General features: G+C 47.0%; 2 protein-coding genes across 2 annotated transcripts; both read left to right on the top strand.

The window, feature by feature from the left end:
- The first annotated feature begins 2,763 nt into the window (after positions 1-2,763).
- LOC138762487 (villin-1-like) lies at positions 2,764-50,408 on the top strand. Its single transcript, XM_069936239.1, has 19 exons — positions 2,764-2,859; positions 4,161-4,235; positions 5,113-5,309; positions 6,244-6,352; positions 7,220-7,330; positions 8,615-8,817; positions 10,094-10,172; positions 11,628-11,726; positions 21,394-21,547; positions 21,677-21,777; positions 23,348-23,485; positions 23,939-24,097; positions 25,401-25,580; positions 28,510-28,655; positions 32,295-32,439; positions 34,672-34,860; positions 36,441-36,506; positions 47,946-48,086; positions 49,812-50,408. Exons 1-19 carry the CDS (start codon positions 2,764-2,766, stop codon positions 49,923-49,925), a joined length of 2,502 nt encoding a protein of 833 aa, XP_069792340.1. The 3' UTR covers positions 49,926-50,408.
- Positions 50,409-55,139: 4,731 nt separating this feature from the next.
- On the top strand, positions 55,140-112,312 carry znf142 (zinc finger protein 142). Its single transcript, XM_069936000.1, has 8 exons — positions 55,140-55,226; positions 61,102-61,528; positions 71,821-72,003; positions 77,325-78,137; positions 80,161-80,338; positions 84,250-87,598; positions 108,394-108,499; positions 111,152-112,312. Exons 2-8 carry the CDS (start codon positions 61,177-61,179, stop codon positions 111,637-111,639), a joined length of 5,469 nt encoding a protein of 1,822 aa, XP_069792101.1. The 5' UTR covers positions 55,140-55,226; positions 61,102-61,176; the 3' UTR covers positions 111,640-112,312.
- The last annotated feature ends 3,675 nt before the right edge of the window (positions 112,313-115,987 follow it).

Genomic DNA, 115,987 nt, shown 5'->3' with positions numbered 1-115,987 from the left:
TGCCTCGAGGGGTTGCAGACTCCAGGAAGTGGAGGACTGGCATAGGACACCAGAAAACAGGGAGACCACATTGAAGAATGAGAAGCAGAGGAGATGACCCATAGGATGGTGACCAAGGGAGCGGGGCTGTGGCCGACTCGAGGCGAGGAACCCATGCAGGCTGCGGGCCACTGGCGACTGCGGTCAAGGGACTCGGACCAGGCTGCAGACCGCTGGAGTCTGGCTGAAGGGGTACCAGGTATCCAAACTGGGACGCGAGAGGGTACCGAGGGCGCGAAAGAGTCGCTGATCATGTCAGAGGTTCGGATCTGAAGCTCGAGCTGCTGATGGTTTGGACTCGACTCTGGCGGCTGGAGGAAAATCCTCGGACACTCAGTGACTCTGAAGGGACTCCTTTTCTCTGATTGTAAGGGGCGCTGGGCAATTTCTGCTGATGGCGAATCTTCCTGTAGATTAAAGGAAGTTCGTGTAATATCACATTTCTGTTTGATTACATGAGAATGAAAATAATCTGGAAGGAGATCACTCAAGCTTCTGTTGATGAGTGAGATCTCTCCTTTGCATTTGCAGTTAACCCCCTTGGTTCACCATGACGGACCAGAATACTGTCATCTCCAGGATTCTGAACAAGATAACGCCGGGCATTCAAATATGGCGAATCGAGGCAAGTGAAAAGGGGCCCGATCAGTGATGCGGCGGAGGGGGGCGAGGTGGATCTCCAATCTGGTTTCACTGGGCACCACAGTACACTCTGTACAGTTGCTGGGAGATGATTTTGGGAGATGTGACTTTCTCGGGAATTATTGTGGCCTTAGTTAAATCCCCTCAAAAGGACAAGTCAGCCAAGGCTTAACCGACGGGGACGAAGATGCAAGGATCCAGGTGAGGATGGACGGATCAATCACTCAGGGACTTTATAAAGCATAGAACACAACAGCACAGTAGAGGCCCTTCGGCCCTCGATGTTGTGCCAACCCATATATCCCTTCCTACCCCATATTTCTCTATTTTTCTTCCATCCATGTGTCTGTCTAAGAGTCTCCTAAATGCCCCTAATCTTTCAGCCTCCACCACAATCCCTGGCAAGGCATTTCAGGCACCCACAACTCTCTGCATTAAAAAAAAACTTACCCCTGATGACTCCCCTAAACCTCCCTCCCTTCACTTTGTACACACGTCTTCTGGTGTTTGCTGATCCTGCCCTAGGAAACAGGTGCTGACCGACCACCCTATCGATGCCTCTCATAATCTTGTAAACCTCTATCAAGTCTCCTCTCATCCTTCTTCGCTCCAAAGAGAAAAGTCTCAGCTCTGCTAACCTTGCCTCATAAGACTTGTTTCCCAGTCCAGGCAACATCCTGGTAAATCTCCTCTGCCCCCTCTCCACAGCTTCCACATCCTTCCTATAATGAACGGAACACAATTCTCCAACTGTGGACTCACCAGAGATTTGTAGAGTTGTAACATGACCTCTCGACCCCTGAATTCAATCCACCTATTAATGAAGTCCAGCATCCCATAGGCCTTCTTAACTATCTTATCAACCTGTGCGGTGACCGAGGGATGTATGGATTTGGACCCTAAGGTCCTTCTGTTCATCCACACTCTGTACTCATTACCTTATACTCAGCCTTCTGGTTAATCCTTCCAAAGTACATCACCTCACACTTATCCGGATTGAACTCCATCTGCCACTTTTCTACCCAACTCCGCATCCTGTCTATATCCTCTTGTAACCTTTGACAACCTTCAGCTCCATGCAAAACTCCTCCAATCTTCGTATCATCCACAAACTTACTGACCCATCCTTCCGCCTCTTCATCCAGGTCATTTATAAAAAGAGCAGGGTTCCCAGAACAGATCCTTGTAGCACTCCACTAGTCATCAACCTCCAGGCAGAATAATTTCTTTTCACTATCATTCTCTGTTTTCTTCCAACAAGCCAATTTTTTTATCCATACAGTTATTTTTTTACTGATCCCGTGACTCATGACTTTCTGATCGAATCTCTCATGAGGGACCTTGCCAAATCCCTTGCTAAAATCCATGTAGACCACTTCTACCACCCTACCCTCATCAATTTCTTTTGTTACCTCCTCAAAAAACTCAATTAGATTCATGAGGCTCGACTTTCCCTTCACAAAGCCCTGCCGACTGTCCTTGAGTAGACTAGACTTCTCCAAATGCTCATAGATCCTATCCTTTAGAACCCTCTCCATTAGTTTACACACCACTGACGTAAGACTCACCGAGCTAGAATTCCCGGGATTCCCCCATTACCTTTTTATAAAAAAATATTTTTAATTGAGTTTAACATACAAATTCAACATCGTCTAATAGAATTCACAAGAGGTCATATCATATATGAAATACAATCGTAAATCAAAAACCTGTCCATAGTTATTTATTTAACAAATATTTCTTTAAAGCATCAAATTCTATCAATATTTCTCATAATATACTCAGATATAACACTGAATATAAATAAATGAGACTGAATTAACCATCCCTCGATCTAAACAAAGGGGAAATTCTCTCTTGATTAATGATATGATACTTGACAACCATGTTTGAACCCATATTTAACCAGTTTAGAAAATAAAGAAAAAAGAAAACTAAACTAAAATGAATCAAACCCCTCCCTCTAGACAAGGTTAACGTAGAATTGTAAAGGAATGGATCGAATAGCGACCTTCACGCACCAGACAGAGAGGCTAAGGAGTGTCCAAACCTCTGACATCTTCCAATCATGAATAGTAATGTATGAACGGGCCCCGCATCTTCTATATTCGATATTATATCAACTTTTCTCCAAGCTTAAACAGGATAAAACTTGACGTATCCACTGGGCATGAGCAGGTGAGGAATCGTCTTTTCATTTCATTACAATTGCTCGACTAGCTATCAATGAGGTAAAAGGTAAAATTCTCTCCTAATTTGAAGTCAAAAGTATATCTTCTTCTCGAGAAAAGCCAAGCGAAACGATGAAGGCACAGTTCTAATTCAAGCTTTAAAATCTTAGGTAAATTCTCAAAGATATCTTTCTAAAATATTTCTAAATTAGGACATTCCAAAATCATATGAATCAATGAGTCATTGAAGATTTTACTTGCATAAAGGATCAGCATCCGGGTAAAAATGAGAGAATTTAACTTTGGACATAGGTAACCTATGCACCACCTTGAATTGTAACACAGTTTAATTTCGATCTCACCGCAATCAAGGTCCTTCTCATGAGCCCTTCCTGTTTCCTGCTTCCTCTATCTAATGTTTGTTTCCTTCTTCCTCTTGACTTACTGCCTGACCTGTTTCGTCAGCCACGGTTCCCTTTTCCTACCATCTTTTCCTTGTCCCTGTGGGACAAACCAATCCTGAACCCTGCACAAGTGGTCCCTAAACTTCCTCCACGTTACTTCCAGGCTATCACCCTTAAACACCTGTTTCCAATCTATTCTCGGAAGTTCATGCCTCTTCCCCTTGGACAGTGAGGTAGGAGCTTCACTCTGTGTCTGATCCCAGGAGTGTGTGATGGGACGGTGTGGAGGGGGCTTCACTCTGTGTCTGACCCCGGGAGTGTGTGATGGGACGGTGTGGAGGGGGCTTCACTCTGTGTCTGATCCCAGGAGTGTGTGATGGGACGGTGTGGAGGGGGCTTCACTCTGTGTCAGATCCCGGGAGTGTGTGATGGGACGGTGTGGAGGGAGCTTCACTCTGTGTCTGATCCCAGGAGTGTGTGATGGGACGGTGTGGAGGGGGCTTCACTCTGTGTCAGATCCCGGGAGTGTGTGATGGGATGGTGTGGAGGGAGCTTCACTCTGTGTCTGACCCCGGGAGTGTGTGATGGGACGGTGTGGAGGGGGCTTCACTCTGTGTCAGATCCCGGGAGTGTGTGATGGGACAGTGTGCAGGGAGCTTCACTCTGTGTCTGACCCAGGGAGTGTGTGATGGGACAGTGTGGAGGGAGCTTCACTCTGGGTTTGACCCCGGCAGTGGGTGAAGTTTACAAACTGAGACATAAATACCTGCTGTAAGTAAAAAAGTTTCATTGTGAATGTTTTCTTTATTATTTCCCAATCACTCGCTGCTTCTGTAATAACTCCAACAGGACAACAGTGTGTGTCAAGTTTCCCTTTTGATTTATCATTTCTTTTTCATCATAGAACAAGTTGTTGGTTCCTGTTCCTCAAAGGTCTTACGGCAATTTCTATGAGGGTGACTGTTACATCTTGTTTGCAGTAAGTAGATTTTGCAACACCTCAGACCCCTTCTCCTCTGGTAGCCAGTCAAATAAGGTCTTCGCCTTGTTTCTAACCCTTCTTGCTCACCAAAGAGCCTCATCCCCCAGCACACGCTCTGTTCTCGCTGCTGCCATCAGGAAAATAGTATCGGTGCCACCAGACTCTCACCCACCAGGTTCAGGAAAAGCTGCTCCCCCTCTGCCATCAAACCCCTCATGTTAGGTCTGCTTTGTTCATGAATGAGTGAGACAAACACCAGACTGAGTCGAAATCAGGGTTCTTTGTTCTTTATTACCGGATTGTAACACTTGCGACTAACCATGTTAGTCGGAGAATGCATTCTGCCGTTATCAGCAAAATGGTGATTTTTTATACCCTTGGATATGTGCTTAGAACATCATCATATCATTACTTGTCCAATGACTAAAACTGTTGCTATCCTTTCCCTGCTAGCTTCCTGCCTCTCAATCCATCAATGTCTCTTTTATCTTGTAAGTACAAGGATGCATTCACATCTTGTTACAGCCCTGCACATTCCCATCTCATGATGTTTTACCTTACACTCAACAGCAAAATGCAACATTGAAGGGACTCTTCGTTGAGCATATTATTTATTACTGAATATTAGTTCTGTAAATGCACAGTCAGTTTGCGCTTCCTTCTATGTTTTCATTTCTCTCTTTTGAATTCGTATTTTGAGTACAGATTTTGGCACTACCAATTAGTGGTAACTCTGTCTGGCCCATGGGAAAAAGAATTTCCGGGTTGTATGTGATGTCGTGTATGTACTCTGACCATAAATTCAAACTTTGAACTTCATAATCTGCCGAACGAGGTTCTGCACCAGGAAACCAGTATCTCCTCTTCTCCACAGGCCCGCAGAACTGGAAGTTCCTTCACCTATGACATTCACTTCTGGATCGGAAAGGACTCGACACAAGATGAGCAGGCTAGCGCTGCCATCTACACCGCGCAAATGGACGATTTCCTCGGAGGGATGGCGGTGCAGCATCGGGAAGTGCAGAGATACGAGTCCCAGACGTTCAAGGGCTATTTCAAGAAGGGCTTTATGTGAGTGGCAGTGGCCTTTAATGTTTTCAGGCTGTGCGAGTGATCACGTACGTTTTCTGGATCAGTGTCCAGCAGCAAGGCCAGCATTATTTGCTTGCCCCAAATTGGCCTTGAGAAAGTTGGAGGTAAGCTGCCTTCTTGACCTGCTGCAGTCCCCCACAGCACTGTTTGGGGAGAGAGACCCAGGATTTTGACCCATAAGACTCCAAGCAGAAATAGGCTATTCAGCCCATCGAGTCTGCCCCACCATTTAATCATGAGCTGATTCATTTTGCCCCACTGCCCGGCCTTCTTCCCATAACCTTTGATGCCCTGGCTAATCAAGAACCTGTCAATCTCTATCCTACTGAGGCTGGAAAGCAGATGATTCTGGGAATGGAAGGGTTATCATATGAAGAGGATTTGACAGCTCTTGGCCTGGACTCGTTGGAATTTAGGAGAATGGGGGGGGGGATCCCATTGAAACACTTCGAATGTTGAAAGGCTTGGACAGAGTAGATGTGGAAAGGTTGTTTTCCACGGTGGGAGAGTCTAGGACAAGAGGGCACAACTTCAGGACTGAAGGGTGTCAGCTCAGAACAGAGATGCAGAGGAATTTCTTCAGCCAGAGGTGGTGAATCTGTGGAATTTGTTGCCATGGGCAGTTGTGGAGGCCGGGTCATTGGGTGTAATTAAGGCAGAGAATTGACAGATTAGTCAGGGCATCAAAGGTTACGGAGAGAAGGCCGGACAGTGGGGCTAAGTGGGAAATGGATGGGCTGAATGGCCCCTATATCTTGTGGTATAAATGACGACCAGGGGTTGAGATGGTCAGTACTCATGCCTACGTCTCTGGATAAAAGATGCCAGTAGGACTTCTTCCCTGAGAGAGACAGTGAGTTGGTGAACTGGGCTGACTATTGGCTACAAACCTTGCCTTATTTTGTTTTAACAGTTACAAGCGGGGAGGTGTAGCGACTGGTCTGAAACACGTGGAGAGCAACTCTTACAATGTTCAGAGGCTCCTTCACGTGAAAGGGAGAAAGAATATACAAGCTGGTGAGGTGAGTACATAATCCCCTAGTTGACCTCTCCTGCCATTGTCACAGTCAGGGTGCCTCATGGTCACTGGCCCTTCAGCCCACTGTCTATGCTAACCATATCCTCCCATTGGCACCAATCCTACACTGATCCCATTTTATTCTCTCCACATTCCCATCAACTCCCCCCAGATTCTACCCCTCACCCACGCACCACTGAAGCGGTATAACAGGCGATTAATCCATATGCCTTTGGGATATGGGGGGTGGATCTTCTGGGGGATACCCAGACAGTCATGGGAAGAACATGCAAACTCCACACAGACAGCACCGGAGGTCAGGTTTGACATGATCATAGAATCAGAGAAATATGGGAGCAGGGGAAGGCCATTCAGCCCTTCGATTCTGACTCCACCATTCAATACGATCATGGCTGATCATGTGACCCCAGTCCCCCACTCCTGCTCTCTCCCCAAACCCTTGATTCCTGTGGTAGAAGTCCGTAAATCCGGGCTGCTCTGTCTGGATTATCAGAATTTCCGGATTCTCCGGCGATACTTTTAAAATTCAAATTTAAGGAGGAATAAAGCGGTAAATTTTGATCGTTTATTCATGAGCAAATGTTTCGTGTATAAAAATGAGCAGTTTTAAAGAGAAAATTAAAATTCCAGCGTGCCCCCGTGGCGCACAAAAACCTGCTACGGTTTGAGATTTTCAAAAGGTCCGGATTCTTGGGACGTCCTGATTTCTGGCATCTGGATTTTTTCTGTATTTTTCTCCCTGGATGTTGCCTGACCAGCTGAGTCCTCCAGATTAAGGTTCCAGCATCTGCAGGTCTTGCGTTCTTGGCTTTGGAATGGACGTCTGATTGGCTCTCATTGATCTCTTCAGGTCGAGATGAGTTGGCGAAGCTTCAACCAAGGAGATGTCTTCTTGCTGGACCTGGGGAAGCTCATTGTGCAGTGGAACGGCCCACTGAGCAATCACATGGAGCGCCTGAAGGTATCGCAGGCAGTGGGTTTGAGGAGCGGGATCAGCTAATGGGGTTGGATGGGGGGAAATGATCTCTGAGTGGGACTTCTGCTCTTAATTATGGCAGCATTGATGGTTCATTCCAGTCATCTATTGCCACAGATAGACCAAACGGTCTGAGCGAGGGAACCCATTCCTACTCTGGTTGAGGGCCAAGGTGATTGGTCCAACATCACCCAGGGTGTGGATGGTCTTCAGGCATTGCCGTCAGCTAAATTTTAATCCTTGGATTTGCACCTGCCTCTCACCCAACATGTCTCTGTCAGCTCACAGAGAATGTAGAACATAAGGCTGGCCCTTTGGTCCACAATGTTATGCTGACCTATGTAAATCTACTCCGCAACAATCTAACCCTTCTCTCCCTCATACCCATATCTTACATCCATGTGGCTGTGTCAGAGTCTTTTGAATGTTACAGCCTCCACCACCACCCCTGGCAAAGCATTCCAGGTACCCACCACTCTCTGTGTGTAAGCAACTTTACCTCTGATGTCTCCCCTAAACTTTCCTCGCCTCACCTTAAACAGACGTCCTCGGGTATTTGCTATTGCTGCTCCAGGAATAAGGTACTGGTCTGATGAGGGTCCTTAAGGATAGAGGCTGCTTTCTTGAGACACTTCCTCTTGTAGATGTCCTCGATGGAGTGAAGTCTGATGCCCATGATGGCGCTGGCCAAGTTAACATCCTCTGTAGCCTTTTCCTGTCCTGTGCATTAACACCTCCCCACCAGTCAGTGATGCAACCAGTCAGAATGCTCCCCACGGTGCACCTGTAGAAATTTGCAAGAGTCTTTGGTGACGGGCTGAACCTTGTCACCAAGACTAGCCGCTGGCGAGCCTTCTACGTGATTGCATCAACACATAGGCTCCAGGACGAATCTTCAGAGATGTTGACACCCAGGAATTTGAAGTTATTAACCCTTTCCACTGCTGACCCCTCGATGAGGACTGAGTGGCGTTCTCAGACCAGAGTTTGTGGACCGTCCCACTCTCCAACTAATTTTCCCATTGAACTGTTCTTCCTGCAGTTCTGTCAATTCCACCACTCACCTGGTCTAGGGCCAAATTACAGTGACTAATCAACCCAGCGACCAGCACGTCGTTAGGATGTGGGAGGAAACCAGAGGAGGGAACCAACAGGGAGAATGTGCAAACTCCACGCAGACAGGGCCGGTGGTGGGGATCGAACTGGGAACTCCAGAGTGGCGCTCCAGTGACACCACTTGAAAGGGGTATTTGATCTTGTCGTTTTCAGGCAATGCAACTGGCCAAAGACATCCGGGACCGAGAACGCGGCGGGCGTGGACAGATCGCGGTGGTGGACGGGCACAGCGAGAGTGAGTCTCAGCAATTGATGAACCTCATGAAGTTCATGCTGGGAGAGAAGGTCGAGATCAAGGCGGCCATTCCTGATGAACTCGTCGATCAGCATCAAAAAAGAGCCGTCAAACTTTACCGGTGAGAGCAAGAACCATGCATGGAGTGGGCTTGTTGTGTGGATTGGAGGCAAGGCCAACATTCTTTCTCCATCCAGCAGGCTTAGAAGCAGAAGTAGGCCACTCTGCCCATTCGAATAATGGCTGATGTGTTCTTCCCTTCAACCCCATTGTCCTTCCTTCTCCCTTTAATTTTTCAGACCCTGACTAATTATGAATTTATAAACCTCTGCTTTAAATCTGCCCAATGACCCGGCCTCCACAGATGCTTGTGACAATGAATTCCACAGATTCACCTCCCTCTGGCTGAACTAATTTAATTTAGACATACTCCATGGTAACAGGCCATTTCGGCCCATGAGTCCGTGCAGCACAATTTACACCCCATTAGCCTATAATCCCTCAGTACGTTTTGAAGGGTGGGAGGAAACCGCAGGCCCCGGGGAAAACGCTCACCGACACGGAGAGAACGTACGAACTCCATACAGACAGCGCCAGATCCAAATTTGGGTCACCGGTGCTGTTACAGCATTGCACTAACCGCAAAGCTAACACGTGGTGGTCCTCCATCCTTCCGAGCCTTTCCTGTCCGTTCACCTGTCCTTCTTTGTTGTCATTTCCTCCACCTCTACCACTTCCTCCGGCAGCTCGTTCCACACACACATCTCCTTCTGTGTAAAACAGTTGTCCCTCAGGTCCCCTTTAAACCTTTCCCCTCCGACCTATGCCCTTGTAGTGAACTGGAAATTCACTACTGATGTGATGTCCTCCCCCGACTCTGCTCCCGCATATCCCGATATTAACCCGGGATCCCCGCCAATACCCCAGTTCAGTCCAAAGACTACTGGGTATTATTCTTACTGGATAAAAGGGTGTTGTACTCTCTCTCTCTGGTCTTGAATGCTCTCATTCACACTACAGCCCTCTTGAACCGTGAAAAGGACCACCCTTATCCATGTCCTCATGAGCTCCGTGGTGTCCCCTCTCCACCTCCTATCCCCGGGGGAGTAAAAGTCCAGGCCGATCTAACAGAACTCAAGTACCTCCAGTCCCATGACTCTTTATCCAGTGGGAGCTAAGTGCCCTACCTCTGAAGAGTGGTTTTCAAGTACAAAGTCAGTTTAATGTCATCCAATTGCATAATCCGCCCTCTGTTGGAGCCGGATCTGGCGTTGCAGTCGTGGGTCAGTCGTGTGAACGGGGGCGGGCTAGCACGCAGCATTGAGGAGCGCCAGCGCTTGATTGTTGCTGGTTTGGTTGGTGGCCAAGACACACACTAACCTCCCAATTCTCCCCAGAGTGATGGATTCAGAGGGAAAACTGGTGGTCCAAGAAGTGGCGTCGCGACCACTGACTCAGGACTTGCTGAACAGTGACGTAAGTGGTGCCAGTCTTGATCCACCTCCCAAAGACCGACTGATCTTACTAGAGAAAATGGGGTGGGTGGGGGGCACGAGGGAGGAGTTTGCAGATGTAAACCAAGCTGAGGACAACTCATCAAGCTTAAGTTCAAGTTTATTTACCATCTGATTGTACAAGTACAACTCGACGAAACAACTGGGAGTGTGTGATCCCAGCTATTGCAGCGGACAGAGACAAGGGCTCAATGAAGCGATCTCCCAGAGACCACCCATTTCAATCCCCCGCCCCATTCTCTTGCTGATATGTCTATCCGTGGTCGCAGACACTGCCTAACTGAGACTACCAGCAAAGTGGAGGAAAAACACCTCGTCTGTCTGGGCACCTTCCAAATGGACGGCATTGACCTCCAGTTTCCGTGAGCCTACCTGCACCCACCCCCCCACTCTCCCGTCTATCCCTGTCTCCATTTTTCTCTCTCCCTCCCTCCCTCTCCCTCTCACCCTCTCTCCCCTTTCCTCTCATTCCCTCCCCCTTCCCTTCCCTCCCTCTCTCCCTCTCTCTTTCCTTTTCCCTCTCTCTCCTCCCCCCCAGATCTGGTTTCACTAAACAAAAAAAACAAACCCCCTCCCCCAGTTAATTCTCACCTTTCCTCTCGTGTCCAATGATCACCTTTTGTCTGTAGGTCTGCGCTCCTCCCCCTGCCCTTTCTTCCCTCCCCCACCCTTTTAATTCAGATGCCTGCCTGCTACTTCTTCCCACCTTGAGGAAGGGCTCAGGCCCGAAATGTCGGAAACATACCTCTACCTCCTGTGGACGCTGGGAGACCGGCTGTGTTTTTACACCCTCTATGTTGTTCCTTTTCCTGAATGGCAGAGGATCCACTCTGCTTCTCTCCCCACAGTTGCTGCCTGACCTTAGTGCCTTAGTTTTTTGAATATTTTATTTATAATTTTCCAGATTTGAACTCAAGCAGTTTACAACATTGTTATTATCGGTGATTACAGATCTGCACCAACTACAGCTTATCCATACTCATTCTGTAGAGGTCCCTCTGCCGAATCCAAGCCTATTGCCTCTCCCTCCCTCTTTCCCCCCCCTACCCCCCATTCCCTTGACATCTACTGCTTAACACTCAACCAATCAAAGAAAAACACAGGTCATTAAAAACACAACAAAGGAGTAAATCATCTCGGGGAGTTGTAGGTCTGGTATAGCTCGGCGGAATGAGACGAACCCCCACCCAACCAGAGTTGAGGAGGAAGCAGGATAAGCCGGGCAATGAGGTGCAATTGTCCTCTTTATGGCCGTGCTTCCATGGAGTTCAGGTACAGTTGCCAAATCTTTTGGAAAGCGCCGTACCTTCCCCTTAAGTTATAGGTGATTTTCTCCAGGGGAACACAGACCTTTTTTGCCTTGGTTTCAAATGTAATTTGTCTTGTATTAAAATGCATCTGAAATTTTTCTTTCAAGGAATGCTACATTGTGGACCAGGGTGGAGTGAAAATCTTTGTGTGGAAAGGGAAGAAGGCTTCTCAACACGAACGGGAGAGCGCTCTCATCCGAGCGATGGTAATTATTGTTATTAACCTGCCTTCTGTATCTCTTCCCAATCCTCAAATGTGAGGGCACAATGGAAACATTTTAAGTGGGGGGGGGTGTAGCATTCTGACATGGATTGAGGAAAGATTGGGGCCTACAGGAAGTAAAAAGTGGGAAATCTCTAAAATGCATATATTTTAATGCAAGGAGCATTGTAGGGAAGGTGGATGAGCTGAAGGTATGGATTGATACTTGGAAGTATGACGTGGTAGCGATTAGTGAAACATGGTTACAGGAGGGATGTGACTGGCAGCTAAACATTCCTGGATTTAATTGCTTTAGGTGGTGATAGAACCAGGGAGGCAAGAGGGGGTGGGGTTGCACTACTTGTTAGAGAAAACATTACAGCGGTGCTTAGGTGCAATAGAATAGAAGGGTCGTCCAGGGAGGCTATTTGGGTGGAATTTGAGGAATGGGAAAGGGGAAGGGGTGTATTCTAGACCACCGAATGGGGAATGCAAATTAGAGGAACAAATTAGTAGGGAGATAGCAAATATTTGTAATAAGCACAGGGTAGTGATTGTGGGGGATTTTAATTTTCCGAATATTGATTGGGAAACCCATTCCGTGAAAGGGCTGGATGGGTTGGAGTTTGTAAAATGTGTGCAGGATAGCTTTTACATCAATACGTGGAGGTATTGATCGAGAGGGAGCTGTGTTGGATTTACTGTTGGGGAATGAGATGGGTCAGGTGACAGAGGTATGTGTGGGGGAGCACTTCGGGTCCAGTGATCATGGTGCCATTAACGTCAAGGTAATTATGGAAAAGATTAGGTCTGGGCCCAGAGTTGAGGTTTTTGAGTGGGGGAAAAGCTAGGTTTGAGGAGATGCGAAAGGATTTACAAGGGATGGATTGGGACAATTTGTTTTCTGGGAAGGATGTCATAGAGAAATGGAGGGTCTTTTAAAGGAGAGGTTTTAAGAGAACAAAATCTTTATGAACCTGTTAGGTTGAAAGGTCAGGTCAAAAGTTTGAGAGAGCCGTGGTTCTCAAGGGATATTGGAAACGGTTCGAAAAAAGAGGGAGTACTACAATAAATATAAGAAACAGGGAAAAAGGAGATGTTTGGGTACTATATTGAATGTAAAAAGAATCTTAAGAAAGAAATGAGAAAAGCTAAAAGGTATGAGATGGCTATAGCAAGCAGGGTGAAAAAAAATCCAAAGGGTTTCTACAAATATGTAAAGAGCAAAAGGAAAGTGAGAAATAAAATTGGTCCAATAGAGAATCAGAAAGGACAAATGTGTGTGGAGCCAAAAGAGATGGGGGAGGACTTGAACAATTTCTTTTCCTCAGTATTTACTGAGGAGAAGGATATTGAACCGTGCAGGGTAAAGGAAGCAAAGGGGGTAAATATGGAGACTAGAGTGATTAAGAAAGAGGTAGTAATGGAGGTTTTGAAACATATAAAGGTGGATAAGTCTCCAGGTCCTGACAGGATTTTCCTCAGGACCTTGAGAGAAGTTAGTGAGGAAATAGAGGAGGCTCTGGCAGTGATTTTTCAAATGTCATTAGAGACGGGTATCGTGCCGGAGGATTGGCGTGTTGCGCATGTGGTTCCTTTGTTTAAAAAGGGTTCGAGGAGCAAGCCTAGCAATTATCGGCCTGTAAGTTTGACGTCTGTGGTAGCTAAATTGATGGAAAGCGTTCTTAGATATAGTATATATAAGTATATGGACGGACAGGGTCTGATCAGGGACACTCAACACAGATTTGTGTGTGGAAGGTCGTGTTTGACCAATCTTTTTGAATTTTTTGAAGAGGTGACTAGGAATATTGATGAGGTTAGAGCAGTGGATGTTGTCTATATGGACTTCAGTAAGGCTTTCGATAAGGTTCCCCATGGGAGGTTAGTTAGGAAGGCTAAATCCTTGGGTATTAATTTGGAGAGAGTCAAATGGATTCAACAGTGGCTGGAAGGAAGGTGCCAGAGAGTAGTAGTAGATAATAATTGTTTGTCAAGATGGAAGCCGGTGACGAGCAGTATACCTCAGGGTTCGGTATCGGGACCGTTGCTGTTTGTCATATATATTAATGATCTGGAGGATGGGGCGGTAAATTGGATTAGTAAATATGCAGATGATACTAAAATAGGGGGGGATTGTGGATGATGAAGAGGGTTTTCAAAGATTGCAGAGGGATTTAAACTGCTTAGAGGAGTGGGCAGAAAGATGGCAGATGGAGTTTAATGCTGATAAATGTGAGGTGCTTCATTTTGGAAAGAATAATCAAAACAAGACCTATGTGGTAAATGGGAGGGTGTTGAACGATGCAGTGGAGCAGAAAGATCGAGGAATAATGGTGCATTGTTCCCTGAAGGTAGGGGCGCATGTGGATAGGGTGGTGAAGAAGGCCTTTAGTATGCTTGCCTATATAAATCAGTGCATAGAATATAGGGGTTGGTAGAAATGATGAAACTGTACAAGGCATTGGTGAGGCCAAATTTAGAGTACTGTGTGCAGTTCTGGTCACTGATTTATAGGAAGGACATTAACAAGATAGAGAGAGTGCAGAGAAGATTTACAAAAATGTTGCCTGGGTTTCAGCATCTGGAATACAAGGAAAGATTGAACAAATTAGGTCTTTATTCCTTGGAACGTAGAAGGCTGAGAGGGGATTTGATCGAGGTGTTTAAGATAATGAGAGGGATAGATAGAGTTGATGTGGAAAGGCTTTTCCCATTGAGAGTAGGAGAGATGGATACAAGAGGTCATGGGTTGAGAGGTGACGGGCAAAGGTTTTGGAGTAACATGAGGGGGAACTTCTTTACTCAGAGAGTGGTTACTGTGTGGAATGGGCTTCCGGGAAAGGTGGTGGAGGCCGGGGAAATTTTGTCATTTAAGAAAGAGTTGAATAAGTATATGGATGGGAGGGGGTGGAGGAATATGGGCAGATAAGTGGGATTAGAGGAGGGGACTTGGATCAGTGCGGACTAGAAGGGCCAAATTGGCCTGTTTCCGTGCTGTAATTGTTATATGGTTATATGGATATAGACTTGTTTCTCAGCAGGAAGAGGGAGTGGGATCAGCAGAATTGCGAGCATTCGTGATTGGGGTCCCATCTATTCATTCTATGGATCAAAGCTGCAGCCAAAGAAACAAGATTCAAGATTATTTTATTGTCATGTAATAAAAAAGATGTAATATTACACAAAATTGCACTGAGGCTGCCGTAAGGCAGAGTCGCCATCAGCAGAAATTGCCTGGCACTTCAAACCAAATGAGAGTCCCTTCAGAGTCGCTGCATGTCCATGGATTCTCCTCCAGCCCCTCCCGCAGCCACATAGACCTCGGTCCAAACCACCAGCAACCTCACGCTCCAGATCCAAACCTCCGACGTGATCAGGAAGCCTTCAGCGCCATCCCGGATCGCAGTACCCCTTCAGACCGTCTCGACCCAGGCCCCAGCAGTTCACAGCCTGGTGTGAGTCCTTTCGCCACAAGTCGCCCCGCAGCCCGCGGAGATTCTTCACTTCGACTAACCACCAGCCTGCTGCCTTCAGCCGCAGAGCCCCTCACTGGGTCGTCTCCTTTGCTTCTCCATCCCAAACGGAGGGTGGGCTCTCCGTATTTTGGTGCTCTGTGCCAGTCGTCTGTTTCCCCGGAGTCTGCAGCCCCTCAAAGCTGCGATCAAACACACGTGGTGCCATCTTGGGCTCTGATACCTCGGTCATAGAATCACAAAATGAACCACCGTCAGCTCCTTTAACAATCTTTTAAACTCTACGCGGAACCACTGCTGATTTAACTTTGCAGTGGGACCCCACGGGAGATCGGTTTGTCTCTGCTCCCCGATCCCCGTGGGTCCACGTCAGTGGCAGCACTGCCATGTTTAGGCACGTAACACTTCTAAGTCTGCTGACGATGAAAAGATGGCTGTGAATTGCAGGAGTGCGCAAAGGGCTTCAGTGCAATTTAGACATCGAATGAAGTCGGCCGGTTCAAGGCCGGCAGACAAAGGAGAAGTTATCCCTCTCAGTGGGGGAACAGCAGCCAAGCGGATAGAGTCAACGTCTCCCGGTGCCAGAGATCTGGGTTCGGTATTGATCTCCGGCACTGTCAGCACGGAATTTGCACATTCCCCCCTCGTTGCTCTGGTTTCCTCCCATGCCCCAAAGATCTGTGGTTTAGCCGGTTACTTGGTCCTCAAATTACACCTCAAGGTCTACTCCACTGAGTGCACAAAGTGAGGCTAAGGTTCCCAGTGTGCTCTTGAGGTGGTGCTCCCAATAATGAACTCTTCTCAGATCTTCTCAAAGATCCCACCACACTATAAGACCATAAGACAGAGGAGGAGAATTAGATTATTCAGCCCATCAAGTCAGCCCATCATTTAATCATGAGCTGATCCATCCTCCCCATTCAGCCCCACTGCCCGGCCTTCTCCCCGTAACCTTTTATGCCCTAACCCTAACCCTAACCCTAACCCTAACCCTAATCTGTCAATCTCTGCCTTAAATACACCTGATGACCCAGCCTCTACAACCTCCTGTGGCAACAAATTCCACAGATTTACCACCCTCTGGCTGAAGAAATTCCTCCCCATCTCTGTTCTAAGTGGACACCCTTCAATCCTGAAGTTGTGCCCTCTTATCCTGGACTCTCCCACTGTGGGGAACAACCTTTCTACATCTACTCTTACCACACCTTTCAATATTCAAAATGCTTCAGTGAGATTCCGCACCGCCCCCCAACATTCACCTAAATTCCAACAAGTCCAGGCCAAGAGCCGTCAAACGCTCCTCATATGATAACCCTTTCATTCCCAGAATCATCCTGGTGAACCTCCTCTGAACCCTCTCCAACGTCAGCACATCCTTTCATAAATGAGGGGCTCAGAACTGCTCACAATCCTCCACATGGGGTCTCCACAGGGCCTAATAAACCTCAACATCACATCCCTGCTCTTCTATTCAATTCCTCTTATTGAAAAGGACCTGATAGTTTTCCCCATGGTCCTGCCCAATATCTGTCCCTCATCAACAACCAAATGAGAGTATCTGGTTACTCTCACCTTGCTTAGATGAGAGGGGTATGAAAAGCTATGTTCCAGCTGCAGGTCAATGGAACTAAGCAGAATGGTTTGTAACAGTCTAGATGGGCTGAAAGGACTGTTCCTGTGCTGCGGTTTTGGGAGTCAGCCGCGGGGTGCTTGTGCACTGGGGCCTTCTGAATTGATGAAAGCCTTCCCATGGCCACCAGGTAGGGCAACAAAGGTCTGCTTGAGTTCATGGGTCAGGAACAGATTAGGGTTAGGGTTAGGGTTAGGGTTAGGGTTATGGTTAGGGTTAGGGTTAGGGTTAGGGTTAGGATTAGGGCATGAGTACAAGAGCATGGAAGTCGTGTGGCAACGAGAGAAAACCTTGGGTGAAGCTGCACTTGGAGCATTGTGTGCAATTCTGATCACCCCTCCGCAGTAAGGGTATGGAGAAATGGGAAAGGAGACAGGTTTACCGGGACGTTGCCTGGATTAGAGAGCATGAGTCATGGGGAGAGATTGGACAAACTAGGCTGTTCCCTCTGGAGGGTCAGAGGCTGAGAGGGAGACCTGATAGAAATGTGTAAGATTATGAGAGGCATTGATAGGGGATACCAAGGGTAAAATGTCACACACATTGGAGGAAATGTGTTTAAGGTGGGAGGGGGGGCGGTTTACAGGATATGTTTGAATCGGTTTTTTGCACAGAGAGTGGTGGGTGCCTGGAGTAATGGTGGAAGCAGATACAGTTCATTTACTGTAACTGCAGACCATGTGATCGTGGTAAAAACACAGAACTGCTGGAGGAACTCAGCTGGTCTTGCAGCGTCCATAGGAGGTAAAAGGTGTTTCAGGCAAAGAGCTCAGGCCTTCATGGGTCAGGGCAGCGATACATCTTTTCCTCCTACGACGCTGCGAGACTGGCTGTGAGTCCTCCAGAACTTCTGTGTTTTTACTACAATCACAGCATCTGGACGTTGAGAGAGACATCCTTATCTCAACACCATGCCACTAGACATCTCTTTCCTGTATTCTGTCTGATTGTTATTACGCGGCACATCACTGTGGTGCTGTCGGTGAATATGATGGAGTTGGAAGTGTATGTAGCTGTATTGCTGAGGTAATAGAGGCCACATAGTATGAGACTAAAAACATCTCCATGAAGAGCACTGGTGGCGCGTGTGATCATGGAGGAGATGCTGTTCCCCATTTTCACTAATTGCAGTCTGTTAGAAAGGAAGTCAAGGATCCATTTACAGAGGAGATGCTAAGTCCTAGAACCCCAAGTTTGGGAATGAGTTTGCTGGGAACTACGGCATTGATATTGCAGGAGTAGTGTAAGAATAATCGTCTGACACAAGTGTCCTTAGTAAAACACAAAAGTCTGCAGAGGCTATGATTGTAATAAAAACACACAGAAATGATGGAGGCCTCACTGTGCCCATAGGAGGTAAAGACATTTCAGGTCTTCCTGGACAGGGCAGTGATATATCGTTACCTCCTACGGATGCTGCGAGACCGGTTGATTACTCCAGAGTCTCTGTGTGTGTTTTTACAATTTCAGTTTTTCTTTGCAGACACCTGTTCAGATGCAGCAAGTAAGAATTTTGGTGCATACGTACATTGTACAATGTGTATGACAATGTGATCGTTATTAATTATTATTCCATTTAAGAGGCTTCTAGAGCAGCAATTCGCAACCGTTTTTTGGGTGCTCCCCCTTAGGACTGCTCAATTTTTGTGGTCCCTGTTCCTTGTGAAATAGATTTCCTTTCTGGGCCCCACGCCCTGTGAAGTAGATTTCCTTTCTGGGCCCCACTCCCTATGAAGTAGATTTCCTTTCTGGGACCCGCTCCCTGTGAAATAGATTTCCTTTCTGGGCCCCACTCCCTGTGAAGTCGATTTCATTTCTGGGCTCTGTTCCCTGTGAAGTAGATTTCCTTTCTGGGCCTCGCTCCCTGTGAAATAGATTTCCTTTCTGGGCCCCACTCCCTGTGAAGTCGATTTCATTTCTGGGCCCTGTTCCCTGTGAAGTCGATTTCCTTTCTGGGCCCCGCTCCCTGTGAAGTCGATTTCCTTTCTGGGCCCTGTTCCCTGTGAAGTCGATTTCCTTTCTGGGCCCCGTTCCCTGTGAAATAGATTTCCTTTCTGGGCCCTGTTCCCTGTGAAGTCGATTTCCTTTCTGGGCCCTGTTCCCTGTGAAGTCGATTTCCTTTCTGGGCCCTGTTACCTGTGAAGTCGATTTCCTTTCTGGGCCCTGTTCCCTGTGAAGTAGATTTCCTTTCTGGGCCCCGTTCCCTGTGAAATAGATTTCCTTTCTGGGCCCTGTTCCCTGTGAAATAGATTTCCTTTCTGGGCCCTGTTCCCTGTGAAGTCGATTTCCTTTCTGGGCCCTGTTCCCTGTGAAGTAGATTTCCTTTCTGGGCCCTGTTCCCTGTGAAATAGATTTCCTTTCTGGGCCCTGTTCCCTGTGAAGTCGATTTCCTTTCTGGGCCCCGTTCCCTGTGAAATAGATTTCCTTTCTGGGCCCTGTTCCCTGTGAAGTCGATTTCCTTTCTGGGCCCTGTTCCCTGTGAAGTCGATTTCCTTTCTGGGCCCCGTTCCCTGTGAAATAGATTTCCTTTCTGGGCCCTGTTCCCTGTGAAGTCGATTTCCTTTCTGAGCCCTGTTCCCTGTGAAGTAGATTTCCTTTCTGGGCCCTGTTCCCTGTGAAGTCGATTTCCTTTCTGGGCCCTGTTCCCTGTGAAGTCGATTTCCTTTCTGGTCCCTGTTCCCTGTGAAGTAGATTTCCTTTCTGGGCCCTGTTCCCTGTGAAGTAGATTTCCTTTCTGGGCCCCGCTCCCTGTGAAGCAGATTTCCTTCGTGCTTCTCTCGTACTGTGATGCATTGTAGCAGCAGTGAGCAGACACAAACTCGAAGACTGTACAACAGGCTTTATTTGGCTAAAAGTTTCTGCTACAGTAGTGACTGTGATGGTGGCTCAGGAGAGGCCGGCTCATGACCATATCCTAGTTGGGTGGTCGACAGCCGGCCAGGTGGAGTTAGCCTCCTAGGGATCTATTCAGGTCGGCTGATGGACAGCTGGCCAGGTGTGACATGTCCTCTGGTTGTCTACCTGCAGGTACAGAGAGATATCCCCCTGCTGTTGGCTAGTGGTCATATCACCACACCTACTGACTACATTATAAAATGATTTCAATCTGTGCCCCCCCACTTGAATGTGCTGAGTACCCCTGTGCCCCCCCATTGAGATTGGCTGCTCTATCTGACTCTATACCCTCCTTCATCAGAGGATTACATTAATGAGCAGATGTGCTAGACCACACATGTCAAACTCTGGCCCGCGGGCTGATATAATTATATTTGGCCCGCAAGATCATTTCAAAAATGTATTAGAGGTGGCCCGCCCTGCAGCGAGAGCCGATGCTGTTTATTGGTAATGTCACCCCCACCATCCTCCCCCTTCATTGCACATCCTTCCCCATTGTAACACGAGAAATTGTAACACAAGAAGTCTGTCGATGTCATCAGCCGGCAAGCCGGTTGGAAGGCTCCCCGCACAACCAGTCACTTCTCCCACCTGTCGAGCGGTGCGGTGCGGCGGATGGGCGAGCGCCTGTGATTTCCTGTCAGCGCGACGGGCATGGCAGGCTGCGCACGGCCCCCGGGCAGCGCGAGCCCCGCGCAACTGGCACCGGACGGCCCTTCCACAGCGCGAGCGCACTTCTCCCGGTCGCCACGGCCTTCAGCGCTTGCACCCGCGCGGACCCCAGGGACGGCTGGTTCGGCCCTGCACGTGAAGAGAGAGATGGTGGCTGTCCGCAAAGGCTGATCGGCAGCGCGCTGGACCTGAGTGGGCGGGTAAGCAGGGGTGGGCAGAGGGTGTAGGTGAGGATTAATGGGCAGGGGAAGTTATGGTGGTGCGAGGGGCAGTTAGAGGGAAGGATGAGTAGAAGGAGGGGTGGATAGGGAAGAGGTAAAAGGGGAGGGGCAGGGTGAGTAGGGGAGGGGTGATTAGAGGGTGAGAGATGGGTAGAGGGAGGAACAAGTTGAGGGGAGAGGCAGTAGAGGGGCGTGTATAGGATGGGGTGGGTAGAGGCAGAGCGAGTGGAGTGAGGGGTGAGTAGAGGTTGGGTAAAGGACTAGTCAGGTAGAGGGATGGTGGGTCGAGGGTGAATAGAGGCCTAGAGCCTGAGGAGTGAGCAGGAAATGCTGAGTCCTGATGCAGGCCAAAATGGACACAGCCTGTGAATGCTGACTACATCTCCACAGGGATCAAATATGTTTCCCTCAGGTCAAGCAAAGGGTGAACTTGAGCTACCTACTCCTGACCTGTAAGATTATCCTCCTAAAGTTATATCCTAAAGTTTAACATTACATATGTTGAAAGAAGAGAAAACATGCAGATGTTGTTGAAAAATTTCAATAAATATTTAGTTCGGCCCTCGACTTAGTCCAAGTTTTTAATTTTGGCCCTCCGTGAATTTGAGTTTGACACCCCTGTTCTAGACAGATGTTCATATTTAGAGAGCCAGGGGATAGGGATCATGTGTAAGCTGCAGTTTCAGTTTAATTTGGGGCATCATGTTCAGCACAGATTTGTGGGCTGAAAGGCCTGATCCTGTGCAACGTGACCTAACTGCTCGGTTCTGTTCTCAGAGCTTCGTTACGGCCAAAGGCTACGCTACCCACATGAACATCGAGGTGGAGAATGAGGGCGCGGAGTCTGCTCTGTTCAAGCAGCTCTTTCAGAGGTGGACAGTGAAGCATCAGTCGGTTGGCCTGGGCAGGACCCACAGCGTGGGTAAAATCGGTATGGGAGCCTCCCGTAGAGTGGGCGGTGGGGGGAGGGTGGTGGTGGGCTAAGGACTGGGCATCTGGGCAGAAGCATGTCCATCAGCCGGCGTTGTCTGACACCCTCTCCCATTGCTTCTTCCCCCAGCTAAAGTGGAGCAGGTAAAGTTTGATGCTCTGGAGATGCATGCCAATCCGACACTGGCAGCTCACGAGAGGATGGTGGACGACGGCTCTGGGGATGTGGAGGTATTGTTGGTCTGTTACATAATCTCCTGGATGGGTTTAAACCCCCACACCTCGTCCCATCCTTCTCCCAATCACTAAAACCTTTCAGCCCCACTGTAAAGATGGCATGGTTAGCCTAGTGGTCAGCGCAACACCGTTACAATGCCGGTGACTTGGGTTCGAATCCCGCGCTGTCTGTAAGGAATTTACACATTCTCCCCGTGTCTGCGTGGGTTTTCCCCAGGGTCTCTGGTTTCCTTCCATCATTTGAAACAGTACAAGGGTGTAGGTAATTGGGTGTAATTGAACAGCATGGGCTGTTACTGTGCTGTATGTCTAAATTTAATCCTTGGCTCCTCTTAATCATACATCCCTATCTCTTTAACCCTAATGACGAGTCTGACCCAAAAAATTGACCATTCTTTGCTCTTTGACCTGCAGAGTTCCTCCAACAGGGTGTGTGTTGCTCCAGGTTCCAGTGTCTACAGTGTCCCGCATGTCTCTTTGATGCTAGGTTTGGTGACAGTGTATGCGGGGGAGGGGGGGTGGCTATCAGTGGGCTAACTGAATGGGCACGAACATGGCAGTGGGAATACAATGTGGCAAAGTGTGAGGTCATCCAATGGGGACATTTAAAAGACGTCAAAGGGAGATGGAGAAGCAGGTTGTGTTGAGGAAACACTGAGGCTGCAGAAGGACTTGGACAGATGAGGAGAACGGGCAGAGAAGTGCCAAACTAAACACAATGTCGGAAAGTGGATAGTCACGCACTTTGGAAGAAAAAACAAATGGGGAGACTATTTCTAAATGGGGAGAAAATTGAAAATCCCCAGATGCAAAGGGACCTGGGAGACCTCGTGCAGGAACCTGAAGGTAAACGCAGGTTGAGTCGGGGGTGGGGGGGGTGGTGGGAAGAAGGCAAATACAATGCTGGCGTTCATTTCAAGAGGATGTGATGTTGAGGCTTTATAAAGCACTGGAGAGACCTCACTTGGAGCAGTTTTGGGCTCCTCATTTAAGAAAGGACATTGGAGAGGGTTCAGAGGAGGTTCACAAGGATGATTCTAGGAATGAAAGGGTTATCATATGAGGAGCGTTTGACAGCTCTTGGCCAATACATACTGATATTTGGGAGAATATGGAGGATCTCAATGAAATATTTTAAATGTTGAAAGGTGTAGACAGAGTAGATGTGGAAGGGTTGTTTTCCATGGTGGGAGAGTCCAGAGCAAGTTCAACTACAGGATTGATGGGTGTCTGCTTAGAACAGAGAAGTGAAGGAATTTTTTCATCTGGAGGGTGGTAAATCTTTGGAATTTGTGGCCACAGGTGGTAGCAGAGGCCAGGTCATTGGGTGTATTTAAGGTGGAGATTGATAGATTCTTGATTTGCCAGGGCACCAAAGGTTATGGGGAGAAGGCCAGGGAGTGGGAGAATGGAGAATGGATTAAATGGCAGGCCAGACTCGATGGGCTGAATAGCCTATTTATCCTCCTATTGTCTTCCCTTCCGGGCAGCCAACTGGTGAGACTTTTCTGCACTCTCTCCATTGCTACCTGGTATGAGAAATGTTGTTCTGCTTGGCTTGCAGGAGTGGCGGGTGGAGGCCGAGGAACTGGTTCCAGTGGAGAAGAAGTGGCATGGCCTCTTCTACAGCAAAGAGTGTTACCTGATCATGTATACATACATGGTAAACAGGAAGCCTCACTATATCCTCTACATCTGGCAGGTATGGCTACACCGTGCACCTACAGGCAGAACCACCGCCCCCTCCCCCCCTGCCCACACTCTGATTCTGATTCACCTGATGCCAATTCGCAAGCTGAGGTCTGCGGGACTTGTATGTAATGTACCTTGTGAAAAGAAACGGCCCCAACACCAACCCCTGCGGAACACCACTCGCAAGCAGTAACCCACCAGAATTATCTATCCAGAATGTTCATTGACCGCCTTTTGTCTTTCTCAAACATAATGTGTTAATCAGGTTTATTGCCATGAAAATGTGACATGAAATTTGTGGTTTTACAACAGAACTACAGGTGCAAAAATTAGTGCAAAAGAGGAGAAAGTGAACTCATGTCTGTGGGTCATTGTCCGCTCAGAAATCTGATGGTGGAGGGGAAGGACCTGCTTCTGTTCCGCAGGGCGACTGTAACCTGTTTGTTGCTTTGTGTTGTTTCAGGGTAGCCATGCCAGCCAAGCGGAGATCACCGCCTCTGCCTATCAGGCCATTATTGTAGACCAGCAGTACAACGGTGAGGCGGTGCAGATTCGAGTGACCATGGGCAAGGAACCCAAACACCTGATGGCCATTTTCAAGGGGAAACTCATTGTTTTTGAGGTAATGTTGCTGAGGAGGACGGCAAAGGAAGTGAGCCTTCCACTCTCCTGGTGGGGGGGGGGGGGGGGGGGGGAGGGGCACTGGGGGGTGGTGGTGGGGGCAATGTGTACAATGTGATCCAAGCATCCTCCACCAGGACTCAGGGATGAAGGTGTTGTCTGGGCAGATGGGCCAATCCAGCATCCTCCTACTGTCCTCACCTTCCAAATATTAAAGTTTTAAAAAATTTAGATAAACAGCACAGTAACAAGCCCTGTCAGTCGACGAGCCTGCGCTGCCCAATCACATCCAATTAACATACAACCATGAACAGTGGGAGGAAACCAGAACACCCCACTCAGACACGGGGAGAACGTACAAACTCCTTACAGACAGCGCAGGATTCGAACCTCAATCCTGATCACTGGCGCTGTAATGGCGTGGCACTAACTGCTACGCTAAGTGTGCCATCCTCTCCCAACTGCCTGAACTCTCTTCCTCTTGACTCTCAGACTGGCACCTTCCCACCCACTGCCTCTGTCTGTCATCCCTCGGACCCCACCTCCGCAGGTCCACCAATCCTCCACTGGCCCCTGTCCAACCCCTCCCACCCTATCCCCATTACACTGGCCATCTTCCCTCCACACTCTCACTCAATGAAGGGTTCAGACATCAACGTTCACGGTTCTCTTTCCCCCACGGATGCTGCTCAACCCGCTGAGATCCTCCAGCAAACGATTCAATCAGTAGAAGAATCCTGTGTGGTTGAATCCTGCTGTTCGCCTTTTGACATCCTGACCCCACATGGGCCGATACAGCAGCTACTACTCCAGCAATGTGGGCTAAAATGCCGACACAATGATGCAGTGGCAGATGCGGGGACATAGAACAAAAAACATTACAGCTCAGTACAGGCCCTTAGGGCCCTATATATTCCTACCAAAAAAAAACCCTCCCTACCCCATAACCCTCTATTTTTATTCCATCCATGTATCTGTCTAAGAGTCTCTTAAATGCCCCTAATGTTCCAGCCTCCACCGCCATTCTCGTCACCCTTCTGACCTTCACGAACGCATAGTTTTTTTTAGTATAAGTTCATTGTCACATTGTTCCCGAGTACAGGGAGGAGGGTTCTTCTGTGTGTGGACTAGCAAATAATCTCTAACATTTGTTCAGCCACGTAAAGAGCACAATTTACCGTCTGTAGCATTTACAATGAAAAGGAAGATCAGATAGCACCAACCGCGAGAACCTTGTTGTGGGCTTGCAAGAGAGCTCTGTTGGCATGGGTCTGAATCGTGATGAGACTTCTGTCACTTCCCAGGGGAGCAGTCCAAGATCTGACGACTGTGAGACACACAACCGCGTGAGTCTCTTCCAGGTCTGCGGCAAGAATGAGTACAACACCAAAGCGTTTGAGGTCCCAGTGCGTGCTTCCTCTCTCAACTCCAACGACGTCTTCCTGCTGAGGACCAGTATGCAGTGTTTCCTCTGGTACGGGAAGGTAAGGACCCATCTCAGCACCCAATTCTCCCCTTGCCTTGAGTCCCTGCAAAACACCGCAGCCTAAAGGAACGGCTTGCCGACGCAACGTTGCAACAGATCCGGATTAGTCACGATGGTGAGGAGTCAATGAACTTGTTACGGAGTCCAGAGGACCCCAAAAACCAGCAGTAGTAGATATGCACCACAACACAGGGTTACTTAAACAAAAGTTGTTTTTAATTATATTTGAACAAGAAAACAATTAAACTTTAACTTATTACTTAACCTACCTCACTACTTAATCCCCCCTCTAATACTAAGCGCAGGTGCTTAACAGGCAGATGGTTACCACTCCAGGAGGGTTCTTGCTGGTTTTCAGAGTGAGATTCCTCTTGCAGAACATCCACAACTGATTCCTTCTCAATCAGTCTTGCTGACGAAACTTGCCCCCTTCAGGGTTCTCCAGATGATCCTCTTTCTTTCAGGTCACCTGTCACACCGCCAGTCTTCTCCTTCGACCAGACAGCCTTCCAAAGTTTGCCAGCTTGTCCTTCTTGAACTGATTTCTGTCTCCTCTCTCTTTGTTTCACACCCTCTGAGAGCAAAACTCTTCTCTGCTGCCTGCAAAGATCACATGCTCTCCAGGCAAGCTGCTGTCAATACTTTGTTGCCTCCTGCAAAAAACATTCTGCAAAAGTCTTGCAGATTTTCTGTTTTAAAATATGTGTGTGCAATCTGCTCTAACAATTCCTCCCAAACCACCTCTAAATACTCGGTCACAAACCCAATAAATTATATCGTTTGTTTTGTTTTGCGGTTTCTGCAAGGCTGTTTCGGCACTAGCCACCAGGGTTCGAATCCAGCACTTTCTGTAAGGAGCTTGTATGTTCTCCCCGTGTCTATGTGGATTTTTCTGGGTGCTCTGGTTTCCTCCCACCGTTCAAAGTGTATGAAATTTTGGGTTAATTTGGGTGTAATTATGCAGCACGGGTCTAAATGGGTGGAATTGATTTCTACCATGCTGTAAATAATTTTTTTTTAATTAAAAAATGTCCATGGGAGTGTTTTCACTACAATCCCAACATCTGCAGACTTTCGCATTCCACTCCATTCAGCTGCTCCATGGCCAAACCTTTTTGAGGGATGCCCATCCTGCAGAAGATCTCCTCCTCCTCCCTATGAACTGCGTTCTACGAGGGCCTCTTTCACTGCTCCCCCTCTGCACTCCCTGCTGATCTCAAGCTCCCTTTGCCTGTTGCCAGGTGCACCTACCCCTGCCCTTTCTTCCCTCCGCCCCCAGCCTTTTCGCTCAGGCACCTGCCTGCTTTTTGCTCGCACGTCGAAGAAGGGCTCCGCCCTGAAACGTCGGTAATATAGTTTTATCTCCTATGGACGCTGAGTTCCTCCAGTATTTCTGTGCTTTTACTACAGTCACAGCATCTGCAGACCTTTGCCCTTTATCCTTATTCACCCTCCCCTCCTCTTCTCTCTGGAAATGTAGTTGTTTTCCATCTGGAAAAGTGGCTTGTTTTCCACTCTTCCCTTTTTCTGGGCCCCATATCCAAGGATTCCCTGCGAGTTAACTTGCAAGTTAAGCCAGCAGTAATATTAGCGTTCATTTCGAGCGGACTAGATATAAAGGGAAATAAGAGACTTTATAAGGTATTGGCCATAAGACCATAAGTGGGTGACTCAGTTAACATAGTGGTTAGAGCAACGCTGTTACGGCACCGGCGATCGAATTCTGTGCTGTCTGCAAGGAATTTGTAAGGGACTCTCATTTGCTTCTCTTTCTTTCTACTGTAAGGGGCACCATGTAATGTGACTCTTTGTCTACCAGAAGGCAATTTCAAGTAATATTACATGTTCTGTACTATTACATGACAACAAAGGAATCTTGTACCTGATGTGATGGATAGGGAGGGCCTTTCAGTTTCAAGTCCATCGACTGTCCCTGCTCACCAATCCTACATTAATCCATTCTCCCACTTTCTCTTCAACTCATAGAACATTCCAGCATAATAAAGACCCTTCAACCCCAATGTTGTGCTGACTCATGTAAATCTATTTCACAACAATCTTATTTTTCCCTCCTTCACGCCCATACAATTTTTCTTTCACCCTTGTGCCTGTCTAAGAGTCTTTTGAATGTCCCCATTGAACCAGCCTCCACCACCACCCCCAGTCATCCATTACCCCTGACGTCTCCCCTCACCTTCAACAGATGTGCTCAGGTGTTTGCTACCCCTGCTCTGGGAGAAATGTGATGTCAGTAAAAACACCAAAATGCTGGAGAAACTCAGCTGGTCTTTTCATCATCTGTAGTAGACAAAGATGTTTCGGGCCTAAGCCTACTTAAGCCCCTCTTATACACCTCTCTTACGAGCTTTCATCATTCTCCGCTCCAAAGAGAAAAGTCCCAGGTCTGATAACCTTGCCTCATAAGACACATTTTCCAATCCAGGCAACATTCTGGTGAATCTCCTCTGCCCCCTCTCCATACCTTCCACATCCTTCCTGTAATGAGGTGACCAGAACTGAACACAATGCTCCAAGTGTGGTCTGTAGAGCTGCAACATTACCTCACGACTCTTGAACTCAATTCCCCAACCAATGAAGGTCAGCACACCATAAGCCTTCTTAACCACCCTATCAACTTGCTTGGCCCCCTTGAGGGATCTATGGACCTGCACCCCAAGGTCCCTCTGTTCCTCCGATCACTCCTCACCTACACACGAGTGGAAATATCCTGTAGCCAAATCAAGTAGCAAATCCTTGAGATGTTGGAGTCAACCAATGCATCTGTAGTCACAGGGAGAGCGTGCAAACTCCACACAGATAGTGCCGGAGGTCAGGATTGAACCTGAGTCTCTGCCTGGGAGAGATGAACAGAGGAACATCAGGGTGGTTGTACCTGCTTCATGTGAACTCTCTGATTGTGTTGATAGGGATGCAGTGGTGATGAGAGAGAAGTGGCCAAGAACATGGCTAATGCCATCTCCAAGAAGGACAAGCAGAATGTATACGAAGGCCGCGAGCCGGCAGATTTTTGGACATACTTTGGAGGGAAAGGACCTTATGCCAACAATAAGAGGTACGTTTCATCCCTTCGCAATGTTTGACCTGCTCCCACTCCATATTTGAAGAACAGAAGGTCCGTTTCGAAGATCAGAGGACAGTGTACCCTCCCACTTACCACGGCCTTATAGGAGAGAGAGCTCAGTCTAAAAGCAAGGAAGCAGAGCCCACACCTTGTTGTACAGACCTGGCACACAGACAAACTATCTTGCTTATGCCATTTTTCTATGGCTCCCCTTCCTCCTACCTCCCCAACAGAAGTAAACTATTTGGCCCATCTAATCTGTGCTGGATCATAGGAAAATCTATTCCCCAGCCAATTCTCCCTATCTTCCAACTCCCCACCGATTTTGCCACTTGCCTGGGCACTAGGGCCAATGTTCAGTGACCAATTAATCCAACCATCTCCATGCCCTCAGGATATAGTACACCCATGTGATACTCTGTGGTGACAGTAAGCAGACACAAGATTCAAAAGACTGAACAACAGGTTTTATTCTACTTAAAGTCTCTGCTGTAGTTAGCTGCAACTCTGTATGACTGATCTTGAGGGGTCGGATATGGCTTATACCCCAGCGGATGATTGGCAGCCGACCGGGTGGGGCTTGGTCCATTCAGGTCAGCTGATTGACAGCCGGCCAGGTATGGTCTGTCCTCTGGTAATCTTCCTGCAGGTACACAGGTCGTCCCCTGCAGTAGGCTAGTGGTGTATCACCACAACCCTTATGGCCACGGGGAGAATATTCAGATCCCAGACAAGCCCAGTAGTTCCATAGAAGGATGAGACGGGTAAGGCTACCGACCATTATCATGTCAACTTTCTACAGAGAGTATCCTGGCCAGCTGCATTAGGGCGTCAGATCTGAGGACAATCCGTAACACCATAAATGAGGCAGAGAGGATCACGGGTATACCTATCCCCCAGCGATGGGATTTTACCAGGATCATTGTTTAAAGAGAGCTTGCAAAGACCTCTATCATCCCATATTCAGCATATTCCAGCTTCCTGTTGGGGAAGAGATCCAGAAGATCCAGGAGGATCAGAGCCAGGTTGGGAACAGTTTCTTCCCACGAGCAGTGAGAACGCTGAACGACTGAATGAACAGTTCAGACAACTCCCCGTGACTCTGATATTTATTAATAATACAGTATTTATTTTTAATATCTATAAATAAGACATGTATATAGATTCTGTGTATCTGTACCCTTTGTCTCTATTTGCATTACTCTTCTGTATGATTGTTTGCACGACCTTTGCACCGTGGCCCGGAGAATGCTGTTTCATCAGGTTGTACTGTTACAATCAGACTGTGGTAGTCCACCACAAGCCTACTGCAGGGGGCAACCTCTGTTCCTGCAGGAGTGTAAGGGGGACAGGACAACACCTGGCCGGCTGTCAATGTCAGCCTGAATGGATCAAGCCCCACCCGGTCGGGTGTCAATCACCCTCCGGGATATAACCCTGCGCCGGCCTCCCGAGGCCTTACTCAGAGTTATTGCAGCCACAGCCAGCCTGGCTCTGTGGAAGTCTTTGTGGATTAAAGCCTGTTGTACAGTCTTTATCTTTGTGTGTGTGTCTGATTCTGGGTAACAGTGAGGGCCGCACAGTTAGTGTGGCGATTAGCCAAGGCTGTGACAGAGCCAGCGATCAGGACCAGCCACCAGGGTTCGAATCCCGCACTGTCTGTAAGGAGTTTGTACGTTCTCCCCGAGTCTGTGTAGGTTTTCCCTGGGGGCTCAGGTTTCCTCCCACCATTCGAAACATACCTGGAGTGTAGGTTAATTGGGTATAAATTGGGCAGCCCGGCTCATGGGTCGAAATGGCCTGTTACCGTGCTCTATGTCTAAATTAAGACTTAAAATTGAATTTAAAGAGTTAATTATGGGGAGATTTTGAGGAAACCTGACTTTTCTTCCTGATCGATCAAATCAATGGTTATCCTGTTAAGTTGTTTATTGGGTTCCAGCGATGTGATTGGATGTGCAAACCTAGAATATTTGGTGTGGGTAAACAGGAAAGTCTACAGTCACTGGGCTCAAGTTCAGTACATGTACGTGCTGGAGAAACTCAGCAGGTCACACAGCGTCCACAGGAAGTCAAAGGTTGGGCTCAGGCCCGAAACGTCGATTGCCGTTTATATCCTATCAAATCTGTGTGACCTGCTGAGTTTCTCCAGCACGCATGTGTACTACATATATGGTGTGGAGCTATAATCATAGAACACTACAGCACAGACACAGGCCCTTCAGCCCATCTAATTCATGACAAACTATTATTCTGTCTAGTCCCACTGATCTGCACCCAGACCATATCCCTCCATACCCTCCCATCCACGTACCTGTCTAAAATGTTTTTACATGTTGAAGTCAAACCTGCATTCATCACCTCCGCTGCCAGTTCATTCCTCTGCGTGAAGAAGTTCTCCCTTATCTGGCCCTTAAACATGTCACCTTTAATCCTTAACCCATCTCCTCTAAATTTTGCCTCACCTGAACATCTCTTAATTTTGTACACCTCTACCATATTTCCCCTCTTTCTCTGATGCTACAGGGAAAGGTTAAAAGGTTTGGACTTTATTCCCTGGAACATCAAAAAATGGTGGGAGATTTGATAGAGGAAAACAAAATTATGCTGGGTACAGAGTCCAGTGGTTCTCAACATTTTTCTTTCCACTCACATCCCACTTTAAGTAATCCCTAGGCTATCGGTGCTCTGTGATGAGTAAGGGATTGCTTAAGGTGGGATGTGAGTGGGAAGGGAAGGTTGAGAATCACTGCTCCAGACCCAATTGTTACTGAAATATTTTCTTGAGAAAAATTGCCGTTGGCCCATTTCCTTTGGAGTTCTGAAACCGTGCACATAACGAGTCAATGAGGGACGATTCGAATAGTGGTTTTTAATTTTTTTCTTCCCACCCACATCCCACCTTAATCAATCCCTTACTAATCGCAGAGCACCGACAGCAGAGGGATTACTTAAAGTGGGATGTGAGCGGGGGAAAAAGAGTTGAGAACCACTGGTGTAGACAGAGTAAATGCAAGTAGAATTTTCCTACTGGGTTTGGAGAGCTATAAACCAGAGGACATGGGTTAAAGGGAAAAGGGGAAAAGTTTAGGGGGAACATGAGGGAACTTCTTCACACAGAGAGGGGTGGGGGCGTGGAACGAGCTGCCAGCTGAAGTGGTGGATGTGGGCTCAATTTTAACATTTGCACATGGATGGGAGGGAAAGGAAGGGCTGTGGTCTGGTTGCAGGTCAGTGGGACCAGGCAGGAGAATAGTTTGACACAGACTAGAAGGGCCATAGGACCTGTTTTTTTTTGTGCTGTAATGTTGTATGGAATAAAGATCAAACCTATTTAATCTTTCCCTCTAACTCAGCTTCTCAAGTTCGGGCAACATCCTTGCAAATTCTACACTCTTTCAATCTTACCGTTCTCTTTCCTGTTGGTCAATAACCAAGACAGAGCCAACAGGATGACCCCATTAGATCTGATGATTAAGATTCATGTTGGATCAGAGGGGATATGGAAAGCTGGGGTCAGGTCCGATTTGTTGTAGGTTTCTAACACTAACTTAGCTGATCCTGGTTCTGGGAGAAGAGGAGGCTAAAGGCATCTCTGAGATGTATCTGAGTTTGATCTGTTTGATTTAGGTTACAGGAGGACTACCAAGATGTCAGCCCATGCCTCTTTCAATGCTCCAACCAGACTGGGCGCTTTGTTGCCACGGAGATCATGGACTTCATCCAGGAGGACCTGGACGATGATGATGTCATGCTTCTGGACACCTGGGAGCAGGTAAAAATGTGTTCAGAAACCCACTCGGAACCCGGATCAGTCTGTGGATCTTCTTGGCCTTTCAGTACTAGAAACTCCAAGCGGTGTTTAACAGTTAAAATGTAAAAGAATGGTTCAATTTCATGGATTTTGGTATCTACATCAGATGGGTAGATTTTTGGGTGTAGAACCATTGAACATTACAGCACAGAAAACAGGCCCTTCAGCTCTTCTAGTCTGTGTTGAACTCTTATTCTGCCTAGTCCCTCTGACCTGCACCCAGTCCATAGCCCTCCCTACCCGTTCCATCCATGTACCTGTCCAAATTCAACTTTAATGTTAAAACTGAGCTCGCAAATCATGGATGAAATGGATTTAAGATGTTGATTAGGTATGATCTTTTCGAATGAGGTGGGCTTGAGGCCAGATTGGCCTGGTTGCTCTATGATGTGGGCAGTCAAATGGAGGTAAACAGGAGGCCTGAAGATGTTGGGATCCAGTGCGGTACACAAACTTGCTGGAGAAACTCAACAGACCACGCAGCATCCACGAGAAGCAAGAGGCGGATGGCGACTTGGGGCCTGAGCTTCAGGAGTGCTGTAAATTAGGCAGGTGGCATTGGTGGGAGTGGAGAGGAACACTATCTAACAGGTGAAACGTGGATAGAGGTATGATGGGAAGGAGCTGAGAGGTGAGGGAGAAGGCACAGGGCTGAGAACGACAGCTCTCAGATGAAAGAAGGAAGGGGGGTTGAAGAAAGGTCACAGCGATGAAGGGAAGAGAGAGATTGGTTGGGGGGGTGGTTAAGAGATATTGGAGAATTCGACATTGATGTTATCTGGTTGGTGAGAGCAACTTCAGCTCAGTGTTTAATACGATCATTCCCCAGACTTTAATTTTTCACTTTACGGCTGGTGGAGAAGCTGTCCTCACTGGAACTCATCCCCCCTTTCTGTAATTGGTTCTTGGACTTCCTAACGGAGAGACCCCAGTCTGTCTGGGTCGGTAGCAGAATATCAAGCATGGTCACGCTGAGCACTGGCGCACCTCAGGGTTGTGTGCTCAGACCATTCCTGTTCACGCTACTGACCCATGGCTGCATTGCCAGATCCAGCTCCAACAGGGTCATCAAGTTTGTAGGTGACACGACAGTCGTCGGTCTCGTCACACTGCAGAGAAGAGGTGGAAAATCTCATGAAATGGTGCAAGAGGAACAACCTGCATCTCAACATGGACAAGACAAAAGAGATGATCTTGGACTTCAGGACCAGGAACGACCACCCTCCACCACACATCCACAACTCTGTTGTAGAGATAGTGGAGAGCATCAAGTTCCTTGGAGTTCACTAAATTAATGACCTATCATGGACACTCAACATCTCCTCACTTGTCAGGAAGGCACAACAGCAACTTCCTGAGAAGACTGAAGTGGGCAAGGCTACCAGCCACCATCATGTCAACCTTCTACAGGATCCTTATCAAGAGCGTCCTAGCCGGCTGCATCACAGTGGGATATGGTTGCTGCAGAGAAATGGAATGGAGATCACTAGAGTCTCCCTCCCTCTCCACATCAACATGATCTACCAGGATTGTTGTCTGAAGAGGGAGAGCAAGGTGGGAATCTTGAGGGAGTAGTGACTCAAGAATCTTTTATTGTCATATTAATGATACAATAAATGGACGATATATGTCAGCTTTTGTCTGCTGCAAAGGCAAACTGAGAGTCGCCTTGAGCATTGCCCGGTGCCCCTAACAGTACGAGAGAAAGAGAAGCAAAGGAGAGTCCCTTCAGAGACATTGAGTGGCCATGGATTCGCCTTTGCAGTTGCACAGACTCCTGTTCGATCCATCGGCCACCCAAGCTCCAGATTTGATCCTCCGACATGATCAGCTCCTGAGGCCACTTTGGGAGCACCCTCTCGAATCCCGGCTCCGATACTTGGTTTCCATGACCATCACCCAGGCCCCCAACAATAGGAGAAACAAAATCAGGAACCCTTCAGCCCCCCGATGGCGTTCTTGACCTCTGGTCCATCTTGAATCCCGGTTCCAACACCTGGTTCCCGTGAACCAGTCTTCAGCAACCCCGCAGCCTATGTGGGTCCTTCTGCCACTGAGCCCCTCGCTTGTTCGCTGATGTGGTCACCGCCCTGTAGAGGGTATGTATCTGGGCCTCGTGATCCCTCTGTTGCTCCACACTCTTAACAATCGTGCCATTAACCCTCAATTCCGCCTTCTTTTCCCTCTTGGCAGATTTTCCTGTGGATTGGGAAAGAAACCAATGATTCAGAGAAGAAGTGTGCCATTGACCTTGCACAGGAATACCTCTGCACCCACCCAAGCAATCGTGACCCTGGCACCCCCATAGTGATCGTCAAGCAGGGGTTTGAGCCCCCAACGTTCACTGGCTGGTTCATGGGTTGGGACCAACATTTGTGGACAGTAAGTAGATGCCTCACCTTGTTTACTGATGGGACTTGGGAATGCTGCTCTCACCAAGGACTCTAACCGGGGGGGAGAGTAACCCTCACCAAGGGAATGAAAAGCAAATGGTACTTTAGTAGGGTGACCAGACATCTGGTTTTAGGCCAGACAGTCCAGCTTTTGAGCCCTCTGTCCTCCATCTGGTGCCTCCTCGAGCTGGACTTTAATTTGTCCTCCATTTGGGGGTGTAGGCCCTACACCCCCAAATGGAGGACAGATTAAGGGACATATAGGGCACTTACCTCTGCGGTCTCCCGGGGTCCATAAGCCGAGTGCGGCCATGTTTTTTTCTCATGTCATCAATGTTTCCCCATTCAAGCCCCTCTCCTTTGATAATGGGCGGACTCACAGCTGTAGGCCTGCCGCGCCGTGAGACACGGTAGAACAGGTGCACAGGCCTTAATTGGCATCAGGCCAGGCCAATGGGAGGTGGCAATGGTCCATGGACAGGGAGAGATGGTGGCCATTCACAAGGGCAGAGGGGAGATGGAAAGTGGGTAAAAGAGATAACGTGTCCTGCGGCCATCATCCGGTATGCGTCCAGAGCCGGTGTCCACACAGCCGGTGCGCACCCGGAGCTGAAACCCACAACCCAACCTGTGTGCCCAGGGTGGGTGCCCCCGGTCCCTGTCCCCTCCCCTGCTGAGAGAGTTTCTGACACTGACCCTGCATGTCCTCGGTTTTGGAAAGTTGGAAATGGCCATGTTTGCCTCGATTGCAAAGAGGTGGGATTAAGTAATGGGATTTGATAGCACAGGTCAGACTTATGGGCAAGGAAGATGGGGATTCCACTCATAATGGAGTTAAACAGGAAAGTGTGCAAATAATGGAGTTGAGAGTAAACACAAACGTGCTGGGAGAAACTCAGCAGGTCACACAGCATCCACAGGAATTAAAGGGGAACCCACATTTTGGGCCTGGGCCCTTCATTAAGGCATGAGCAAACGAGTGTCCATCAGAGTGATGTGTGCCCAGTCGGAGAGATGAGTGCCCAGATGGAAAGATATGTGCCCAGATGGAGAGATGAGCTCTTAGACAGAGAGGAGTATCCAGGCGGAGAGAGGAGTGCCCAGACAGAGCGCAGTCTGATTTCCAATTTGCTCATACCTTGACGAATGACCCAGGCACAGAACATTGGTTCCCTTTTACTTCCTGAACTCGAGTCGCTAGGGCTGTAATCGCGATGTGTGAAACACTGCTCTCACCTTGCCACCTCAATTTAAAAAATTTCTGTTCTTGTTTTGAAAACTCTCCATGTATCTCCCTACCTCTTTAAATTTTAAGGCATAAGATGCTGTGGTAATGTTTTGCAAGCTCCCACAAGCAACTGTGTGTTGGCATCTAATCTTTATTGCTGGTCGAGAGAGAAATATTGTCCAGAGAGATCTGCCCTGCTGCTCTACAGCTGTTGGCAATGGGATCCCTTTGCATTTAAGACTGGGCCTTTGTTTAATAACAGCCTCCTCCCTCTGCTGGGACCAGTTTTGACTTTTAATAACATTTATTTGTTCCTCTCTTTTTTACTCCCAAACCTCAAGGATAGAAAATATGTGGAGCTGAAGACTGGGCTGGACGATCTTCGAATTGTCGAAGAACTGATGAATGTAAGCAAGGTCTTCCAAACTTCTCTTAGAAATCAGGGCACTGTGTGAACACAAAAGTCTGACAATTCCTGTAGAGAGCAATGGTGGGGGGGGGGGGGGGGGGGGGGGGGGTGGGGCGAGGGGAGGGGAGGGTATTCCCTAGGCCATTGATGCTCTGTGATGAGTAAGGGATTGCTTAAGATGGGATGTGGGTGGGAAGGGAAAGTTGAGAATCACTGCTCTAGACCCAATTGTTACTGAAATATTTTGCTTGAAAAAAATTGTCACTGGCCCATTTCCTTTGGAGTTCTGAAACCGTGCACATAACGAGTCAATGAGGGACGATTAAAACAGTGGTTTTCAAAGTTTTTCTTTCCACCCACCTCCCATCTTAAGCAATCCCTTACTCATCACAGAGGGGATGTGAGTGGAAATAAAAAGGTTGAGAACCACTCACTGGTTTAGATCATCAACCCCTTTCATGGAATACTTGATCCCTTATTGACCATGAAGCACGGAATTCTGGTGGTGGACGGGGATGGTGATGGCACTGGATGGGGGCGGGGATTGAAGTCCAGGAGGTGGTGGCAGCTCTGGACAGGAGCGGGTGGGTGCTACCAAAGGTATAAAGAACGTATACATCTTTCTTCTCCATTCTCTCCGTCCTCCCGTTCGCTCTCAACTTATTCAAGGGCCGAAGTCAAATACAACATGGCGGCCACCAAGGCCACTCTCGTGAGAGGTTGGCCACCCCCACCATTGGTGCTATTTTCCATTGATCCATCCTTTTAACAATCACCCCCTCCCCCTGGAGTTATCAACCCCCTGCCATTTATCAACCCCTTGGATAGTCCCATCGACCTCCTCCCCCCGGGGGTTGATATCAAACACTTTAGAGACCCCTAATTAGTTCATGATAGAATGGCAGAGAATACTCGATGGGCTGATTGGCCTACTTCTGCTCCTATATCTTGTAAGATGACCCACAGGGTGGTAACTATGGTGGCAAACCAGTGAGGAGCTCTGCAGATGAAAAACACACAGGCAGTGAGGCTGTTGGTGACTTGAGGCGAGGAGCCCGCGCAGGCTGCTGGTGCCTGCGGTCATGGGACTCGCACCAGGCTGCAGGAGACCGACTGAAGGAGTACTATCTAACGGAACCGGGATGCAAGAGAGAGCTGAAGGCGGGAGGGATTCCCGAGGGACTTCGGGCACTGAAGGCTTCCTGATCGCGTTGGGGATTCGGATCTGGAAGCTTGGGTGGTCAATGGATCGAACAGGAGTCTGTGCGGCTGTGAGGCGAATCCACGGGCACTCAACGACTCTGAAAGGACTCTCTTTTGCTTATCTTTCTCTCGTTCTGTAAGGGGCACCGGCCATCACTGATGGCGACACTTGGCCTCGCGGCAGGCAGGAGGCAATTTCGTGTAATATTACATGTTCCGTACTATTACATGACAATAAAGGAATCTTGAATCTTGCAGTCACTCAAGGGTCTGAGCAGCTGGGGAGCGCTGGAGGTGAATCCACGGACACTCAGCAACTCTAGGGGGGCCTCTATTTTATTTCTCTTTCTCTGACCGCAAGGGTTGAATCTCTATCTGCCTTACAGCAGACTAAATGCAATTTCATGATAATGAAATTGACAATAAAATGACAATAAAATAAAGAATCTTGTGCCCTACGTTTCTGTAAACACCACAAGACTGTGGGTACCATCGCACACAGAGAAAACATATAAACCACTATAGAAGCAGAATTCAGCCCTTCAGCCCATCAAGTGAACTATCATTCAAATAGAGCCTGATGTATTTTTGCTCTCAGTCCTATTCTCTTGCCTTCGTCCTGTAACCTTTAACACCCTTACTGGACTCTGCCACCCTTACCACGGTGGCAGAGTCTAGGGCAAGAGGGCACAACTTCAGGATTGAAGGGGATCCACTTAGAATAGAGATGCAGAGGAATTTCTTCAGCCAGAAGGCGGTGAATCTGTGGAATGTGTTGCCACGGGCGGTTGTGGAGGCCAAGTCACTGGGTGTATTTAAGGCAGAGATTGATAGGTTCTTGATTAGCCAGGGCATCAAAGGTGATGGGGAGAAGGCCGGCCAGTGGGGCTGAGTGGGGAAATGGATCAGCTCATGATTGAATAACGAGGTGGAATCACCTGTTTCTGCTCCTACGTCTTATGGTCTCATAATTAAGAACCCCTCAACCTCTGCTTTAATGACTTGACATCCACAGCTGTCCTTGGCCACAGATTCAACTCCCTCTCATCTCTGTTCTAAATGGACATCCTTTTACTCTGAGGCTGTGTTCGCTGGTCCTGAACTCTCCCACCACTGGAAACCTCTTCTCCACGTCCACTCTATCCGGTCCTTTCAATATTTGGTGGGTTTCAACGAGGCTCTGAAGGCTTGCTAACAAGGGTCATTCTGTAACATTAAACGAGCTAATCTCAGCTTGTGTGTCCTCAACAGAGACGCACTGGAGGACCCCTCTCCCAAAGCTGGGAAATTCAGCTGCTCTCAAGACATCCCAAAAATGCTTCACAAAATGCACTGAGATAATGTTTTGGCGATGTTGGTCAATAATTTTGGGCCAGTTGGCGAAGCACAGTGAGTGCAATGCCCTTACTGCACCAGCGATCTGGACCAGGGTTCGAATCCCACGCTGTCTGTACGTTCTCCCCGTTTGCATAGGTTTTCCCTGGGGACTCCAGTTTCCTCCCACCGTCTGAAACATTACGGTGGTGTAGGTTAATGGGGTGTAAATTGGGTGGCACGGACTCATGGGCCGAAATGGCCTGTTTCCGTGCTGTAGGTCTAAACAAATAAATGATATCAGTGTCGACCCTGAAAATAACTCCCATGTTCCCCTTCAAAAGAGTCCCACACTGTTTGGTTTGTAGAAGTCTACCTGAGCCTTTTGTAGAATGTAACATTGAAAAATTGGCTCAACTGGTGACAAGATTGAATTTGGGAGTCTGTGAAAAACGACGTGGACAATTCAAGATTCCTTTATTGTCATGTAATCAAGCAGGTGTAATATTACATGAAATTCGCTTTAGTCTGTCATGAGGCAGACAAATATTCGCTATCAGCAGAAATTGTCTTTAAAGTCAGAGATAGAGAAGCAAAAGAGAATTCCCTCACGGTCACTGGATTTGCCTCCAGTGCTCACACAGACTCCAGTTCAAACCATCGGCAACCTGAGCTCCAGATCCAAACCTCCGACACAGTCAGAAAGCCTTCAGCACCCTCCTGCATCCCGGTTCCGACCCCTGGTACCCCTTCAGCCAATCTCGAGTCAGCTTCCTGCAGCCTGGAGCAAGTCCTTTGACCGCAGGCTTCCTCATCTCGAATCGCCAACAGCCTGCCTCCCTCTCTGTCCTTCAGCCGCAGAGCCCGCCACGGTCACCGACCTGTGGGTCAGCTTCTTAACAGGGAGCGGGGGGGTGGTGTACTCACTGTTTCTGGTGCCCTGTGCCAGTCCACTGCTCCCCCTGAGTCTGCAACCCCTCATGGCCACGCCGAACATGTTCGACACCATCTAGGACCCAGACCCCATAGTCGCAGGATTTTAAAATGGAACAGCAGCCTGTACGGAGCCACCACCATTTTTAAAAACTCCCCCTGCATTTAGAAGATTGAGGGGGGATCTTATAAAATTCTACAGACTAGACGCAGGAAGGTTGAAGGGGGAAAATTATAAGGGGAACATGAGGGGAAATTTCTTTACGCAAAGGGTGGTGGGGATGTGGAATGAGCTTCCGACAGACGTGGTCGAGGTGGGATCATTGGTTACATTTAAGGAAAGACTGGATAGTTACATGGAGAGGAGAGGACTGGAGGGGTATGGACCGGGTGCTGGTCAGTGGGACTAGGAGGGTGGGGATTTGTTACGGCATGGACTAGTAGGGCCGAACTGGCCTGTTCTGTGCTGTAAGTGGTTATATGGTCATATGGTTTCCAATGCGGGGAAAAACCAGAACCAGAGGCCATAGTTTAAGGATAAGGGGGAAGTTTCTTAGGACTGAGATGAGGAAAATTTTCTTCTCTCAGAGAAGAAAAAAATGTGTGGAATTCATGTGTGGAAGTAGTTGAGGCTGGTTCCCTGTCAATATTTAAGTGTAGGTTAGATTTGGCCCTTGTGTCCAAGGGGATTAGAGGGTATGGGGAGACAGCAGGAACCAGGCACTGATCAGCCTTGATCATAATGAATGATGGTGTAGGATTGAAGGGCCAAATGGCCTATTCCCACACCTATGTTTCTATTTTGTTCTCTGATCCGACTCCATTGTTGCTGAACCACAGCCGTCACTTGTAGGGCCTCCTACTAACTTGTTGAATCTTCTTCTGAAGTTGTCCCTCAGTATTGAGGTAAGCAAGGAAATCAGCTGGGGTCCAGTGCAGAAACCCAGCAGGTCATGCAGCATCCAGAATCAGAATTTACTGTTAAGAACAGGTGTCAGGCTCTTTCGTGGCAGTGTAACTGGAGCCAGGTTTCCATAAATTAATTTTTACAAAAAGAATTAGTGCAAAAGAAGAAAAAGTGAGGTCGGGTCCGTTCAGAAATCTGAGGGGAAGAAGCTATTTCTGTATAGCCGGGTGTTCATCTTCAGGCTCCTGATTGTTGCAGTGTGAAGAGGGCATGGTCTGGGTGGTGGGGGTCCTTGAGGAGAGAGGCAGCTTTCTTGACACACCAGTTATTGGATTGGATCGTGGTTCCACCTGAAATACAGTTGAAAAGATATTAAAAATTTCTTTCTAATAGTTTTCTCAGGATGGACAGATCCAAAACATATGTGTCAATGTAGCAATATCAGATTTGCATCTGTCACAAGCAGGGTTAATATTAGAAAAGATACAAGCCATTTTATCTTTAGACATGTGAACACGATGCACCACTTTGAATTGGATTAATAAATGTTGGGCACATATTGAAGATGTATACACCAGTTTAAGAATCTTGTTTAATAGATCATCTGGTAAGGGTTATGCAATTTCCAGTTCCCAAGCCTTTTTAATCTTATTGTGAAGTACTGGTCATAATTTCAATAATCTATCATATATAATTCCAATTAATCCTGTCTGAGAAGGATTCAATTGAAAAATATTATCACTACATCATGTGGATATACAGATGGAAGAAATTTATGAAATTTCTAATTTGTTAATATCTTTAAAAAATGAATATTTGGTAAGTCATACTTACTTGCCAACTGTTCAAAAAAAAATTAAACAACCTTTCTTAAATAAATTTGCGAAAGAAATAAAACTTTTTACTTGATATGGAGAAGGATTGATTTGGGGGGGTGTGGCTTGCTGGTGTGAATGAAGGACATGGAAAAGCGCCTACCCAGGAAAATTAATTAATAACGGACTAAAAGACTTTTGAAGAACTTTTCATTAATTAAAAGCCATTTTAAGTCTTGCCTGCACAGTTTGACTATGGCTGTGAGAAAGGAAAAGCCTCCAACAAGTTGAAAATTTGTTTTAAAAGAAGTCACAAGATTTGAAAAAATTGGGCCTACCTTGACATCGAAGCCTCTGGCTGGATTTTCTCCTCCTCCACGGGTGATGAGAGCAACAGCAACAAGAGTTCAGGTGGCTTGGGAGGAGGGAGGGGGGAGGGAGAAAAAGTCACTGTAAATGTGTGGAAAAGAAAAAGTGTATATCATGGCTATTGTGATTTATGGTGTGAAAAATAAAAAATTTAAAAAAAAAAAAACAAGAGTTCAGGTGACCCTGGTGCCATCTCCCCAGGGAGCCAAAGAAGATGGCGCCAGTGTCCCGAAGAAGTCTGTGTAACTACAAAAATGTGCAAGAACAAGAGCACATGCGCAAACTTTCATGCTTGCGCAGAACAGATTGATCTGATTTGCAGTGGGAGACTGATCAACCAGCTCTCACGAAGGTTGAATTTCAAGACCTGCCTCCTTTGTATTCGGAGGAAGAACAAGAAACACTTTTTTCATCTATTGGTGATGTGGAGCAGGAAGAAAACATCTGGACGAGGAGACAGAGAACACTACCATCAGGCTCATTTCCGAGCTGAGGCTGAGCAGATAAAGTTACCTGAAGTTGAAGGGCAGCCAGTTGATGAATCAGCTGCAAGCAATGAGTCAGGAAATGGAGTTACAGTTCGGGGCTATTAAATGAACGTGAATACTCAATTTGAATATGTTAAAGGAGAAATGAAAATAATTAAAGAGGAGATGAAGAGATGTGTCAAAGTGGGTGATAAAGTGAAAACGCAAGTTCAAAGAGTTGAAGAAAATTTACAAGAATCTCATGATGAAGTGGCTCAGTGTAAAGATGTGGTCAATAAGCTGAAAGATTCAGTTATGGAGTGGCATTGAGAGTAAAGAGCTTTAACAAAAAAATTATATGCTAGAGTATCATAGTCGAAGATATAATGTGAAGATTGTTGGATTGCCAGAGGGTTTTGAAAGTCCTAATGCAGTGCAATTTTTTTAATCAAAAATGGATTCTGGACACCGTGGGACCTTAAATTTTTACATGTGGTCTTGAATTGGATAGAGCACATAGAAAGAAACTGTTTCTGGTTAATTTGCTGTGCCCAGTTTTGATTAGATCTCTTCGTTATCAAGATAAGGAAACTATTTTGAGAGTAACGGTTCAGAAAGCTCATCAGTTTCAGGGCCCGTTGATTGTGGCTGATAAAGATGTATTTTTTTTAATGCAGATCTTAGTGTGAATTTGGTGAAAAGAAGAAAGGTATTTAATCTGGCAAAGTCCATGCTTTGGAAGAAGGGCTATAAGTTTTCTTTTTGCCACCAAAGTTTTTCAGGCAAAGTTCTTCAACAATGAGATGAAGCTTTAGAATTTGATGATTATCTTCCAAATAATAAAACAGGTTGATTTTTTAAGAGCCGGCACACCACAAATTGAGAGAATGCAAATGTCAGATAAGGAGATGCTACAGCAGGAAATTGCTGACCTTAATGGCTATGATCAAGTTAACAGAGATCTTGAAGCTGCCGCCTTTACCTGAAGATGATGAAGACTATTGTTTTTTTCCTTTCTAGCAGAGGCAGGTTTTTTTCCTTCTCCTTCCCTTGCTGTGTGCCACCCATCGGTGAGAGTCACTTCCTGGATGATTGAGGGCTATAGTACTGACTTTTTTTGACAGTACTATTTTTTCTTTACATTTTTTTTTCTTCTTTTTTATATTTCCTTTCTTTTTCTTGACGGAGATGCCAGGGATAGTTAATGATTTTGTGATGTGGAAGCCCAAGAGGGGAGTTATGAATTTAATATAATGGCAAATAGTAAAACTTTGAATTTTCTAAGTTATAACGATAATGGGCTTAATAATACGATCAAAAGGAAGAGAGTGTTACCTTATTTGAAGAGAATTAGAGTTGATGTTGCTTTTTTTTAAACAGGCAACTCATCTATCTGAGAAAGATCCAAATATTGAAAAGTGATTGGGTTGGGCAAGTGGTAGTTTCTACTTTTAACTCTAAAGCAGGAGGCGTGGTAATTTTATTATTTTTTTTAAAGTTAACAATTAAAAATCATAGTGATTTCTGATCCTGTTGGAAGATTTGTATTAGTAAATTGTCAATTTTATTCTGAAGATTGATGAACATTTATGCACCAAACATAGATGATGAAGGGTTTATTAGGGACATATTTATGTATTTAGCTGAAACATCCCAAAGAAAATTGGTAGGAGGGGATTTTAATTGCTGTTTGGATCCAGTTTTAGATAAAATGACCGAATCAGTTACTTGAGCTAAAACAGCAAAGACAATTTTGAATGTTATGAAAGATTTGAATGTCATAGATATTTGGAAGAGATTAAACCCAAAAGAAAGGGACTATTCTTTTTATTCTCATAGACATGATTCTTATTCTAGGATAGATTTATTTTTAATCTCAGCACAATTGCAAGGAAATGTTATGAATTTGGATTACAAGGCCAGAATTTTATCTGATCACTTGCCACTTTTAAAGATGTATTTATTTTTAGAAAAGGAATGAATGGTTTATAGATGACGATTAAATTCTACTTTGTTAAAAAGGACAGATTTTTGTTATGGGATGCGTTAAAGGCATATTTGAGAGGATGTATTAAGTTTTACATTGAAGAAGGGAATTAATAAAGAAAGAGTTTCATTTTAATGCGATTCAGACGTATAGGACTAACATATTGATTGATAGAACTAGGCAAAAATATGATTTAGAAGAAAAGCTCATAAGGTTTTAGCTTGGCAATTAGAAACAGAGCTATCTTCTAGAATAATTAATGCTATCAGGAAGATTTCATAGACAATTACATAATCCTAGAGAAACTAATGATGTATTTAAAGTTTTTTATTCTGATTTGTATAAATCAGTATTTACTAAAGATGAAGTTAAGATCAATACATTTTTATCTCAGATAAATTTGTCTTGCTTGTCATATCAAGATCAGAAAAATTTAGATGCTCCTCTTACAATAAGAGAAATCAATCAAGTGCTTAGTTCATTTTTGAATGGTAAATCTCCAGGAGAAGATGGTTTTCTGTCTGAATTTTATAAGAAATTTAAGGATCTTTTAATACCTCTGATTATGGAGGTGCTAAAGCAAGCGAAGGAATCCCATTCTTTACCAGATTCTTTATCAACAGCAATAACTACAGTTATACCAAAGAATGATAAAGACTTGTTAAACCCTGCATCTTATTGTCCAATATCTTTATTGAATGTAGATTATAAAATTGTTGCAAAATTTTCAGCAAATAGATTATCTAAATGTTTTCCTGATTTAATTCATATGGATCAAACAGGATTGATTAGAAAACTGTATTCTGCAGACAATATTGCAAGATTAATTAGTTTTATTAATTTAATTAAAAAAGAGGAGATCATAATGTAGCAGTAACTTTGGATGTGGAAAAAGCTTTTAATAGATTAGAATGGAATTTTTTGTTTAAAGTACTTGAGAAGTTTGGTATTGGTTCTACCTTTATGAATTGGGTTAAAGCTTTGTATAAAAATACTTTGGCAAAAGTTATTACTAATGGCCAAATATTTACCTCTTTTCCAGTAACTAGATCAAGTCGACAAGGTTGTCCTTTGTCTCTGGCTTTATTTATTTTAGCAATTGAATCTTTAGCTGAATTTATTATTCAAGATTCTAAGATTAAGGGAATTAAGATAAATCAAGAAGAATATAAAATTAATTTATTTGCTGATAATCCTTTGGTTTATTTAACTGATCCTATAAATACAGACTAGATTGAAAGAATATGGGGAAGTTTCTGGATATAAAGTTCATTGGGAAAAAAAAGTGAGATTATGCCCTTAGCTGTGGATGATTATACAGATTGTAAAATAGTCACAAAATTTAAGTGGCCAGACATAGGTATCAAATATTTAGGTATTAGAATTGATGATGATTTTTTTTTAAATTATATAAATTGAATTATTTACCCTTGCTTAATAGAATTGTTGTTGATTTAAAAAGTGGAATAATTTACCTATTACTTTAATTGGTATGGTAACTGTGTTAAGATTAATGTTTTTCTTAGAATTCAATATTTAAAAAAAAATCAATTCCCATTCCAATTCCTACAATTTTTAATTGGTATGGTAACTGTGTTAAGATTAATGTTTTTCTTAGAATTCAATATTTAAAAAAAAATCAATTCCCATTCTAATTCCTACAATTTTTTTTAAGGATTTAAATACTACGATTCAGAAATTTTTATGGAAAGAAAAAATTCCTGGGGCTTCTTTGGAAAAATTGACTTGGAAGTATTGAAAAATTGACTTGGAAGTCTTCTTCATTTTAAGAATTATTACAAAGCAGCTCAGTTGAGATTTATAAATGGATTGTTTAATTCAGATAGAATTCTATCTTGGGCTTCTATTGAATTTCATGCAATAGGAGATTATGGATCCCCCAAGATTTTATTTACAAATGGAAATCTAAACTGTTATTTGGAAGTAGGGAATCATCTATTTTGAAACATTTGATTGAGTTGTGGAATAATATTGGTAATGAAAATGGTATGAAAGGTTTAATATCTAGAAAAACGCCTTTATGTCAAAATAGGTTTATTTATTTTTCAATGATAACCAATTTTTGAGGATTTGGAGACAGAAGGGTATTAAAAGGTTTGAACATTGTTTTAAGGATGGGAGATTTATAATATTTGAAAAAATGAAGGAAAATTTTAATGTAATACTTTATTTTGCTGTTATCAAGTTAAAACTTTTTTAACTGGGAAAATAGGTCCTAATCAAATTAATTAGAATTACTGATTTGTAATACTATTGTAAATAAATTTATTTCAGTAACGTATAATTTACTTCAAACTAAGGCCCCCAAAATTGGGGTGCAAAAATCAAGATTAAAATGGGAATTAGATTTAAATACTCAAATAAGTGAAAAGGATGGGATGGATTTGTGTAAGAATAATGTGACTAAACTTATAAATGTAAGATACAGGTTCGTTCAATATAACTTTTTACATCTGCAAAAATTAAATAGACTAAATCCTGCTGTATCAGATTTATGCTGGAGATATTGATCTGAGATTGGAACTTTTTTACTTTCAACTTGGCAATGTCCTAAAGTTAAGACAATTTTGGTTCGGGATAGGTAACTTTTTGGAACAAATCAAGGGGGTCAAATTCCCACAGGTCCCCGATGTTATATTTATTTGAGTAACATTAAGGTTATAAGGCCAAAATTAAAGTTGAGTATTTATCAAACTAAATTTGTGTGAATTGGTTTAGCAGTTTCTAGGAAATGTATAGCAATATCATGGAAGTCAGAAATAGACTTAGGCCTGGAAAGATGACATGCAAAACTTCGTAGTTGTAATCCATTCGAGAAAATTACATAATCTGTGAGATAAATATCATGTTTTTTGGAAAATATGAAGCCCATATTGACAAAATTTTGGTTTACACATACGATTGACTCTGAAGGCCTCACTTCTTGGTAAACTCCAATAGACTTTATTGTACAAATGTTTTATTTTCTTGGCATTCTCCAGTTATTTCTTTTTTTTTCTTTTAGGGGTGGTGGGGATGGGACGGTGGGTTGGGGGGGGGGGTTGGAATGGGATGATATATACCACAGGTACAATTTCTTTTGAAATAATTTAGAACTAAATGTAATGTAACTTTTATTGCGGTTTAAAATTTTATAAATATTCAAATCAAAAGGATTGATCAATTATTGATGGTCCAAAAAATAATTATGAGAGATAGCACTAGATAAAACAAAGATTTTTTAAATTAAAAAAATTATACTTCAAGTCTACCAATCTCTAAAATGTTCTGGTGAATCATTCCTTTCTCAGTTAATATCGATCCCTAGAGTTGGGTGGCCAAAACTGTGCACAGTACTTCCAAAGTGGTTTCACCAACCTCTTGTGCAGTTGGAAGGCTCCTTTTAACCTATGAAACCATTCTGTTCTCTGCCCCCCAACAGGACATGAAAGAAATGAAAATATCTCATGATTACAGTATGTATTCAGTAGCTAATGAATCCTGGCAAACGTATCCGCCAGAGCAGCTGATGAACAAGGTAGCTGAAGAGCTGCCTGCAGGAGTTGACCCAACCAGGAAGGAGGTGAGTCGGGAAAGATGTTGCGGTTGTCGTCCAAACCAAGGCTGGGAAATCACATTGACTGCAGGGTGCAGAAAACTATTTACATGCAGTTTGTATGTAAATGTTTCCATGTGGGTCTTATAACAATGTTAAATACATGTTTTAAATTAGATAAAGATGTGTTTCTTACAAAGCTGCCTTTGACATGAAAATATTGCTCAGTCCTTCCCACTAGTGGGCCATGGCATGCTAGGCCGGAAGCCAAGTGGGCCTTAGACCAAAAAAGGTGGAGAACCTCTGCTCTAAAACATAGGAGAGAAATAGGCTATTCAGCCCATCAAGTCTGCCCACCCCTTGAACTGATCCATTTTCCCACTCAGCCCCACTGTCTGGCCTTTTCCTTATAACCTTTGATGCCCTGGCTAATCAAGGACCTATCAACCTTTGCTTTAAATGCATCCAATGATCCAGCCTCCACAGCATCCTGCTGCAACAAATTCCACCAACTTACCACCCTCTGGAGGATGAAAATCCTCCGCATCTAAGCGAATGCTCTTCAATCCTGGAGTCGTGATTAGATTGAGGGTGGGCAATCCCCTCCCCTCACACTCTTTCCCTATTCCTCTGTCTGCTTTCCTCCAGTTCCCCTCTTGCCTTCCCTTCCCTGTCCATTCAGACCTACTCCTCCCCAACACCTCAGCTCTCTTCTCTTCTACTATCCCACCCGTATCTACCTGTAACCTTTTACCTGTTGGCCTGTCCTCCTCCTCCTGCTCCGACAGCAGGCAAAAGTATACCATGCATTTTTGATGTATTATTCTGTGGCATTAAAAGGAATCTTGAACCTCTCTCCCTCCTCTCCTGCACTTATTCACTCAGGCGTCTGTCTGCATTTTGCTCCTATCTTGTCGAAGGGCTCAGGCCCAAAACATTGGTTACCCTTCACTTCGTGACCTGCTGAGTTTCTCCAGTGCGTCTGTGTGTTGCACTGGGCATAAAGGGATCAGGTGTTATAAAGCAAAGGTTAAAAACAAAACAGCTCTGGAATTAAAAAGTAAAAACACAAACAGGGTCCTATCCAAGGTTCGCAAACCCCAAATATCAAGGTAGACCCATTGTTTCTGCAAGCTCCTGCCCCACTGAACTAGAACAGTCTTTTCTCAACTCCATTGAATCTCCCCGGTCCAATCCCTCCCCACCTACATCTGCGATACCTCATGTGCCTTCAATGGCTTCCAATTCCCTGAAAATCTTCCAGTATTGGCTCCACCCTCAGATGTAATGGAAGCAGAGTTTGAGCCAGAAATCGTTATTTCTTGGCACCTGAGCATTCTCCCTAATGCACCGAGACCAGATGGTGGGGGATATTGCTTTGGAAGAGTTCAGTTGGAGTTTGTTCTCATGTGTTCAAGTACAATATCTTTTCGGTGTTGTTAGTTACTTCTCGTACACTGGCTAACCTCTCTGAAGGCACGAGCAAGGACTGAGCTGCTGGGGGGCGGGAATTGGGGGTGGCTCAGGCAGCATCAGTGGAGAGGATTGGCTAGTCAACACTTCGAATTGGGACCTCCTCGATCAAAGGAACCCCACCTGAAACATTGACTGACCATTTCTCCCCACTGATGCTGCCTGATCCACTGAGCATCCCCTCCCCCCAGCTTCTCGCTCCTTGCACAAGATCCCAGCCTCTGCAGATTGTGCATGTTCTCCAGAGCGTGCTCTTAACCCATTCTCTTCCTCGCTCAGGAGTACTTATCGGAGAAAGACTTTGAGAGGATCTTCAACACCACACGGACAAAGTTCAATGTCATGCCAGAGTGGAAACAAAAGAACCTGAAGAAAGCCAAGGGAATGTTTTAGGTGCACCGACCTGACAGGCACCCGCACCCTGGAGATGATGCAACCTTTATTTTCTGTCGGCCTCGTGATTCTTTCCTTTCCCTCTGAAGTGTTGATTATCAGCCTTTTTGAAGCTGCCCTGTTAATAGCTGTGTCAGTGGCCGTGGGGAATCTGGGCAACAGCGGACATCTCTGCCTCTGTGCTTTTCCACCCTGCCTGAGATCCAAGTCAATGATAGACTCCAGTTCCCAGCCCCATTTCCCAGGAGTTCATGAGAGTGAAGTACAAGAGTTTGCAGATGCCGTGGTTGAAGTAAAAACATGATGCTGTAGAAACTCAGCAGGTCAAACAGTATCTTTTATATAGCAAAGGTAAAGATACAGAACTGACGTTTCAGGCTTGAGCCCTTCATCAAGGTGTGATCAAAATGTAGGCAGGCGTCCGAACAAAATGATGGGGGTGGAAGGACAGGGGGAGGAGCCCGGTCCCACAGGCAGGAGATTATGGGTTGATAAGGGAGGGAGGGCACAGCAGCAAACAGGGGGAGGGAGGATGGCTCTGTGAATGGAGGGGGTGAGGAACTAAGGGAAAGAAGGGAGGGAGAACGGGGAGTGGGCTAGCAGAAACTGTTAATGCCATCCGGTAGGAGAGTGCCAAGACCAGAAAATCAAGTGTTGTTCCTTCAGTTTATGTTTCTAGACCTTGATGAAGGGCTCAAGCCAGAAACGTTGGTTCTATAAAGGACACTGTTTGACCTGCTGAGTTTCTCGAGCATTGAGTTCTTACTCCAGTGGCACCCAGAGTTACACTACAGCACAGTACAGGGCCTTCAGGCCTCGATGATGAAAAAAAAGTACTAAACCCTCCCTACCCCATATCCCTCTATTTTTCTTCCATCCATGTGTCTATCCAAGAGTCTCCTAATGCCCCTGATTTTCCAGCCTCCACCACCATCCCCTGGCAAGGCATTCCAGGCCCCCACCACTCTCTTTCTATACCTGACGAAGGGCCCATGCCCTTTACCTGGCGTGGATGCTGCTTGGCCTGCTCAGTTCCTCCAGTACGTTTGGGTGTTGCAGCTGGGCTTCCCTCTTCCGAACTTGAGAGGCTGTTTCAGAAACCCGGACTTGTTGCAAACCAGGCAACTATTGGTCTCCTCTGTCCTTTTGGAAAACATGAGCTGTACATTATATATTCAAGATGAAATCCCTAACACTTCCATTGTTCAATAACTTCCCATCTTCTCTGGTGTAACAGCTACTCACTTCCTGATTCCTTTTTGATAGTTACGTGGGATTAGAAATGTAGATCAATACCTTAATGGTGTGAGATAAAGTAGTTCTAATCACAAGATGGCCTGTGAATTTCTGCTTCATTTCAAGACTTTTAGTAGAACATCTGTTAATTCACTTAATGTGCAAGAGGTGTGGAATGCAAAAGGTTTCTGTGCACTAAATGGACTAATGAATTGTTAACAAATAAAATTATGGAATCAGAATTTGTTACTGGCCTTTTTTATTGTGGACCGATGGGGAGGAGGGAGAGGAGGAAGGGTCAGAACGTTTGGCCTATTAATGAATTGCACAGTGACAAGCTTTGCCTTATTGTCAGCAAGGGGCTCAGCGGCTGAGGGGCCCTCGCAGGGTTCGGGCGACTTGCGGACAGGGGCTGCTGGAGGCCGTTCTGTAGGAACCAAGGTATCAGAGCCGGGATTCGGGAGGGCACTGAGGGCGAGAAAGGCTCCCGAAGCGGCTGGGGGGGCGAATCCTTGGTGACTCTGAAGGGATTCTCTTTTGCTTCTCTTTCTCTCGTACTGTAGGGGGCGCGGGCGACACCAATAAGATGAGAAATAGGAGCAGGAGTAGGCCAATCGGCCCATCAAAGCTGCTCAATCTGATGATAGCCTCATCTCCATCTACCTGCCTTTTCCCCAGATCCCTTAATTCCCCAATTGTGTAGATATCTATCCAGCCATGTCTTAAATATATTTACTGAGGTCGCCTCCACTGCTTCAACAGGCAGTGAATTTTGCCTCTGGGAAAAGCAGATCCTCCTCATCTCTGTCTTAAATCTGTATCTCACCTACCAGTGCAAGCAACTTTCAAGTCAAGTTTATTGTCATCTGATTGCGCAAGTACTCCGGTCCTCGGTGGAAAACATGGAGACGCACAACCAGACAGAACACATCTCGAGATGAAGAATACGTGCGCAGGACAAGTATTATAGCGATAAAAATAAATAAATATTGCTTTGTACAAATGAGAGCTTTGAATGGTTAATGTAAACAGTTCAGCATTCTCAATGCCCGTGAGAACTTACCTATCTCTATCTTATCTATGTGTTTCATAATTTTATGTTTCTATAAGATTCCCCCCCCCCCCACCCCCGTCATTCTTCTGAATTCCAGCGAGTACAGTCCCAGATTTCAGATTGATTGTCAGAAAACATACATGACATCACAGACAACCCAGACAATCCTTGTCTCTGGGCAGAATTACCACTAATTGGTCGTGCAAAAGTGAACTCTCCTCGTAATCTAACCCCCTCATCTCTGCAATCACCCTGGTGAACCCCCTCTGCACCGCCTCCAAAGCCAGTCCATCCTTCAAGTCAGGAGACCAGAACTGCACGCAGTCCTCCAGATGCGGCCTCACCAGGACCTTGTACTGATGCCACAGAACCTCCCTGCTCCTAAATCCAACCCCTCCAGCAACGAAGGCCAACGTCCCATTTGCCATCTTGATGGCCCAGCTGCACCCGCAAACCCACCTTTTGAGTCAGCCCTCCCAAGACCTTCTGCACAGCAACGTGCTTCAAATGTTTATGTATCCCCTTAAAATAAAAACACAATGCTGGGGAAACTAAGCAGGTCAAACCGTGGATTTATATACCAAAGATAAAGATACATAACCAATGTTTCGGGCTTGAGCCCTTCATCCAGGTATGTCACATCTGGCTGTCTGTTTTCGTGCTTTTGCTCCAAGGACCGGAGAACCCTGTTTCGTTGGCTAATATTGTCGGATGATAATAAACTTGAAGTGGTGAAAATGTAAGGGCAATACTGCCGCTGGCGCGGACCTGGGGAGAGTGGGGAGTGGAGACACAGCGCTCCCGTGGAGTCCAACTGCCCAGTCCGACTGCCGTCAGCTCTGCACAGGCTTTGAACAGCCCGTTAAAGGAGCCGAAGGTAGTCCACCCGAGTCTGGACCCAAGATGGCAGCACCCATGGTCAACAGCAGGCACGGAGGGTTGCAGACTCTGGAGGGTGGGGGAGGCAGAGGACTGGCACAGGGCACCAGAAAACACCCCCCAAGAAGAAGCAGAGAAGAGTTGTAGGCTGGTGACCATGACAGCAGAACAGTGAGGGGTTCTGCACCAGAAGAACTTGCACAGGCTGTTGGTGATGTGACGCTGTGGACTGCTGGAGCAGGGTCAACACCAAGGGGGGGCATTCTTGGGCATTGTCCCTCCCCAAGCGGGGGGCTTTTCCCCCCCATACAGTCGCGGCCATCGCTCCCCATCAGACCCATTCCCTCTCGTATCACTAGTATGTGTTAAGTGTCACTAGCGTCTAGGTTGACTCATGCCAGTGACTCCCCACCCACCCCTGGCCATGTCACTAGTGTCTAATGATACCTGACGCAATAAAACAGCTCCTACATCAGAGCGGTTGGTGTTAATATTCATCGGCAGGCAGGTCCCAGCGTCCAACAGCCACCTCTGCTGAATGAGTTTATGGGCTGCCCTCTAACACACTAATGCCCCCCCTCTAACATTCGTTCTGGCGCCGACCCTGTGCTGAAGGGGTACCAGGTATCAGAACTGGGATGTGAGAGGGTGCTGGAGGGTGGTCGATGGTTTGGACTGGACTCTGTGCAGGTGTGGGTGCTCTGGAGGTGAACTCAGTAAGTGCTTTTAAACTGCAGCACCTGGGTGGCCCTCCTGGGACCCAGGTGTGATTAGTGGGGCAAAGGTATCTTCAGCACCCTTTAAGCTGAGGGGGGGATGGACAACCCAGCGATTTAAGGGGAATCCTGCCCCCGCGATGACACGGTAAGCGACCTGTCACACAAACTAGTCTTCTCCGTCCCCTGCACCAGCTGTCATTCTCCCCCCCCTACCGTCAATTGCGCTTACCCCCCCCCCCAAGCTATGGCAGCGACCCCTCTCCTCTCTCCCCTGCGGCAGCAACCCCTCTCCTCTCTCCCCTCCAACCTATGGCAGCGACCCCTCTCCTCTCTCCCCCCCCACGGCAGCGACCCCCCTCTCTCTCTCCACCCCCCCCCCCCCCAACACTTCAGCCAGGGTTTCCCTGCTCTGGCCGCCAGTCGACGTGCCCTGGGTAAGTTGAACTGTGTTCCCTGACTACCTCCGAGGTTGACTTTGGACAACGCTGACCGGGCCGGACCCTTTCAAGCTGCCTTGTGAGTGGAGCGCAAATTGCCCAGTTAACTCCATTTTACAGGGCAGTTTGAAAGTGACTCTGGGATGGCTTCTCTCTCTCTCTCTGTCTCTATGAGGCGCTTCCAGCAATTTGTGCCTATCCGGTGAATCTGGCTGCTATACAACAGGCAAAAGCCAATTTCCTGGAATATGACTCTGTTTCTATGACAATGCAATCAGTTGAATCTTGAACATGATATTTCTGCCAAGTTTCTACAAAAACATCAGCTTTTGTTCCACGCATTGACATGGATCAGTGCAGTGCCTGCATTTACACCAGTTGGCTGCAGCCATCAGGGCTCCCAAGGCAGGTGATTGACAGGCAGCTGCCCATCACTTGCCCTAATTCAAAATGGCCGCCCTGGCTTCACGCCGCGCCTTCCCCGCAGCACCACGGCCCCCGCCACGCGGTCTGCAACCGAAACGTGGACGATTCCTTCGGAGCCAGCCCCTCGGCTGCTGCTCGCCCAGCTGAGCTCTGGTTTGTCGGCCCGGACTCCGACATTCGCCATCGCTTCAGTGGGCGTCTCGGCCAAAGGCCTCAGGGGTCTTCGGGGACGGGGGTGTCTATCGCAGGGCCGGAGAGGGGTTCGCAAACACACGGAGCAGAGAATGAGTCGGGTTTTATATCCGCGCTTTGCGGAGAGGGATCTGGGTTCGGTCCGAGAAATTAAAAACCCGACCACGAGCCTGCGTTTAACCCCCTCCCTTCAGGCATTTAGTCGCCCGGAGAGGAAAGCGGAAAAAGTCAGGCGGGCGGGCGGCGGGGGAAAAAAACGGAGCGCGCGGGCCCCCGGGCGCCGAGCGCGGCCCCGACACCGGCCACCGGGCGCGGCCCCGACGCCGGGTCCCGGAGCCCGAACAAGGCCCCCGAGACGGTGAGTACCCGCGGGACTCCGATGCAGGAGGATCGTCCGGTCGGTGCTTCGGCCCGTCCTCGGGTTGGGAGCCCAGTGATTCCCCTCCATCCCCCTCCCCCTCCCCTCCTTCCCCTCCCCCTCCCTCTTCCCCTCCCCTCCCTCCCCCCCTCCCCCTCCTCTCCTTCCCCTCCCCCCTCCACCCTCCTTCCCCTCCCCCCTCCACCCTCCTTCCCCTCCCCCCTCCACCCCCCTTCCCCTCCCCCCTCCACCCCCCTTCCCCTCCCCCCCTTCCCTCCCCCCCTTCCCCTCCCCCCCCTTCCCCTCCCCCCCTTCCCCTCCCCCCCTTCCCCTCCCCCCCCCTTCCCCTCCCCCCCCTTCCCCTCCCCCCCCCTTCCCCTCCCCCCCCTTCCCCTCCCCCCCCTTCCCCTCCCCCCCCTTCCCCCCTCCACCTCCCTCTTCCCCTCCCCCTCCCTCTTCCCCTCCCTCTTCCCCTCCCTCTTCCCCTCCCTCTTCCCCTCCCCCCCCTCCCCTCCTCCCCCCTCCCCCTCCCTCTTCCCCTCCCCTCCCCTCCCCCTCCCCCTCCCCCTCCCCTCCCCCTCCCCCTCCCTCTCCCCCACCCTCTTCCCTCCCCTCCCCCTCCCCTCCCCCCTTCACCCCCCTTCCCCCTCCCCCCTCCACCTCCCTCTTCCCCTCCCCCTCCCTCTTCCCCTCCCCCTCCCCCTCCCTCTTCCCCTCCTCCCCTCCCCCTCCCCTCCTCTCCCCTCCCCCTCCCTCTCCCCCTCCCTCTCCCCCTCCCCTCCCTCCCCCTTCCCCCTCCTCCCCTTCCCTCCCCTCCCCCTCCCCTTTCCCTTCCCCTCCCCCTCCCTCTTCCCCTCCCCTCCCCTCCCCTCCCTCCCCCCTCCCCCCTCCCCTCCTTCCCCTCCCCCCCACCCCCCTTCCCCTCCCTCCTCCTCCCCTCCCCCTCCCCTCCTCCCCCTCCCCCTCCCCCTCCCTCTTCCCCTCCCCTCCCCCTTCCCCTCCCCTCCTTCCCCTCCCCTCCCCTCCTCCCCCTCCCCCTCCCCTCCTTCCCTCCCCTCCCCTCCCCTCCACCCCACTTCCCCTCCCCCCCTTCACCCCCCTTCCCCCTCCCCCCTCCACCTCCCTCTTCCCCTCCCCCTCCCTCTTCCCCTCCCTCTTCCCCTCCCCCTCCCTCTTCCCCTCCCTCTTCCCCTCCCTCTTCCCCTCCCTCTTCCCCTCCCCTCCCCCTCCCCTCCCTCCCCCCCTCCCCCTCCCCTCCTTCCCCTCCCCCTCCCCTCCTTCCCCTCCCCCTCCCCCTCCCTCTTCCCCTCCCCCTCCCTCTTCCCCTCCCCCTCCCTCTTCCCCTCCCCCTCCCTCTTCCCCTCCCCCTCCCCCTCCCCTCCCCCTCCCCCTCCCCCTCCCCTCCCCCTCCCTCTCCTCTCCCCCTTCCCCTCCCCTTTCCCTTCCCCTCCCCCTCCCCCTCCCCCTCCATTTCCCTCCCCCTCCCCTTTCCCTTCCCCTCCCCTTTCCCTTCCCCTCCCCTTTCCCTTCCCCTCCCCCTCCCCCTCCCCTTCCCCCTTCCCCTCCCCCCTTCCCTCCTCCCCTTTTTTGTAGTTCAAAAAGTTGGTCTACAAAATCAGATGTGGAATCCTGGAAGTTCAGATTGAATTAGATCACCTCAAGAAATGTTTCTTTGCTGAATTAAATTCAACCCTCAGTTGGGGTCAAGATGAATAAAAAGATCTTTGAAGCTTCTTCTCATCCCATGCTCTAAAACCTGCATCTCAAACGGGGGCCTGGAAGAGGACGAGGAGACGGAAATGGACAAAGTGAACCAAAATCCAGAACCGTGTCCCAAATCGAACCCCGATCCTTCCTCCTCTCTAAATCCTTTGGCAACTTGGATGAGCCAAAAACTCCCCACATTTTGAAACGATTTCGACCCATTCAGGCCGGCCGTCTATTTCGTCAAATTGGAACGGCCGTGACATATTTCTTATATTTATTGCCCAATAAATATTGGGGTGTCACAAACCTCCATCCCCTCTTCTATTTTGAAGATAAATTTTATTTCATCCAGCTTTCTTCCCTAAAATAATATAAAAATTTCGGTAAGATATTCATTTGGACTGAATTAATACAACCGATCTTCGTCAGAGAAAGTGGTGACCATCCAGATAATATTGTCTCAGCTTGATTAAGTAAAACTGCAAAATTTTCTTGAAGGAGGCTTTTAATGTTCTTAGTTATCATGACATTTAGGGATCTAAATTGTTCTTTCACTATCTCGGGAGGGAAATTAGAGTAAAAAGTAAGAGAGCCCTTTAATTCACCTTTATGTAAATTAAAGCCAGCAAACTTACTAAAATGTGTAAGCTATAACAATATCTTTGGCATAGAGGTCTCTGGACGAGATGCAAAACGTGAGAGATCATCTGCATGTGAAGATAGCCAATGTTTAATTGTCCCTCTAAATTTGCACGTCAGGCAACAGCTAGCAGTTCCACGACGAGATCAAAAAGCAGGGACCTTAGAAGGCAACCCTGTCCAGTACCTCGATTTAATTTTTAAAAAACTTTGATTGTTGGAAATTAGTATGAATTGAAGCTATTGGGCAGGCACATAAAAGTTATATATATTGAATAAAAACTGGGCCAAAATTAAATCCTGCTAAGGTAGCGAACAGATAATCCCATTCTACCCTACCAAATGCCTTTTCAGTGTCTAAAGAGAGAATGTATTTCATTAGAATGAGTGGAAGGAGAGTGTAGAATATTTAATAGTCTGAACTCCAAAGGAAATGGGCCAATGACAATTTTTCTCAAGTAAAATATTTCAGTAACAATTGAGTCTAGACCAGTGATTCTTACCCTTCCCACTCACATCCCACCTTCAGCAATCCATGACTCATCACACTGCACTGATGGCAGAGGGATTACTTAAAGGGGGATGTGAGTGGAAAGAAAAAGGTTGAAAAGCACTGGTACAGTTGCTGGTGAGCCTTCTTCATGATTGCATTGGCGTGGCAGGTCCAGGACAGATTCTTGGAGATGTTGACACCCAGGAATTTGAAGTTCTTGACCCTCTCCACTACTGAGCCTTTGATGAGGACTGGGCTGTATTCCCCAGACTTCCTCCTGATGTCCACAATCATCTCCTTGGTTTTGCTGACATTGAGCACAAGGTTGTCGTTACAACATCGACAAGCTGATCTCTCTCCCTCCTGTACGCGTCCTCATTGCCATTTGTGATTCTGCCGACCACTGTGGTGTCATGGGCAAACTTGTAAATGGCATTGGAATTGCGCCAGGCCACACAGTCATGGGTGTTGAATGAGTAGAGCAGTGGGCTAGAACCTTGGGGTGCGCCTGTGTTGATCGTCAGTGAGGAGGAGATGTTGTTTCCAGTTCGTACTGACTGTGACCTTCCAATGAGGAAGGCAAGGATTTAGTTGCAGAGGCCCAGGGTTTGAAGTTTCTTGACCAGCACTGAGGGAATCATGGTACTGAAGGCTGAGCTATAGTCAATGAAGAGAAGTCGTATGTAGGAGTTGGTGTTTTCGAGGTGATCCAGAGCTAAGTGGAGAGCCGGTGATATTGCATCTGCTGTGGAGTGATTGTGACGATAGGTGCATTGCAGTGGGTTCAGATCCTTGCTTAGGTCCGTGTTAATTTTGGCCATGACCAGCCTCTCGAAGCGTTTCAGCACCGTAGAGGTTAGTGCTGCTGGGCGATAGTCCTTGAGACAGCTCACACTATTCTTCTCGAGCACCAGGATGATTGATGCCCTTTAGAAGCAGGTGGGAACCTCTGTCGGCAGCAATGAGGTTGAAAATGTCCGTGAACACTCCAGCTAGTTGGTTGGCGCAGATTTTCAGTACCCTGCCAGATACGCCTCAGGGCCCTGACGCCTTGCAAGGGTTCACCCTCTTGAATGATGTTCTAACATCATCCTTAAGAGACAGATACCGCAGGATTCTCAGCCTTTTCAGGGATTCTTGTAGGGACTGTTGGGTTCTCCTTCTCAAAGCGGGCAAAGAAGGTGTTCAGCTCATTGGATAATGAATCATCACGACCATCTATGATGTTCGCCCTCACTTTGAAGTGTCCTGCACTTCCTGCCATAGCTGGCGTGTATCTGTCTCTCGCTTCCTCCGGAATTGCCTCTTTGCCTCAGAAATGGTCGTACCTGGTCTTGTCGAGATCAAGATCCCTGGCCTTCAATGCCCTTGTTCTCGCCCTCAGCAGGTTGCAAATCCTCTGATTCACTCAGGACCTCTGGTTGAAGAACACCTAGTATGTGCGCATGGGCACACACTCATCCAGTTAGGTCTTGTAGAAGTCGATGACACCTGTTGCATATTCATTCAAATCTATGGATGAGTTCTTGAATATGTTCCAGTCCACCGATTCAAGGCAGATGCTCCTCTGCCTCCCTCGACCATACTTTCCCTCTCTTTACTACTGGTGCTGTGATCCTCAGTCTCTGCTTGTGCGCCAGGAGGAGAAGTACAGCCAGGTGATCGGACTTGACGAAGAGCAGTCGTGGTATGGCTCAGTCGGCGATCTTCATGGTGGTATAGCAGTGGTCGAGTGTGTTGGTTCCCCTGGTCTTGCGTGTGACGTGTGGGTGGTAATTCGACAGCGACTTCTTCAGGTTGGCCTGATTGAAGTCTCCCACCACGATGGGATGTGCTGCCTCGTGGCGCTTAATCACAGAGCTCAGTGCCAGCCTAACGTTAGCCGCGACCAGGATGATGGTGGTGAACTCCCTCGGCAGGTGGAATGAGTGATACTTGATCGCCAGATGTACCAGGTCAGGGGAGCAGGACTGAGACATGACCGTCACGTCTGTGCACCACGATAAATTGGTAATGACACCGCGTCCCCTGGTTTTTCCAGACACCGCTGTCTGGTCAGCGCGGTGGAGGGTGTAGCCCTTGGGCTGCAGCGCCGTGTCCTGAATGTCATGTTTCTGTAAAGCACATCACACAGCACTCCCTGATCCCTCTTCTGATATTGAAGTCTGGCTTGGTGTTCATCAAGTTTGTTCTCCAAGTTTGTTGGTAATGCAAAAAGCGTCTGCAGATAAACAAAGAACAGTAAACAGATATTGAATATGAACAAACTGTGCAATACAGAGAGAATAAGAAAAAAATCAATAATGTGCACAAGTCAGAGACCTTAAATGGGTCCCTGATGGAGTTTGTCATTGAGGAGTCTGATGGTGGAGGGGGAGCAGCTGTTACTGAACCTGGCGGGTGCGAGTCTTGTGACACCGAGACCTCTTTCCTGATGGCCTTGTTTACATGTGCACGTTGAGCACAGTTTTTTTCTTGCACCACCAAGAAGTGGTCATTCTGCCTGGCCCACAGGATAAAAAGAATCTCGGGGTTGTACGTGATGTCATGTATGTACACTGACAATCAATCTGAAATCTGATCATGGCTGGTCTGACCGTGAACTCAGCTGCATTGACCTGGCAAGTTGCCCGCAACCCTTAAGAATCCTATTCCTCAAATACCCATCTGTACATTTTATTTACAAAGCGGGGTTGTTCTCGATGGAGTGCAGGAAGCTGAGGAGTGACCTTCTATCGCAGGCCGTAGCTCCTGTGTGCTGAAACAAGTATCAGTCTCCCTCTTTTGCTTGTCCAAGTGGTCAGTTTATCAGCCACTTACTGCTGAAGATCCCATCATTTTCAATTCCTCTCTCAAATCTCCCCATTTCTTTCTCTGCTTCAAGAGGTATAATGATGGCTTTTGTAGTTCTCCATGAAGCAGTAGTCCTTCCATTTAATTTTAAATGAATTTTTTTTCATCAACTCCTTGGATTATTTTGTCACTTCTATCCCTGTCCCCATATTTACTCCATCAAAACCTTTTCCTTCTCCACAGGTTTCTGTTCTGAGAGGGATTGGACTTGGGTGAGAAAGGAGGGAGCAGCCAAATCGAGCTGGTGCGGAGGTCAAGATGGAAGATCAAGGCATAGCAGACGGTGGCAGTAGCTACACGGACTTTGCCCCTGAGCAGGAGTATGCACTGCAGGGCATTGTGGAGCTGGGCGATGGATCACGTCCTCTCCAGGACGGTGGTTGCTTTGGCGTGGAGATCGGGGGCCTTGCGACGACAGTGGGGAGCGGGCGGAGTTCCGATCGTCTCGGCCAGCCTGGTCTTGGAGATGCACAGCAAGCGGTGACCCTGGAGGTGACTGTACCGTCCACGCAAGAGCTGCCAGAAAGTAGCCAAGGAGGTGATGGGAAGGCCCTCTTGGTGCAAACGTCCCCGTGGCACGAAAAGACGAGGGTCATCGACAACCAGCCAGGTATTTCAGCTTGGTCTCCCCTCCCACAAGGAGCGCTGTGATGGAGACTTGCGTGCTGTCGGCATGGTCTGTGAAGAGCTACTATATACGTAGATAGCCACCAGCTGCAGACACTGGAATCTGGAGCAACAAACATCTGCTGGAGGAACTCAGCAGGTTGAGCAGTGGTAGAAAAACTAGGGTGGTGTTTCAGGCTGGAACCCTTCAAGTCTTCATCTAGTACTGATGAAGGGTTCCTATTAAAACATCAGCCACTGATGCTGCTTGATCTGCTAGGTTCCTCCAGTAGATTGATTGTTGCTATAAATGACCACAGCCCAGCATAAACAGAAGTTAGTGGCCAGGTCTGTCCAATCTTCAGGCATATTTCTTTTTTTAGTTCTAGAACGGTTGGAAGTGGAGAGGAATCTCTGGGGCTTGCAGAGTCGGAGGGGAGGTGACACGGAGAGAGTTGAAAGCAAGAGGGAATCTTTGAAGACCTCAGAAGCCTCTGCATGCTAGGCCACATGAGTGGAAAGAAATGCTGCAAAAGCTTTTCAGTTTTGTGACCTTTCATCGGAATTGCCTTGCTTGACCTGTTGAGGATTTCTGGCAGCTTCTATTTTCGTTTACTTTCCATCAACTAAAATTTTTTAACTTTTAAAGTCACTTGTCAGATCCAATGGTAGGGGACTTTAGGACAAGAGGGCATAATTTCTGGATAAAAGGACGTAAATTTAAAACGGATGCAGAAAAATGTCTTTAGTCAGAGGGTCGTGAGTCTGTGGACCTTGTTGTCACAGGTGGCTGTGGAAGCGAGGTCGTTGGGTGTATTTAAGGCAGAGATTGACAGGTATTTGATAAGGCAGGGAGAAGACGGGGGAGTGGGAGGATGGATCAGCTCATGATTAGAATAGCGGAGTAGACTCGATGGACCAACCTCTGCTCCTATATCTTGTGATCCGGAACCAGTGTGATCCTGGTGTGTTTGGTGATTGCTGCAAGTTAGGGTAAAGGTTTTGATGAGCTCATTTACGGGCTCAATTTTAGCATTTAAGCAAAATTTGGACAGGTACATGGATGGGAGGGGTATGGAGGGATACAAACTGGGTGCAGGTCTTTGGGAAAAATAATAGTGCTGAATAATAGTTTAGCAGAGACCAGAAGGGTAAAAGGGGTCTGTTTATGTGCTGTAATGTTTTATGATCAAGGAAATGGAAAGTTGTTCTGAAGAGCACTGGAATCATTGAATTTGTTCACAGTTGATCTGTGATCTGATCTGTGAGTTGAAGACAAGAGGTCAGAACTTCAGGATTGAAGGCCGTCCTCTGAGAACAGAGATGCAGAGGAATTTCTTCAGCCAGAGAATGGTGAAGCTGTGGAATTTGTTGCCACAGGCGGTTGTGGAGGCTGGGTTATTGGGCATATTTAAGGTAGAGATTGATAGGTTCTCGATTAGCCAGGGCATCAAAGGTTATGGGGAGAAGGCCGGGCAGTGGGGCTGAGTAGGAGAATGGATCACCTCATGAATAAATGGCGGGTAGACTCAATGGGGTGAATATCCTATTTCTGCTCTCATGTCTTATGGTCAAGTCATTTAGGGATTATTCCCAGTAATTTGGTGTAACTTGCATACATGATCCTTGGGGAGGGAAAGGAAGACTCTCCCGTTTAGAACTCTCCTCTCCCCCACCCCCCCCCCCCCCCCCGGCCCCCGATCAAACTGTACTGGGTAAATGTTAAACAAGAAAATCTGCAGATACTGTGGTCGAGTGCAACGCACCAATGTGCTGGAGAAACTCAGCAGGTCAAACATCATCCATAGGAAGTAAAGGGTAACAAACCTTTCGAGGAATACACGGAAATGCTGAAGCAACTCAACTGGTCTTCCTGTGGACACAGTGAGACCTGCCGAGTCCCTCCATCATTTCTGTGTTTCCACTTCAATCACAATGTCTGCAGACTTTCGTGTTTCCTGATGACCTCTTGCTGCGTGGCCTGCTGAGTTTCTCCAGCTTGCTTGTATAATTTCGTACGTGTGTCTGGGGTTGCCCAAAGGATGGCAACTTGCCTTGGGTGCTGGGGGAGGTGTGAAATTCTATTCATTCTGTTCCCAATAGCAGAGCATGGTGAACAAGCTTCTGTCGTTCAGCTAAATTGTGGCTGATGGTGGCTTGTGTGCATCTTCACTCCATTGCCTTGGATCTATTATCCATCTTATAAAGTAAAACTGTTGGAAATACTTAGCAGGTCCAGGCAGCAACATAGGTTGAGAAACACTTAACATAGGAACATAGGAAGTAGGAACAGGAGTCGGCCAGAAATGGCCCATCGAGCCTGCTCTGCCATTCAATACGATCATGGCTGATCTAATTTATGACCTAACTCCACCTACCTGCCTCTCCCCATATCCCCTAATTCCTCTATCATGTAAAAATTTATCGAACCGAATTTTAAATATGTTTAATGAGGCAGCCTCAACCACTTCCCTGGTTAGAGAATTCCAAACATTCACTACTCTCTGGGAAAAACTATTTTTCCTCATCTCTGTCCTAAATCTATTCCCCCGAATCTTGAGACTGTGTCCTCTCGTTTTAGTTTCCCCGGCCAGCTCAAAAAACCTTCCTACATCTATCCTATCCATACCCTTCATAATCCTATATGTTTCTATAAGATCTCCTCTCATTCTTCTGAACTCGAGCGAATACAATCCTAGACGATTTAATCTTTCATCATAAGTCAACCCCTTCATCCCAGGGATCAACCTAGTAAACCTCCTCTGGACCGTCTCCAAAGCCAGTATATCCTTCCTCAAATATGGAGACCAGAACTGGACATAGTACTCCAGGTGGGGTCTCACCAGTACCTTATACAGTTGCAACATTACCTCCCTACTCCTGAATTCAATTCCTCTAGCGATGAAGGCCAATATTCCATTTACCTTCTTAATAACCTGCTGCACCTGCAACCTAACGTTTTGCGATTCATGCACAAGCCCTCCCAAGTCCCTCTGCACAACAGCAGGCTGTAGTTTTTCCTGATTAAAGCTTGGTCTCATTTTCCGACTGAGTTCCACGTGGCCTGTATTTTGATTTGGGAACTGTTTCTAATTTCAAGGTTTAAGGTTCCTTTTATTTTCACCCAATAATACATTAAAAAAGTAACATGCATAATATACTTCTGCCTGCTGTAAGGCAAACAAAGAGTCACCATTACGTGGGTAGGAAAGGTGAGGAGATCCTGCAAGGAGAGTTCAGGGAGTTAGGCACTAGGTTGAAGGACAGGACCCCCAGGGGCGTGATCTCAGGATTGCTACCCGTGTCGCATGCTAGTGGGGTTAGAAATAGTAGGATAATGCAGCTTAACATGTGGCTAAGGAGGACTTCAGTTTTCTGGATCATTTGCTCTCTTCCAGGGAAGGTGGGATTTATTCCGATGGGACAGTTTGCATCTGAACTGGAGGGGGACTAATATTGGAAGGTTTGCTCGTGCTCCAGTGGGTTTAAACTACATTTGCAGAGAGAGGGGAACCAGAGCAGATAGAGGAGTGGAGGAGAGGAAAAATGGTGTGAAAATTGGATGTACCTTAGAGGTCAATGGGTTGAATGTGGTGGCAATGTTCTCAGGTGTATCTATTTCAATACAAGGAGTATTGTAGGAAAGGCAGACAAGCTTAGAGTGTGCATTGGCACATGGAATTATGACATTAGTGGAACTTGATTGCAGGAGGGGCAGGACTGGCAGCTCACTGTTCCAGGCTTTCATTGCTTTAGACATGATTGAACAGGGGTTATGAAAGGGGGAGGAATGGCATTGCTCATCAGGAAAAATATAACAGCTGTGCTCAGTCAGGACAGACCAGAGGGCTCATCTATTGAGCCTATATGGGTGGAGCTGAGGAACTGGAAAGGTACGACCACACTCATGGGTTTGTATTATAGACTACCCAATAGTCAGTGAGAATTGGAGGATCAAATCTGTAGAGAGATAGCTGACAACTGCAGGAAACATGAGGTTGTGATAGTAGGATATTTTAACTTTCCACATTTTGACTGGGACTCCCATACTGTAAAAGGGCTGGACAGCTTAGAGTTTGTCAAATGTGTTGAGGAAGGTTTTCTAAATCAAAATATAGAGGTACGAACTAGACAGAGTGCAATACTGGATCTCCTATTATGGAACAAGACAGGATAGGAGACAGAAGTATGTATAGCTGAACATTTTGGGTCCAGTGATCGTAATGCCATTAGTATCAAGTTAATTATGGAGAAGGATGGGTCTGAGGCTTGGGTTGATATTCTAAATTGGAAAAAAGCCAACTTTGAGGAAATTTGAAGGAATCTAGAATGCATGGATTGGGATGTTGTTTTCGGGCAAGAATGTTCGAGGTAAATGGAGAACTTTTGGAGGTAAAATTTTGAGAGTACAGAGTTTGTACGTGCCTATTAGCATTAAAGGCAAGTTTAGAAGGCATAGAGAGCCTTGGGCTTTGAGAGATATGGGGATCTGGTTTGGAAGAAGGAGAAGTGTAGAGCAAATATAGACAACATGGAGCAAATGAGGTATTTGAGGAGCTAGAAGAACCTCAAGAAAGAAATCAGGAAGGTTAAAAGAAGACATGAGGTTGCCTTGGCAGAGAATGTAAGTGTTTCTATCAGAACATTATGACCAAAAGGATAGTAAGGGTCAAAAATTGGTCTCCTTGAAGATCAGAGTGGTTGGCTTTGGAGCCAAATGAAACAGAGGAGATTGTAAATTTTTTTTTCATCAGTGTTCACTCAGGAAACAGACACAGAGTCATGGGAAGTAAGGAAAATAAGCAGTGAGGTTATGGAACTCATACAAATTAAAGAGGAGGAATTGCTTGCTGCCTTAAAGCAAATAAGGGTGGATAAATCCCCAGGGCCTGACAAGATATTCATCAGCCCTTGAGGGAGGCTAATATAGAAATTGCAGCGGCTCTGGCAGAATTCTTTAGCCACAGGTGAGGTGCTGGAGGATTGGAGGGAAGCTCATCTTGTTCCATTGTTTAAAAAAGAATTCAAAAGTAACCCTGGAAATTATAGGGCGATGAGCCTGACATCAGTTGTAGGTAAATTATTGGAAGGTGTTCTAAGAGATTGGATAAACAATTATTTGGAAAGCCAGAAACTGATTAGGGATAGTCAACATGGCTTTGTGCGTGGTAGGTTGTGTTTAACCAATCTTATAGAGTTTTTTGAGGAGGTTACCAGGAAAGTTGACGAAGGGAAGGCTGTGGATGTTGTCTACATGGATTTTAGAAAGGCCTTTGACAACATGGGAGGTTAGTCAGGAAGGTTCAGATGCTGGGTATTCATGGTGAAGAAGTGAACGGATTCATCAATGTCTGGACAAGAGAAGCCAGAGAGTAATGTTGGATGATGCTTCTCAGACCGGAGGCCTGTGACTAGTGGTGCCTCAGGGATTGGTGCTGGAACCATTGTTGTTTGTTGTCAATAATGATCTGGATGATAATGTGGTAAATTGGATCAGCAAGTTTGCAGATGACACTAAGATTGGAGACGTGGTGGACAGTGAGGAAGGTTTTCAAAGGTTGCAGAGGGATCTGGACCAGCTGGAAAAATGGGCTGCAAAATGGCCGATGGAATTTAATGCAGGCAAGTGTGAGGTGTTGCACTTTGGAAGGACAAACCAAGAAAGGACGTATATGGTAAATGTTCGGGCACTGAGGAGTGCGGTAGAACAGAGGGATCTGGGAAGACAGAGATATAATTTCCTGAAGGTGGTGGCATGGGTGGACAGGGTTGTAAAGAGAACTTTTGGCATCTTGGCCGTCATAAATCAAAGTATTGAGTCCAGGAGTTGGGATGTTATGGTAAAGTTGTATAAGATATTGGTGAGGCCAAATTTGGAGGATTGTGTACAGTTTTGGTCACCTAACTACAGGAAAGATATCAATAAGATAGAAAGAAGGCAGAGGAGATTTACTAGGATGTTGCCCGGATTTCAGGAACTGAGTTACAGGGAAAGGTTTAACTGGTTAGGACTTTATTCCCTGGAGAGTAGAAGAAAGAGGGAGTTTTGATCGAGGTATTTAAAATGATGAGGGGGACAGACAGAGTAAATGTAGGTCGGCTTTTTCCACTGAGGGGAGGCGAGATACAAACCAGACAACATCAGTTTAGAGTGAAAGGGGAAAAGTTTAGGGGGAACTTCTTCGCACAGTGAATGGTGGGGGTGTAGAACAAGCTGCCAGCTGAAGTGAATGTGGGCTCCATGTTAACATTTAAGAAGAATTTGGACAGGTACATGGATGGGAGGGGTATGGAGGGCTATGGACTCGGTGCCTATGGGACCAGGCAGAAAAAATGGATTGGCACAGACAAGAAAGGCCTGTTTCTGTACTACTATGGGAAAAAAGAGGATTACCTGAAGCCCCTCACCAATAGGAGAGATAGAGACCCTTCAGTCACTGTGTGTCTGTCCCGCTGGAGGAAACCCCATTGACTCTCAGTGTCTTTGAAGGGACTCTCTTTTGCTTCTCTTTCTCCTATTGTTGGGGACCTCTGCAGCCGCACGGACCACTGTCAGATTCCTCAGCAACCTGAGCTCCAGCTCCAGATTTCTGCTAAAATGAGAAGAGGGTCGTCCTTGGATCACCCCTCAATGTCTTGCTCTTACTTTAGGGCTATGTAATCCTGTCGTCCACTAACTAGTGCTATGAGACAATGTGCTGCCAACCTGCCTCTGCACTTGATTCTGTCAAGTCACTGTGCTTCTCTAAGCTCAACTGGCTCACGAGGAAACTAGCACTGACTAACCCACACATGATACAGAATCCACTCTAGGTGGCTAGCTCTAAACGCTGGATCCCACCATCACAGCCCCTCGCCACCTATCTCATCCGTTCGGGTCTCTTCCTTGATCTTAAATACTTCTTTACATACTGCAGACCGCCTGTAACACCATGGGTCACCAGTGTACAGGGTGGGGATGGCCATTTCCCAGACTTCAGCCTTCGAAGTTGTACTAACCCATATATTCCTTAAAAAGCCTGGTGCAGGGGGTGGGGGTGGGGGGGGGGAGCTAGACACCCTGTAGAATGAAAAATAAGACTTGTCAAAGGGCAGATGAATTCCCTTGTAGGGTCAACGACCGTCTAGCAAACACGTGTCATGAAGCACGGAAAGGGCATCCCTTGCATCAAAGTTTCATCTGGTCATTCACTGCAACAGAGCTTCCCCCAGCTGTCTTGGACCTCATCAGGCCACTGGATCCAGGAGGAGGGGATGTTGAGAGGGTGGGTCTGGACCTGTTCAACCCCTACTCACCTAAATCCATTCATGTACATGCTGTTCCTTCCTGAGGAGTGGGGTATCCTCATATCAAACTCTACAAACTGACTGAAAGGAACCATCATCATCCTTTGGGATGGATATAGCCAGAAGAAAAAAGAAGATTCCTTAAAAAGTACTAAACTCTCTTAACCTTGAAACCCTCTATTTTTCTTCCATCCATGTACCTGTCTAAGAGTTTTTTAAATGCCCCTAATGTTTCAGCTTCATTCCAGACACCCACAACTCTGTTTAAAAAAAAAACATGAACTTACCCCTGACATCTCCCCTAAACTTCCCTCCCTACACTTTGTACATGTGTCCTCTGGTGTTTGCTGTTCCTGCCCTGGGAAAAAGGTGCTGACTTCCCACCTTATCAATGCCTCTCAGAATCTTGTAGACCTCTATCAAGTCTCCTCTCATCCTTCTACACTCCAAAGAGAAAAGTCCCAGCTCTGCGAACCTTGCCTCATAAGACTTGTTTCCAATCCAGGAAACATCCTGGTAAATCTCCTCTGCAACCTCTCCAGAGCTTTGAGGACCATGACCATTTGACTGATCATCTCTGCAGTCACTCAGTGGCCACTTGCTCTCCCAGCTTGGGAGATGGGCCTAGATGGTGGGAGAAGTGCCCCTGTCTGGCACAGAGTGTGGTGGGCGCTGGCTTGGGGGGGAGGTGCATGCAGTGAAGAACTCTCCCTGGCACAAGCTGTGAAGGAGCATGACGCCTCGTGTCGTAGCTGCAGTGGCGATGGCGGCGAGCGACCCGGCCACTGGGGAGATGGCTCCGTGGTGAAGGCCATCTCCTGCCCTTACCGGACATGCAGGCTGATGTTCCTGACCACAGCGGAGATGGATGAGCACCTGTGTGTCCACTACCCATTCTGCTGTGACCAGCGTGATGTCATGTGCTCCAGCGCCAAACTCTTGGCACAACACAAGAAGCGCAGGTGCCTGAAGACTTAAAATTTCAAGTATGAACTTTGCTCCTTTGAGAGGGTGGTCCCCATGACCTGAACAAGCACTACAGTGTGAAGCATCGAGACAAGGCGGCACATGTCTGCAATACATGTGACTTTATCAGCTGCTATCGCAAGATTTTGAAGAAACACCTGACTATGCACTCTGGTGACCACAGTTTGATAGTTTCAGTTAGTGCCAGGCTGACGTACTGCAAATTCCAATCCCATTGTGGTAAATCAATTTCAGGAAACCCCTGTCTCATGCACTTTCTCTGAACGTATCACTTCCAGTCACCTTCCTGGCATGGCCTCCAACCTCATTGTTTCCCAACCCCGCACTACTTGTTTCTACCTCCTACCAAAGGTCCACAAACCCAGTTGTCCCAGCAGACCCATCATCTCCGCGTGCTCCTGCCCCATCAAGCTGGTAGCCACTTATATTGACTTAGTCCAGTCCCTCCCCACCTTCTTCCACCATACTTCACTGCCATCCATCATTTCAACAACTTCCAGTTCTCTGAACTCAATCCCTTCATCTTTACCATGAGCATCCAATCACTACACACCATCATCCCCCATACCAAAGGGCTCAAAGCCCTTCGATTCTTTCCGGACAATAGTCCCTCTCCACTACCACCCTCCTCCAGCTGGCAGAACTTTCACCCTCAATAACTTTCCTTTGAGTCATCCCACTTTCTCCTGGGCAAAGGGGTGGCCATGGGTACCTGCAAGGGCTCCAGCTATGCCTGACCTTTTGTGGGTGTGTGGAGCAATCCATGCTACAAGCCTAAACAGACAAGGCCCGTCAATTCTTCCTCCGCTACGTTGATGAGCTCATCAACTTTATCTGTTTTGCTGCCAACTTCCACCCTAACCTCAAATGCATTTCGTCCACAACTAACCCACCAACTCCCACAGCTACCTTGACTAAACCTCTTCACATCCTGTCCCCTGCAAGGACTCCATTCCTTTTTCTCAGTTCCTCTTTCTCCACAAATATTCACAACACCTCCAACCTTTGTTTCATCTGAAAGCTTACGACCCACCCTTCTACTTCATCAACAAAAATCACAGGGGTCCCATAACAGATCCTTGTGGATCCCCACTAGTCACTGATCTCAAGGCAGAATATGTTCCATCTAGTACCGCCCGCCCTCTGCCTTCTGCAGGCAAGTCTGTTCTGAATTGAAGCTGCCGATGTTCTATGGATCTCGTGTCTTTCTGAATTAGCTTAGCCTGGGGGAATCTTGTCAAAGCCTTGACTAAAAATCCATTTCCACTGCCCTACCTTCATCAATTCTTTTGTCACTTCCTCTAAAAACTCAATTAGGCTCGTGAGGCAAGACCTGCCCCTTACAAAGGACTGACTATCCCAAAGATTATGCTTCTCTGAATTTTTGTAAACCTGTCCCTAAGAATCTTTAATAGTTTACAAACCAAAAGACCCACTGGTTTATAATCCCCAGGATTCTCCCTATTACCTTTCTTAAATAAGGGGAACACATTTGCAGTTCTCCAGTCCTCTGGTACCTCCTTGTAGCCAGGAAGGACACAAAGATCATTGTCAATGCCCCAGCAATCTCTTCCCTCAATTCCTGTAGTAACCTGGGGTATATTAACATTTAGCGTAGTGGTTAGCGCAACACTGTTACAACGCCAATGACCAGGGTTTGAAGCCAGCGCTGTCTGTAAGGAGTTCGAACATTGTCCCTGTGTCTACGTGACTTTCCTCCGGGGCCTCTGGTTTCCTCCCACCATTCAAAATGTACCGGGGTTGTAGGTCCATGGGTATAATTTGGTGGCATGGGTTCGTAGGCCACGTGGCCTGTTACTGTGCTTTATGTCTAAATTTAAAATTAAAATGTAATGTTGTATGTCTCCTGGAGACTTATCTATCTGAATGTTTTTAAAAAGATGCAACACTTCCTCCTCTTTCACCTCGATGTGCTCCGGGCACGTTAGTCTGTTCCACACTGACATCGCGGTCATTACCTAAGGACTGATTACCTGCTGCATGTTGTTTGTATCCCTCTAGATGAGAGCGCTGAAGAGAACCATGAGCAGGAGGAGAGGACGCAGGAACCAGATAACAGCAGCTTCTTGGCACAGGCATGGCCTGGCAAGCAGAAGCTGTCTGCTGGTGAAGAGGGAGGCCTGGTGTCGGAGACTGGCTCAGAGGGTGAGAGGAGCAAAAAGAACAAACAGCGACATTTCAAAGGTGCATTAAAGATTCATGGACAGATGATATGCTCTTTACACGGTGTCTTTCCAAGCCTCAGTACTGCCCCCAAAGTACATATTCTCCATTGAAGAATCCTCACAGAAAATAGAAAACATTCCAGCACAGTTCAAGCCCATTGGTCCTTGATGTTGTCAAGTCAAGTTTATTGTCATTTGATTGTACAAGTACAACCTGTGTTCTTGCGATGCAAAACACGCAGACATAGAACACATACAGACAAACAATACATAGGCAGGACAGGTATTCATATGTACGAATAAATATTGTTTCATAATTATGACAGTCTCAGATGGTCAGTGTGAGCAGTTCCTTTGGTCGTTCAGCAGAAGAAGCTGCTCCTCAGCCTGGTGGTGCTGGCTCTGATCATCCTGGATCTCTTCCCCGACGGGAGCTGCTGAAGGATGCCGTGTGCGGGGTGGGAGAGGTCCTTACACGCCCTCTTCAGACAACGTGTGCTCTTGTGCCAACCTGCGTAAGCCTTCTCCACAACAATTTAATTTTCCTACCTCACATCCATAACCCCCTATTTTTCTATCCATGAGATTTGATAGAGGTGTAGAGAATTATGAGGGGCAAAGATAGAGGAAATGCAAGTGGTTTTTTGCATCGAGGTTGATTGAGACAAACTAGGGGGCGTGTGTTAAGGGTGAAAGGGGAAATATTTAAAGAGAACGTTAGGAATTTTGCACAGAATGGTGAGCTTGTGGGACGTGCTGCCAGCTGAAGTCGTGAATGGTGGTTCCATGTTAACATTTAGGAGAAATTTAGACAGGTAGATGTATAAGAGGGGTATGGAGGAATATGATCTGCATGCTGGTCTTTGGGGCAAGGCAGAATAATACAGTAAAAACCCCTGGTATTCACCATCTATGGAAATTGGTAGATGCCAGTTAAGTGAACTCTGGTTGCTTGAGATTGTGTGTTACATGATTGTCAAGCTAGTGGCAAGGTACATCAATTTTAAATTTCCATATTTCTAACCAATTTATTTTCCAAGATTTTTTTTGGCTGGCTGCTTGAATTTCAGATAACAGGTGTTTTACTTTAGTTTGGCACATACTAGATGGGCTGAAGAGCCTGCTTCTGTGCTGTAGTGTGCTGCAGTTCTAAGCCCCTCATCACCTTGCGTACCAATTGCAGTATATCAATGGTGTGCAGAACAATCTCAAAAGTAGGGACGATAAATTTGAAATGTAATCTGTCTTCATGAATAACTGTACAGAACCCTGCCAGAAATACTGTATAGAGCAAAGGGTGAGGTTTAGAATCAGGAAATTAAACTAATTAATATTACTAAAAAATAATATCTCAGAATTGGGCCCTGAGGCAGGCAAGACTACCAGCCACCATCATATCACCTTCCACTGGAACTCTATCAAGAACGTCCTGGTCGGCTGCATCACAGTGGGATATCGGTTTCTGCAGAGAAATGAATCCGAGGTCAATCCACAAGACCATAAAAGTGGCAGAGAGGATCACTGTGGGTCTCCCTCCCCTGCCCCCCAATCAATGTTATCTCCCAGGATAGATGTCTGAAGAGGGTGCATAAAATCACTGAGGACCCCTTCCATCCTGAACGCAGCATCTTCCAGCTGTTCCCGACGGGGAAGAGATCCAGGAGGATCAGAGCCAGCCCCACCAGGCTGAGGAACAGCTTATTCCCACAGGCAGTGAGAATCGACCAAAAACACTGCTCACCCTGACCATCCGAGACTCTCATGTTTACAAAACAATATTTAAATACATGATTACTTGTCCTGCATATCTATTGTTTGTCTGCATGTGTCTTATGTCTGTTTGTGTGTCAACATGTTTTGCACTGAGGACCAGAGAATGCTGCTTCGTCAAGTTGTATGTGTACAATCAGATGACAATAAACTTGACCTGCAATCCACCGTGTCCATTGCTGCCCATTAACTAATTATAGTAAGCCCACCTTTCAAGTTTATTATCATCCATTGTGTAAGTACAGCCCTATCCAGTCCTCGATGCAAAAAAAATTTAAAACATACAGACAGACACACCACATGTACAGACAAACAATACATATAGGACACTATGGCACAGTACAGGCTCTTTGGTCCTCAATGTTGTTCCGACCCATATATCCCTTTCTAAAAAAAAAGTACAAAACCCTCCCTAACCCGTAACTCTCTATTTTTCTTCCGTCCATGTGTCTCTTCTTTGGCTTGGCTTCGCGGACGAAGATTTATGGAGGGGGTAAAAAGTCCACGTCAGCTGCAGGCTCGTTTGTGGCTGACAAGTCCGATGCGGGACAGGCAGACACGATTGCAGCGGTTGCAAGGGAAAATTGGTTGGTTGGGGTTGGGTGTTGGGTTTTTCTTCCTTTGCCTTTTGTCAGTGAGGTGGGCTCTGCGGTCTTCTTCAAAGGAGGTTGCTGCCCGCCAAACTGTGAGGCGCCAAGATGCACGGTTTGAGGCGTTATCAGCCCACTGGCGGTGGTCAATGTGGCAGGCACCAAGAGATTTCTTTAGGCAGTCCTTGTACCTTTTCTTTGGTGCACCTCTGTCACGGTGGCCAGTGGAGAGCTCGCCATATAATACGATCTTGGGAAGGCGATGGTCCTCCATTCTGGAGACGTGACCCATCCAGCGCAGCTGGATCTTCATAAGCGTGGACTCGATGCTGTCGACCTCTGCCATCTTGAGTACTTCGACGTTAGGGGTGTAAGCGCTCCAATGGATGTTGAGGATGGAGCGGAGACAACGCTGGTGGAAGCGTTCTAGGAGCCGTAGGTGGTGCCGGTAGAGGACCCGTGATTCGGAGCCGAACAGGAGTGTGGGTATGACAACGGCTCTGTATACGCTTATCTTTGTGAGGTTTTTCAGTTGGTTGTTTTTCCAGACTCTTTTGTGTAGTCTTCCAAAGGCGCTATTTGCCTTGGCGAGTCTGTTGTCTATCTCATTGTCGATCCTTGCATCTGATGAAATGGTGCAGCCGAGATAGGTAAACTGGTTGACCGTTTTGAGTTTTGTGTGCCCGATGGAGATGTGGGGGGGCTGGTAGTCATGGTGGGGAGCTGGCTGATGGAGGACCTCAGTTTTCTTCAGGCTGACTTCCAGGCCAAACATTTTGGCAGTTTCCGCAAAGCAGGACGTCAAGCGCTGAAGAGCTGGCTCTGAATGGGCAACTAAAGCGGCATCATCTGCAAAGAGTAGTTCACGGACAAGTTTCTCTTGTGTCTTGATGTGAGCTTGCAGGCGCCTCAGATTGAAGAGACTGCCATCCGTGCGGTACCGGATGTAAACAGCGTCTTCATTGTCCATGTGTCTAAGAGTCTCTTAAATGCCCCTAATGTTTCAGCCTCCACCACCATCCCTAGCAAGGCATTCCAGACACCCACAACTCTCTGTTTAAAAAAAAAACATACCCCTGACGTCTTCCCTAAACCTCCCTCCCTTCACTTTGTACACACGCCCTCTGGTGTTTGCTGATCCTGTCCTGGGAAACAGACACTGGCTGTTCACCTTATCGATGCCTCTCATCATCTTGTCGACCTCTATCAAGTCTCCTCTCATTCTTCTACACTTCAAAGAGAAAAGTCCCAGTTCTGCTAACCTGGCCTCAGAAGTCTTGTTTCCCAATCCAGGCAACAACCTGGTAAATCTCCTCTGCACCCTCTCCACATCCTTCCTATAATGAGGTGACCAGAACTGAACACAATGGTCCAAGTGTGGTCTCACCAGAGATTTGTAGAGTTGCAACATGACCGCTCAATTCTTGAAACTCAATCCCCCTATTAATGAAGCCCAACATCCCATAGACCTTCTTAACTATCCTATCAACCTGTGCAGCAACCTTGAGGGATATATGGATTTGAACCCCAAGGTCCCTCTGTTCATTCACACTCTTAAGTAACCGACCATTAACCTGTACTCAGCCTTCTGGTTTGTCCTTCCAAAATGCATCACCTCACTCTTATCCGGATTGAACTCCATCTGCCACTTTTCTGCCCAACTCTGCATCCTGTCTATATCCTCTTGTAACCTCCGACAACCTTCAGCTCCATCCACAACTCCTCCGACCTTCGTACCATCCGCAAACTTATTGGCCCATCCCTCTGCCTCTTCATCCAGGTCATTTATAAAAATCATAGAGAGCAGGGGTCCCAGAACAGATCCCTGTGGGACTCCACTAGTCACCGACCTCCAGGCAGAATATGTTCCTTTCACTACTTCTCTCTGCTTTCTATCTACAAGCCAATTTTTTTATCCACACGGCCAAGGTTCCATTGATCCCATGCTTCATGACATTCTGGATGAGTGTCTCATGGGGAACCTTGCTAAAATCCATATAGACCACATCTACCACCCAGCCCTTATCAATTTCTTTTGTTACTTCCTTTAGTATATGCGTGCCTTTATCATTATATGCATATACAAAATAAATCAACATTGTTAATAAATAGTAGTCTCAGAGGGTTTGTACGAGCAGTTTCATCTGTCGTTCCGCATTCTCACTGCCCGTGGGAAGAAGCTGTTCCTCAGCCTGGTGGTGCTGGCTCTGATCCTCCTGTGTCTCTTCCCTGATGGGAGCAGCTGAAAGATGCTTGCATTCTTAGCCTTGCCTATTCAAGCATCGGTCAAAATACTGAGCTCCTTCTGACAACTGAGTTTGTATATCTATCAGGGGATGGAAATGTGTGTTCCTCTTTTTGAGTGCTTTAACATAGAACAGGCCCTTCAGCCCACAATGTTGCGCTGATCTTTATATATACCTACCAAAAAAACAACTCAACCCTCCCTACCTCATAACCCTCCATTTTTATTTAATCCTGTCTCAGAATTTCTTAAATGCCCCCATTGTACCAGCCTCACTACCACCCCTGGCAATGCATTCCAGGCACCCTCCGCTCTCTATGTAAAAAAAGGTTTCCCTTAAACTTTCGTCCCTTCACTTTGTACAGATGTCCTCAGGTGTTTGCTACCTCCGCCCTGGGAAATAGACATTGGCTGTCTCCCTTATCTAGGTTCCTTTCTACCTTTATAAACATGCATGTTAGTACGGTGGCTGTTACAGCGCCAGTTACCGGGGTTCAAATCCCGTGCTGCCTGTAAGGAGTTTGTACCTTCTCCCCATGAATGCGTGGGTTTTCTCCGTGTGCTCCAGTTTCCTCCCACCATTCAATACATAGCGGCATATTATGTCAATTGGGTGTAATTGGGCGGCACGGGCTCATGGGCCAAAAGGGCCCATTATTTAGATACTGTATATCTAAATTTTAAATTCAAATATCTTGTGGGTGCTTTCATTGTATTTTTAATTATGTGTCTTAGTTGACGTCCAAGAAGGAATGGAACATCTGTACAAGACTCACATCTGTCCTGAATGCAAACGCTGCTTCAAAAAGAGAACTCATCTGGTTGAGCACCTTCACCTCCATTTCCCGGATCCCAGTCTTCAGTGTCCTCACTGTCAGAAGTTCTTCACGAGCAAGGGCAAGCTGAAGGTCCACCTGATGCGGGAGCTCGGCGAGAAGACCCATCACTGCCCGCTGTGTGACTACAGTGCAGTGGAGAAGAACTCGCTGAACCGCCACATGGCCAGCATGCACGAGAACACCACCAACTTCTACTCGGAGGTGTACTCCTGCCCAGTGTGTGAGGAGAAGTTCACCGTCAGCAACGTGCTGAAGGAGCACATGAAGAGCCACAAGGAGGAGCAGCAGTCCCTCGACTGCTTCGAGGGGGGCTGCAACTACACGGCAGAGGAGCGCAAGGACTTTGTTCGCCACCTCAAACAGGTGCACGGTGCCAGGGCGGTGGAGTGCCGCTACCGCACCTGTGGCTCGCTCTTTGGCTCGGAGTCCGGCATGGAGGCCCACCGGCGCACCCACTACGCCTTCCACTGCGACCAGTGCGACTTTGTTTGCTCCAACAAGCACGTCTTCCGGCGGCACAAGCGCAGGGGCCACCCGGGCAGCGAGGAGCTGGCCTGCAGCTTCTGCCCCTACAAGACCTTCAATCCCGTGGAGTTCAACGATCATGTGGGCAAGATGCATGCCAACGAGAAGATCCACAAGTGCAGTGAATGCGACTTTGCCACGGCGCACAAGAGAGTTCTCAACAGGCATGTTCTTCTCCACACAGGTGGGTGAAAGTCAGTAGGACATCTTGTAGGGTGGGAATGGGGTGGGGTGGGGGTCGACAAAGCCTGAGAAGCTGCTGGGATTCAACAGGTCAGGCACCATCCATGGAAACATGAAGAGCCCAGGGGTATAACCTGGTGAAACAGCGTTCTCCAGTCCTCAGTGCAAAAACATGTAAACATTTATACAGACAGAACAAATATTTACAAGCGATACATGTGCAGTTACATTTATAAATTTTAAAATGTAGACATACAACATGGTAACAGGCCCTTCTGGCCCAGACGCCCCTTTTGCCCAATTACACCCAAATGACCCCCACTCCCGATACGTTTTGAATGTGGGAGGAAGCAGGAGCCCCTGGGGCAGGGGTTCTCATCCTTTTTCTTTCCACTCACTCACCACTTGAAGTCATCCCTATGGCATCGGTGCTCTGTGATGAGTAAGGGATTGTTTAAGGTGGGATGTGGGTGGAAAGAAAAAGTTTGAAAACCACTGTTTTAATCGTCCCTCATTGAGTCGTTATGTGCAGGGTTTCAGAACTCCAAAGGAAATGGGCCAGTGACCATTTTCTCAAGCAAATTATTTCAGTAGCAATTGGGTCTAGAGCAGTGATTCTCAACCTTCCCTTCCCACCTTAAGCAATCCCTTACTAATCACAGATCACCAATTACTTAAAGTTGGATGTGAGTGGAAAGGAAAAGGTTGAGAACCACTGCCCTGGGGAAAACCCATGCAGACACGTGGGAACATACAAACTCCTTACAGACAGCGCGGGATTATTTGCAGACAGCACGGGATTCTTACATATAAAAATAAATATTGTTTAATAAATAGTAGAGTCTCAGAGGGTTTGCGTGAGTAGTGTATTCAGTCGTTCAGCGTTCTCGCTGCCCACGGGAAGAAGCTATTTCTCAGCCTGGTAATGCTGGCTCTTGCACTCGACCCAGCATTTGCAGACTTTCTTGTTTAAATCCACGGGGAGAAATGGTCAGTCATTGTTTTGAGACTGAAGTGGGAATGTGGGAAGGGGAAAGAGGTATATAGAAGAGGTCAGTTCCTCATCCCACATGTCTGAGCTGAACACAGTGTCCAAATCAAAATTCGATTCTGGATGAAGGAAAACGGGAGGGGTGGAGGGCTTGGGCAAGAGTTGGAAAGGAAAGTGAGAACTGGAGCAGTTAAAAACGTACTGGTGGTTGTAGGCCAATTGGGCAGTGTGGGCTGAAAAGTACCTGTAATATGTGCAGTACGTCTAATTTCTTTTTAATTAAAGGAAAGGTTGAAACAGTGGAACCTGATCAGGGTGGTGGTGTGGGGTGGGGGGAGGGAAATGTCTTAAAATTTGGAATGGGGGGGCTTCTGTCTGACCTTGGGGTATGTCGATCTGAAATGCAAATTCAATAATATAGCTCTGGAATTGCTCCTATGTAGAACGCAGTAATAGTCCCTTTGGCTAAACACAATGACCAAATTAATCTGCTGCTTGAACATGATCCAAATCCCTCCACTGTCTGCGTATTCATGTATCTGTCTGGTAGCAAAATATGCACACTACTATTGTATCCGCTTCCGCCACTAATCCTGGGTCAACAGTGTGCAAAAAGACCAGCTCACTGCGGTTTGTAAATATTGATCAAAGTTCACGAAGGAGAGCTCCCCTCGTGTTCTCTGGAACAATGCTATGAGATCTTTTATCCTCATCTGCAGGGAGCAGATGAGAGCCACTGTTAAATCTCATTTGAATTTTGAGAATAAAACTGCATGATAATATTTCCAGAATAATTCTGAATTTCAGAAGGCATTTAGAAAGATGAATGGAAAAAGAAAGGTTTAGAAGGCTATGGACCAAATGCAGACAAATGGGACTAGCCCAGAATTTGGTCGGCGTGCTTGGGCTGAAGAGCCTGTTCTGTGCAGTACGACTTAAGGCGGCGGAACAAAAAATATATACGTTTAAGGAAATGGAGTACCATTAGTAATTAAATTTGTGTTTATTCTGTTGGTTTTAAACCCTCCTCTAGGCGAGAAGCCACATAAATGTGAACTGTGCGATTTCACCTGCAGGGACGTGGGTTACTTGTCGAAGCACAGGCTCACGCATTCTGACGATAAGAACTACATGTGTACAGAGTGCGGTTACATCACCAAATGGAAGCATTACCTCACGGTCCATATGCGCAAACACACCGGAGACTTGAGGTAAAGCTGTCTCCCTTTGCGGGAACTTCTGTATGCATACCAAGCAGTAGAAAGAACCGTTCTCCATTTAGGATGTCCATGGTTCACGTCAAACGTTCCCAGAAGATGCAGGGTAAAGCACACTCTACGTTGCCCTGTTAAACACTCACAGGGAGGTGCCAGCATAGGATAGGCGGAATATAAAGCCCCTTCCACAATGTCTCACTGCATCCAAGAGTCCTTTTACTATCATGTAATACAGTAAAACCCCTGTTATCCGGGATTCAAGCAACCAGCAAAATACGGCATTTAAAATGAGCCCACCTCACCATTAGTTCACCAATTGCACGCCACACAATCTCAAGCAACAGGAAAATTCACTTAACGGCATCTAACAACCTCGGTAGGTGCCGGATACCAGGGGTTTTGCTGTACTACAAAAAAAAGCGTAGTAAGGAAGCGGGATGAGCTAAACGTGTGGATTGGCACGTGGCATTATGATGTTGTGGCCATTAGTGAGACATGGTTGAAAGAGGGTTGTGACTGGCTTTTAAATATTCCAGGATTTCACTGCTTTAGATGTGAGAGAATTGGTGGAGTAAGAGGGGGAGGTGTGGCATTACTTGTCAGGGAGGATATTACAGCAGTGCTGAGGCAAGGTAGACTGGAGGGCTCGTCGAGGGAGGCAGTGTGGGTAGAGCTGAAAAATAAGAAGGGTGAGGTTACTATTATGGGGGTACATTATAGGCCGCCAAATGGGGAAAGGGAACTAGAAGAGCAAATGGGCAAGGAAATACATGAGATGTGCAGGAGAAATAGGGTGGTGTTGGTTGGGGATTTCAATTTTCCAAACATCAATTGGGAAATGCAGTCAGTAAAAGGGCAGGATGGCTTAGTATTTATGCATTGTGTTCAGGATTGCTTTTTGCGGCATTATGTTGAGACGCCAACGAGAGGGGGAGCGGTTTTAGATCTGTTGTTTAGGAATGCAATGGGGCAGGTGACGGAGGTAAGTGCTGGAGAGAACTTCGGATCCAGTGATCATGGGTCCATTAGCTTTAGCTTAATGATGGAAAGGGATAGGTCGGGTCCGAGGTTGAAGGTCTTCGAGTGGGGGAAGGCCAGATTTGGAGAAATGAGAAGGGATTTGCAGAGAGTTGTGTGGGCTGATCTTTTTGCCGGAAAGGATGTAGAGGAAATTTGGGGTCATTTAGGGGTGAGATTTTGAGTACAGGATCTTTATGTTCCAGTCAGGCTGAAGGGGAAGACTAAAGGTTCGAGGGAGGCGTGGTTTTCTGGTGAAATTAAGAAATTGGTTCAGGACAAGAGGGAGGCCTATACCAAATATAAAAAAACAAGGGATTGAGGAGATGTATGGTCGTTACTTAGATTGCAGGAAGAATCTTAAGAGGGAAGTTAGAGAGGCAAAAAGAAGGTATGAGGTGTCCATAGCTAATAAGGCGAAGGTGAATCCTAAGGGTTTTTACAGATATGTGAACAGTAAAAGAGGGTTAAGGATAGAGTAGGTCCACTGGATGATGGACCATATGAGATGGGAGAAATATTGAACAATTTTTTTCTCGTCCTTATTCATGAGGGAAAGGGACGTTGGGCTCTATGAGATAAGAGAGGCAAAGGGCTTAGTTATGGAAAGGATAGGGATTAGTAAAGCGAGAGTTTTGGATCTTCTAGGGTCAATTAAGGTGGATAAGTCTCCTGGTCCTGATGGGATTTTCCCCAGGACTTTAAGGGAGGTCAGGGAACAAATAGCGGGGGCACTGACAGTGATTTTTCAAAGATCACTGGAGGAGGGGGCGGTACCACAGGATTGGAGGGTTGCAAATGTTCCATTGTTCAAAAAAGGCAGTAGGTGAAGGCCAAGTAATTATCGGCCAGTAAGTTTGACTTTGGTGATGGGGAAGGTTATGGAGGGTATTCTTCGAGATAGTATATATGCATATCTGGATAGGCAGGGATTGATTAGGGGCACCCAGCATGGTTTGTAAAAGGAAAGTCATGTTTGATTAACCTTGTTGAGTTTTTTGAGGAGGTGACAAAAAAGGTGGATGAAGGTAGAGCGGTGGATGTGATCTATTTGGATTTTAGTAAGGTTTGATAAGGTTCCTCATGGAAGGTTAATATGGAAGGTTCAGTCACTAGGAATTAGTAGAGAGATTGTGACATGGGTTCAGAGGTGGCTGGGAGATAGACAGCAGAGAGTCATGGTGGACAACTGGCTGTCAGGATGGAAGCCTGTGACAAGTGGGGTGACTCAGGGATCGGTGCTGAGTCCCTTGTTGTTTATCATTTATATTAATGATTTAGAGGAGAGTGTGGTTAACTGGGTAAGAAAATATGCGGATGATACGAAAATAGGGGGAGTGGTGGATAGTGAGGTAGATTTTCTTGGATTACTGAAGGATTTGGTTTGTTTGGAAGAGTGGGCTGAAAGATGGCAGATGGAATTCAATGTAGACAAGTGTGAGGTGTTGCATTTCGGTAAAAATAACCAGAATAGGTCATGTACAGTTAAGGGGAGGGCATTGAGGCACGCAGAGGAGCAGAGAGACCTGGGGATTATGGTACAGAGTTCACTGAAGGTGGATTCCCATGTAGACAGGGTGGTTAAGAAGGCATATGGTATGCTGGCCTTCATAAATCATAGTGTAGAGTAGAGGAGCTGGGAGGTGATGCTGCAGATGTTTAAGGCATTGGTGAGGCCAGGTTTGGAGTACTGTGCTCAGTTCTGGTCTCCAAATTATAGAAAGGATATAGATAAGGTGGAGAGGGTGCAGCGAAGGTTTACAAGGATGTTGCCTGGCTTACAGCATCTAGATTACAGGGAAAGATTAAGGAGACTGGGACTTTATTCATTGGAACGTAGACGACTGAGAGGGGACTTGTTAGAGGTATTCAAAATTATGAAAGGAATAGATGGAGTAGACATAAACAGACTCTTTCCCCTGAGGGCAAGGGAGGTTGGGCCATAAGTTAAGGGTAAGGGGCAACACTGTAGGAGAAAGATTAGAGGTGGCTTTTTCACTCAGCGAGTGGTGGAGGTGAGGGGGTTGGAGGGTTATTGGCGGAGAGCGGGAGGTTTGAACTAGTGGAGTTGTTCTAGTGAACAGGTGCGGACTCGAAAGGCCGACATGGCCTGTTTCCGCTCCGAAAAATGGTTATATGTACAAAATTTACTTTGTGCCTGCCATAAGGCAAACAGAGTCGCCATTAGCATTGCCCAATGCCCCGCCCCAATGCCCCGAGCAGAAAGAGAAAGAGAAGCAAATGAGATTTCATTCGGAGTCACTGAGTGTCTGTGGATTCACCTTCAGCTGCTCCTGCAGCTGATCCACTAGCAACCAGAGCTCTAGATTCAAACCTTCAATACGATCAGGAAGCCTTCAGCGCCCAAGGCCCTTCGGGAGATCTCTTTCCCTCAGCACACTCTTGAATGCCAGTTTGACATCTGGTTCCCACAGGCCAGTCATCAGCGGCCTGCAGCCTGTGTGAGTCCTATGACCACAAGCCTTCAGCCGCTGAGCCCTTCAATGGTCTCCTGCCGTGGTCACCTCTGCTTCTTCTCAGTAGGGGTGTTCTCCACGTTTCTGGTGCCCTGCATGAATCCGCTGCTCCCCTGGAGTCTGCAGCCCCACACGACTGCTGCCAAACACAGACCCCGTGGTTGTAAGAATTTAAGATAAGACTGTCAACTTCTTTAACAGGCCATTTAATGCCTGTACGGAGCTGCCAGCATTAGAACTAGATGGCTGGACCCTTCAGAGCAGTGCAGTGTCTCTGCTCCCCCAGGTACACACCTGTATAGAATGTCACGATAGCAAGAGACCTGTATTACCACCCGTTGATCTCTACCCACTCGTTTGGAAATGAATGCAGAGGAGCCGCCCTTAATGCCGTCTCCCTCTGTGCCGCAGGTATCATTGTAACCAATGTTCGTACCGCTGTCACCGGGCAGATCAGCTCAGCAGCCATAAACTGCGCCACCAGGGCAAGTCGCTCATTTGCGAGGTGTGTGGGTTTGCCTGCAAGCGCAAGTACGAGCTGCAGAAGCACGTGCGGGTGAAGCACTCGAAGGACTACCAAATGCCCCTGCACCACTGCCAGTACTGCAGTTACCAGACCCAGTACAAGCAGGCGCTCCTGAACCATGAAAACTGCAAGCACACCAAGATCAAGGAATTCCGCTGCGCCCTCTGCTCCTACAAGACTTTCAGCAACACCTGCCTCTTCTTTCACAAGCGGAAGGTCCACGGATATGTGCCGGGGGACAAGGACTGGCTGGAACACTACGCCAAGGAAGAGATGGCCATGAACTCCACCCAGGGCCTCTTGGCCTACAGTGAAGCAAGCCTTTCGAGCGTGGCCAAGAGCGAGATGGCCTTGCCGCCTTCACGGAATGAAGCGCGGCAGAGCAAGGGGGAGGAACTCGAGAAGGCCCACCAGCCCAACGTTGGATCTTCTGCCTTTGGTCATAGGCTCCTGCAGCCGGGTGAAGTGTCCCAGAGCAGTGTTCCGCTGCCGGATGAGGAACCACTGGGCCAGCACCTGGCATACTCTGCCAAGGTGGATGGGACCTCAGAGCCTGGTGAAAGCTGCCCTGGCCCGAATGGAAACAGCTCGCGGCTGGAGGAGGTCTTTGAGGCTCAGATGGGGTTCCCGAGCACCCCAGGAGAGGACATGGCAAAGCAGATTTTCGTCTCTCAGTTGCCACCCCTGGATTGCTGGGCATCTTGTGATACTGGAGCCATATATAGAGACCTTAACGCTACGGACATTGTACAGGCGGGCATGGGCAATGATGAGACTGATGCAGAGCACTGTGAGGAGGAGGAGGAAGACCAGAGTTTAGGGAGCCAAGAGGAAGTGGGACACAACATCGATGTCTTCATGGTGGACAATCAGGACACAAGTTACGAGCTTTCAGATAAGACTGGAGAACCTAGCCAGGAAATAGAGGACCCATCTGCCAGCGGCAAAGCCAACCTGATGTGCGCGAGAGGGGCTGGACTCCAGCTGGCTCATCCTGCAGATGGAGACGACAGCTCTCCTGAACCACAGGATGGCAAGCCCTCAGGCAGTCCCGGAGGTCGGGAGGAAGAGCTGCTCTCACAGTCTGAATCCGAGATCAAGGCTCTGAGGAAACAGGACAAGCAGCAAGCCCAAGCCCTGGTCTTAGAAGGACGGGTGCAGATGCTGGTGGTGCAGACGGATGCGCAGGTTTTCAAATGTGAGAGGTGCTCCTACATCACCAGGAAAGAGAAGGCCATGGTCCTTCACACAAAGACTGGCTGCCAGGGCAGGAAGATGCCCCTGGTGTGCACGGCTTGTGGGGCTACCTTCAAACAGCAGCGAGGGCTCAGCACCCACATGCAGAAGAAGTGCCCCGTCATCTTAAAGAAGCACAAGCTGTACATGCGTCAAGCCGCTGTGAAACTGTCCACCACCCAGCTGGAAGGAGAGACGGAGCCAGCTGTAGATGCCACGGCAGAGGGCATGCCAGCGTTCTCAAAGGGGGAAGACCAGCAGATCAACATCGGCCAGCACAAGCAACAAGACCCAGGCCTGGATACAGACAAGCCCACTCAGCCATCATCTAAAACTGCAGCGGTTTCTGGAGTTGAGCTACGGGATCAAGGTGATACCCAACCTGTCCAAGTCCCAGAGGAAGGGGGCAGCACACAAGGGAGGCCGGCTGCCGGCGAGGAAGGGGATGGCTCCAGGACGTTGGCAGAAAAGGCATTGGATGTTGCTTCTCTGGTGAATGAGAAAACTTTACCTTCATCTCCAGGGGAAGCGGAGACAGGCCGGCAAGATTTGGGGGCAGCCAAGTTCACGTTTGCCCAGGGCAAGTACAGTTGTGCCACATGTCCTTTCACCTGCTCCAGTAAGCTGGCCGTCAGCAGCCACGTGGCAGGGGGCTGCCCGACACCCCTCAAGATGCCCTGTGGCCTCTGCAATCTGCTCTTCCGCTCGGAGCGGGCACTGAAGAACCACCGAGCCATCAAGCATGCCGAGGAGCGGGAGGTCCCCTCGGAGGAGAGCGAGGTGGACATGGCGTCCTCTTCCAGCGAGGGTGAGGAAAGCTCCGGGAAGGAGGACTCCCCGGAGGAGAGTGACGGAGACTCCGGAGCAGACCGCAGCGCCAGGCGGAGGCGCTTCACGTGCCCGTCCTGCCCCTTCAGCTGCTATCAAGAGCGGGCCATGGACACCCACAGGAGGAAGGGCTGCATGAAGCCCGGCGAGCTCCAGTGTGGCCTCTGCTCCTTCATCTGCAAGTCCGCTGCCGCCCTCAAGCACCACGTCCAGCTGCACGGCAAAAGGGCGTGCCGCCGGAGGCCACGCCTCAGCTGCAAGCTCTGCCCCTTCACCTGCAAGCAGTTGCGCTGCCTTCAGCAGCATATTGCCATCAAACATGACGGTGTCAAGCCCCACAAGTGCAGCTACTGTGACTTCAGTACCACCCGACGCTACCGCTTAGACGCCCACGAGTCTCTGCACACCGGGGTGGGGCGGCTGGCCTGCGACGCCTGCCAGCAGACCTTTGGCACTGGCTCCAAATTGCGTATCCACAAGCTGAGGGTCCACGAGAAGCGGCCCACCCACTTCTGTGCCCTATGCGATTACAGCGGCTACAACCAGAACGACATCACCCGGCACGCCAGCAGCTGCCACGCCGGCGAACCCAGCGCCGCCTGCGGCCGCTGCCAGGCCCGCTTCAGCTCCGCGGGCGCCCTGAAGCAACACTGTCTGCGGCGCCATGAGGAGAGGGGTGGCCACGGCTGCCCCTCCTGCGTCTTCGCCTGCCGCAGCCGGTCCACGCTGCGCAGCCACGTGCAGCGGCAGCACCCACAGCTGGAGTGTGCCACCTGCAAGCAGCGCTTCCTGGGCCGTGAAGAGCTGGAGGAGCACCGGAAGGTCCACTTCGGCCACCGCTGCCAGCACTGCCCTTTCGCCACCCGCGAGCGGCAGCAACTCATCCAGCATCTCCTCGACCACCATGAGGAGGAGGAGGAGGAGGAGGAGGAGGGGGGAGGCGGAAAGCCCTTCCGCTGTCCTTTTTGCAGCTTCGCCTGCCGCCACCAGCTGGTGTTTGACTACCACATGAAAGCCCACGGGGGCACTCGGCTGTACAAGTGCACTGACTGCGACTACACCACCAAGAACCGGCAGAAGATCACCTGGCACATCCGCATCCACACTGGCGAGAAGCCCTACAAGTGCCACCTCTGCAGCTACGCCTGTGCCGACCCATCCCGCTTAAAGGTGAGCAGGTCCGTGCCGACGAGCTCCGTCCATCACCTGTCCTGGAAAACACCTGGGGTGGGGGGGGGCACAGTTAGCGTAGCGGTGATCGCAATGCTGTTACAGCGCCAACAACCCAGGTTCGAATCCGGCGCTGTCAATGAGGAGTTTGTACGATCTCCCTGTGTCTGCGTGGGTTTCCTCTGGGAACTCCAGTTTCCTCTCACCCTTTGAAAACATACAGGGTTATAGGTTAATTGGGTGTAATTGGACCGGAAGGGCCTGTTACCATGCTATATGTCCCAATTAAAAAATTTAAACTACAGTTGCTGGAAACTGAATCAAAACAGAAATACTGGAACACAGAATAGTCCAGCACAGTACAGGCCCTTCAGCCCACAATGTTTTGCTGACTGATGGTTCTCAACTTTTTTCTTTCCACTCACATCCCCCTTTAAGTAATCCCTAGGCCATCAGTGCTCTGTGATTAGTAAGGGATTGCTTAAGGTGGGATGTGAATGGGGAGGGAAGGTTGAGAATCACTGCTCTAGTCCCAATTGTTACTGAAATATTTTGCTTGAATATTATTGGTTCATTTCCTTTGGAGTTCTGAAACTGTGCAGATAACGAGTCAATGAGGGACGATTAAAACAGTAGTTTTCAAACTTTTTCTTTCCACCCACATCCCACCTTAAGCAATCCCTTACCAATCACAGAGCACCTATGGCATAGGGAATAGTTAAAGTGGGATGTGAGTGGGGAGAGAAAGGTTGAGAACCACTGATCTCACCCTTCCCTCCCCCCCCCTCCCCCACCCATACCCCTCTATTTTTCTTACATCCACGTGCCTGTCTTAGAGTGGTTTGAAAGTCCCTATTGTACCAGCCTCCACCACCATCCCCGGCAACGCATTCCAGACACCCACCGCTCTCTGTGTGAATAAACATACCACTGATGTCTCCCCTGAACTCTCTTCACCTTAAACAGATGTCCTCTGGTATTTGCTGTGGTTTCCCCAGGTGAAAGGTTCTGGCTCTCCACCCTATGTAAACCCTTCCTAATTATATAATTATATGTACTTCTATTTAGTCACCTCTCTTCTTTCATCGCTCCAAAGAGAAAAGCCCCCCCCCCCCCCCCCCCGCCCGAGCTCTGTCATTCAGAACTCGTGCTCTCCAATCCAGACACCATCCTGTTAAGTCTCCTCTGCGTCCTTTTAAGCATCCACCTCCTGTCTTTAATGAGGCGACCAGAACTGAATGCCATGCTCCAACCAGAGGTTTATAGATCTGCAACATTATCTTATACCTCTTGAACTTAGTCCCCAGACTAAGCACACCATCACCTTGCGTGGCAGCCTGAAGGAATCTATGGACCTGAACCCCAAGGTTTAACCATACTGTTAATGATCCTGCCATTAACCATTACACTGACTGCAAGCTTGACCTCCCAAAGGGCATCACCTTACACTTACCCTGAATGAACAACACCTGGCACTTCTCCTCCCAGCTCTGCATCTTGGAAAGAGAAACAAATTTTGGGGTCAGGAACCCATCCCAGCTCAGAGTGTTCTCTTTCTACAGATGCCTCTTGACTGGCCAAGTTATTGTAGTATTTCTGTTATTGCTTTGTTGAGTTATACAGCACGAAAACTATCAAAAGTTGTCCACCTGAGCTAGTCCCATTTGCTTGTGTTTGGCCCACATCCCTCCAAGTCTTTCCCATCTAAGTATCTTTTAAAAGTTGTAATTATACCTGCCCCTACCACTTCGGGCAGATTATTCCAGACACACACCATCCTCTGTGTGGGAAAAACCCTCCCTTCAGGTCTCTTTAATCTTTCCTCTTTCATCTTAAATCTGTGCCTGCTGGTGCACAGGAGCAGAAATAGGCCATTCAGCACATTGAGTCTACTCCACCATTTAATTATGACCTGATTCATTTTCCCACTGCCCAGCCTTTTCCGCATAACCTTTGATGCCCTGGCTAATCAAGACCCTATCAATCTCTGCCTTAAATACACTCAATGACCTGGCCTCCACAACTGCCCGTCGCAACAAATTCCACAGATTCACCTCCCTCTGGCTGAAGAAATTCCTCTGCATCTCTGTTCTAAGCAGACGCCCTTCAATTCTGAAGTTGTGCTTTCTTTTCCCAGACTCTCACACCATGGGAGACAACCTTTCCACATCTACTCTGTTCATGTCTTTCAACATACAAAATGTTTCAATGAGATCCCCTCTCATGCTCCAAAATTCCAATGAGTATAGGCCAAGAGCTGTCAGACGCTCCTCGTATGACAACATTTTCATTCCTGGAATCATCCTAGTGAACCTCCTCTGAACCCTCTCCAACATCAGTGTGTCCTTCCTTAAATGAAGAGCCCAAAACTCCTCACTCTGTGAGGTCTCACCAGGGCCCCTATTAGAGCCTCAACATCTCATCCCTGCTCTTGTATTCGATTCCTCTTGAAATGAACGCCAGCGTTGCATTTGCCTTCTTCACCAGCGACTCAACCTGCAAGCTTCCCTTCAGGCTCCTGCACGAGGACTCCCAGGTCCCTTTGCATCTGGGAATTTTCAATTTTCTCCCCACTTAAAAGATAGCCTGCTCGTTTATTTTTTCTACCAAAGTGCGTGACCGTCCACTTTCCGACATTATATTTCATTTGCCACTTCCCTGCCCATTCTCTTCATCTGTCTGAGTCCGTCTGGGGCCTCCCTGTAATCTCAACACTACCTGCTCCTCCACCTACCTTCATATCACCCACAAACTTGGCCACAAAGCCATTCATTTCCATAATCCAAGTCATTAATAAACAACATATAAAGAAGCAGCCGAAACACTGATCCCTGTGGAACATGGACAGCCAATCAGAATATGATTCTTGTAATCTAACTCTGCTTCCTGCCAATTGGCCAATGCTCTACCACGCTAATATGTTTCCTGTTATACCATGGGCTTGTTAAGTAGCTTCATGAATGGCACCTTGTCAAATTCATCTTCGATTTAAGCAGATGCTTATGAAGAGGCTCTTCACACCCTGTCCCATGAAAGAATTCTGTTTTTCTCTGAATCCCTCTGGCTGTGTCACATCTACTCCCAGGACGAGGTCTTCCATTCTACATCTGAGTTACCCTCCTCCTTCAATAAAATGTGGCTTCCCCTCTACTCCCATGAAGTCCGCCTTTACCCGCATCTCCACTATTTCCTGCATATCTGCCCTGGTCCTCTCTGCCCCGACACCCAACAAGGGGAGGATTCCTCTTATCCTCACTCATCTACCACCCCACCAATGTCCAAGTCCAACATACCATCCTCCATAATTTCCGTCGCACTGAACGTGATCCCCCACCAGACGTATCTTCCCCTCTCTGCCTTCCACAGGGATCACTCCCTCCGTGACTCCCTTGACCACTTGTCCCTTCCCACTAATCGCCCCCTGTGACTGCAGGAGATGCACCACTTGCACCCACACCTCCTCCCTCACCACCTTTCGGAGCCCCAAACAGTCTTTCCGAGAGAAGCAATTTTTTACTTGTGAATCTACTGCGTCTGGTGCTCCCGTTGTGGCCTCTTCTACATTGGAGAGACGGGGTACAGACAGGGGGATCATTTCGATGAGCACCTTCTCTCTGCCTGCTGCAACAGTGGGAACTTCCCAGTGGCCGTATAGCATTCCCACACTAACATGACTAACCATAGCCTTGTGCACTGCCAAACCGAAGGAGGGCCAACACGTAATATACCGACTTGGGACTCTTCAACATTAACTCCCCAGTTTCTGTCCGTCTTTCTTTCCCTATCCCTCCCTCTCTCTTCTTTCCTCCAGCTCCCCACCCACCCCTTCCACCCCCTCTCTATATTGAACTACTCCCCCCCCCCCCCCGTCGTCTCAACCTTTTCTTTCTAATCTACTCTCTCACCTATATTCATTCTTTACCTATTGGCCTGTACTCCTCCCCTGCCCTTTCCTCTCTCCTCTCCTCCCCCCCCCCATCTTTTTATTCTGTCTGATTTTTTTCACTCAAATCTTGACAAAGGGCTCAGGCCTGAAATGATGTTTGCTCTTTACTTCCATGCGATGCTCATGAGAACCTGCTGAGGTTCTCCAGCTCGTTTGTGACCTTAACGGCCCCTCTGGATTTGCATTAACTGCTTCCTTGTGGCTCCCAATCCAGAAATCTCTTAATTTTAGCATGTCTGTTTTTTCTTCTAAACGCCCCCCCCCCCCCATGCATTTGCCATGTCCATATCTCAGCTCTGAATCTCTATAGTATCTGCATACTTCAGACTGTGACACTGAGCCCCCTCCCCCCAGATTGAATTGAATTTAAATATAAATTTCAGCCTACGGCACGGTGACCTATCATCATCATGGGTCCAAATACCCCAATTAACATAACCCCCATACACTTTGGAGGGAGGGAGGAATCCGGAGCACCCAGGTAAAACCCACACAGACGCGGGCAGAATGTCCAAACTCCCTGCACTCAGCGCCGGATTGGAACCTGGGTTACTGGGACTGTAATAGCATGGCGTCCTGTGTGGCATCGCTGGCACACCACCAATTTAGCCACCACAGGCTGTGCCAATGGTGGCTGAAGCCTAATCTGTGGAATCCCTTCTCTTAACTTTCCCAGCCTCCAGTATGTAACCCTTCGGCTCGTGTTTCAGTCGCTCGTTCTAATACCAAACCAGGAAATGCTGGAAGTACCTAGCAGGTCAGGCTGCATCTCGCAAAGTGAAGCACTCAGCGGCTCAGATTGAGGACCAAATCCTGCCTGATCTGCATTTTATAGTTTTCATTTAGATTTTCACATCTGTACCCCTGCATGATCTAGTTCCTCTCTCTGGGGCTCATTTTCACGTTTTTGGCAACTTGCTTTGCATTTTGTGATAATTTACACTGGTAACACGACAAATACTTCTGGTAATTGTATTTGAGCTAACTAGGGAACAAGGGATCAGAGAAGGAATCTTCCTCCAAGGCATTTGTACCTCGAGGAATAGGATACAAGAGCAGGGATGTGATGTTGAGGCTTTATAAGGCACTGGTGAGACCTCCCTTGGAGTACGGGGTACAGTTTTGGGCTTCTTATTTAAGAAAGGAAGTTCTGGCATTGGAGAGGGTTCAGAGAAGATTCAATAGAATGACTCCTGGAATGAAGGGATTAGTCTATGAGAAATGCTTGACAACTCTTGGACTGCACTCCTTGGAGTTCAGAAGAATGAGATGGGGAGGGGACCTCACAGAAGCACTTTGAATGTTGAAAGACCTGGACAGAGTAGATGCGACAAAGTTGTTTCCCATGGTAGAACAAGAGGACACAATATGAGGATTGAAGGGCGCCTGTTTAAAACCGAGATGAGGAATTTCTTTAGCCAGAGAGCAGTGAACCTCTGGAATTTGGTATCACGGGTGGCTGTGAAGACCAGGTCACTGTGTATTTTTAAGACAGAGATTGAGATTGATACCCTGAATAGTCAGGGTATCAAAGGATTTGGGGAGAAGGCAGGGGAGTGGGGCTGATAGGGGGAATGGATCAGCTCAAAATGGAATGGCAAAGCGGACTCGATGGGCCGAATGGTCTACTTCTCCTATATCTTATGGTCCAAGGTGCCTCACAGAAATGGGAGGTGTGATTCACCAGTAAAGGTGTAATGTAGATTTACAGGAATGGTACCAGCATCCCAATGGTGCATGGGCACAGTCCAAAAATTACACCCAGGTCTTTGAAGACGGGAAACACTTCTCTGTCGCTTTTACAATGGGTAGCACGTTAGTGAAGTGGTTAATGCCACGCTATTGCAGCACCAGTGACCAGGGTTCGAATCCCGTACTATCTGTAAGGAGTTTTTAGGTTCTCCCTGTGTTTGCGAGGGTTTCGTCCAGGTGCTCCGGTTTCCTCCCACCCTCCAAAAACCTACACCGTTTGCAGGTTAGTCGGGTGGAATTGGAGAGCACTGGTTTCATGAGGCCTGTTACCATGTTAAACTGTTTATAAAAGAAATGGCAATTCACGCTGGTTGAATTTCTGATTTTCTATTTAAACTTGATACTTTGATAACACTCACAAGTATTTATAGGATGTAGGGAATGGTGGGTACATCACCGATCAAGCAGAATCTCATTGAGAAACAGTTCTTGCGTAGCAGGCTGACCATTTCTCTCCGGCATAACGCAAGCTGTAAGAGATCTTTAAAATGGTGTGAAGCAATTCCAAGAGGCAGGCAAGACTAATGAAAAGTAAACTGAGGGACCATGTGATGCATGAACCTGGAGGTTCAGAGGAGTGGTGAGGATGAGTGAGGTGAATGAAGGAACGACTAGGAGCAGGAGGAGGATGTCTTGCCCTGTGAGCATGGTAGAGGACCAGGACTGATCTTCTTTCCAGCACCACCCCCGTGGCCCTTGATACCCTGAATATCTATCCACCTCCATTTGAATGAACTTGGAGAGTGCGATAGAGAGAGTTGGAACGCTTGAGCAACTTGTGGGGAGAAAAACAAAGGTGCTGCTGCTGTACAAGTGTCCTCTGGTCCTTGGAGCAGAACACGCAGACACACAACCAGACATTATCCACATACAGACACACACCAACTTTTTAAAAAAAACTTCAGACATACAGCCCATCAGCCTGTGCCGCCCAATTGACCTACCACCCCTAATGCATTTTGGAACGGTGGGAGGAAACTGGAGCACCCGTACAAACTCTTTATAGACAGTGCCAGATTCAAACCCCAATTACTGGCACTGAAACAGCGTCACGCTAACTGGGCCTTTGCTCTGCATCCGTCCAGTTCAGCTGTGTAAGAATTTTGTACAATTCAATGGGATTGTCTCTCATTTTCCTAAACTTTGAAGAATGTAGATCTTGTTTACTCAATCTCTCCTCGTAAGGCAACCCTGCCGTTCCAGGAAACAGGTTTCACTTCACCTTGTATCGAGTCCACCTTTCCTCAACACGGTTAGCACAAAGCTATTTCAGATCCAGTGACCAGGTTTTGAATTCCTTTAAAGTGAATGGGGATTGTAGGTTAATTGGGTGTAGATAGGAGGCACGGCCTCATGGGACGGAAAGGCCTGATACTGTGGTAAATTTAAAAACACCGTAACATCCAGCTCTCTAATGGAATAGTCTGTGTACTAATATGGAGTTGGTTACTTTTTGTGTTATACCTGCTTATTCTTTCTTGTTCAATCTTTTTTATTGGTTTGTATAACTCGGTCCTCCCTCCACTGCACTGGGTGAGGACAGAAAAGACACCAAAAATATTAGTGTGTATGTGTGTGTGTTTGTGTATGTATGGTGAATATCTATTGCTGCTGGGTTTATGGGTCCTCTTGGCTCATAACAATATAAAACCCACCTATTCTTTTATAAGAAAGAAAACTAACAAAAAAAACTGAGCAGCTTATCCTGAGGGTTACATATATTTTGTACCTTTTGATTCATGCTGTGAATCAAAAAACTAAGATGTCTATATCTAATCTGGAAGAGTGAGTCCATCTAATCCCATCAAAAACATTTACATCAAATGAAAATAAGACATAAAAGGTTGCCATGTATCTTCAAATTTCACAAATGCATCAAATACATGATACTGTATCTAATTTTTTTCTGAACTTAAGACAGGACATCATATGAGAGAACCATTGAAACACAGTTGGAAGTCTAATCTTCCCATTTGAATAAGATGGCTCTTCTAGAGAGGACCACAACCCGTTGCACAGGTTCAGAAAAACTCCCTACGTCTGGGTCAATAACCCCAAAAAGAGCAGTTATTGGATTGGGTCATGGTTCTACCTGAAAAACAGTTGAAAAGATATAAAAAAATTATTTCCAATAGATTTCTAAAGATGAACAAGACCAAAACATATGTGTCAATGTAGCAATATCAGACTTGGATCTGTCACAACTAGGGTTCATATTGGAAAAGATAAAAGCCAGCTTACCTTTGGACATATGAACATTATGCACCACTTTGAATTGGATTAATGAACATCGGGCACATATTGAAGATGTATTCACCAGTTTAAGAACCTTGTTTCATAGATCCTCCGGTAAGGGTCTTGCAAGTTCCATTTCGCGTAATTTCAATAATTATATATAATTCCAATTAATCCTGTCTGAGAAGAATTGCATTGGAAAAATACAATGAAACTTTGTTAGAATGCGATTCGTTAATCCGCAGAATCGCTTATAGCGCAGGTATCTGTGGACCCCAAACTGATAAGGGGCGGGCTGATGACAATCAGCCGGTGACCCAACTCCCTGCGCCTGACATCCCCCCTCCCCACTGCCCCTGCCCCCGGCACGGCTGCCCCAGCCATGACATCCCGTGGCGGCTGCCCCTGCCCTGACGTCCCATGCCAGCCACCCCTGCATCTGTTCCGCAACTCAGCTGTAACGCGGTGTGAAATCTTTGACCCAACTACCGTGTTCTAACGAGGTTTGATTGATCTGGTGGCTACAAATGGAAAGTCTGGTAATAGGGTATTCAAGAAATTTCTAATCTGTAAATATTTAAAAAATGAATATTTGGTAAGTCATATTTACTTGCCAGCTGTTCAAAATACATTCAACAACCTTCCTTAAATAAATTTGCGAAAAAAGCCCTTGGTTTTCCATATAGAGAAGGATTGATTAATTATTGATGTTCGAAAAAAAATAATTATGAGAAACACCAGAGAGTCATGGTGGAGAACTGGCTGTCAGGATGGAGGCCTGTGACGAGCGGGGTGCCTCGGGGATCGGTGCTGGGTCCCTTGTGGTTTATCATTTATATTAATGATTTAGAGGAGGGGGTGGTTAACTGGGTAAGCAAATATGCAGATGAGATGAAAATAGGGGGAGTGGAAGATAGTGAGGTAGATTTTCTTGGATTACAGAAGGATTTGGTTTGTTTGGAAGAATGGGCTGAAAGATGGCAGATGGAATTCAATGTAGACAAGTGCGAGGTGTTGCATTTCAGTAAAAATAACCAGAATGGGACATATACAGTTAAGGGGAGGGCATTGAGGCACGCAGAGGAGCAGAGAGACCTGGGGGTTATGGTACAGAGTTCACTGAAGGTGGATTCCCATGTAGACAGGGTGGTTAAGAAGGTATATGGTATGCTGGCCTTCATAAATCGTAGTGTAGAGTAGAGGAGCTGGGAGGTGATGCTGCGGCTGTTTAAGGCATTGGTGAGGCCAGGTTTGGAGTACTGTGCTCAGTTCTGGTCTCCAAATTATAGAAAAGATATAGATAAGGTGGAGAGGGTGCAGAGAAGGTTTACAAGGATGTTGCCTGGCTTACAACGTCTGGATTACAGGGAGAGATTAAGGAGACCGGGACTTTATTCATTGGAACGTAGACGACTGAGGGGGGACTTGATAGAGGTATTTAAAATTATGAAAGGAATAGATAGACTAGACTTAAACAAACTCTTTCTCCTGTGGGCAGGGGAGGTTGGAACAAGAGGACATGAGTTGAGGGTAATGGGCCAAAAGTTTAGGAGAAATATTAGAGGATGCTTTTTTACTCAGCGAGTGGTGGCAGAATGGAATGATCTTCCAAATTAGATAGTTGTAGCAGGGTCCCTTCTGCCATTTAAGAGAAGGTTGGATGTGTACATGGAGGTGAGGGGGTTGGAGGGTTATGGGCAGAGAGCGGGAGTTGTTCTAGTGAGCCAGTGCAGACTCGAAGGGCCAACATGGCCTGTTTCCATGCTGTAAACAGTTATATGGTTATAAAACAAAGTTTTTTTTAAATTTAAAAAAAATCCTAAATTGGAACCAGATTCGCAATGTATGTTTGAGTGTTGGATTAGATATATCCTTATTGATCTTGGAAAAACTAAATGGAAGAGAGGTACCCAATAAAGAGGCCACTGAATACAGATCTCAATTCTAAATCTGTCCATCATGGATGATCCAATTTGTCAGAATAAAATATACAAAAGGTTAGATAACAGATATTAACAGCCCAGTAATAAAACCTAAAATTAGGTAGGGCCACACCTCCATCTTTTTTCACTTTTTGTAACTGAAATTTACTAATTCTAGAGTTTTTGTTCTTCCAAATAAAGGAAGAAACTTTTTCGTCAATACAGGGTATTATCAAAAAAGACCAGAATGAAAACTGGAATCGTGTGAAACAAATATAGGTATAAAAAAATTAGGTAATTTTATCATTAAGATGATGATAAAGGAGTCCATCTAGAAAAAGACAATCCCACATACTCGAATAGAGGAGAAAATTTGAGTTTATGTAAATCTTTAAATCGTTTAGTAATTTTAACCCCTAAGTCCGTGAAATTATCTCTGATGGAACTCGTGTAGATAGGGACCTGCATATTAATTGGAAAAAGTTCACTTTTATGAAGGTCTAATTTATATCCAGAGAAAGAGCTGAATTGAGTAAATACAGATAACATAGCTGGAATAAATCTGTCGGGATCTGAAATATAAACTAATAGGCCATCTGCAAAACCTTTGCTCTGTTTCTGACAAACCCTTGAACCTCAGGAGGGCTGTTGCTAGAGATTCTAAAGCAAGATCAAATAGCGAGAGGCTAAGCGGACATCCCTGTCTAGTTCCCTTAAACAGCCTAAATAAGGAGAATTTGTTATTATTAGTTAAGGGGGTACTATAAATCTATTCCATCCAAGATATAAAGCCCATACCAAAATTAAATCTCCTTAATGTTTCAAATAAATAGTTCCACTCCACTGTCAAAAGCCTTTTCAACATCTAGAGAAACTACACATTATGGAATTATATCTGAAGGGGAATAAATGATGTTCAATAATCTACAGATGTTAAAATGTAAATAACAACCTTTAATAAATACAGTCTGATCTTTAGATCTAACAGAGGGAAGGATATTTTCCAACCAGCCAAAGTCTTAGAAAGAAACTTAAAATCTACTTTCAGCAAAGAAATTGACCTTTAGGAAGTACATTCAGTCGGATCTTTATTTTTTTAGGAAGCAATGAAATTGATGCTTCATAAAAAGTTGCCAGTAAGGTCCCAGAAAAATGGAATTTTCAAATACTTTAGATAGTTCAGGGGCGAGTAAATTAGTAAATGACTTTTAAAATTTTACGATAAGGCCATCCGGACCTAGGGCCTTGCCAGATTGAAGAGAAGAAATAGCTTGGGAAACTTACAGCTCTGAAATTGGAGCTTCCAACAAGTTTTGGTCTTCTGGTGTTATTTTGGGAATATTCAGTCATTGCAAGAATCTATCCAGTGAAATAGAATTATCAGGAAATTCAGATTTGTATAGATCTGAATAGAATTCCTGAAACATTTTATTAATTCAGCATCATCAAAAGTAAAGTTTTCATCCTTCTTGTGTATCGTTGTAATTTGTCTGGCTTCAGTTGACTAACAGCTTACCTGATTTCTCTCCATATACATAAAATTGAGATTTAAGTTTAAGTAGTTGATTCTTGATAGGGTAATTTCATAATAAATCATGTTGAGTTTGAAGTTCTACTCTTTCCTTAGAAAGGTCCATAGAATATAATTTGTCGATCTCTTTAATTCTGTTAGCAAGTACTGTCAGTTCATTTTTAGTACATTAACCAAGTCCAGGAGAATAAGAAATTAATTATCCTCATAAAAATGCTTTAAGTGCATCCCAAATGACCAGATTGGGCATTCCTTTAGTAGAGTTTGTCTGAAAAAAGTAAGAGATCTGATCTGTAATAAAGCTAATGAATTTCTCATCCTGAAGCAGAGTGGAATTAAACCGCCATCGTTGAACTCCTGAAGCGACACTGGAGATTTCAACAGAAAGCTTTAAAAGCGCATGATCAGAAACAGTGATTGCATCGTATTCACATTTCCCCATCAAAGGCACCAGTCGCGAATCAATAATCAAAAATCATCTAGAGTATTTATTGATATATATGAGAGAATTCCTTTTCCTTTGGGTGTAAAATAAAATCTCCATGTATCGACTAAACCATAATCCAGGCTTTTACTTTTATCTTTATAATTCCAACGTACTCTCTTTGGTTGAACCCAAATTCTAAAAGCCATCTCTACAGTTACCAAGTTTAATACCGTAGCTAAATGTTACCTGCATGTACTGTGCAATATTAATCTATGGACTGATCTATAAAATGCAACGACTGCATAATCCCTTTATTGCCATGATTATCTAACCACTGTTTGATACTATTTGTCTATTGGTAATAGAAACAATCTAATTTATAGTTCCAATCAAATTTCTACAATAATTCTAGTAATCTAATCTGTACTTTACAGAATCCAAAGTGACCATCAATTACTTGGTTTATAATAGTTATCACCTAGTCATAATCTCTGCAGAAGATTGTCTAATTGTTGTAGAACATAGAACATTACAGCACAGTACAGGCCCTTCAGCCCTCAATGTTGTGCTTAACAATGAGATGCCTGTGAATGTTTCACTTTCACTAAATGAGTCTCCTTACAAAGAGGATGAAATGAGTCAGGTTACAAATATTATTTTCTTAATAATTAAGCAAGCTTTTTAATTTTTTCAAATGTAGACATGGTAATAGGTCATTTTGGACCACAAGCCCGTGCCACCCATTTTACACCCCATTAACCTACTCGCCCGGAATGTTTTGAACAGTGGGAGGAAACCTGAGCCCCCGGGGAAAACCCATGCAGACACTGGGAGAATGTACAAACTTCTTACAGACAGCACTTCGACTTCTTCAACCTCAGCCACATTCTTTTCACCCCTCTCCTGTCAGGATTACATGCCAACAGATTAAGGGGGTTTCTTTCCTGCCATTATCACACACCTGAATGAACCCCGAAATAGTTCATTAAATTGCCTTTGCTCTGTACCAACTGATCTCTCCACCCTCCCACCCATCACTCTTACTTGAGGTGCAACGTGTGTAATGGCTACTGGTCTACTCACAGAACAACCTCTATCACTGCATTTTGATACAAGGTGACAATAAACATGAACAAATTAAAATGTGGGATCACACTGACTCCAGCTACCGTAAATCTGAAGGGCCACATGTGAAATGTGACAGGGCCTCAGCTGCGGGCATCACAAAGCAACCCTGCATTCGTGGGCCAGTGCCGAGGTGGTGTGAGAGGTCAGAACTTCTCAGTGTGTTCCCCACTTCAGTGCGTCGACGTGGAGATCTGGAACTGCCCCTCAGCATGTTCAGGATTCCCCTGCCACACTTGTCAGTGTGGAGATCTGGAACTTGCTGATACAGTCACTGCAGCCAGCCAGCATTTCTCTGCCATCTTTTATAACCCTATAACCATATAACTGTTTACAGCATGGAAACAGGCCATGTTGGCCCTTTGAGTCTGCACATTAACCCTTTTCAGGCCCTTCAGCTTGCTAATCATCTACTTGTCCTTTGCATTTGATGACTCATTTACAACCCTGTTATGTGATCATTTGAAATCTGACAATTAACTCCCTCCTGTCAATAGTTACCTGTACACAATTAGCAAGCTACAAATTTCCACTCATAATTTGGCTCTGAAGGTGGCTGATTGATTCATTCAGCGTAGAGTCATTGAAGCTGATAAATCGTAGGAAAGGAATTGTATTGCTGGAAACTCTGGGTATGCCAAAGGAATTCACAGGCTGGGCATTGAGCAGCATTGATGGTGGAAGCAGAAGAAATGCGGGTATAATTGGAGCTGATCTTAATGCAGGAATGAGTTGGCTGCCTAAAGAATTGCCAACTGCATCAGTCTATATAAAACCTCTGGCTGCCTTTTAATGACATTTAGAAAGTAATAATATATTAAAGGTGATTCATGTTTTTGAGTAGCAAGATCCTAACCAGTGAAGTCCTGGGATAGGGATAGAAAGGGATAGGATCAGAATTTATTGTCACGAACATGTCACAAAATTAGTTGTTTTGCAGCAGGCTCACAATGTAAATATTTGCTGTAGTTTACATTTAAAAATTAATGCAAAATAAGAGAAAGTGAGGCCATGTCTGTGGTTCATTGTCCATTCAGACATCTGACGGCGGAGGGGATGGCCTTGTGTCACTGGGTGCTCGTTTTCAGGCTCCTAAACCTTCATCCCGATGCCAGCAGGGAGAAGAGGGCATGGACTGGGTGGTGGGGGTCCTTGAGGATAGAGTGCTGCTTTCTTAAGACGGCGCCTTCAGAAATATAAATGAGTTTTCTGTGGTGACATTGACAAAGCAGCCAACCTATGTACAACGAGCTTTCACAAATGTAAACATCGGCTGAGCTGTTTTAGTCAATTTATCAATAAAGAACCCTGACCTGAAACATTGACCATTTCCAGCCACTGACCTGCTGTTTCACAGTTAGCTGTAGATTGGAGCATCTGCAGTTTTTCTGACTCTCTGAGCAGTGTTTAGTGATGATGTCCCTCGACTGCCCTTTCTGGCCTTTGGATCTTTTCTATCCCTCTGAAGAGGCAGACTATTTAGATTCCAGATTTCAGATTAATTGCTAGAGTACATGCATGAAGGCACATACAACCTTGAGATTCTTTTTCCTCTGCGCCAGGTAGAATGACCACTTATTGGTTATGCAAAAAGAGGTTTTTGACTATTTAACCATATATTTGAAACATGCCACGTCTAATAGTGCCAAGACTCTCTAGTACTTCATTGGAAGGGTCAGCTTGGAACTCACAGCGGTCTCTGGAACATTGCCTACTGGATCTACAGGAGGGCCCGCTACTGACACATACTCCCTGTGATCAACCCTGTGGAGTAGAGAATTCCCATCATCCTCTACAAGAACCATTTGGTTAATGTCTTCTCCAGTTTCCATTAGCCCCCCCCACCCATCCCCCCCCCATTTATCCCCATGTCTCCTTTCCCCTAGCTCTGCTTTCACAGAATCAAAACCACACCCCCCCCCCCCATCAAATCTTATCTTCCTTCTCTCCTGTCTTCCTATCCATATCCAATTATCCAATTTGTCTGTTGGTCTGTACTCCACCCCCTGCTCTTCATTTCCTTCTCCCCAACCTTTTAATTCTGACGCCTTCCTGCTTTTTACAAATACCTTGAAGAAGGGCTCAGGCCCAAAACATTCGTTATATATAACCATATAACATCTACAGTACGGAAACAGGCCATCTCGGCCCCTCTGGTCTGCAGCGAGTTAAGTGTGCTCCTCTAGTCCTACCTACCTGCTCCCTGTCCTTAACCCTCCAACCCCCTCCCATCCATGCATTCATCCATCCTTCTCTTAAATGGAGACCTGCAACATTTAGGTATTTTTACTTTCCATTTGTCTGTGTTTATTGAACGTCAAAATCATTCATGATTCTGTAGCTTCCTCTTGGAGCTCGTTCCAGATCTGCCCTACCTTCGAAGAGAAAGTGGATAGCTTAGAGGGGGTGGGAGAGGGGGTGGTGGGGTGCATTTAACCGTTGACTATTTGAATCACTCACAGGCCTGGCTGGGTAATTCCAGCACAAGATTCAAGATTCTTTTATTATAACCATAGAACCGTTTACAGCCCGGAAAAAGGCCCTGCCGGCCCTACGAGTCCGCACCGGTTCACTTGAACAACTCCACTAGCTCCCCCCTCCGCCCATAACCCTCCACCCCCTCCCATCCATGTACACATCCAACCATCTCTTAAATGCCAGAAAGGACCCTGCCGGAACTATCTTCTCTGGAAGATTATTCCGTTCTGCCACCACTCTCTGAGTGAAAAAGCATTCTCTAATATTTCTTTCTAAAGTTTTGCCCCCTTACCCTTGACTTATGCCCTCTTGTTCCAACCTCCTCTGCCTTCAAGGGAAAGAGTCTACTCACGACTAATCTATCTATTCCCTTCATAATTTTAAATACTTCTTTCAAATCCCCTCTCAGCCGTCTACGTTCCAATGAATAAAGTCCCAGTCTCCTTAATCTCTCCCTGTAATCCAGATGCTGTAAGCCAGGCAACATCCTTGTAAATCTTCTCTGCACCCTCTCCACCTTATCTATATCCTTCCTATAGTTTAGAGACCAGAACTGAACACAATACTCAAACCTGGCCTCACCAACGCCTTAAACACCTCCCAGTTCCTATACTCTACACTATGATTTATGAAGGCCAGCATACCAAATGCCTTCTTAACCACCCTGTCTACATGGGAATCCACCTTCAGTGAACTCTGTACCATAACCCCCAGGTCTCTCTGCTCCACTACGTGCCTCAATGCCCTCCCCTTAACTGTATATGTCCCATTCTGGTTATTGTTACCAAAATGCAGCACCTCGCACTTATTGTCATATAATAAAATAGAAAATGTAATATTACTCAAAATTTTCTTTAGTCTACCGTTAGACAAAGATTCGCCATCAGCCCGGCGCCCCTTACAGCTGGGGAGAGAGAAGCAAAAAGAGAGTTCCCCCAGAGTCATTGGGTTCCCGTGGATTTGCCTTCAGCGCTCCCGCAGCCTCCTCCACCACACAGCCTTCAGTCCAAACCATCGGCAACCAGAACTCCAGATCTAAACCTCTGGCGTGATTAGGGAGCCCTCTCGAATCTAGTTTCCAATACCTCGTACCCCTTCAGCCAATCTCCAGCAGCCCGCAGCCTGTGAGGGTTCTTCACCTTGAGTCACGAACGGCCCGCCACCTGTGTGTTTCTTCAGCTGCAGAGCCGTGGTCGCCGTCCTGTAGGGTAATCTCTGCTTCTACTTTGCAAATGGGGGTGGTCTCACTGTTTTCTGGTGCCCTGTGCCAGACCTCTGTTTCCCTATTGTCTGCAACCCTTTGTGGCTGCTACCAAAAAATAGGCGTTGCCATCTTGGGCCCAAACCCTGCGGTTGTAGGGTTTTAAGATAAGCCACCATCGGCTCCTTTAACTGGTTGTTTAAACCCTATATGGAGCCATAGGTAGTAGGCCTGGACGGTAGAACCCTGTGGAGGAGTGCTGTGTCTCTGCTCTCCGCAGGTCCGCACCAGCAGCGCTGCCATTATGGCTGCCTGTTAGCATTGTTGGTGAACCAGTTGGGCTTTTAATGGCAATCTGGAAGTTTTCAGTTGTGCTTCCAGGTTACAAGATCTCCACGCTGTATGTTTTGTCATGGATGTATCCTGACAATGAATCTGAACTTTGAATGGCTGCCATGGTGAGATCACTCTGATCTCTGCATTGTTAGTTCTATCGTCTGGATCGAGCAGCTTAACCACCACACATCAAGTGTTCCAATCCGACACAAGAAAGACTAGATGCTGGTGCCAAAAGCAAACAGCTAGAGGAACTCAGCAGGTCAAGAAGGATTGGTCCTGATGCAGGTTCATGAGCTGAAACATTGGCCATCCCTCTGCCTCCACAGATGTTTCTTGACCCCACTGAGTCTTGTCAGGAAGGCACAACAGCAACTTCCTGAGAAGACTAAAGTGGGCAAGGCTACCGGCCACCATATCAACCTTCTACAGGAACGTCCTGGCCGGCTGTATCTCAGTGGGGTATGGTCGCTGCTGAGAAATGGATCAGAGGTCAATCCACAGAACCATAAGTGTGGCAGAGAGGATCACCGGAGTCTCCCCGCCCCGCCCCCCCCCCCCCCCCACCCCATCGACATGATCTACCAGGATTGTTGTCTGAAGAGGGCGCACCCCTTCCACCCCGCTCACAGCATCTTTCAGTTGCTCCCATCGAGGAAGAGATCCAGGAGGATCAGAGCCAGCGTCACCAGGCTGAGGAGCAGCTTCTTCCACACGGGCCGTGAGAATGCTGAACGACCAAAGGAACTGTTCACACTGACCCTCCGAGACTCATGTTTTTACTGTGGCTATCAGTGTGGGGGTACTTGGGTGCCTGTCAATGGGCTACCTTGTCCTGACTATGGAGCGTTTGTCAGAGTACATATATGTACATCGCATACAACCCAGGGATTCTTCCCTGCGGCCGCGGCAGAATTACCACTAATAGTGCAAGAAAAAATACTGTAGACAACGTACACATGTAAGCAAATAAAGAAATGTAAACAAACTGTGCAATAAGAGAGAATTTTAAAAAATCAATAAAGTGGACAAGTCAGAGTCCTTAAATGAGTTCCTGATTGAGTTTGTGGTTGAGGAGTCTGATGGTGGGGGGGGGGGGGGGGAGCAGCTGTTCCTGAACCTGGTGGGTGCGAGTCTTGTGGCACCGAGACCTCTTTCCTGATGGCAGCAGCGAGAACAGAGCGTGTGCTGGGTGGAGTCGATCCTCGATGATCGCTGCTGCTCTCCGACGGCAGCATTCCCTGTGGATGTTCTCGATGACGGGGAGGGTTTTGCCTGTGACGTCCTGGCTGTGTCCACTACCTTTTGGAGGGCTTCACACTCGGCGGTATTGGTGTCCCCGTACCAGACCGTGATTATTGCGTAATACTCATGACTTGTGCCTTGCGGATGGTGGAAATGCCTTGGGTTTAACTGCCCTCTACAGGATATTTCTGTTTGTGTGAATGGTCCAGTTGAGATTTTTTAATTAAAAAAAAAATTTAGACATACAGCCCTTCCGGCCCACGAGCCCATGCTGCCCAACGATACCCAATTGACCTACAACCCCCGTATGTTTGGGTGGGTAGGGGGAAACCAGTGCACCCGTGGGAAACCCACGCAGATCATGGGGAGGATATACTAACTCTTTACAGTCAGTGTCAGATTCGAGCCCCAGTCACTGCACTGTTACAGCTTTGCACCAACTGCTACTCTAACCGTACTGATGATGAGGGAATTTGTCAGTGGTAAATGTGATTAAATATTGAGGTGAAGAGGATGCAGGAGGTTATTGTATTGCATTTTGGTGGCAGGTAAGTAACCTGCTGCTTGCTGGGCTTCACACCGATTACATGCTCAGTGGTCATATCGGTCCAGTATTCCAGTGTCATATCCTCCAGTACAGTACCCCTGAGTGCTCCACGGTGACTGATGGCTGCCCCCCATTCTTCTTTGATGACCATCCTGCCCCTCAGTGCTTTGCCATGTTAACTGAAGGTGGATAAATCTCTAGGGCCTTACAAAGGTGCTGTCTTTAGTCACAGGTGAGATGCCAGAAAATTGAAAGGTAGCTCATATTATTCTATGGCTTAAAAAAGGATCCAAATATAACCCTGGGAATTATAGGCCGGTGAGCCTGACATCATTAGTCGATAAATTATTGGAAGATGTTCTAAGAGATCGGATATACAAGGTTTTGGATAGTCAACATGGCTTTGTACGTGGTAGTCATGTTTAACCAATCTTAGAGAGTTTTTTGAGGAGGTTAGCAGGAACATTGATGAAGGAAAGGCTGTGGATGTTGTCTACGTGGACTTTAGTAAGGCCTTTGTCAAGGTCCCACATGAGAGGTTAGTCAGGAAGGTTCAGTCATTTGGTATTTATGGTAAGGTGGTAAACTGGATTCGACATTGGCTTTCCAGGAGAAGCCAGAAAGTGGTGGTGGATGATGCTTCTCAGACAAAAGGCCTGTAACTAGTGGTGCCCCAGGGATCAGTGCTGGGACAATGCTGGTTGTCATCAGGTTTGCTGGATGACACAAAGATTGGAGGCGGTTGTGGACAGTGAAGGAGATTTTCAAATACGTGTTGTATTTTGGAAGGACAGACCAAGGTAGGGCATGCACAGAAAATGGCAGGGCACTGAGGAATGCAGTAGTACAGAGGGATCTGGCAATACAGGTACATAATTCCCTGAAAGTGGCATCACAGGTGGACAGGGTTGTAAAGAGAGCTTTTGGCATATTGGCCTTCATAAATCAAAGTATTGAGTACAGGAGTTGGGATGTTATGGTAAAGTTGTATAAGACAGTGGTGAGATTGAATTTGGAGTATTGTGTTCAGTTTTGGTCACCTAAATATAGAAAGGATATCGATAAGATAGAGTGCAGAGATTTACTAGGATATTGCCTGGACTTTGGAAACTGAGTTAAACAGATTAGGACTTTATTCCTTGGAGCGAAGAAGAATGAAGGAGATTTGATTGAGGTACTTAAGATGATGAGGGATGCAAATAGAGTCAATGCAATCAGGCTTTTCCAATTGAGGGTAGGTGAGATCCAAACCAGAGGACATGGATTAAGGGAGAAAGGGGAAAAGTTAGGGGGAGCTTCTTCACACAGAGAGTGGTGGGGGTGTGGAACGAGCTGCCAGCTAGTGTGAATGCGGGCTCAATTTTAACACTAAAGAGGAATTTGGATGGGAGGGCTATGTAATGGGTACAGGTCAGAGGGACTAGGCAGAAGGGCCTGTTTCTGTGCTGTAAAGTTCTTTGCTTCTAAGGTTTACTCTACAGTGCAATCTTGAGTCACAATCTAACCCTGACGTAGCATTCCAGTAGTACATTAAAACTCTCACTGATAAACTTTGCTGACATTCCAGCACAATTCTTCTGTATAAATATAACTGTGCAGAAGAGTAGGCTTCACAACTCCTCAAGGGTCCTGTCATTCACCATGATCGTAGCGGATCATTTTAAATTAAGTTAGACGTACAGCATGGTAACATGCCCTTCTGGCCCACAAGCCCGTGCCGCCCAATTAACCTACAGCTGCCTTACGTTTTTGAAGGATGGGAGGAATCCGGAGCCACCCGGGGAAAACCCACACAGACACGGGGAGAGCATACAAACTCCTTACAGACAGCGCCAGATTAGAAGCCAGGCCGCTGGGGCTGTAGCAGATTTTAATAACCTCTATTCTAACTCTGCTGTCCACATGCTTCCTCTGATCTATTTTCCGCTTCTCTCTGGGTTGAGAGAGCAGAGTTTCTGCGAGAAGAGGTCCCTCTGCTCCTCACTTCCAGCACTAAGATTGATGGCTAGTTTGGGAAGATGTTGCTCACGATCTCACCTATGCCTTTCAGTACCACATGCGGATTCACCAGGAGGAGAGGAAGTATCTGTGTCCAGATTGCGGCTACAAATGCAAGTGGATCAACCAGCTGAAGTACCACATGACCAAGCACACAGGTGAGGAACAGCCAAAATGCTTGATGGTGGTGCACTGCGCCAGCATTCAAGAAAGGATGTGCTGACGTTGGCGAGGGCTCAGAGAAGGTTCCCAAGAATGATTCTGGGAATGAAAGGGTTATCATATGAGGAGCGTTTGACAGCTCTTGGCCTGGACTCATTGGAATTTAGGAGAATGGGGGGGGATCTCACTGAAATATTCAAATGTTGAAAGGCGCAGACAGAGTAGATGTAGAAAGGTTGTTTCCCGCAGTGGGAGAGGGTAGGGCAAGAGGGCACAACTTCAGGTTTGAAGAGCGTCTGCTTAGAACAGAGGAATTTCTTCAGACAGAGGGTGGTAAATCTGTGGAATTTGTTGCCACAGGTGGTTGTGGAGGCCGGGTCATTGGGTGTATTTAAGGCAGAGATTGACAGGTTCTTGATTAGCCAGAGCATTAAAGGTTATGGGGAGAAGGCTGGGCTGAGAGACCGAGTGGGGAAATGGGTCAGCTCATGATTAAATGGTGGGGCAGTCTTGATGGACTGAATGGCCTATTTTCCTTCTCCAGAGGAGATGAGTGAACCAGATGGGTTTCCACAACATCAGAATGGTTATGGAATTTAAATCCCCTGGATATTGTGATAAGGTTTGACCTCCAAAGACAAGGCCACTTTTTAACTGTTCCTTATGTGTAAGGGTATAGTCTGAGTCTCTAATTAATGCTGTTGGCATTATTAACTGTGTCAGCCCCTGTAGATGTGTGTATGGGGGTGGAGAATGCAGTGTCAAGCTGCTGCTTCATGTAACCAGAAACTAATCCTGGCCTTGGGCACTGTCTGTGTGGAGTTTTCCCTGTGACCACGTGGGTTCGCCGCACCGCCACCTCGTCCTCAACCTTAATTGGCCTGTCAAGTCCACTCTGCCATTCCATCATGAGCTGATCCATTCTTCCCACTCAGCCCCTCTCCCCATAACCTTTGAAACCCTAACTATTCAGGTACTTACCAGTCTCTGCCTTAAATACACTCATTGACCTGGCCTCCACGGCCGCCCGTGATAGCAAATTCCAGAGCTTCACCATCCTCCGGCTGAAGAAATACCTCCACATCTCTGTTTTAAACGGGTGCCCTTCAATCCTGATATTGTGCCCTCTTGTCCTTGACTCCCCTACCATGGGAAACAACTTTCGCCGCATCTACTCTGACCAGGGCTTTCAACATTCAAAATACTTAACCATATCACCTTTTACAGCACAGAAACAGGCCATTTCGGCCCTACTAGTCCGTGCCGAACATCTTCTCCCATCTAGTCCCACTGACCCGCATTTGGCCCATAACCCTCCACACCTCTCCCGTTCATATACCTATCCAACTTTTCCTTGAATATTAACTTTGATCTCGCTTCTACCACCACTGCCGGAAGTTCATTCCATACCCCCACCACCCTCTGAGTGAAGAAATTCCCTCTAATATTTCCCTTAAATTTTTCCCCTTTTACTCTCAATCCATGCCTTCTTGTTTGAATCTCCCCCACTCTCAGTGGAAAAAGCCTGTCCACGTTGACTCTATCTGTTCCCCTTATAATTTTGAATACCTCTATCAAATCACCCCTCAACCTTCTACGCTCCAGGGAATAAAGCCCCACCCTACTCAACCTTTCCCTGTAACTCAAACCCTTAAACCCTGACAACATTCTCATAAACCTCCTCGCACTCTCTCTCTCTATACTGTTTATATCCTTCCTGTAATTCGGCGACCAAAACTGCACACAATATTCGAAATCTGGCCTCACCAATGCCTTAAACAACTTCAACATAACATCTATGAGGTCCCTCCTCATTCTTCTGAACTCCAAGGAGTACATTCCTAGGGCTGTTGTATACTAATCCCTTCATCCCAGGGATCATTCTTGTGAATCTAAACCCTATCCAATGGCAGCACATCAGTTCTTAAATGAGGAGCCCAAAACTGTAGCCCGTACCCCAAGTGAGGGCTCACCAGTGCCTCATGAAGCCTCGACATCACATCCCTGCTCTTGTATCCAATTCTTCTGGGTATGAATGCCAACATTTACGTTTGCCTTCGTCACCGACAACTCAACCTGGAGATCAACCTCTAGGATATCCTGTACGATGTGTTTCCTCCCACACCATTATAAACATATAACAAATACAGTATGGAAATAGGCCATCTCAGTCCTTCTAGTCTGCACCGATTTAAGTGAACTCCTCAAGTTCAACCTACCCGTTCCCTGTCCATAACCCTCCAACCCCCTCACATCCATTTACTCATCCAATCTCCTCTTAAACGACAAAATTGACCCTGCTGCAACCAGCTCTTCCGGAAGGTCATTCCACTCAGCCACCGCTCTCTTGAGCGAAGAAGCATCATCTTACGTTTGCCCCCTAACCCTAAACTTATGACCCCTTGTTCCAATCTCTCCTACCCTCAAGGGAAAGAGCCTATTCACCCCAAAGATATTTGGCTTGGTTGGCTAACTGGCTGCTAGTTTGTCAGTGAGTGATAGAACTTGGGAGGAGTTGATAGGATTAATATAGATCAAGGGGAAATGGGTGGTTGGCGGTCAGCCTGAACCTGTGCTGTATAACTCTCTGACAGTGAGGATGGCTTTCGGCTGGTGTGCTCTGTTAACCTTGACCTTGCTGCCCACAGGCGCCAAGCCCTACCAGTGTGACCAGTGCGAATACTGCACCAATCGGGCAGATGCCCTGCGGACCCACAAGGAGACGAGGCACAAGGAGACGCGGAGCTTCATCTGTGAGCAGTGTGGGAAGGGCTTCAAGACTCGCTTCCTCCTGAAGACCCACCTGAAGAAGCACAGTGAGGAGAAGCCCTATGTGTGCAGTGTGTGCCACAGGGGCTTCCGCTGGCAAGCCGGCCTGCGCCACCACCACCTCACCCACACCAACGAACACCCCTTCTTCTGCCGGCACTGCAGCTACAAGGCCAAGCAAAAGTTCCAGGTGGTCAAACACATCCTGCGGCACCACCCGCTGAAGGCCTCGGGCGACCCAAGTGAAGGGGTGGGCAAGGTGCCAATCACACATGCCCTTGGGACCTGCGACGGTGGCACCACAGAGCCACTGCCCGCCCTCCCACTTGACTCAGCAGGTGTCAATGGTCTGGTCTCCAACTCATAAGCGAAGGGGTCCAGGCTTCTGGGAGTGAGTGCAATGCCCCATGCTTGTTTGTCAAGAATGACGGAAGAACACAAGGAGTGTGTGCTTACAGGACGTGACTCACCTTGTTGCAGCAACCAGGGAACTGCAAAGTTTCAAGCCCAATGAGAAACATCCAGCTGCAGTGGAGATATCCACCAAGACCACCAAGTCAACATGACAGTGCAGTCTCTTGTCAAAGTGGGCTTGTGCCTTTCACCTGAGCACTTACCTCCAACACACACCTGAAGATGAGAGTTCTGAGCTGCCTCCCACCACCACAGCCCTCTGGGAAGAGTTGCATGGAGCTAAGACTTGATGCTCATTCAGCAAGGTGGAGAGGACATGGCTTCCCAAAGAATGACAGAGGGAGACCGTGTACATGCAAATGGAGGAGGCAGGATAATTGACTGCTGGGTCCACTTTTCCTGCCCCGTGGAGATTGCAAAGGTCCGTGGTTCTGCCTTTCCTGCCCCGTGGAGATTGCAAAGGTCTGTGGCTCTGGCTACTGCTGCAGTCCCCTGTTCCCAGTGGAAATGTGGAATATGGTTTCAGCATTATCCAGCGAGGGATCTTGATGCTGGATTTAGGCAATATTTAAACCAATGGTTGAATAAATGCATCTTCGATAAAATATGGCTTTGAAACAGACAAACTCCACCGAGGAACTTTGCTGCCAATTTCTTTTTTCTTAATTGTGTTTTCGGTAGAAATTCTTTCCCCACTCACAGGCCAGTTTTCACCGTGCACTGGGACAGGATGTGGCAAGGGAGCAGTTGTACATTTGGTCAGGTTGCTGAAGGCAGGACCTCACAAGGTGGAGGAAGGATGTGCTAGATCAACAGCCAATCCCTGTTAATGTTGGAAGTCTGCAGATACCATGGTTACAGTAGAAACTCACAAAGATACCTAACCAATGTTTCGGGCTTGAGGTGTGGGCAGGCCCCCGAACAAAATGGTGGGAGGGGACAGGCAAGGGGAGGAGCACAGTCCCACAGGCAGGTGGATAAGGGAGGGAGGGCACAGCAGCAAATGGGAGGGGTGGGGGGTGGTATCATCGACTGCTTCAGTTCCTGCTGACCTACTCTCCCTCCCTTTGTCTCCTTGAAGAAGGGCTCAGGCCCAAAACGTCGGCAATAGATCTCTGTCTCCTAGAGACGCTGAAAAGGCCGGCTGAGTTCCTGCTGCCTGTCGTGTTTCACTGAGAAATACCTGAGCCACGGGACAAGGAGTTGAGTGTTGAAATGGGACAATGACAGTACTGTCGCTTGAGATGTCTGGAAAACATCTAATGTAGTGAAGGTACTATCTCATAAAATCAGTAGTCCTAATGTGAATGAATAATATATTGCTCCGTGATCACGTGCTTGAACCTAATTAGAAGAATGGAAACACATTGTTTTTATCTCAGTATTTTGATTTAATTTAATTTAGACATACAGCACAGTAACCGGCCCATGAGTCCATGCTGCCAAAATTCCCCCAGTTTTTGAAGGGTAGGAGAAACCTGGAGCACCTGGAGGAAACCCATGCAGGCACGGAGAGAACGTGCAAACTCCTTACAGACAGCATGGGATTTGACCCGAGTTGCTGGCGCTGTAATAGTGTTGGGACTAACCACGTGATGCTGAAATGCCGTTCACATCATGGAAGGTTAGCTGGACCCTGTGTTCGGAGGTTAGATCTGATCATTTGCAACTTTTCTGGATTGATGAGGAACAGCTTCTCCGAGGGTCTTTGCATTCATCCAGGCCTTCAGCTGGTGGAGCTGCTGCTTCACGTGCTGCGGCTCAGGGCTCGATCCTGACCTCCGGCGCTGTCTGTGTGGAGTTTGCACATTCTCCCAGTGACCCCGTGGGTCATTGATGAGGTCCCGTATGGGAGGTTGGTCAAGAAAGTTCAGTCACTCAGTATTCTCTGTCTGTAAGGGGCGCTGGGCAACCCTAATGGTAACTTTTTGGCTGCCTTACGGCAGGCAGAAGACAATTTCATGTAATATTACATATCTGTACAATAAAGGAATCTTGAAATCAGGATAAAGTGGAAAACTGAATTCGACATTGGCTTTGTGAGAGAAACCGGAGGGTGGTAGTGGATGATTGTCTCTGACTGGTGGCCTGTGACTAGTGTTGTTCAACAAGGATTGGTGCTAGGACCACTGGTGCTTGTCATTGCGATTAATGTTTTGGATAATAACTTGGTGAATTGGATCAGAAAAATCACATATGACACTAATATTGGGGTGTGACAGAGAGCAAGGCTTGCAGCAAGATCTGAAAAAATGGCCTGTAAAATGGCAGCTGGAATTTTGATACAGACAAGTGTGAGGTGTTGCATTTTGGGAGAACGAACCAGGATAGGACATGCAGCGTAAACAGCAGGGAATTGCAGGCTGCAGTCGAGCAGAGGGATCTGGAAATTCATTAACTCTTCGTCACAGGTAGATAGAGAGCTTTTGCTACATTGGCCATCATAAATCAAAGTATTGAGTTCAGGAGTTGGGATGTTATGGTAAAGTTGTATAAGACATTGTTGAGGTCACATTTGGAGTATTGTGAGCAGTTTTGGTCACTGAACTACAAGAAAGGTATCAATTTATAAAAAAATTGCAGAGAAGATTTACTAGGACATTGTTGGGACTTGAATACAGGGCAAGGTTGAATAGGTTAGGGCTTTATTCTCTGGAGTGTTAGAGAATTGAGATTCCTTTATTGCCATGTAATAAAACAGATGTAATGTATGAAATTGCCTTTAGTCTGCCATAAGGCAGACAGATATGCCATCAGCCGAAATTGCTCAGCACCCTTACAGTCAGAGAATGATAAGCAAAAGAGAGTTCTCCTCGCAACCCCTCCCCACCCCCCCAGAGTCACTGAATGTCCATGAATTTGCCTCAAGCGCTCTCCCACAGCCTCCGCAGCCACACAAACTTCAGTCCGAACCATCGGTGACCCAAGCTCCAGATCCAATCCTCCAGCACAATTAGGAAGCCTTTTACGCCCCTTGGTATCTCCTTGCATCCCGGTTTCAGCCAGTCTCCAGGTGTCCGCAGCCCGACGTGAATCCCTCATCTGCAGTCGCCAGCAGCCTGCAACCTGCGTGGGATCCTCACTTCGAGCCGCCTCCTGTGGGTTCTTCAGCCACTGAGCCCCTCGCTGGACTGCCGCCATGGTCACCATTTCATGGATCATCACATCTGCTTCTCAAACGGTGGGGGGAGGGGGTGTAGTCTCTCCGTTTTCTGATATAACCATATAACAATTACAGTACGGAAACAGGCCATCTCTGCCCCTCTAGTCCACACTGATTTAAGTGAACTCCACATACCCACTCCGTCCATAACCCTCCAACCCCCTCACATCCATGTACTCATCCAACCTTCTCTTAAATTACAAAAGTGACCCTGCCGCAACCACCTCTTCCGGAAGGTCATTCCACTCAGCCACCACTCTTGAGTGAAGAAGCTTCCTCTTAAGTTACTTCTAAACCTTTGCCCCCTAACCCTTAACTCATGGCCCCTCGTTTCAATCTCACCTCCCCTCTATCCCCCTCATAATTTTAAATACCTCTATCAAATCCCCCCTCAGCCTTCTACACTCCAATGAATAAAGACCCAGTCTACTCAATCTTTCTTTGTATTCCAGATACAATCCAGGCAACATTTTAGTAAATCTTCTCTGCACCCTCTCTACCTTACTGATATCCTTCCTATATTTGGAGACCAGAACTGCACATAATATTCCAAATTTGGCCTCACCAATGCCTTAAACAGTCTCAACATCATCCTCCCAGCTTTAATTTATAAAGGAGAGCATACCAAAAGCCTTCTTCACCACCCTATCTACATGAGATTCCACGATGAACCGTTACTCCAAGATCTTTCCGTTCCTCCGCATTCCTCAATGCCCTCGCCTTCACTGCTTATGCCCTGTACCAGTCCTCTACTTCCCCATCGACTATAACCCATTGAGGCGACTGCCACCTTGGGTCTGAACCCCTGCAGTCGCAAGATTTTAAAATGAACCACTGTAGGCCCCTTTAACATGCCAGTTAAAGCCTGTACAGAGGGGCAGTTGGACCCTGTGGAGTGGCGTTGTGTCTGCTCCATGCTCCCCCCCACCCTCCCGGGTTCCACACCAGCAGCAAGGCTGTCATGTAGCAGCTCCATTAGTGCATAGTGTGGTGGGGGGGGGGGTTTGATACATAATTATGAAGGATAATGAAAGATAAGCGTATACAGAGCCGTTGTCATACCCACACTCCTGTTCGGCTCCGAATCATGGGTCCTCTACCGGCATCACCTACGGCTCCTAGAACGCTTCCACCAGCG

Source organism: Narcine bancroftii, chromosome 4 (assembly GCF_036971445.1).
Source record: "Narcine bancroftii isolate sNarBan1 chromosome 4, sNarBan1.hap1, whole genome shotgun sequence".
NCBI lineage: Eukaryota > Metazoa > Chordata > Chondrichthyes > Torpediniformes > Narcinidae > Narcine > Narcine bancroftii.
Note: the sequence above shows the minus strand (reverse complement) of the source record. Positions and strands in the feature narration are given on the sequence as shown.

Bases quoted from the DNA above. Each gene is read 5' to 3' on its own strand.
- LOC138762487 (XM_069936239.1), top strand. From the start codon at position 2,764: ATGAACGGGCCCCGCATCTTCTATATTCGATATTATATCAACTTTTCT. The intron at 6,353-7,219 runs GTGAGTACATAA...TGATCTCTTCAG, and splicing joins AGAATATACAAGCTGGTGAG to GTCGAGATGAGTTGGCGAAG. The intron at 21,548-21,676 runs GTATGGGAGCCT...TTCTTCCCCCAG, and splicing joins CCACAGCGTGGGTAAAATCG to CTAAAGTGGAGCAGGTAAAG.
- znf142 (XM_069936000.1), top strand. From the start codon at position 61,177: ATGGAAGATCAAGGCATAGCAGACGGTGGCAGTAGCTACACGGACTTT. The intron at 72,004-77,324 runs GTGCATTAAAGA...TATGTGTCTTAG, and splicing joins CAAACAGCGACATTTCAAAG to TTGACGTCCAAGAAGGAATG. The intron at 108,500-111,151 runs GTGAGGAACAGC...TGCTGCCCACAG, and splicing joins CCACATGACCAAGCACACAG to GCGCCAAGCCCTACCAGTGT.